The following is a 144,179-nucleotide window of genomic DNA, read 5'->3' as shown; positions in this document are numbered from 1 at the left end:
ATGTCACGCAGGGGGAGCGACCCCGTAGGCAAGGGTCGCTCCCGGGGGGGGGTGGAGGTTGGGGGGGCAAATTTATTTTAGGCCATTTCTGCCCCCCCGGGGGACAGATCGGCCTATTATTAGGCCGAACTGCCCCCGGGGGGGGGCAGAACACTCTAGGCGCCAGGGCAATTTTTTTTTTGTGTTTTTTTTTTTTGTTGTTTCTTTTTTTAGAGATGGGGAGCGACCCATCAGGCAAGGGCCGCTCCCCTGGGGGGGGCAAATTGTATTTAGACCATTTCTGCCCCCCTGGGGGCAGATTGGCCAATTTTAAGTCAATCTGCCCCCAAGGGGGCAGAAACCACTAGGCACCGGGGATTTGTTTTTTGGCGCCAATGTCACGCAGGGGGAGCGACCCCGTAGGCAAGGGTCGCTCCCGGGGGGGGGTGGAGGTTGGGGGGGCAAATTTATTTTAGGCCATTTCTGCCCCCCCGGGGGACAGATCGGCCTATTATTAGGCCGAACTGCCCCCGGGGGGGGGGGCAGAACACTCTAGGCGCCAGGGCAATTTTTTTTTTGTGTTTTTTTTTTTTTGTTGTTTCTTTTTTTAGAGATGGGGAGCGACCCATCAGGCAAGGGTCGCTCCCCTGGGGGGGGCAAATTGTATTTAGACCATTTCTGCCCCCCTGGGGGCAGATTGGCCAATTTTAAGTCAATCTGCCCCCAAGGGGGCAGAAACCACTAGGCACCGGGGATTTGTTTTTTGGCGCCAATGTCACGCAGGGGGAGCGACCCCGTAGGCAAGGGTCGCTCCCGGGGGGGGGGGGGGCCGTTGGGGGGGCAAATTTATTTTAGGCCATTTCTGCCCCCCCGGGGGACAGATCGGCCTATTATTAGGCCGAACTGCCCCCGGGGGGGGCAGAACACTCTAGGCGCCAGGGCAATTTTTTTTTGTGTTTTTTTTTTGTTGTTTCTTTTTTTAGAGATGGGGAGCGACCCATCAGGCAAGGGTCGCTCCCCTGGGGGGGGCAAATTGTATTTAGACCATTTCTGCCCCCCTGGGGGCAGATTGGCCAATTTTAGGTCAATCTTCCCCCTAGGGGGCAGAAACCACTAGGCACCGGGGATTTGTTTTTTGGCGTCAATGTCACGCAGGGGGAGCGACCCCGTAGGCAAGGGTCGCTCCCGGGGGGGGGGGGTGGAGGTTGGGGGGGCAAATTTATTTTAGGCCATTTCTGCCCCCCCGGGGGACAGATCGGCCTATTATTAGGCCGAACTGCCCCGGGGGGGGGGGGGGGGCAGAACACTCTAGGCGCCAGGGCAATTTTTTTTTTGTGTTTTTTTTTTTTGTTGTTTCTTTTTTTAGAGATGGGGAGCGACCCATCAGGCAAGGGTCGCTCCCCTGGGGGGGGGCAAATTGTATTTAGACCATTTCTGCCCCCCTGGGGGCAGATTGGCCAATTTTAAGTCAATCTGCCCCAAGGGGGCAGAAACCACTAGGCACCGGGGATTTGTTTTTTGGCGCCAATGTCACGCAGGGGGAGCGACCCCGTAGGCAAGGGTCGCTCCCGGGGGGGGGGGGTGGTGGTTGGGGGGCAAATTTATTTTAGGCCATTTCTGCCCCCCCGGGGGACAGATCGGCCTATTATTAGGCCGAACTGCCCCCGGGGGGGGGCAGAACACTCTAGGCGCCAGGGCAATTTTTTTTTTGTGTTTTTTTTTTTGTTGTTTCTTTTTTTAGAGATGGGGAGCGACCCATCAGGCAAGGGTCGCTCCCCTGGGGGGGCAAATTGTATTTAGACCATTTCTGCCCCCCTGGGGGCAGATTGGCCAATTTTAGGTCAATCTGCCCCCAAGGGGGCAGAAACCACTAGGCACCGGGTATTTGTTTTTTGGCGCCAATGTCACGCAGGGGGAGCGACCCCGTAGGCAAGGGTCGCTCCCGGAGGGGTGGTGGGGGTTGGGGGGGCAAATTTATTTTAGGCCATTTCTGCCCCCCCGGGGGACAGATCGGCCTATTATTAGGCCGAACTGCCCGGGGGGGGGGGGGGGGGGCAGAACACTCTAGGCGCCAGGGCAATTTTTTTTTTGTGTTTTTTTTTTTTTGTTGTTTCTTTTTTTAGAGATGGGGAGCGACCCATCAGGCAAGGGTCGCTCCCCTGGGGGGGGGCAAATTGTATTTAGACCATTTCTGCCCCCCTGGGGGCAGATTGGCCAATTTTAAGTCAATCTGCCCCCAAGGGGGCAGAAACCACTAGGCACCGGGGATTTGTTTTTTGGCGCCAATGTCACGCAGGGGGAGCGACCCCGTAGGCAAGGGTCGCTCCCGGGGGGGGGGGGTGGTGGTTGGGGGGGCAAATTTATTTTAGGCCATTTCTGCCCCCCCGGGGGACAGATCGGCCTATTATTAGGCCGAACTGCCCCCGGGGGGGGCAGAACACTCTAGGCGCCAGGGCAATTTTTTTTTTGTGTTTTTTTTTTTGTTGTTTCTTTTTTTAGAGATGGGGAGCGACCCATCAGGCAAGGGTCGCTCCCCTGGGGGGGCAAATTGTATTTAGACCATTTCTGCCCCCCTGGGGGCAGATTGGCCAATTTTAGGTCAATCTGCCCCCAAGGGGGCAGAAACCACTAGGCACCGGGTATTTGTTTTTTGGCGCCAATGTCACGCAGGGGGAGCGACCCCGTAGGCAAGGGTCGCTCCCGGAGGGGTGGTGGGGGTTGGGGGGGCAAATTTATTTAAGGCCATTTCTGCCCCCCCGGGGGACAGATCGGCCTATTATTAGGCCGAACTGCCCCCGGGGGGGGGGGGCAGAAACCTCTAGGCGCCAGGGGAATTTTTCTTTTTTTTCTTTTTTTTTTCTTTGTTTTTTTTTTTAGAGATGGGGAGCGACCCATCAGGCAAAAGTCGCTCCCCTGGGGGACAAATTGTATTTAGGCCATTTCTGCCCCCCTTGGGGGCAGATTGGCTGAGTTTAGGTCAACCTGCCCCCAAGGGGGCAGAAACCACTAGGCACCGGGGATTTGTTTTTTGGTGCCAATGTCACGCAGGGGGAGCGACCCCGTAGGCAAGGGTCGCTCCCGGCGGGGGAGGGTGGGGGTTGGGGGGGCAAATTTATTTTAGGGCATTTCTGCCCCCCCCCCCCTGGGCCGGCTGAGCTACAGGCCAAACACCACAGGTAGGCACCTTGCAAAAAACACCTCTGTTTTCTGTGAAAAAATATGTTGTGTCCACGTTGTGTTTTGGGCCATTTCCTTTTGTGGGCGCTAGGCCTACCCACAGAAGTGATGTACCATTTTTATCGAGAGACTTAGGGGAACGCTGGGTGGAAGGAAATTTGTGGCTCCTCTCAGATTCCAGAACTTTCTGTCACCGAAATGAGAGGAAAAAGTGTTTTTTGGGCCAAATTTTGATGTTTGCAAAGGATTCTGGGTAACATAACCTGGTCAGAGCCCCGCAAGTCACCCCATCTTGGATTCCCCTGGGTTTCTAGTTTTCAAAAATGCACTGGTTTGCTAGGTTTCCTCAGGTGTCGGCTGAGCTACAGGCCAAAATCCACAGGTAGGCACTGCTTTTTATAAAAAAATGTGATGTGTCCACGTTGTGTTTTGGGCCCTTTCCTTTCGTGGGCGCTAGTCCTACCCACACAAGTGAGGTATCATTTTTATCGGGAGACTTGGGGGAACGCTGGGTAGAAGGAAATTTGTGGCTCCTCTCAGATTCCAGAACTTTCTGCCACAGAAATGTGAGTAACATGTGTATTTTTAGCCAAATTTTGAGGTTGCAAAGGATTCTGGGTAACAGAACCTGGTCCGAGCCCCGCAAGTCACCCCTCCTTGGATTGCCCTAGGTCTCTAGTTTTCAGAAATGCACAGGTTTGGTAGGTTTCCCTAGGTGCCGGCTGAGCTAGAGGCCAAAATCTACAGGTAGGCACTTCGCAAAAAACACCTCTGTTTTTTTCCCAAAATTTAGGATGTGTCCACGTTGCGCTTTGGGGTGTTTCCTGTCGCCGGCGCTAGGCCTACCCACGCAAGTGAGGTATCATTTTTATCGGGAGACTTGGGGGAACGCTGGGTGGAAGGAAATTTGTAGCTCCTCTCAGATTCCAGAACTTTCTGCCACAGAAATGTGAGGGACATGTGTTTTTTTAGCCAAATTTTGAGGTTTGCAAAGGATTCTGGGTAACAGAACCTGGTCCGAGCCCCGCAAGTCACCCCTCCTTGGATTCCCCTAGGTCTCTAGTTTTCAGAAATGCACAGGTTTGGTAGGTTTCCCTAGGTGCCGGCTGAGCTAGAGGCCAAAATCTACAGGTAGGCACTTCGCAAAAAACACCTCTGTTTTTTTCCAAAATTTAGGATGTGTCCACGTTGCGCTTTGGGTGTTTCCTGTCGCCGGCGCTAGGCCTACCCACGCAAGTGAGGTATCATTTTTATCGGGAGACTTGGGGGAACGCTGGGTAGAAGGAAATTTGTGGCTCCTCTCAGATTCCAGAACTTTCTGCCACAGAAATGTGAGTAACATGTGTATTTTTAGCCAAATTTTGAGGTTTGCAAAGGATTCTGGGTAACAGAACCTGGTCCGAGCCCCGCAAGTCACCCCTCCTTAGATTCCCCTAGGTCTCTAGTTTTCAGAAATGCACAGGTTTGGTAGGTTTCCCTAGGTGCCGGCTGAGCTAGAGGCCAAAATCTACAGGTAGGCACTTTGCAAAAAACACCTCTGTTTTTTTCCAAAATTTAGGATGTGTCCACGTTGCGCTTTGGGGTGTTTCCTGTCGCCGGCGCTAGGCCTACCCACGCAAGTGAGGTATCATTTTTATCGGGAGACTTGGGGGAACGCTGGGTGGAAGGAAATTTGTAGCTCCTCTCAGATTCCAGAACTTTCTGCCACAGAAATGTGAGGGACATGTGTTTTTTTAGCCAAATTGTGAGGTTTGCAAAGGATTCTGGGTAACAGAACCTGGTCCGAGCCACACAAGTCACCCCTCCTTGGATTCCCCTAGGTCTCTAGTTTTCAGAAATGTACAGGTTTGTAGGTTTCCCTAGGTGGCGGCTGAGCTAGAGGCCAAAATCTCCAGGTAGTCACTTTGCTAAAAACAGCTCTGTTTTCTGTGATGTGTCCACGTTGTGTTTTGGGGCATATCCTGTCGCGGGCGCTAGGCCTACCCACACAAGTGAGGTATCATTTTTATCGGGAGACGTGGGGGAACGCTGGGTGGAAGGAAATTTGTGGCTCCTCTCAGATTCCAGAACTTTCTGCCACAGAAATGTGAGGAACATGTGTTTTTTTTAGCCAAATTTTGAGGTTTGCAAAGGATTCTGGGTAACAGAACCTGGTCCGAGCCCCACAAGTCACCCCTCCTTGGATTCCCCTAGGTCTCTAGTTTTCAGAAATGCACAGGTTTGGTAGGTTTCCCTAGGTGGCGGCTGAGCTAGAGGCCAAAATCTACAGGTAGTCACTTTGCTAAAAACAGCTCTGTTTTCTGTGATATGTCCACGTTGTGTTTTGGGGCATATCCTGTCGCGGGCGCTAGGCCTACCCACACAAGTGAGGTATCATTTTTATCGGGAGACTTGGGGGAACGCTGGGTAGAAGGAAATTTGTGGCTCCTCTCAGATTCCAGAACTTTCTGCCACAGAAATGTGAGTAACGTGTATTTTTAGCCAAATTTTGAGGTTTGCAAAGGATTCTGGGTAACAGAACCTGGTCCGAGCCCCGCAAGTCACCCCTCCTTGGATTCCCCTAGGTCTCTAGTTTTCAGAAATACACAGGTTTGGTAGGTTTCCCTAGGTGCCGGCTGAGCTAGAGGCCAAAATCTACAGGTAGGCACTTTGCAAAAAACACCTCTGTTTTTTTCCAAAATTTAGGATGTGTCCACGTTGCGCTTTGGGGTGTTTCCTGTCGCCGGTGCTAGGCCTACCCACGCAAGTGAGGTATCATTTTTATCGGGAGACTTGGGGGAACGCTGGGTGGAAGGAAATTTGTAGCTCCTCTCAGATTCCAGAACTTTCTGCCACAGAAATGTGAGGGACATGTGTTTTTTTAGCCAAATTTTGAGGTTTGCAAAGGATTCTGGGTAACAGAACCTGGTCCGAGCCACACAAGTCACCCCTCCTTGGATTCCCCTAGGTCTCTAGTTTTCAGAAATGTACAGGTTTGGTAGGTTTCCCTAGGTGCCGGCTGAGCTAGAGGCCAAAATCTACAGGTAGTCACTTTGCTAAAAACAGCTCTGTTTTCTGTGATATGTCCACGTTGTGTTTTGGGGCATATCCTGTCGCGGGCGCTAGGCCTACCCACACAAGTGAGGTATCATTTTTATCGGGAGACGTGGGGGAACGCTGGGTGGAAGGAAATTTGTGGCTCCTCTCAGATTCCAGAACTTTCTGCCACAGAAATGTGAGGAACATGTGTTTTTTAAGCCAAATTTTGAGATTTGCAAAGGATTCTGGGTAACAGAACCTGGTCCGAGCCCCGCAAGTCACCCCTCCTTGGATTCCCCTAGGTCTCTAGTTTTCAGAAATGCACAGGTTTGGTAGGTTTCCCTAGGTGGCGGCTGAGCTAGAGGCCAAAATCTACAGGTAGTCACTTTGCTAAAAACAGCTCTGTTTTCTGTGATATGTCCACGTTGTGTTTTGGGGCATATCCTGTCGCGGGCGCTAGGCCTACCCACACAAGTGAGGTATCATTTTTATCGGGAGACGTGGGGGAACGCTGGGTGGAAGGAAATTTGTGGCTCCTCTCAGATTCCAGAACTTTCTGCCACAGAAATGTGAGGAACATGTGTTTTTTTAGCCAAATTTTGAGATTTGCAAAGGATTCTGGGTAACAGAACCTGGTCCGAGCCCCGCAAGTCACCCCTCCTTGGATTCCCCTAGGTCTCTAGTTTTCAGAAATGCACAGGTTTGGTAGGTTTCCCTAGGTGGCGGCTGAGCTAGAGGCCAAAATCTACAGGTAGTCACTTTGCTAAAAACAGCTCTGTTTTCTGTGATATGTCCACGTTGTGTTTTGGGGCATATCCTGTCGCGGGCGCTAGGCCTACCCACACAAGTGAGGTATCATTTTTATCGGGAGACATGGGGGAACGCTGGGTGGAAGGAAATTTGTGGCTCCTCTCAGATTCCACAACTTTCTGCCACAGAAATGTGAGGAACATGTGTTTTTTTAGCCAAATTTTGAGGTTTGCAAAGGATTCTGGGTAACAGAACCTGGTCCGAGCCCCGCAAGTCACCCCTCCTTGGATTCCCCTAGGTCTCTAGTTTTCAGAAATGCACAGGTTTGGTAGGTTTCCCTAGGTGGCAGCTGAGCTAGAGGCCAAAATCTACAGGTAGTCACTTTGCTAAAAACAGCTCTGTTTTCTGTGATATGTCCACGTTGTGTTTTGGGGCATATCCTGTCGCGGGCGCTAGGCCTACCCACACAAGTGAGGTATCATTTTTATCGGGAGACGTGGGGGAACGCTGGGTGGAAGGAAATTTGTGGCTCCTCTCAGATTCCAGAACTTTCTGCCACAGAAATGTGAGGAACATGTGTTTTTTTAGCGAAATTTTGAGGTTTGCAAAGGATTCTGGGTAACAGAACCTGGTCCGAGCCCCGCAAGTCACCCCTCCTTGGATTCCCCTAGGTCTCTAGTTTTCAGAAATGCACAGGTTTGGTAGGTTTCCCTAGGTGGCGGCTGAGCTAGAGGCCAAAATCTACAGGTAGTCACTTTGCTAAAAACAGCTCTGTTTTCTGTGATATGTCCACGTTGTGTTTTGGGGTATATCCTGTCGCGGGCGCTAGGCCTACCCACACAAGTGAGGTATCATTTTTATCGGGAGACGTGGGGGAACGCTGGGTGGAAGGAAATTTGTGGCTCCTCTCAGATTCCAGAACTTTCTGCCACAGAAATGTGAGGAACATGTGTTTTTTTTAGCCAAATTTTGAGGTTTGCAAAGGATTCTGGGTAACAGAACCTGGTCCGAGCCACACAAGTCACCCCTCCTTGGATTCCCCTAGGTCTCTAGTTTTCAGAAATGCACAGGTTTGGTAGGTTTCCCTAGGTGGCGGCTGAGCTAGAGGCCAAAATCTACAGGTAGTCACTTTGCTAAAAACAGCTCTGTTTTCTGTGATATGTCCACGTTGTGTTTTGGGGCATATCCTGTCGCGGGTGCTAGGCCTACCCACACAAGTGAGGTATCATTTTTATCGGGAGACGTGGGGGAACGCTGGGTGGAAGGTAATTTGTGGCTCCTCTCAGATTCCATAACTTTCTGCCACAGAAATGTGAGGAACATGTGTTTTTTTAGCCAAATTTTGAGGTTTGCAAAGGATTCTGGGTAACAGAACCTGGTCCGAGCCACACAAGTCACCCCTCCTTGGATTCCCCTAGGTCTCTAGTTTTCAGAAATGCACAGGTTTGGTAGGTTTCCCTAGGTGGCGGCTGAGCTAGAGGCCAAAATCTACAGGTAGTCACTTTGCTAAAAACAGCTCTGTTTTCTGTGATGTGTCCATGTTGTGTTTTGGGGCATATCCTGTCGCGGGTGCTAGGCCTACCCACACAAGTGAGGTACCATTTTTATCGGGAGACTTGGGGGAACATAGATTAGCAAAACAAGTACTATTGCCCCTTGTCTTTCTCTACATTTTTTCCTTCCAAATATAGGAGTGTGTGTAAAAAAGACATCTATTTGAGAAATTCCCTGTAATTCACGTGCTACTATGGTCACCCCGGAATTCAGAGATGTGCAAATAACCACTGCTCCTCAACACCTTATCTTGTGCCCTTTTTGGAAATGCAAAGGTTTTCTTGATAGCAATTTTTTACTCCTTATATTTCAGCAAATGAATTGCTGTATACCCGGTATAGAATGAAAACGCACTGCAGGGTGCAGCTCATTTATTGGCTCTGGGTTCCTCGGGTTCTTGATGAACCTACAAGCCCTATATATCCCCGCAACCAGAGGAGTCCAGCAGACGTAACGGTATATTGCTTTCGATAATCTGACATTGCAGGGAAAAGTTACAGAGTAAAACGTAGAGAAAAATTTATGGTTTTTTCACCTCAATTTCAATATTTTTCTTTTTCAGCTGTTATTTTCTGTAGGAAACCCTTGTAGGATCTACACAAATGACCCCTTGCTGAATTCAGAATTTTGTCTACTTTTCAGAAATGTTTAGGTTTCTGGGATCCAGCATTGGTTTCATGACCATTCCTGTCACTGACTGGAAGGAGGCTGAAAGCACAAAAAATTGCACAAATGGGGTATGCCCCAGTAAAATGCCAAAATTGTGTTGAAAAATTGGGTTTTCTGATTCAAGTCTGCCTGTTCCTGAAAGCTGGGAAGCTGCTGAGTTTAGCACCGCAAACCCTTTGTTGATGCCATTTTCAGGGGAAAAACCACAAGCCTTCTTCTGCAGCCACTTTTTCCAAATTTTTTGAAAAAAACGAAATTTTCACTGTATTTTGGCCAATTTCTTGGCCTCCTTCAAGGGAACCCACAAAGTCTGGGTACCTCTAGAATCCCTAGGATGTTGGAAAAAAAGGACGCAAATTTGGCTTGGTTAGCTTATGTGGACAAAAAGTTATGAGGGCCTAAGCGCGAACTGCCCCAAATAGGCAAAAAAAGGCCCGGCACAGGAGGGGGAAAAGGCCTGGCAGCGAAGGGGTTAAAGCACTCCTAGCTGGAGCTGTACGCTCTTCAGTTGGAGAGCAGCAACCAATTGTGTTTTATATGAAAATATTTTGTGACAATCCCTATCATTAAACAGTGCAATGTGTGTTTTTGAATATAGTTATTGGTATTTTTTTTAACAAAGCCAATAGGTCTGCTTTATGTATTGTAATATGCTCACCTCCTGATAAAGGCAATAGACATGTCTTTTATATTTTGGTGTTCTGGCCCTTTGACAAAGCCATTCGGTCTGCCATACTTAAAATGATACTCCTTTACAATGTTAATAACATTATAAAAAATCACAGAAATTCATTGAAAAAAAACAAAGGTTAAAGTGATGTTATAGTTGGGTCTGATAATAATATCTTACTTTGCATTCATAATAAACACAAAAATTCACTGAAATACACAAAGGTTAAAGAAACACCAAACCATCTAAGGGAAGATGATGGACACTCAAGGGGTTGAATTTTGTATTCCCAATCCACTTTAAACCATCCAGGGGAAGTTGTTGGACCCTAAGGTTTTATGTAAACATATATTTATAAAATGTAAATTAAAGTGCAAAAAGTCAATTATATTAAATAATATACACATTTTGAAAAATATCCCAACACTTTCCCCTACAAATCTAAAATCCTTCTATTGAAAATAAATTATAAATCAATATTCATTTAAAAAAAATATTTGTACCTAAATTAATAAAATATTAGAAACCATGTGTGAAATAATGAATTTAAAATAAAATATGTTTAAACATTGCACTATGAGAAGCAAATACAAAAAACAGACTTAAAACATAACAATGATATCAATAAAAACAATATTACTAAAAACAATATTGTTTATGATACATTTTACAACAATATTAAAACTATACCTAAAAAACAATATTCTTAATTTAAATATTACTGTTGACAATATTTCCTATATCCCAATATTCTTGCAATGATATTCTGGAATCACTATATTAAAAGCTCTATTTGTCCAAACACCCCACTGGGCCACAAGGATTGACAGTTCTCCTTTGCTCACAGTGCTGTACCTCTACTTGCCAAGAGGTTCAGGATATAGATAAAACAGTGTTGTGGAGAGGTTGGAGCCCTGTGGGACACTTTGTTTTTGGTTATTTTGGGCCAAGAAAGAGCTCTCTATTTTCAGGATTTCTGAACAATTAGACAAATAGAAGTCAAACTATTTTAGAATTATCCCATTGCTGTCCATCAATTCCTTCAGGGTGTTGATCCAAGTGTGATTCTAACAAAGTGCAGCCGCAAGGCTGTAGACAGGAGTTCCCTGAGTTGAAGAGGCAGAGATAGTTATCCTCAATATGCAAAACAGTAGTTTCTGAAATCAGCTTGGAAAATATTAAGGAAGTTATTGGACTGGATGTGGAGTGATAGCTGTGACGGTAAGCAGCTTTCAAATACCTACAGTAAGAAGGCAAATATAGAAACAGTTGTTCAGGTAAATGGTGTCAGCATTGGGTTTTTTCAAGATGGGGAAGACCTGGCCAATTTTCAGACTGTTGGAGAAAACAATCTTATTTTAATGAAGATTCCTCTGGTGGTGGGTCCAGTAAGGTGCCAACATCTGGCCATTTCCTTACTCAGTGACCCAGACAAAGTGTTGGAGAGGTGATTGGAAAGCTTGACCTTAGTTATAGTTTCAAGTAACTCTGGGCAAATGCACTGACCTTCTGGGCAACTGCACTGACCTCCTGGTCAGCATCTGCTGCCCTCCCCAGCTCCTCTGGCTGCTGCTGCCTCTGCCTCTGCCTATTGCCTGGGATGAACTGAGAGACTACTGACTCTCAGTTCGAGGCCCTCCTCCACATGCAGACTCATCCCTGCGCTCATCCCTGGTGATCTAGTGGTCATCACAAGTAAGTATTTTTCTTTTCTTCTCTCTGTCGCTCTTTCACTCTTGCATTTTCTGCCTTTCTCTTCTATCATTTGCCTTTACTTTTCTTTTCTCTGTCGCTCTTTCACTTTTGCATTTTCTGCCTTTTTCTTCTATCACCTTCATTTCTCCCTAGTGCTTTTTCCTTTCTCCCCTCTTCCACTGCCCTCCCCCCCCGGGAAGCACTTTTCCCACCCTCCCGCCTCCCAGCTGACTCCTCCCCCACCCCCCTCCCCTTCTTAATTGTGGCCGCAGAGCAGGCGCACAATGGGCGCGCCGCTGGCGCGCCAAAAGCAAGCCAGTCTGCACCCGTTCGTGCCTGGACCGCACCCAGTGCCAGAAACCCTGGATCTCTGTTAAACCACCCCTTTGACTGCCTCCGTTACAAATCCGGGACCCTCCTCTGCCTCAACACCGGACGTCTAAACAACTGCTGCACCATCTCCCCCAAAGACTCCAACGTACCTTTCACCTGCAAGAACTGCAACTTCAGCACCAACCTCAACAAACCGAAGATACTCTCTGCACACAAAGATACCAACAACCTCCACAACTCCATCAACTGCCTGCTCCTGAACATCCGCTCCCACCACAAACATGCCACCGAGCTCTGAGACCTCATCGACACCACCCGACCGGACATCACCTTTCTCACCGAGACCTGGACCAACCCCACCTCGGGTCCAGACATCGCCATCGCCATTCCTGACAGTTACAGCATCCTAAGGAGGGACAGGCGCTCCCGCCCAGGTCGAGGACGTGCCATCGTATATAAGTCCTCACTACCTGTCAAGGCCATCCAAGAAGATCACTACACCAACATGGAACACCTTCACTTCCTGGTCCTCTCCAACCATAACTCCTCCATCTTCGGCACCCTGGTGTACAGGCCAACTGGCCTCCGCCCAGCTTTCACAGACGACATTGTGGACATCGCTACCCCTCAGGCCGTGGCATCAGTCGACTACCTCCTCCTCGGCGACCTGAACTCCCACCTCGAGGACCACACTGACCCAAACATCACTGCTCTACTCAACAACCTCGTCACCCTCAGCCAGATAGTCTACACCCACACACATCGCAGGACACACACTGGACCCCATCTTCACCTCAAGCGACCAGATCACTATTGAGACCATCTCCACCCCAGACTGGACCAACCACTGCTACATACACTTCACAGTCACTGCACCGAGCAGCCGCACCCGCACCTTCAGGACCCCCACAGGAAAAGGAACGAAATCACCAATGAACAACTCACCTCATCACTCGCCAAAACCCTCCCTCCCCCTCTGACGACACCAACACAGCAGCGTGCAACCTCAACGTATAGATCACCGAATGCGCCGACACTCTAGCCCCTCTCCGGCTGACATCGGCCAAACGCATACCTAACAAGGCCAGCTGGTTCACCACCGAACTCCAAGAATTAAAGCGTACCCACAGACGTTTAGAGAAAAAATGGAGGGACAGCCAATCCAATGAAGACCTCGCCTCATTCAGAGCATCAACCGCCACCCACTGATGAAAAATCAAGAACACAAGGAAGGACGCACTCTGGGAGCATATCAACCACCCAGACCATCAATGACTGGGCCACACTCACCACAGAGGAAACAGTCAACATCATAAACAGCTGCCACTCCGAAGCCCCTTCAGACCCCTGCCCGCACCACATAAACCTCAGAGCCAAGCGCATCCATCTCCCCGAGCTTTATAACACAATCAACTGCTCCATCAGCACGAGCACCTTCCCTGAGGACTGGAAACACACCAAAATATGCTGTCTCTTGAAGAAACCTTTGGCCGACCCATCGGAAGTAAAGAATTTCCAGCCCATCTCACTGCTACCCTACCCCACCAAAGTACTAGAGAAAGCAAATCAATGCACAACTACGGAATTTAATCAAGGCCAATAACTCCCTGGACAGCTCCCAGTTTGGCTTCTGCAGCCATCACAGCACAGAGACAGCACTCCTAGCAGCCACCAACGACATCTGATTACTCCTAGACCACTGCCACACCACAGCACTCATACTCCTCAACCTCTCTGCAGCTTTTTACACGGTCTCCGCAGCACTCTGCGCACCAGACTCCACGACATAGGAATCTGTGGAAGAGCCCTGGAATGGATCCACTCCTTCCTCTCAGGGAGGACACAGCGGGTCAGACTCCCGCCCTACACCTCCAGACCCACAGGAGTCAACTGCAGAGTTCCCCAAGGATCCTCACTGAGTCCCACACTGTTCAGCGTATACATGGCCCCTCCTGCTTCCATCGTTAGAAGCCACGGTATGAACATGGTGTCATATGCCAATGACACACAACTCATCATTTCCCTCACCGAAGACCCAGACATGACGAAAAGGAATTTTCACACAGGAATGGAAGCCGTCATGGATGAAAGAAAGCTGCCTCAAGCTCAACTCCGACAAGACAGAGCTCATCATCTTTGGAAACACCACCTCAGCTTGGGACGACTCATGGTGGCCCACATCCCTCAGCGGCCCCCTTGTACCGACCGAGCACACCCGCGACTTAGGAATCATCCTTGTCTCCTCCCTCTCCATGACCCGCCAGGTGAACTCTGTCACCTCCTCTTGCTGCCACACACTCCGCAAACTCCTGAAGATCTTCAGATGGATCCCAGCAGACTGTCGCAGGACAGTCACCCACGCATTAGTCACAAGCAAGCTTGACTACGGCAACGCCCTCTACACCGACACCTCAACTAAGAACAAAAAACGTCAACTCATCTAAAACGCTGCTGCCAGACTCATTCTGGACCTCCCTCGCTGAGAACACATCTCCCAACACCTGAGGACCATCCACTGGCTACCGGTCGAGAAGTAAGTCACCTTCAAACTTCTCACCCACAGGTACAGGGCCATACACAACGCAGTACCAGCCTACCTGAGCCACTGCGTCTCCTTCCACACCCCCGCCAGATCCCTCTGCTCCGCCCAGATGGCCCTGCCCACCATCCCTCGCATCCCCAAAACCTCCACTGGAGTATGATCTTTTACCTACACTTCAGCGAAGAGCTGGAACAACGTCCCCCTGCACCTCAGACAAAGCCTGTTGGTCAACATCTTCAGGATAGAACCTCAAGGAGCGGCTCTTCAGATGAAGCCCCTCCCCCCCTCCAGTGCCTTGAGACCCTCATGGGTGAGGAGCCGTGCTTTACAAATACCGATTGATTGATTGATTCAGCAAAAGTACAACCAGGTCCACTGGTATTTGTAGGCCAGTGTGCAATCATCTGAGATAGTGGACTTTAGTAGCACTGGGTGAAATGTTAATTAAGCCGGAGCAATCCGAGTAATTCCAGTAATTACGCATTACTCTTGTGATGCAAAATTACCAAAATGTTGCAGTTATATCAGCTTGAGTCCTCAAGACCAATTTGGGACAAAACTCATACCATAGGAACAGCAAACTAATAGACAACGAGCCACTGGCTCTTGCTGTTCATTTCATGAATCATTTAGTGCTATTTTCTAAGCACAAAATGCATCCTCTGGCCTATTTTGGATGTGAGGGTGTATTTTGCACCAAGAAAACAGCGCTAAATGCTGGATTACACTTTCCATATAACTATACATCATGACAAGTAATTTTGCCATAATTATGCTAGAGAGAATTAAACCAGTTACGCCCATGCCTAGAATTTGGCGGAAGTGATAGCTCAATAGACTTAACCTTATCTGCAAATGAGAACACACATGCTTCATATTTAATGCTGGTGGAGCACTGGGAGATCAATTGGTTAATTAAATCAAAAAGAGGCTTGCGTGCCACATGGCAGTATCAAGCATAGATGTAATGTGGCTAGATTTAGCTTGAAGATATTCATTTTGTAGTTTCTCCTGGCGGTCCTGTAAATAGTAAGATTGGAGGGTGACCACTTTTCTCAAGATGTCTCAGATGACTTCTTTCAGTATGTAGATCCTCCAAGAACAAGAGGAAAGAGTTAGGTGATTAAGGGGCTCATTCTGACCCCCGCGGGCGGCGGGCGCTGCCCGCCGGTCGGAAACCGCCGAAAGACCGCACCGCGGTCATAAGACCGCGGGGGTCATTTTGACTTTCCCGCTGGGCCGGCGGGCGATCGCCAGAAGATCGCCCGCCGGCCCAGCGGGAAAGCCCCTGCAACGAGGAAGCCGGCTCCGAATGGAGCCGGCGTAGTTGCAGGGGTGCGACGGGTGCAGTGGCACCCACCGCGATTTTCACTGTCTGCAAAGCAGACAGTGAAAATCTGTATGGGGCCCTGTTAGGGGGCCCCTGCACTGCCCATGCCAGTGGCATGGGCAGTGCAGGGGCCCCCAGGGGCCCCACGACACCCGTTCCCGCCATCCTGGTTCTGGCGGTGAAAACCGCCAGAAACAGGCTGGTGGGAAGGGGGTCGGAATCCCCATGGCGGCGCTGCAAGCAGCGCCGCCATGGAGGATTCACTGGGCCAGGGGAAAACTGGCGGGAAACCGCTGGTTCCCCTTTTCTGACCGCGGCTTTACCGCCGCGGTCAGTATAGCCCTGGAAGCACCGCCAGCCTGTTGGCGGTGCTTCCGCTGCCCTCCGCCCTGGCGGTCAGAGACTGCCAGGGTTGGAATGAGGGCCTTAGTCTTCCATTTCAGTGGAGCATATCCATTGAATAGATCATCCATGCATTTGTGGTATTCGTCTGTTGTGTAATTATTTGCCACTCAAGATCAGGTGAGGTAAGGATACCCCAAGCCTTGGTAGCTTAGTTATCAATGTCAATGTTTTTAGTGTCGCAGAACCATGATTTTTCTCCAATAGATTGGAAGGAATTTGCAGGTAGTCAGAAAAATCCACAGGAATGGGGTCATCAATGGACAGAAGTCAGAGTGCCCTTTGTAATAATGAGGTCAAGAATGGAGCCTTTGTAGTATGTTGGTTTCTGACAGTTGTGAGAGCAAAATCTCTGTACCCCCTATATTTTACTTCACACAGTCTCCCAAAATTGAGTGATCAGAGACGATGTTATGCTTAATTTCATGAAACAATCTGTCCCAGTGTTAAGGTGTCTCTCAGGGCAACAAAAATACAGTACGTTAATCATTAGAATTAAATGAGCCCAGTCTATAACTGAGTTCTAGAGCAAGGACAAGTTAAAGAATGTTATTGCAAAATACAAAACAATAAGTAACACAGGGTCAATGCCATGAAGGCTCTCAATTTCACAGTTATACAGAGTAAGTAAAAAACAGAAATATTCTAAGTTCACATGGCCAGCAAAATTAAAAGAAAAAGGACAGCATTTCTAGTAGCATTTAGGAAAGCTACTAAAAATATTCTGACTCACCCCCAAAACAAGTTTTTTTTATACAATAATCTTGCATTGTAAATCAATATTTCTGCAGATTCTTTCTGGTGGGAGCAAAAGTATAAATTCTACAGCAAAACAGAGCACAAGAAAAATAAACGTTATTACCTTAGAACCTAAGCACTATCCCATTTTCTTGAACACTAATTCAGCACCCTCTATACTAATATCATCCAGGGATGTTTGAACAGACCAGGTTGAATCAATAATAAAGTGTTAGGTGTAGATGAATAAGCTTCTTTGAGGCAGATGGAAAGGATGGTTATATGCCCCATCCAGCTAGAAGGAAAAGTTCTATTTGAACAGAACAAAACAACAGTGGAAATATCTAAATATATTGCAGCTTGACTGCGCTTTGCAAAGCTTGCGGAATAGGATGCGTGGGGGGGGGCACAGAACACACAGAGGGAGTGATAGAAACAACTTCCATTTTGGTTGAGATGTCGTTTTACACAGAAATGTGGCACAAATAAAACACTTTAAAAAATAAACTTCTAAACATCATATTAAACTAGTTTCAAATGCATGTGTTTAAAATCAGTCTGCAGATGTAAAATCAAGTGTGTAAATTCATACTTTACATTGTTAATGTTGCACAATAATAAAAACCCTTAAAATTCTCTCACACTGACGGAGGAGATTGTTGTCTCTTAGGAAACAAAAAACAAAACAAAACAGGTTAGCAGGTTTGTTGCTATCTTGAACACAATGAAGATGGAAGTCTCCAGTTTGTACCTAACATTTCTTTTTCTTCTTTGTGCTAAAGGTATAAATATATCTTCTTCACCAACTATGCATACGTTACAGATAATGTCTTAGTGTCCCATAAAAACACCCTCACACTTGTTACACACTTGCTAACAGAGAACAACAAAAAAAGGGGTTGGGTGAACAAGTGTGGCAATATGCTTCTTAACCACTGTTTTCTGTACAGTAAGCACTTAGGCTGCAGTTACCGATGAGAACCATAAAAATAAATAGCATCTGGGTTTGTTTGCGTTCTATGTACAGAAAGTGTGGTACCAATTCGCTCGACTGCTTCTGTGGGGTAGGGTCGAGAATGATTTGCATAAGGTTGGCCCCTTTCTCGTGATTACCCTACTTGCTAAAAGTGATTTAAATGAATAGCTATGGAGAGGTATTCCCAGGGGTAAAGAACGTTCCCTCAAGCATTTCCATCCATCACTTTTCAGAGAGCTATTTTTTATAACTTTGTGTATTTCTTATAAATGCAGTGCATACGTTACACAAGTAAATACTTTATGTGATGAGTCTTGCAATATGATTTTTGTTCAGCAAGTGTCAGCACTGTGAAAGAAAACAGACACTCTGGAAAACTAACACATGTTTAATGCAAAAATTGCAAGCATTAAAAATATTCTAAGTGCAATGAGCTATTTCAAAGGACCAGCACTCCGCCATTGGAACAAATAATGGCAAGTTCTATACTTTTTTCATGATACCATCATACAGTTTTTCTCAATGCACTAAGTGGAGGGCAGAAATTAAAAAAACATCTCACATGTGTTATTACAAACATATAAAATACGACCTCAGTACCATCTTACAGGTGTCTTGTAATTATGTAGATTTGTCTGCACTTTCAACAAAACTCATCAATTTGAGTGTAAAGTAGTATGAGAGAAGTGTAGCAAGTGCAGGCTTAAACATTTGTAAATCTCGTCAGTAATCACTATGTTACTAATACATATAATAATAGGTCACTCAGTGGAAAAGGCTCTCTTCTTCATACCTGTGTAGAACATCAGATATGTGTGTAATGTAGAAAAATGTTGGAAAATTTACAAAGTTATTTTCCTATGTTTATTCGACCTATACACAAATGTAAAATCAGTTTTGACATTTACAAAAGGCGGTTTTAGACTTGCGAAAATATACATACCCGAGCATTGATGTTCATAAGAGAAATTGTCCTACAATGGATATGGAGCAGGCATTTCATGGAGGGGGATGACCTGACAGTTAGGGTACTTATGAATGTAATTGTTGGTGGGTATTCACATACATTTTCCACATTGTCACCCTGGAGATGGTCGAAAATGTACTCCTGTCACGCAAAGGAGTAAATCTCTTCTAAGGGTGGGAATAGGCAGAGAATAACACCACAAAAATGGGGGTGTAGGCAAAGAGGTTTCTTCAAAGAGGAAATATGTTTCCCAAAGGAGAAAAAAAGAAAAAAACACAATTGAACTTATGGAAAGGCATTTTACTGTGTCCAATTGTTCACTATGAGTTTTTCAAAAGAAATCATATTCTGTTCACTTGGAGTTGAGTTTTATTAATGTGCTAAAAAGGGCTGTTAAGAATAGCATATATCAGAAATGGTTTACAGCATGTGTTGTGTTTTACAGAAAATAACAATGGATGCATTCAAACAATCCACCAAGTTTTTGTCTAAATGAAACCCAGTGAACCTTCGTCTTTCTAATGACCATAGGATATATGTTAGGAAGTGCATTACACTTACCCAAAATGGACCTCACGTGTGTTTTTTATGACCTTCTCCAAGTGCGACTCAAACATATGTCTGAAAAAAGCTTTGAAAATCAGCCTTAGACTGGAAACTCTGCAACATAATGGAGACTAAGCATTTTGGGCACTCTTTATCATTAAGCTCACTTTTGGAATAAGGAGTCAACTATGACCGTGAGGTTTCTGACTTTCGCATTCTGGTGTCATGAAGGACATAATTGATATGTCCCATTTTAGCAGGAAAAGGTGCACCATGTTGACAAAGCACACTTGTCACTTCCGTCCCCTAACATGTGAGGGGCAGGGTTAGGTGTTGGGGTGGTTTCCAGTTTTTTTTTTCATGTAAGGTAACTATCAGAGGTAGATTTGTTTTGGTACATGGTAATAAACACCTTAGGGAGGTGAAGAAACACAAATGCAGCAATCGATTTCTGTACAAACATCTTAAAAATGTGACAAAAAGCAGATTAAAAGTATAGTTCATAATTACTATTCTGCAATATTTGCATGACAAAATCACTTTTAGTGATGGCCGATCTGCATTAACAGATGTCTACCACCCAAATTAGCTAATAGACTTCTTTAGAAATCGAGCTTTTCTGAAGAATTCAGACTATGTATGAATATCTTTTTCACACCTACATTCATTTATAATAATCATTTAGATCGTTCTATTCCCATTATCCAGTGCTCTACGAAAAGCTATATCATAACACAAAATGCCATTTTGAAATTCTGGATCTTTTCAACATTTTGTCTCTATCTACAGATAAAAATCTTTCCTTCTCTTCCCCACTGGTGCTTCTCTAACATTGTTCTGACTGGTTTTTTTTTATGTTGATGGCCAATGGAATTCTGCATCAGTCAAAAAATAGGCAGCGGGGTAGAATAAATGTATGCAGCACAGGAAAGACAAATTATGCATCAAAGAAAGTCGATTTGATATAAATTGATAAAACAGGTGTCCCAAAGCAATACAAATTGCATAGATTTATTTAAGAAAGAAAACCATACACACTCATCACATCAGATCCAAACTTTCATTTGTCAAGAAATAATGATTAATTTTCTTGCAAGGAAGTACAGCAAAATATTTTTTATAAAACGTATTATTTCTATTTTCCATCTGAAAAAAATGTATGCAAAACATACATCGTGTTGCACTCGACAGAACAGAAACCCACACATCCACACTTTTTGCCATAAAAAGTGAACACCCTTATACTCTGTGAATCCCACTCATATTTTAAAACTTGCTTGTCTTCCATTTTTTATCTACTCTGTGTAGTTGACTCTGGAAGTACTGTGTCCTTTAGGAAACAGGTCTTACAACAGTTGTGTACATTACATATTTAGTATATGTTTGTCTCATTGACGGGACTCTGATTCAAGACTCAAGATTTTACTATGGATTTTCCTAATCTGTGATTATTCTCCTGAAGTAACTGCAGCTTTGAAAACAGTGTTCCACAGATCATAGTCAAAATGCTATTCATCAGCAAAATAAATAATTATATGTTTCTCGCACACACTGTTTTACAAATACTATCCTTTCAGTCTTTGAGAGAAAAAAACTTGCATTTAGCTGAAAAAAGATTACATGTACACACTTTTTGTGATAGCAACATGTGTCCCCTGTTTTATCTTGTGCATTTCGGTGATGTTCTAAAACTTGTCTTCCATTTTGGGCTTATCATGCTTCTGTCCATTAGGAAGTAGTCCTTCAGAGCAGTAGTGTACATTGCATGTTTATTATGTGTGTCTCATTTAAAGGCACCTTAAGATTCAAGATATAAAACCTTAGTAAGAGATACAACATGTTTTTGGATTTTTAGGCCTGGCATTAACCAAGACCTTTTGATTTTACTAAATTTATATATGTGATATACTTACTTGTAGGGACTTTCAGCCAGCCTCCTACATTTGTGTCATTCACATTTTTCTTCTGCCCACTACAGCATACAGCATGGAGAAACGGGTCAGCCCATGTCAGCCATTGGCTAACTTCACTATGAGTAACGCATTCAGTTTTTTCACAAGGAGTATCCCTGCACAAAAAGTAGTTCCCCTCAGTGCCAGTGACTACTATTACGATGTCTGCATTTTGCAACATAAAGAATATTTCTAGTTTTTGACAATGACAAAAAAGCAACAGTTACCAAAGTGAAAAAACTACCAGCCTATGACAGGCCTATTGGCTCGTTCTAATTTATGAAAACGACCACTGCTTTGAGAACAGTGTCGGTGATGTAAACATTACTTTTCATGAATTTTGAAACTAAATATCTTTCCACCACTGTGTGAGTTATATTTTAGGCATGTAAGGTACTTCTTTCCAGCTGCACACCAACACCCTGTCTCCTTCCATCGGAGGATGTGAAGATCATGTAGAGAAATTGCCACATCTTTAATTCACGAATGCAGACATTACCTGCTGAAATGTGACCAGTTGGCGTCTGCAATTTGCCTAGTGATGTATTTTCACCTGTTTAATAGGTTTTGATCTGTTTGAGCTGGAACAACTTTTTGGTTGAAATCTGCAAATTATGTAACACTTGAATAATGTGGTGCGTGTGGTAAAGCTAATTACACTGAAAAGATTGCATATTCCAGTTGTTCCCTCCTATACTTAACCTCTTACATTTGAGAATCCCCTTCCGCCAGTCATTTGTTTTTTCTTGTAAACTGAACTGATAGGTCTTGATCTTGTCTGGGCTGTACAAAATGTGAATTAAAAATGTAGCACTCATTGGAGACTTTATTTAACTAAATATTACATGTGATTTTAAGGCCCATCTCAAAGTGTATTTTCATTAGTTGTTCCCGCCAAAACAGCAATGACTATGGCACATTGTCTTTAGGGAAAATACTCTCGTTTCTCTCATGATACCTTTGATAACAATACAAAAATACGGTCATCCGGGAGCTGGAATCAAAAGTGTGCACTTTATAGTTCAAAGCCGATCCATATCAAAATGTATAGCGCAGAGAACACTGCGCTACAGTTTACTATTTAAAAAGGAGACCTTATTAATTAGCTGAAAGGTGCACATTTTTACTAACGACAGGAATGCTGAAAAGCTGAGTCGATCGTGTGGGATTTGAACCCGTGACCTGCAGGCTATCCACAAATTTCATGATATGCATTTTTGCAGATGTTTATAGTCAGGGTAAGGGATTAAGCTACAATTAAAAGAAAAGTCCCAGTTTATTTCGCAGAGGTGAGGAAAATAGAATTTTCTGGCATTTCTCATCTCCTCTGTTTTTTTGCCTTAGGGATTTAAACCCCCTCTTAAAAGCCTGGATTTAATCGAGGGCCGTTTTATTTTGCAAATGCCAGAGTTTGGGAATTTCTTTAACAGTGCCATAAAAATAGCCGTGCAGGGAAACTTGAAAGGTTGTTTTTTGTTTGAGTGTGTGTGACTCTTTCCCCCTCTCGATTTTAATGCAGACAGTGTTCCTTTAACAGCCCGCATCTGCAAAGCGCATTAGATGTGCGTATAAGGTTTCTGGTGATTAATGTTCGGCTGCTTCCCTTTGGTTGGAGGGAGGCCGGGTGTGCTGTTAACCCCACCTCCTCCCCTTTCTCGGGTTACACCGCACAAACTTTTCACTTGCTCCCGGCACAGTATTTAAATCCAGGAATCGCCCTCCCCACTCAGCGGCAGATTTTTTCACAGGAAGGCAGCCCAGGGCCCTGAGCGCTGGTGTATTAAATCAACCTGCAGCGGCCAATTGCAGACAATCCCTTGTCTGTTGCTTGAGCAGCGCCCAAGGATGACGAACATTCTGGTGTTCTGAATGAATTACAACTTCTGAGCCAAAACTTCTGCTGTTTTTTTTTTTTTTGAGAATTTACAAAAAGGGGAGTAGGAAGGGAAAAGCTATGATTTTTGTGTTTATGGTGCTGTAGCCACAGACAAGATATAAAACTGTGAAAGTGTTGACTGTTGAGGCCTACATTGGGCAGAGAGAATTTGTCCTGGACTGAAATTGAAGACTGCGCCAATGGATCCAATGGGGAGCAGTTGCATGAGAGGCCCCCATTCCTCTGCTCCGCTTTGGGGGTGCATGCGCAACCCCCATACTGATGTTGGCGGAACCACAGGACTGCATCCCTATCAACAGACGCCATTTTCATTCCACCAAAAGCCAGACTTTGCTGCATATTCAGACTTTTCAGCCTCCTGCCTGGCTACAGCGCCTCACAGTTACCCCCGGGAGGAACGGGTGTACACTGACCAGCACCCCGCTGCCGCCTTCCACCATGCAGACTGGCACTTCTCAGCTGCTGAGGCCCGACGGAGACTGAACCCCGGCCTAGCCTTGGGCTCTGGGGAGATGGAGAACAACAACCCTAACCTGGTGGACGCATCAGGGTGTCTGAGCGATGAGTATGGCGCACTGGGAGCCAGCCCTACCGACACAGAGAAGAAGTCTACGAAGAGGAAAAAGGAGATTTCAGGTAGGTGTGCTCTACAAGTCCTAAAGATAAGACCCACCATCTTTTGTGTGTTATACTTAAGACTTCCACCTGTCCTGAACTTAGGCCTTCCCATATCACACCCAATTCCATAGAAACAAACAAAAACAGTATGTCTTGATACCTTACTACTGGGCAGGAGAGGTACTATGCTTGCACTTTAAAAGGGATGGAGGCTTCTTCATCAGTAGTCTTTCAGGATCTGGAAATGTTTCCCTTGTCAGTGCCTCAGAATCTACATTCTGCATAGAAACACATGCTTCCTTGCATTTCCACCTTGATTCTACATGGTCTTTAATCTTACTCCTGCATCCCCATAACTGTTTTTAATGTGTCCATCACAGTCGAATTCATCTTCTGGTTTTGACTTTGCCACTTACATAGGGAAGAGGATCCGTAAAATCACTATATTTTTAACGTGTATTTCCTACTTTTGCTCCAGAGTTAGTTCCTTGTAGTCAGTTGCATATTAAGAATTTTCAATTCTGGGTGTATTCTTCAGAAGTAAAATGCTTCTGCATTTTGGTGCACATTTCCTTTAGTAATTTAAATGTACCTATTGTATCCTCTGTTCTGCAGTGTCTACACACCTTGGACCTCTGTTAGGTCTTGTCTTGTAAACCCTGCACTTCAGGACTCTCTCTGTTCTGGGATGATCCTTCTACATATGAGATCTCAAGACATGGACAAATAAGGCCTCTTCAGGGATGCTTACTATGAAGCATAGAGGCTAATGGCTCATTAATCCACTACATAGTAGCAGGTTACCTGAGTTCTTATCCCCACTACCCAATTTAGTCAAATCATAGGATCTTTGACAAGTTATTTTATTTCTTGATGCTTAATTTCCTGAATCTGTCAAAACTGAAAGCACAAATGGCAACTCCTATAAGTAGGTCAGAGGTGGGCAATTCTGCATTTATGCTGGTGCAATTCTGCAGTGATGCCGTTGCAATTTTGCAGCCCTCTCTAAATGACGTTTACGCTGACCGACTGATCCAGAATGTTATTTTTCAGTTGGCCAGGTGAATAAAGTGTCTTTTTTTGCACTGTAATTTTTACAAATAGTTTTGCAAAATTGCACGTTACTTGGGGGAAACTGCTCCAAACAAATGCAACATCTGCTTGCACCAGAGAACTTTTGGTGATATGAGCTTGCGAATCCAAACACACATTAGAAACTGGACATTACTGACAAACACTGGTCATTATAAAAGTCAAGAAACGGGGCACCACAAGGACGCATCCAAATCTTATTTGTGAGGGTTAACCTACCATCATCTTTATTTCTAGAACGTGTGCTTCAATTCAGAAGCGAGAAGGCTTCTCCGCTTCTAGAAATGTCTGCTGTACAGAGCAATAGTGCTTGCCTGTGTATGGTAACTTGAGGTGCTTTGAGGCTGTGCGAAGGATGAACGGCGCAGAGTCGAATAAGCAGCACATCGAAAAGACTTAAGCAATAACTTACTTTTCTTTTGCAGATTTAAACTTGTGCTGCCGGTGAAATAACTGACGTATAAAATGTAGGTTTGACAGGTCACTCCATGTTGGCAGGGCACCATGTTTCCAGTTTCTCGCTTTTCTGTTACAGTTGTTATTAGGTGCGATAGTCCAAATGCATCGATTAATGCAAACCAAAACGACAGCTCCCAGGATGCATTCGATTGTCAAATGACAAGCTTGAGCTGGTTCCAAGGTGTTCTGCCCAGAAGGACCAAGGTGACAATCCTAAAAAGAGCTGCTTTTACATGTCTGCTCAGAAAGACTGGGAAACTAAAGGAACTTTCAGGTATACGTTTTTACGTCTAACATGCTCTACGCCTGATAGGCTGCAATTCCACGCAATACGCTGTGCTACTTTTCAATTTAGGACTTTTTCAGTTTGATCTACATGTCAGCGCGTAACTGACGATCTCCGTAGCAACAAACTTCATTTTTATCGCACTTACTTTCTAGTGGCTTTCTTACGGTAGTACGAAGAGCAAGATATTTAATCTTTCTTCACCAAGATGTGTCATCCTGGACAATCTTATCAAAACCGTCTATCTCTACCCATCCAAGTAAAAAGTATCGTTTCTCGTTCTAATCTATGTGCATCATTTTGGTCAAAGTGCTCTCTGGAAGTAAACGTCAAACAAATATCAAAACATTCGAACTCTTAAAACGGTTAGTGCTCTGGTGAAAGTCCGTTGTGGAGCATCCGAAGTGCTGCACACGGGCCAGATGTCGGCAAAGCCCCGGTTTTCTCCGAGGCCCATTAGCGTGTGATGCGTTTCACAGGCCTCGGCAGCGGCGCGCATTTAGCACCTGACTGTTATCGCTTGGCACGGGGCTGAGACCACATTGTGCTTTTGTGGTTATCTCGCGCCCTGCCAGACTGCTACCTCACTCTCTGGCAGCCATTTGCTGTACGTGTGAAGTCCCGAATAGCCCTCGGGGCTCCCGCGGTTTCCAAGCCATTATGCAGATGTTACACCAACAAAACACTCCAACGTGTTTATAATGCGGTGCTGGACAAACACCTCTGCCAAGAACACAGAGCCAAGGCACATGATCACTGACAACCGTGCCATATGGGTGCACCCTGGTTCATATGGGGGACAAGGGGCTTTAGATTCAGGGGCATCACACAGATAATGCAATTTATAATCCTTTTCGCCCAAGTAATACGGTCCAATGATGCGATGGGGTTTTTGTAAAATCATAAACCATGAGGCCGAAGGCAAAGTGTTTTGCAAATGTCACCAGAAACCCAAGGTGGCAATTTAGGGCTATATTGCACGTTATCCGTTATATATGTTTTAAATTACATGTTTATTGTAGGGTAGTCTGGTTGAAAAAGCTTTATTCTTCAAAGTACAGCTAACAATGGGCACTGATTCGAATTAGAGTGATTGGAATTAGAATTTATGAATAAATAGTTGATAAAACAGTGGTGAGGGTCCGTGGATGTATTGAATTCTGTGCTGCATTATTTACCACATAATTATGGATTTACTAATTTTGCCACATAGCCCAATCTGCAAATATCACAATAAATGTTGTTTCTAGCTCAGATGGATAAAAATAATACTACCAGAGACTTCGTCTCATAATTTGACTTTTTTTGCTGCATAATTTAGATACATTGCTGCATACTTTAGATAACATTGCCACACAATCTTTGTGGCCCTGACTATGATAAAACACTGCAAAGTGATTTAGGGACTTCGTTATAGACAACTATATTTCAGAGACTATAGTTCACAGTCAACTGTGAAAAATTTCCTGTATTGCACACTTCCTTGGGAAATCTGGGAGTTGATACCACTGCATTTTGTGCACTAAAACATTTAAAATAAGTATATATGCAATGTCATAAAATGATAGCAGCATTTAGGTATATTCTGTGTATTTCTCTTGGGCAGACCTTATCATAAAGGCTGCATAGCACATAATTTCCTTTCAATAGCTAACAGAAGCACCCATTGTAGAGAATAGTAAATAGGTTCCGAAATGTCGCACACATATAATCCTCAGAGAAAAACATAACACGATGTAAGATTAGTGAAGGGCCCAGAGCAACCAAGTTATCTGTTCGATTGTATTGCCGCCTCAATAATGACCATGAAACAATAATGCTAGCCATTTCCCCTTTGGAGACTATGGGCTTGACTGCAGATAAATGCAGTTAATGAGGACAAGAGCCAATCCTATTCACACAGGCCTGGCTCCTGATTCAGAGAGGTAGTAACTATAAACGAGCCTGAAACACCCAGAAGTGCTGACTCCCTGGTGCTTAAAATGCGGTCATTCACAAAGCCGAAGCCCCTAAAACAATCTTTTCCAGGAGATACTCTTAAGGTTTGGAATACTGTTGCGCCTGTCATCCCCATACTATCTTTTTATAATAAACTGTAAAAACTAATTAAGATACCTGTTTCTTCAGTAAGAGCGCTGTGTCAATATCAAGTCTGCATTCTGTAATTAAGACTGATATATATATTAAGAGTCCCGTGTCTCTTTTGTAAAGTGCTAGTGAATAGCTAAAGCACTTTGTTACATGCTGGGTATAGTTGGAACTTACAAAACACCCAACACATACATACACAAATGTTTACATTATGTATTCCATGGTAGCTATGCTGTTAGTATATGACTATCAGCACTGCTTGGATGATGGTGATGATTATTGCATTTATATAGTGCAGGCCTCACCACACGGGTAGCTCAGTTCTTCCAAACACACAGAATCAGATAACTACACAGAGAGGAAAACTAAAAGTAGCTCCTGAAAAATTAGCAATGTTTATAACAACAAGAAGGACCTTAATCGGCCTGTTGGTGCTCTATCAGCTTATTGGCAACAGACAGGAAACCTCTTTTATCTTCTTTGTCCCGAATAACCAATCATATGGGTCCTTATTTTACAGATGGAGATCTATTCTAGGGCCTAACTGTTAGTTAAGCAGTTGGAGTGGTCCAATGTCAGCAGGAAAAGCCTGTCTGCTTGAGCACCTGATTGGCTGACCCACTCACAACATCCTCCTCAGTATGTTAATATAGTCCATTCATGCTGCACAGACCACCAGATCAATGTCTCTTGGTACTTAAATGGCAGCTGCCAGAAGTACTTGCAGTTGTTTCGAAGGATGAAAGGAGTAGTGAGTCCGACTTCACATTTGTGAGCTGCAGGTGACACTGTGCCTTCATCTCACCCCCATTTATAAAAGCTATTGTAAGCACATATTTACATTGAATTTGTATGTAGTTAGTGATTATTAAGTGCAAAACAGCCGTTGGTCCAAATGCACCTCAGAATGTATTATTATTTATTTTACCTAAGCATTGTTTATATAACTACCATCCGACCAGGGCGCTGGGGTGCTTTACATAGAATTAAATGCATGCAATACACACTTCTGCAGATGGGGCTGAACATACAACATATTTGTTGCAATAAATAGTTTGAGCATCAGGAAATAAAAATCTTCACACGTTTACGTTTTTTTTCTCTAAATTTTATGTGTGTCTGATCGCAAACTTGGTGTGTTTACTGGCACCACTGAAAACGCCTCCTGTGAAGGAGGAGGTGGAAACGTAATGCGCAGATGTGAGAAACTGCTATCACATTGACACCAATGGGGGTGCACACTTGATGCCTCACCTGGGTCCCTGCATCTGGAATTGGGTAGCCTCGGGATTCACAAACACAATTTTGCTTCCTTGATTTTGTTTTTGATTTTTGTAAAAGGGAGCAGTTGATGCATCTTCCCGAAGTTTTCATGCATGGAGAGCAAAATGCTTTCAGTGTTTCCTGGAAATAATGCACCACTCGCCCTGCAGTTAATCTCTGCATTTATTCAGATGGCTTACTGTACATATTCGCAAAAAAAGTTATCAAACTTTTGACTACTTTTATTCAGAAGAAGGAGTGCTCCCATAACCTGTCATTCGGGGGAATTGGTGTTTTACATGGTAAATTCCTGCATTTGACAGGGATTATATAATTCCTTAGAGCTATGGATTAATCCAATGGGAAGTCAATGGGGTGTCATGGTTTATGATGCCTACTAAACCCGTCAATGGAATTAAAACATCATGGCTGTTTTGTGGTTTGTAAATGCCACGAAAATCCCAAAGTGGAATGATCGGCGAACACCACACACCTTTTATTTCTTGGTCAAATATTCTTATTGGCATTTTACTGGTCGAAAATCTGTAATAAATAAAATTACTATCTGCTGCAGTGCTGGCATATGTTGTAATTATAATGACTAGATGCTTTGAATTGAATACGTCTATATTGCTGAATCCATCCATCAATCAATTCATCCACCTGTCCATCCATTCATCTGTCCGTCCGTCCATCCATCCGCTAGTATTTCACCCAGTTTCTCACATACTTGGTTTAAGACTTTACCAGACAATCATCCTCCTGCTTGCAGTGACATAACTGATGTTTCCCAGGTTTGCTTGGACAACCTTCTTGCTATGAGTGCTCACGCCACCCCAGCAATAGCAGTGTTTCTACACCACAGTGCAATGACTGTGCGTGTTGAGTGTAGTTTGCCATATCATTTGTCTCTTGACTGACCCCTTACCACTCTGCTGCAGGTGTGCCTTGCATCTCTAAAACATCTGGGGCGCTTATAGAAATGCACACCCCACTCAATAAATTATCCTTTTTACTGCCCTCGTTTACTTTACAAAGGCCAGGCATCTCAAATGCGAACCTGCTGCCAGCGCACCCTCAAGTTTGGCTATCATGGGAAACAGAGGGGCTGGAAAGGTGTAAAATGAAATGGTAAATTGCTCAGGCAGGTAACTGACGAGCCGTAAGGCATGGAGAAGGCCTCAGCGTTTGGCCGGAAACCCTTTAACTCAACCATCAAGGCGTTGAGTAGGAGCCGATTGGTACAGCCTTTTCCACTTATGTTTGACTCACACCTGGAAATACTCAATTTTGTCCTGCATGAGATTCACAAAGTTAGAAATATCTAACTTATGCATGCAAAAAAACTCAACACTGTTGTAGGTTATGCCTGTGTGGTGTAAGTTGGTGTTGGGTAACTTCTCCAGCAGCAGTGTGCGAGTCACTGTGAAGATGTGGGAGTTGGAATGGGTGTAACCATGTAAAAAGGGCAGTTTCTGAAGAAAGGCCAAGGGACTCAATGCAAAGCTGATGGAGTCCGACAGCATAGTCACACTTTGAGGCATTCACAAAAGTTTAGACATGCCCTTGGATTTTGAACTTTTAAGAAATTGGAGCACGTTGGGTGGGAAGGAGGGTAAATTTGCCAGTCAATACGGGATGCACAAGATGTATGCAGGTACCCACATAATAATGTCTGAGAAAAGTGTTTATATTAAAAAAAGAGGAAAGAAAATAAAAGAAACGTGAATATTTCTGTTTCCCAACCCTGAACGTGATTAATTGTGCAACACCTACTTTACAGTTCATAGGATTACCGAAATAGGCGAAGGTCACTTTCTTTGTGACTAACATAAATAAATATCTGCGGTAATCTAAGCAATGCCTGTGCTGTGGTCGCAGTCAGGGCTGGGCTGGGAACGCAAAACAGCCCTGTCAACCTTGTCAGACCATTCGTGAGGAAACGCCCGATGCCCGCTATGGCCAGTCCAGCCCTGGGGACAATCCAAATGTCGGCAAGTTAGTAAAATGTTGCAACTTACTCAGTCCTTAAGAAAAACTTGTGCCCTGAGCAATTTACTCCTTCCTTTTCAAAAACATTTGTGAATCAGGTCCTATACAGCTATTAAAAAAAAAAAAGATAATTAAGTTAATAAATGAAAAAAGGTCTTCTTTAGAATTAACGATGCCTTAGCAGGAGCCCAGCATTTCCAGAGCTTTTATTGATATTATGTCTGTAAGTTATTTGATACACTGGGAAAAATGTGGTTCCAAAACTGTCAGCTGCTCCAGAATCCTGAGTAAAGAAAACGTACCTGTATATAGTCCTTACATCTGTCCTGTGATGTTTGTAATACATTCCAAGTTTCAGCTAAAAAAGAGATACATAACTGTCCTGTAATTAGATGTCTACTCTATAATTGTACTGACCAATCACATGGAGTACCACGAAAACTGTTTTGTATCTTAGCAACGAGTTTCTACTCACTGAGCTACCTTATTGGAAATATGCTGGCGTTTTATGGACATTTTGTGCAATTTATGTAAAATAACAACGACAAATAAATAATTGGTATGCAGGCCAGATAATAAATCGCCTCGCCAAATACATGAAAGTGACAGAGGCTTTCATGTAAACGGTAAAATCTAAATTTTGCCTGCAAAGTTGAGAAATTTCACAGTTCGTGATGACTTCAGAAATTGCTACTAAAACATTTTTTGGAAGACAATTCTGCTGATATACCTGCCATTCAGAGAATATTTTTTTCCAACTTTGTTAGTATTTTAAAATACAATGTCTATGAATCTTCACAACATTTGTACAATTTCAAGAATATTGCACCAGTTTTATAGACTTCAGAATTTGTGAGGGGTATCTCTGCAACTTTACACACTCCTCATATACACCCACAAACATACTTTATACCACTCTTAAAAAGCAGTTTCCTCCACATCAGTGTAACTTTTGACTGAGTACATTTACATGCTTCATCATGGGTACGTTTGCAGAAATGTCTGCATTCTTTGCATCAACTGTTGTGTAAAAACTTCATGCCACCCCGGGCCACACGGTGGCCTAGACTTCACCGAATCCAAAATATTAATTAGCCCAAAGTTGATGTCACCTTGGATAACATGTTTAACTGCATGCCTGTTTAATTAATGATAATCTATCATTGAAGTTTAATATATATTGTCAACATTGCCCCCATCCTACTAAATATGTTGCTTTGAAAATATGTTTGCACTATATAAGCCCTCATGTATGGATGTGCTCATGTTTCCACCAGTGGTTCTTTTTCACCAAGACCACAGGAGTAAAAGATGTAAAGAACAGTGATATTTGACCCTACAGTCCCATCACAGGCACTGAATCCCTGAAGCCTGGGACCCCGATTTAGGTACATTGCAGTAATTTCTCTACATCTAGCAAAAGCTCTGGGTACCCTTACATACCGAAGATCAAGAGTCTGATGTGTTAAATCTCAGACCTTGCAAAGCAATCCACAGACATGGCAAACAACAGTATAGTGCAAGCAGGTCCTACACCTCACTGACAGCATCCTCTATGTGTACACTCTACCAGAGATTATAAATCTTACTATCAAGATTTAATCACCCCATGGGTGCTAAAGTCAGAATGACATTTTTTGATGCACATTAAAATCCTCTAGATATGACAACAAAGGACAAGTACATAGTGGCTAATTCACAAAAACATCTATGAGTATGGGAAGTAGTACTATAGGGACACTCTGATACGTTCACTTATATACCTTTGTGAATAGACCTGAAGCATCTTACTCCTTGTTATTAAAAGTGCAAAAAAAGCACAGTCCTTTCTGTTTTTACTATTTGTTTATGAGTGGCCCTATAGGTTTCCAGTGGTTAAGGTATTGGTCCCCACTGGGAGGCTGATAACTATTTGCCACATCCCAACTAGTGTTGTCTGGCCCAGGAAAACCAGTGAGTATCTAATTCACAAAACAATTTAAAAAAAACAGGATTTTCCAAATTGTAGCTTTCCTTCTATGATTTGTTTCGATTTCTCCATGTAATTTTTACTACACCTGCTACCCACTTCATCACATGCTGCATAATTTGAGGATTTTATTTACGAAAAATATTTCTAGATCAAACGGGTAAAAAACATTGCCAAGAAAAATGAAATGCGTAGTGCCATGTAGTGGCAGACCCACTGCAAAGGTTACCCGGCTACCTTCCACATGTAATTGTTATATACGAGTGATGAAGTGGTTCTAAAAAAGCAAATATTTTATCTAGACAGTATTAAGGTGGGAAAAATAAAATTGTGAAGTAATACTGCCACAGGACCTGCTGCATTATGCCATGTAATTTGACCACCCACTGCTGTATACGTCCAGTGGCCCTGCCCATAGAATGAAGTACATACCTAGTCCCTACACATGCAGAAACCAGATGCTATTTTCTGAAGTCTATTAGGGGTATAGTGCAGGGGTAGAGCAGCTGAATGCATCAATCTATCTTTTTCGAGGTGTGCATGGCATCTGGACCTTGCCAGATGCCATGCACACCTCGAAAAAGATAGATTGATGCACTCAGCTGCTCTACCCCTGAGCTATACCCCTAATAGACTGATGCAGCGGTCGATTGAACGCCAGACCTTCAGCAACTATGGTCCTGGAAGGTGAAGGTCCGAAACCACTTACATTTGTTGGCTGCTGTAATTGCTGTTACATTTTTTATGTCGGTTACCAGAATGTCAAACAAATTGAGTAGTCAGCCAGGGATGTGAAAAGGGGGACAAGCAATCCACTAAGGGCACTGCAGCAGCTGCCCGAAGGCCCCCCCACACAACGTGGCAAGAGGGCACCAGATTGCAATAAAAGGTCTCACAGTAGGCCTTTATGGTATAAGAAAGAGAGGGACTTTTTTGTCCATTCCTTCAAAAGTCCTTGCTCGAGAGCAGACTGAGACTTTGCACAGTGAAGATTTATGCGCATTTTACACGACAAAGCAATTCAACTCGTGCAATATGGCCAACAAAACGCCTCACAATTCTATGACCTCAGGCATTCATTTTAAGTATAAAATACACAGCGATTCCTGTGAATGGAAGTGTTCAAATAGAAACGTATATAGACATAGAAGAGCTAAGGTGGCACCTAAGGAGAAAGTGGTTTTCTAGGCGATTATTAACTTAGCTTTTTTTCATATTATATTCGGTCATACTTTAGGGTCATCTACAATACTATGTACCTCCAATATCTCCAGCCCCCTCGTTGATGGTAGTTTTCCTGCCTGGAGCACATACTTACTCTTCACCAATTTCCATGGCTAAGTTGGGCTCTAACAGAATCTCACACTGGGTGACATCGAAAAGAACAAAAAATATGCATTAAACTACAAACAAAAACCTAACAAGGATCCAAAATTGTAACACCATGCATAACGCACACACTCATTGTAGCTGTCTGCCTTTTTCATTAAATGTGTGTGTTTTCACAGGTGTACCTCATGCATGTCTGAAGAAATAAATACAGGTGGACCTCTTATATTTTTTGAACCAGTTGTCTAACTTCTGTTTACCGTCAGAATATTTTTGAAAAAATGTTATCGACTTTCTTTTACATTTAAAATATTTTTCCTGACTTCTTTATTTCCTATGGCCCACCAGCTTAAACGAACAGGGGTACACATGAACGATCCCCGTGTAACTACATGTAATACAACATGTTGGAAATGCACATAAAACTCTCGAGAAAACACACCAAGTTAAGACTGAATGACCAGTCACTGCAGTTACAGAAGTTTGCCCTGACCTGCTTTTAACACACTCCTAAGAACGTACAAAAGTGTAAAGTAGGCACGTAAAGTGGACAAATGCCACATGTGTGTGGCATATTCATGCCGGTACTGCTTCTGTGGACTATCAGTAAAGTACACTGCATAAAGCATGGGTACTCACAAACATTTTCCCAGGGGCCAAAAAGTTTGGTCTGTGACATACCTGGGGGCCGCACTGATGCCAGGGCGGTGGCAGTGAGGTGGGGTGACTAGGGGGATTGGTGGCAAGGTAGGTGTAGGGGAAACAAAGGATATACATCTAGTGGCTGAAATAAACAATGGGAAACCAGAAAACCTGGAATTAATCCCAGTTTACCGACTTTTCCAAATTGTGTGATCCTAGGCAATTGTTTAGTCTCACTTCACTCCTTTTTCTGCATTATCACATTTAAGATGACCTCGAAATACATGATTCATGGTGTGCGCTGCACATAATCTGCTTCTATGTTTGATTTAATAAACTATAATATTGTTTATGTATGGTAGGAACCCAGGCCACCCATAAAGTGCACATACCAAGTTACTTACCTCTTTAATTTACTATTGGTGGTGTTCTCAGGGTAAGGGAAATAATTAATGTTTCCAAATTTATGTTTGAAAACTATCACTTTAAAATAAATACATCTCAATGCACTGATAAAATAAATTGTACTAAGGCAAAAAGGTTCTGCATGTTAACTAAATACACTTAATTCATTTTGAAGAGACTGTCTTAGTTTTACACTTATGCTGCAAGATGTCTTTAAAAATGAAGACGTTTCCAAAGTTAAGCGCAGGAGTCCCTTCTTCCTCTCTTTAACACCAATTAAGTTTGAAATAAATTATTGTGTGTCTAGTTAATGTTAGTGTGGTCCAGCAAACAGCTTCTTGTGCTCCTGTTGCCCCGGGGCGCATGTAAAGGTCAGAGGGGCCGCATGAGGCCCGCGGGCCGTACTTTGAGTATCCCTGGCATAAAGTATATATTTGTTTCAAGGCTTAAGCCCTAAACACATCTGGAAATTGCCTCTGTAAATTGAACCCAACTTTTGGTCTGAGGTCCTCAAATCTCAGTCCATACTCTGTGTCCCTCATATCACTGATACCTCTGTCCGCAGCACTTATTCACACACTGGACCACATGCAATGCTTTCCTTTATGCGTCCTTGGTCCAAGAAACAGTTGTGATAGATTATCGGTGCCTTTTCTAGCGGAACTGCCATGGAACCCTCATGGATTTGAACTCATAACATGTTGAAAAAAAAGGAAACACAAAAAAGGGTAAATTCCAAGTGTCATCCAGACTACTTAGCAGTGATTCCATTTCCTGAATTCCCCGGAATCGGCAATTCTTTAAAATACAGCTGGACAGGCGTGTCAGCAGATTGTAAAATATGGAACTTGTTTCCTCCTGCAGGCTCCTCCTGAGAATTGGGTAAGTATTCTATGGAAAAACACTAGCTTTTTGGGAAGTAGTCTTAGATTGAATAATATTTGTCCAGAGGTTGAAACTGAAAACAACACTCATTCAAATCAGTGTAAAACAGTTTAATGGTGTTACTTGTGCTCCGATGTTATATTAGCAGCACAAAAAAACACTGAAAATTAATACAACCAGAACTTAAAATTCAACGGTAGTGTTAGGGAACCTTCAAAATTACATAACTTCAAGAAGCTTGGAAATTCTGGACTTCATTTTAGTTCACCTCAGGGCAAAGAATTACCCCCCACTCACTCTGATAAAAACTTTTGGTCTGAGAAATGTGCAGCTAAAATTATTTCTCCCCCCACCAATGCCCCCATTTTCCTTCTGCTCTTCATATACAACCTTCATGTAGCTTCTCCCCACTGCTGCTCCCCCACGACGTGCTTAAAAAAGGGAAACTGTCATGCATTGTTTGAAATATTTTGTTTACAGATCCAATTCAGATCGGCAAAAAAAAAAAAATGCACCTGCATCATTTTGTACGCACCTGCATACGTGATGTACATGCTTACAAAATGACCCTGTTGCCTGCATCAAAAGCTTATTTAAAAATGATTTAGCTACCCAACACAGCATCATAGAGTGCCTGTAGCTAAAACCATTGGTAAAGCCAAAAGATCCCAAAGGTGAGACCAATTACCTTTGCCAATGCTTGTTTAAATATCTCCTAATTTGTGAAGTTTGTTAAATTGCGAACATTTTAAGAACACTTCTTCAAGTCTTTGTATGCCAAGTAGGCCAACATTTAACTTTTAATAATAACTGAACACGTACCATTAAATATATTTAGAATAATGCAGAACAAAATAGACGTCAATTGAAAAATTTAGCGAAACAATGTACTTTATCCTACAATCACACAATGAAATATTAGCAGTTTTTGTAAACATGAATAAAGATAGTAGTGCAGAAAAATGTACACAGCATACAATACTACACAACCCAATATGTAACCACAAACTCTGTAGACATTTTCTCTTTTTTATTAAGAACGTTACTCACTAAGATTTGCATATGAGAGAGAGAGAGAGACAGAATGAGAACGAGAGGAAAAGAGACACCACATGCACGACCGTCATGTATCATGAATAGAACAATCAGGTATTAGTCATAAAATGAGTCATGCAGACAACTTTGATATTTAATTTGAATATAAATTGTTTACAGATACATAAAATAAAATGTTAGTTTGTTAATGAAATGTATGTCTTGACTTCAACGAGTCAGTACAAACAGTATCAGAGAGGAAGCTTAAATCCACATAACTTAAATATTATTCCTCTTCCTTTGAATGCAAGCATCTACTTAAACCTGTGGTGATAAACCCACATTGACTTTCTTCTCTGTTCACACATCAGCAGGTACTTATGAGTGATGTCTGCATTTTAGTTATCAAACCTCCCTGCTGTGATTCATCATAGGATAAAGGGAAGGCAAAGCTTTAACAAGAACACCGGGTTGAAAAAGCGCTCTCCCTTCTGCACTGGTAAAAGTATTTCTTCAAAATCCTCTGTTTTAGTTGTCAGGCCTTGTCGAGAAGGCCCCTGCCTGTGGGAGCACTTTAAAAAGGCTGCGCCGTTCTGTATATCTTGATGATGGACATCTGCCTAGGGATGGGTTTCCATTTGCAAATTCAGCACAGTATGTACCACATACCGTCGTGTTTAATTACATTACTAATGCTGTCCTCCAGATTCTTAAAGTTAATGAATATAATTACTAACGTAAGCTTCATATTTTGGATATTGTTTCGGCCTGTCCTCTGAAAAAAAAAAATAATGTGCCCTCACTTAATGTTGCTTTGGTAGACAGTGAACCGTACAAAAACTTTTAGAAAGACAAACCAAATCAAATTTGTGACTTAATTAGAGATGTCACAAGAAAACATACATTAATAGGGCAGTTAGAAGGCAGACAGTGCTGCATGAGCCGACTAGTACCACTTTGGTAGCAGTTGTGTAACTAAAAAGCATAAGTTCTATCACACAATCCAGCCTGTCATGCCTTTGGTGGGAATCCATTTGTACTGGCAGCTAAGGGCCTTATTAAGAGATAGGCAGATGTGAAAAGTGGTGGCTGACCCACAACCCTGTTTATAGTGCAAAGGGCCTCTATGCAATTGGAATAGGGCAAACTTGACATCTGCCACTTTTTTGAGGATCTCTCACATCCACCAAAACTTTAAGTAAAGCTGAAAGTTTGTTTATGAAGCCTGGAGTGTGCCAGTCCGCAGATGGTGGAAAGCATCAGATCTGGAGGTCACCAAGTACCTCTCTGGGACATAAGGAGTAGCCTGTCTTAGGATGATACAAACTTTGGTGATCTTTTGCAATTTTATTAACAGTTGGTAGGATCTTTCTGGCAGTTCTGTGTACATGTAGTTTGCAGGAATGGTGAGTGTTTTCTCTAGTTAAATTACAAACAGCAATTATAATTTATTATCAAATGCAGTTTTATGAAAATCATTAAAGGAATCACAGGTCCAGGCATTCCACTCTCAACCTTTGCACCGTGAACTGACTTGGGATGACTTGATAACTGGACATGCAGCAGCAGTTCTTCAACTTTCTTAGAACTTAGAACTCTCAAAGAGCTCTTACTCTTTGAACTTTATTGAAGTAAAATTACATTACTGTTCAGAGTTGAAAACTACCTACACATTATTGATGAATATCTGCAAAGGGACAGGTTTGCATGTGGAAATCCTTCCTTCATATCCCTAAATCCAAACTCACAGTAGTGGACAGTCTGGTACTGCGTATCTTGTGAATCTAAGTGTGGAATTTACAATCAAGTTGCTGTTTATGCCTACTTAAATTCCACATAGGTATATATAAAAGTTTCTACATCTGGCCTTTGGTATACATCTAACTGAGCCATGACCCATTCCAAGGGAGCTCTGACGTGGCTGCCCTAAAATATGAGCATTACAGAGAGCCCACAAACATTTCCACATTCATCACTGCCCCCAGTGGCTCTTTGCAAGGGGTTCCATGTGTTTCAAAGATTAACATTTTCTGACTCTGTCAGTGCTGGGGGAATGAACCATATGTGTATTTGTTGCAACCGCAGCTCACTGCGCTGACAAGGGGCGGGGCAGGTGTGGCGTGGGGAGGGGGACACATTTAATTAAAAATAAAAATAAACACGTACCTGTTCCGCCGTCACACCGCTCCTCTTTCCCTTGTCACTGCAGGCAGACACAGGCTCCCATCCTGCCCTGCGGCCAATCCTGACGCTGCTCAGAGTAGCACTAGGATGGCTGGGAGCGCCCAACCAGGGCGCTCCCAGGCAGACTGGGAGCCTGTGTATGCTCTCTCCAGCCCTGCAACACAGTGCTGGGCTGGAGAGAGCACACTGCGCATGTGTGTTTGGCCATCCCAAGACGGCCGACCAAACACACATGAGCACTGGGGGAAGTGCACAGTGCACTTCCCTCGTCCAGGTCACACCACAAGGCCCCGCCCCTTTCACAATGAAAGGATAATAAACAAAGTTTATTATCCTTTCGTTGTTAAAGGTTTTCAGCTGCTGCTGCTGGCGGGGAGGGGGGCGACGCTCACCTGCCAAAATGGAGGAGCCGCCGCTAATTTGTTGTTGTGTGTGCACAGCTGGTCATTTAGCATGGTTATGGAATTTAATGAATCAGGTAGAATGCATGGTTTATACGTACTGTAGAGAGGTATGCATCAGAGACAAAGGTAATGAAATCATTGTTTAATAATGATCTGTTTTTATATAAGCCTTTAAACCACACCTCTTGCGCTTCTAAGCATTGTAAATAACAGATGTTACTGTTACCCACTTATGCTTCTCCAACTACAAGTTACAAAAAATAACGTCTATATTGTGGGTTGAAGGCGTCAAAAAGAGGTGAAGAGTCCTTTAGAAAAGGAGCAAATAAAATGCACTAAATTTTAAGACTTAGTTTAATTTTTAGCAACAGTACTGGACATTACTGAGCAATATTGATGGCAGAGCCAGACAATAATACTAGTTTAACACCCTATTTTTTTTACTTATTTCCGCAAGCCTTGTGTAAGGGTGCTTAATGAGGAAGGAATATATGTAGGATGATTCAGGGTTGCCACATGATTTTTCTAATGTGTACAAAAACAACTGGCCCTACCAGGATTCCTCACTACTCTTCACCACACCCTGTGCTTCCTTTCTAAAGCCTATGTGACCCCACCCCTTCCCAGCGACACATATAACCTGCTTTCTAGTTATCAGTGGGCAAAGGTAACCTTCTGTTTTATGCCCACCAACCTATCAATTTCCAGGCCACACACAGAATTTTACTCTGCCAAGGGTGCCAACCCCTGGGTGCCTCGCTCATACTCTCCCGTGACAGGAGAATCCACCTGAGAGCAGTACAGTCTCCTCTTCATTCAAATTACATGCGTGTTCTTTGAACTGTACATCTTATCGACCACCGTAGAGTTACTGACTGGCATCAAGGTCAATATTTCAATTAGCACTTAAATGTCCTCACTCCTCATCTGCGTCTTCTATTCTTTTCTTAAGTCAGTTGTCTACAGCTGAGAGCCTCTACCAGTAGCTGTGGATTATATTCTATGGAATACAATTGTCTTTCCAACTGCCAGAGGTCCAATGTGCGTGCTCATTTAACGTATGCAAGAAGCAATAATAATGCAGAGCATAGTAATATCTGGTGTGCAGCTGCATAAAACATGCGCCTAGACTAGCACTGTGTTCAACGCCTACATAAGGTTTAGAACATGTGCTGACAAGTCTCCACACCACTACCCATACACAATAGCCTAGTCCAGGGAGACTTTCATATGAAGGTTGCAGAAAACTAAAAAGCAAATGCATGCTACACTAAATAAATAAACACACTAAAGACAATTCACATATTTTTATCAGTTTGTAGATGATCTGGGTTTGCCATCAGGACATTATGGGATCAAGTGTTGACTTGATAGCACACAACACTGGTTCCTTCAGAGCAAGCTCAAGTTATGTCACCCCGCATATGCGGCTGAGTGCAGGGTGAGTACACTATGCCCGAGGGCGGGTCTGGGAACAGCATAGACCCTAGTCCGTTATTAGGTGAGGCCGGATATGCAACGATCTCACAAAATTGATTATGATGATTTTTGAATGTATCTGAAGGGTCAGTTAAGGTTATAAGATGGCTACATGCCCGATAGAATACTACATTCCATTGCGTTGTTTAGTGTATTGTTTGCAAACCATTACACACTTTTAGTTCAATTGTTTCAATAAGGTGAGCAAGCATTAAAACTTCAAGGATGCATTGGGTTGTTGAATGAATGGCCAGGGTTTGAAGATGGCTACCCTGACGACATGTAATCACTGTCTAGTCTTACCTAAGTCTATGAAAATATCCAAGCAAATGCATCTTGAGCCTAGTCCGCTCCACTAAACACCAGTGTTAAACATTTATTGAATGATAAAAATCCTTCTTGCCACATAGACACTCATTGGATCTGCACTCAGTGTTTCTTGCCTTGATAGGAGACTCGGACAGATGCTGCTCACATAAGTACTAAATAGTGAACACAATGGGATCCTAATCGTCATGGACAAAAAGTTCAAATTCCCACGTGAATCCAGTCACACTTCTTTTTAACTGTATAAAATGAGTGGTAGTTTTATCTTTTAATAATCTAATGTAATTTGTGGAAACGATTGCGAATATATGCTCTATAACACAGAAGAACTCCAAAAAGCAACATGAACACCGTAGTGACCCACAACAATCCCCAAAAGAACTGGAAATGCCAAAACAGATTCAGTGGCTGCTAACATCTGGGTCCGATTTACCCAAAAACTCAAATTAAATCGGGCCCAACCTGTTTGATCTCTCTTTGGTCAGTGTTTTATTGAGCAGTGAAACACCTGCACCTAATTTGCAATAATTTTCTTCACAGTTAAAAATGCAGCGTTATACCTTTTTCCCAATAAAGACCTTTATTTTCTGTGTTCTGGGTGGAGAGGGAAGGTGGCAGGTGGCAGCTGCCCTGACCCGCAGCAGCATGATCTGGAGCAGACCAATGTGGCCCATACATACTTTTTGACTATGGCCTCCAATAGCTCAACTCGCATTTTATTGCAATTAACATGTCACTCAAGGTCAAATTTAAACATCCATCTCTTTAATACTGTTGGTTTAAGGGCTCCCAATTTGTTAAATAAGGAAAACAGATTCTGACAGAACAGGTGATTAGCCCAAGAGCACAATCACTTAATTTGGGTTGGGTGGGAAAGCTGAGAGTTGAAAATGGGACCACTTTAATTGACAACCATGGTGCACTGCTTTGATCCTCAAGGCCATTATTTCTCTGTGAGAAAAAATTGCTAGACAAATCAAAGTGTGGTTCATTTACATTGTGGTAATCTTGAGAAGTGGTGATATCCCTGGCTCTCATGGACCAACGTTGGGCATCTTTGGTAGAGAGCAGCATATCTAATAAGGGTTTTTTGCGTGACTCGTCCTGATACTTTTTCAGTAATGCATTTGGGCCTACAAGTCCCAGCTTGCAAAGTGCTGCTGGCTAAAAATCCGTGTCTGGATAAACGTGCCCTCATGACACTTGGTCATTTGTCATTGGTGTAAATTGGCAGCTTCATACAGACCTTTACAGTCTATGCAAAATGGCCGCTATTAGGACTGACCCTACAATTTTTTCTTGATAAATAATAATGATCAAATTATATTTAAAGTAGCTTTGAAAATAAAGTGACTCTAAACTGACTATTACAATTCATTTAAATAATTACATTTATTATGAATCCAGTTTTCTGGAAGTCAATGTTTGGCACTGCATAACAGCTTTTTCCACTCACAGCAGCACACTGTATAAGTAAACATAGCAGCAAGCAAGCATAAACCCAGCATGACTCAATGAGAAATCCACTACATACACACTGCACTGCACCGTAAGGACAAGTAATCCAAGTGTAATCACCTCTCTCTAGGTCATTACGGACAATGTTTTGAATCCTGGGCTTTAGTGATATATTCTAATGCATTATGTACATTTTAGTCTCACTTCCATTGAACCAATCAATGATTTGTAGGAGTAAAGGTCCATAAATGACTTGGAGTGAAATGGTCATCCCAAATAATATGGGCAATGCCATTAGCATAAAATATCACACCACTGACAAACCAATTCTTCGCCATTTCAGAACCTCTCTATGTGTGATGCTAGACTCTGAAACAACAAAACAGTCTGGATAGCTGTGAGGAATGCAACATCGCACTGTCCAAAATGCTGACCTGTGCGGGAATGCACAGTCCTGAGAGCCCAGAGTAGTAAAACAATGCACAGACTAGATTTTCTACAGCTGTGGCACAAAGCAACTTGTGAATACTTCAGATCCATGCACCAAATCACAAACAAGATGACCAGACCTGTGTCAGTGCACAGTACAGTAATACCCAGTGCTTTAGTCGTACTAGTAGCTGCAGGAGGGGGAGGTATTCATTTTTTGAGGGCAGGACTTAGTTTTGGATCATCAGACTTTGATCCACAGCAAAAGAGACATGGGCAGAAAAGAAAGAGAGGGAGAGAATGACAGGACAGGAAAGCAGTCACAAAGAGCAAACACTTAGATGAAGAAGAACCTGCATGAGGAAGATGAGGAGACAGGATGGTACGAAGGATGAGATGGAATCAAGACTAAGCAGCTTTGGCAATCGCCAATAAATTTGTTTGACTCCTGAGAAAAACCTCAAATTGGCCACCAAATAGACCAGAAATTAGGCACTGAATAGACCACAGGTGTTCGGCAATGCACCGGTCACATAGGTCAGACCCATGTGACAATGTTCATTCCAGAAACGCTAGAGCTGTAGGGGTAAAGCACAAATCAGGTAGACTACATCGCAGCAACAAAGCAGAATCTAGACAGATCTGAGTGACCATAGTGCATACCATTCAAGCAATGCATTACCCTAACCCAAAAGAGGACATTTGATATGGAAGCAAAACTGTCAAGACCAGACCAGCCCTGCAGGGGCAGCAATAAGGATTGTGCGGGTTAGTGGTAAAGCAGCACTTGAGGGAGAAGAATGTGAGCAAGATACCAACACCAGGAAGGAGCAGCCGCGGGTGAGCGCAACACGGAGGATGGCAGAGAAGAAGCATACAGGCAAAAGACAGCAACAGGGCGCATGGCGGGGGTAGGCGGGAGAGGTACACCAGTGAGACATCTGGAAAGCACATGCAGTTTTATGGTGTGCTTAACCAAAAAGAAAAATGTCGTTCCACAAAATTAAGCAGTGGACGGACACAAGTAATAGAAAAATGCTGTTCCAGAAAATTAAGCACTAGAAGGACACAAGTAATGAGGGTATGCTCCACATGAGAGACAAATAGAGAAGAAGACAAACCCACACAATGCAACAAATAAAATCAAGATAATGAGTGTCACAATTGAACAGATCAATGGTAAGCAATAGGCAGGCTCTAAGCCCACTAAGTTCACAAAAAGTCTTTCGCAGCAAGACAGCTGGTGGTTTCTGTTAGGCAAGACCTAAAAATGCAGTGCATTCTTTTTTGTACAGGATGGTAGTTTTGGAATTTTTAAGATGATGTATTTGCACTTTTTGTAAACCAGGTATGTGCAAATTGCACACTGGCTGGTTTGAAAACGTGGATGCATTTTGAAACGTAACCCTTCTACTAATGAGTAGCATTGCAAATTGTCTTTTTATAGACTGTTGAAAAATGACCTAATAAATATTAAATAGGCAGGTCGCAACTTGTGACCCCTTCGAATGCAGGGATGTAGGCCTCCTAGGGACAGCAGACAGCTATCCCTTCAATGATACCCCCAAAATGGAAGCATTTTTAGGTCTAGTCTAGAGACAGCTTTATCTTTTTGGCCTCATATGATCTAAAAAGTAATAAATAAAAACACACACATCTGTATATACAAACAGGGGTTTTGGGCGAGCCCTCTACATCCATTGGTCTGTTCTATTTTAATTCACATTTTGCTTCTGCCCACTAAATCATAGGAGAATGGGTCTGCCCTGAGCTCTCTTGTGCTGTGATATTGTGCATTTGTTCTTGAAAACATGTAAGCATCCTCCTAAAAAGAAGTTCATTTTAGTGCCAGAGTAGGTTGGCCAGTATTTTATTTGGCCAATGCTTTTGCTTTCCATTTTTGTTACCTTTTTTTAGATATGTTTTAATCATCCGCCAATGCTTTTCCTTTCCATTTGTATTGCCTTTTTTTTTAGATATGTTTTTAATCATCCTTGAGCACTTAAATACTTCTTCAGGGTAAAGTAAAGAAAACCCAAGAACAACCTTTCTTTGCACCGGTAAGAATCATACTTTTATGTAATATGCACTAAAACTAATTACACATGGGGTGGAGGCCAGTAGGAAGTCTTCCCTTGTACCTCGGGTCATATGCTGTTTGTTTTGGAGTATAGGATGGTTTCAAAAAATGTATGTGGTGCAGAGCTGATCATTTAAAAAAGCATACAATATTATTTAGAATTGAGCATTAAGCAATTTCCCAAATATACGGAATTTACTCTATACTGTTACAAGCTAGGCATCTTGGGCCAGATGGAGGAAGCCTTTTACCGGTCTCAAATGTCCCATTGGGCTGTTTGTGACTGGTAAAATGCATTTTTGACATGGATTAAGCCTGTTTTGCGAGTTGGCAGCCTATTACTGACACGCAAAATAGGGTTTGTGGCTTGCTATTAGGAAGGGGGTGCCAAGGGCGTCCCTTCCTAATAGCGAGTCGCACTGGTATGTAGGAATGTTTTGCAACTGAGAATGTGGTTGCAAAACATTCACAGATTACTGGCAACGTCAAGTTGGTGCTAACCCATTTACAAACACAAGGGGCCCCTTCCCTTTTGTGAATGAAAACATTTTTTAGAGCAGGCAGAGGTCCCAAGGTCCAATGCCTACTCTTAAAAAAATTAAAAGAAAACTTTTCTGTTTTCTTTTTGTAATGCAGCCCGTTTTCATTTAAGAAAAATGGGCTGCATTACAAAAATATTTTTTTTTATTTAAAAAGCAATCACAGACATGGTGGTCTACTGACCCCAGCAGGCCATCATCCCTGTGATTGTGTCCATTCGCAAATGTGTCTCAAATAGCGACCTGTCTCATAAATGTTTATGAGGCAGGTTCTTGCAACCCATTTGGGAATCTCAAACAGTGTTAAACACACTGTTGTACATAGCTGTTTGCGATTTTCTAATAGCGAATGGCAAAACTGTGCTACTACGAAATCACAAAAGTCAAGCAACGCATATTGGGCCCTTGGTGTTTAAAAAGTGCAAAATTATTTAATAAATGGTTGCATTTTTCACGGAAATATTTTTAAGTTCCAACTCGTTTCTTAGAAATCCAAAAATTATTTTAAAAAACGTTGTCGAGGTCACACAGAAATTTATTTTCAAAATGTTCAGAATTCTCAAGGAAGTTCATAGTGCTCTAGAGACAGAGGGCTGCAGCCTTTTGCAAAAGGACTATTGTTAGGGAGAGTCAGGAAAGTATATTTTGGCTTTGGAACTTCATCAATTTTCTCCAAAATTGATTGTGAAGTAGAGAGTGTCTGTATATTTTCAGTAACAAGTCTCTGTAACCAAAGAGACATGGCTTTCATTCACCCTGACTGCTCTGGGCAAACAGACCAAGTTCACTGGGGACTGACTTAATAACACGTATGCAACAAAACTAGAAGCATCAATTATTTTGCGATGTTCAGCTTCCATTGACACCACGGAATGCATTTTCTGAGTCATCTAAAACACACACACACTACAAGCAAGAAATTGGTCTGCATTTTATTTTCTCTTTAAATGTATCCCACACCATATAGGAAACCAACATTTTACTTGGTGTTACATCAGCATTTCTTAGCCTGGGATTTAGGAAAATGAAATACTTTTTGCACATTAATAAAATATATAAACATTAAGGAAATTGTAAATTAAACTCTCGGTAAAAATGAAGGAATTTGAAATTGGAGGCTACACAAATTAAGCTGGTATCCTTAGCTTGATTTGTTGGATCAGCGTGACAACACAATAAGGTATGGATGACTGGTAGCCTCAAAGAAAGTGCAGCTATGCCGAACAAAATGAGGGCATGCATTAAGAGCAAAAAAAGATAAAGCGATATGCTAGAGTCATCTTTTAGAAACGAAACCAAATATTGAAAAGCTTCCAACTTTCCCATTAAAACGAAAATTCTGATTTTGTTTGGGGAATTCTGTATTTTTGTGCATTGTATTTAGGACCAAACCATAGACATGACTCAGGCAGGGTCCCTGTCTTTCCAGTAGTGACTCACTTGGCATCAACAGAAGTGAAAAGGTCAAAAAACACTATTAGATAGGTTCCTCAAAGTGAATCTTCCATTGTTTATGCAGTTGTGAACTAGCACCCCCGTGCAGCTCAAATTAGGAAATGGAGCTATTATAATGTAAATCTGCATTTTTGTAGAGATCTCCATAGAGTAAGAGGTAAGGCAGCCTTGTAGGAAAACCAGTAGTGGTGCCAGATTGCAGCAGGTGAAAGTGTAAAGTAGACAAACTCACCGTATCATGAGCCACCGTTCCTGGCTGAGGTAGACACTACACAGCTGCTACTGTTGGTCCCATAAGGGTGGTGCTATATCGTAGAAGAAGCTGTGTTCAAAATAGCTCTACATATAGCTTCTGCAGCAAAGTGACTGGGATCCCAAGCCAATGCCACCATACCCACACTTCATCTTTGTCTCCACAGTAAAGGGTATCATTCCTTGCCAAAGGCTACACACAGATGTGTGTGATACATAGACGAGAATAGAGATTTTTTTTGTAAGTAGAAAACAGCAAAAGTGACAAAATCACTAACAGTTGAAGGGCTGCATCAAAAACTATTTTAGTTTTGCTCCTGGGGGGACTTGCAACCAACGATTTAAGTATACATTTTATTCCGAATGTTAGTTACTCCCCAAAGTTTGAAACCTGCCATTTGCATCCCCTTTTATGATCCCCAAAAGACGTAAAAGGTTTGAAAAGTCTGGAAACGTATTACAAAATAAAGAGATACAGATGTCGATTCTCCTGCAATAATGGTAGATGTTGGTACCATTAAAATGCAGGGTTCAAAGCTTGTTTCCTGTTGCAAAAAATGGCTGGCTGTCTCTGTGTAGGCAACAGAGGTATACGCTAAAAATCGGGTTTGTATGTATGTGGGGGAGAGAATGCCTGAATACAAATGTATTGAAAAGTGAATTGTTCATGATATATTGCATTGTAACTGGATTACAAAACAGAAAATACAGAAATAAGCAAATAAACAGATTGAGAATTAAATAAAAGTTCTCCCAAGATTAAATAGTTTGAACTGACTTTGGTCAAAACATATTTTTCACAAATACATAAAATACTGGTATGGTTTTACTTCGTACCTGGCAAGAGGATGGTTATAAACTCACAAATGAGTTGCAGGTGCTTAACTGTTAGGGCTGTGTGTGGTAAAATTCATCCTGACCACAGGGATCAAACAAACACGGGGGGGGGATACGGGGTGCGAGATTTTACTTCTTTTTCTGGCACATAAAATATCAGCTTGTGTGCCCATTACTGTGGGGTGGAAGGTATTTTGGGGGTAGGGTATGTGTGTGTGTATATAGAAACACGATTAAGAGCTAAATAGGTAGATAGGAGGTAAATAGATATACATAAAAATATGTTAATATATCATGTACCCTGCCTGCTATGATCCAATAATGCAATAATGCTCTATGGGCATAGCTTTCAATAGTGCTTCAGGCACTGGAGTCCAGGGTTTTGAGGTGCTCATTGCTCCCCAACTATAGCTGGTCTTTACTACCAAACCTGGGGTTATGAAGCATTTCCTTGCTTTGCATTAGGAGCCTTCAACCTTCCTAAAGCTTTAGTAATGTCAAAATATTCTGGTAATATAATAATAAATCAGACCTAAGGTCTAAGAGAACCCTTAAATAATAATTACATGTTACCCATTATGTATACGTTTTACATCACATATTTACTTTGATGTAGGTTGCATGAAAATACCACTTCTGTGAAACAGGAAAATGTTAAGTTAAACACCGGGTTATGCATTTTGGTTTTCTTTAATACAATACAAGAGAGATAAATCGCTTAATTAGGCGATATATTAAGAAGCACATCCACTAACTGGAAGCAAGAAGATTTTTAAGGCTGTTGTCTATAAGATTCAACATATAATCAGCAATGACAATGTTGGATTTCCTCTTTAATGCTGATCCAAACAAGGGAAATGGTGAAGCTCAGAAGGGGTTTCATGCTCCTATGGTTTAAGCAGGGGCACCCCCCGCCAGCAGCAGCTGCAAAACATTTACAAGAAAACGATAGAAAACTATGTTTTTCTTATCATTTTCTTGCAAAAGGGGCAGGGCCATGGGCAATGACAGAGACTGAGGGGAAGTGAACAGCACTCCCCCTCAGTGCGCATGTGTGTTTTGACGGCCGTCTTGGGCCGGCCAAACATACATGCCCACTAGGCTCTCTCCAACCCGGCACTGCATTGCCGGGTTGGAGACAGCAGGCAGAGACTTCCACTCTGCCTCGGAGCGCTCTTGCTGGGTGTTCCGTCCAATCCTAACACTGCTTTCATGCTGCCAGCAGCATGAATGCAGTGTTAGGACTGGACGCAGGGCAGGCTGGGAGTCTGTGCCTGCAGTGGAGGAGAGGAGCGGAGCAGGGCGGATCAGAGAGGCGCAAAAGGCACGTTTTTTATGTAATTTTTTTGGGTGTTTTTTCCTCCTCCACCATGTGCGGCACTGACCCGCCCCTTTTCCCTCCTGCGAGCCGCCACTGAATCTAAATACTTTGCCATGTCACTAATTACCAGGTAAAAGGTAATCAGGTAGAGACTAGGTATATTATTCACAATATTTATATTGTATTTGTGAATTATACAAACGTATTCAATGATATAACATCACCATTGTGTAAAATCGGTTTTGAAATCACTGTTTTATGGGTAATGATTGTAGCGAAACAAGTAATGTGTCTATTGAAGAGAGGCAAAGTGCATCAGTTATGGTTAGATCTTGCTTCAGATTGGTGATTTTTAGCCTAAAACCATAACATTTTTTAACATCGTTTTCTAGACGTTTTGGGTTTTAAAATAGTATACAACATGTAGGCAATAATACCCTAGCCACAATAAATGCTCGACGCACGACTGTGCAGCTCATTGTGACTGACACATTTAATTCTGTTTTATGCTTTGAAACATAACCATGATGTCCTTCCTAATGCATTTGTTTTGGTCACACTTTCAGTTGTCATCATTAATAAAAAAGTGAAACTTTGAACACAATACGTTCGTTTGAAGGGACATTATGGTTAGACAGCCATAACTGCCCCAATACTCTGCTAATGACTTCACATCATCACATGACATCATAAATGACATACTAAATGACATCACTGGTGATATTGCTCATATTAACAATTAAATGCAAAATACGCTCTTGACCTATTGACTATATTATTACATTATATAATTCTGCAGTATACTGATTGCTAGTAAGCGTCCTCAGTGCAATTTGATATACATAAGAAACGCTGCAGTACCAATGATTGGTACTAGACAGTGCTGCTCAATTTTATATAGAAAACAAAGGCTCTGCGCTGTTGTTATGGAATATAATAAACACTGCCACAATGTTTGTATTTAGCTAAGAGACACAGTGTCACACAATTATTTATAATAATGCTGGTTATTTTCAACGAGGAACAAAATCAGCTTATTTTAAAATAGAAAAGCATGCGCTGTATCATGATGTGATTTGGGTTGATTTATGCAAGCAGTATTTTAAGCAATGGAGTCACTTTAAAAGAATAAGACATTAGGGCCCTCATTCTGACCCTGGCGGTCGGCGGAGAGGCGGCGGTCGGACCGCGAACAGACCGGCGGTATTAAAAATGGCATTCTGACCGCGGCGGTCCCCGCCGCGACCGACCGCCACTTCCCCACTCCGACAGCCACGGCGGTCATGACCGACGGGCTGGAGTCTGCGCACTCCGGTCCGGCGGTCGACCCAAGACCGCCAACGCTATCATGACCCTGCTTACCGCCGCGGTTTCTTGCGTTCGGGAACCGCCATGCGAACCATGGCGGTAGGCACTATCGGGGCCAGGGAATTCCTTCCCTGGCACTGATAGGGGTCTCCCCCACCCCCCACTGCCCCCCGAGTCCTCCCCCCACACCCTCCACCCCCCTGCCACCCCCCATAGGTGGTACGAACCCCCTCCCCACCCCCACCCCGACATGCACATACATGCACCCCGACATGCACACACCCCCAACATGCACATATACACACCCCCTACACACACACATACACAACGGGGACACATACCCGCACACATACATGCCGACATGCGCACCCGCCGAACTACACACATTGCCCATAGGCACAGCAGCAATCCCCGCCCGCATGCACGCACTCACACACCCCCTCTACACACTCACACGCACACCCCCATGCACGCACACAACACCCCCCCACCCCCTCCCCTCACGGACGATCAACTTACCTTGTGCGTTGGTCCTCCGGGAGGCGACGGGAGCCATAGGGACGTGACCGCCAACAGAAGACCGCCAACAGAAGACCGCCACACAGAAATGTGGGTCGTAATTCTGGGGGCGGTGTTCTGCTGGCGTGGCGGTGGAGGTTGACCAGTCTCCACTTTCCCGCCGACCGCCAGTGTGGCTGCTGGCGGTATTCCGGCGGAACGCTCCCAGCGGTCGAATACGCGCAGCGGCATACCGCCGCGGTCGGCGGTCTTTACCGCGGCGGTAACTCGGCGGTCTTGCGAAAAGACCGCCAAGGTCAGAATGAGGGCCTAGATTTTTGGTCTTTAACAATTCTAGTTGAACACCTGCATCTTCTTTATAACAACTGCAGGGACATTCAGCGACAGTCAGTGGTACAGTGAGGGGCGTCTCCATCTACAGCAGCTGAGGTGACAAACAGTCAGCATGTCAGCCCTTTATATCTGTTGGTACTGCACAAGTGTGAACTCTGGGTGGTAACTCTGGTGGTAAAGGTATTATGGTTCAATCCATATGTGATGGAATCAGTGATGTAACTGCTAAAGGCATCTGTGAGGTCATCAACTATGCATTGGGTGAATTGTGCTGTATAGTGCACGATTGTATGTTTCAGCAGTTGGAAGGTTTCAGATCATAATGTGTCTTCAATTGAGGTCTTTTCTGGGGGATAGAGAGAGAGATGATGGAAAGGGAAAGAAAGAGGGAGAGAGGGAAAGAGAGAGAGCGAGAGAGAGAGAGAGAGTCTGTGTGAGTGTGACAGAGAGAGAGAGATACTCAATACTCCCACAGCTCACCGTACTCGTCCTTTGGATTGTATAGTACACTTCTGGTACAGTTCGTGACATTTGGCCAGAACCTACACTAAGCACACAAGATTCTCTGATGTTATTACTGATGAAAATTGTGACATACTTTACGATGTCATGAATTGTGCTTTGGGAGGGTTATGGTTGCTTTGCTCACCTTGATTGGCAAATGTCATTGATTTTTATTAGTTTAGAGTTGTAACCATGGCATCTCTTAAACTAAAGCCCCTAGGGTAGTTTCTATGATTTTTATGCAAAGTTATTTTGTCTTCTGAATAAACAGATAACAGGGTTTATTAAATATATTTGGTGTTTTATCAATGATGCATGTTTCCAATGGTCAAAATAAAAACCCACTAAACAATGCTTTTTGTGACTGCAGTGGAATGTAGGTGCTGTGTGGACCCCGGCCATGGCCTACACACACTTACGTATCAGAGGAACTGAAAACAAAAGGCACACAAAATGAAGTGAGTTTCTCACTCTACCACCTCTCACACTGTTGTGGGGAACACTTCTGGGGAAGAACGGAGCAGGAAGTGGGCAAGAGCTTTCCCTTTACTTGAAAGACACATCCTGTTTCCTAAACTTCACACCCTAGTCCGTTGGTACTCAAAGTACGGCCCACGGGCCGCCAGCGGCCCCTCGGACCTACCTTGGCGGCCCGCGGACACATCGGACAAATGCCATATGTTAATGGCCGCCGTACATAAACATAGAAGAGGGCAGAGGGAGCATGCGTAATAGTGGCTTCTTTGCGCATGCTCCCGCGGCCCTCCTCTATGTTTACGTACGGCGCCCATTATCGTATAGCGGGGTGGTTGTGCCCCCTGTAAGCCCGCCCTCCCCACCCCCTCTGTCACTTCAGTGCGGCCCTCGGCAGCAAACCATACTGCAATTTTGGCCCCCGAGCAAAAGTTTGTGAGTACCCATGCCCTAGTCTGTTCCTCTACAAACAGTACTGACTGCTTATTGCAAACGGCATTCCCTCACGGGCTGAAGCCATTGGAGGCAGGTTTTTGAAAGCCGAGGGGCCATTCCTGGCATTTCTGTCACTTTTTCTGGCTCCCGGGTTAACTGAATAAGCCCCAGAGGGGGCTGCAGGAGACTGTAATAGCTAGAAAAGGAAAGCAGAGAGGTAGAAGAGAGAGAAAGATTAGAGAGACATAAAAGAGAGGAAGAAGCGAACTGGCCTGGTTTGTAGATGTTTGCTGCTTTAGGCTCCCAGTCTAGTCCCATCTACAATGGACCCCAAGGTATGTTTTGGAAAAGTCCTGCAATTCACATTACAGTCTAGCAGGCTCTTGCCGACCTCCATCTTATGTAACACATACCTAAAGTAGATCAAAATGGATTTCTGAGCTGCAACAATGGAGCACTGAACACAGGCTCCGTTCTAACCCTACAGCCTAACCACAGTATAAACATAAATGCACCATTTACGTCCCACATAGACAATGCAAAGGATCCATCTTCAAAAGACTGAAAGATTATTTAAACAGGAAAGGCCACTAGGCAACTCTCCCTTCATAGGAGATAGGTAACAAAGCCAGCTCTACAGATATGTTCTTTCGCTGGCATAACTGTCAGTGGTCCATAGCCCAGTGAGGTTACAGTAGTCACACTCAGTAGTCACACTCAGGAAATGGGGGAGCACCTGGGGTGCTCTTCCAGACCACAGAGCCCACCTCTGGTTCGTATTTCATGTCACACCACGCCCTAGGAACACATGCATAATTGTCATGTGTGCTGAGGCCAAAAAATCCAAAATGAGCAGACGTCTCGCTACTTTCTCTGTACTTGGTGGACTCAGAGCTGGGGTGCATGCTCTTGGGGGCCATGCAAGTAACATTTTCAACACATGCACTCCACTGCAATTCCAGCTGCTTGAATTTGATAGATATGTTTCTAATCAAGTCACACTATCTGAATCCATTTTTTTTTTAATGTATCTTCATTGGCATTTCAATAGATGACCATAGAGAAACAATATCTTTACATCATTGTAATGGATTGAGCCAACCAGGCTAATTGTAGTAGGAAAGTAAGAACCAGAAGATACCAACAGATTAACAAGCATAAAAACAGTTCAACTTTGAATTCCTCCCTGCTCACACTCAGCCCCAAAACTTCTACCCATCCACTGGGTCGCCCATAGAAGAAGACGGAACTCATCAGATATGTTCATCAGTCACTAGTGGATCAACTTGACAAGGGACAGTCACTGTGATGGTCATGGCCATAAGTTCAGCAGTGCAGCCCGCTGACCCCATGCTTGGTGTGGTCTCCACCCCGTTCCCCCCGACCTGTGTAAGTCATTGAGGAGCACTGTCCTTCACAGACTCGGTCATGGCCTGCATCATAACCCCCAGGAGGAAAGGTCGTCCACCACTCTTTCTTCCTTGCATGTCTTGCGTATATGTGCTCCTCCACTCCCACCCATTCTATAAGGTCCTTCCTCCAGTCTTGCAACGGGGGAGATCTAATGCTCAGCCAACAGATAGCAATGCTTCATTTTGTCACTGTGAGCCCCAGTATCGGGAAGCATCTGCTTAGTTTCTTTTTGGCTCTAACAGGAAGCAAGCCCAGCAGACATTGCTTAATCTCAAGCGGGCATCGCACCCCACCACGAGTCGGAGCTGGTCCAGAAATTACATCCAATACAGCCTAATTATGGAACAACTCCATACCACATGTAGGAAGTTTGCCACAGCGGCGCTGCACCTGGCGCACCACTAATGTCTCTCAGGGTAAACAGCAGGTAGCCTGTTAAGAGATAAATAGGCCATATGGACAAATTTATATTGCACCAATTTAAACCATGTGTTAATCAACACCCTGTGTACACTGCCATGAATTTTTAGGCACTCTTTTACATTGATGGGCTCATCACTCACTCGCTGCCAAGCTTCCTCCACTCTGAGGGATGGACACGGTCTATCTGCTTGCAGCACCTGGTACAAATGCATATTCAGCTTGTGATCTCCCGATGACAGACGCGAACCCAGCATCTCCGTGGGCTCAGGGGCGTTGGGAAATGACAGCCATAGCTCTTGGGCTGTAGCTGCAATTTTAGCATATTGTAAAATCTGTCCTCTGCCCAGGCCAAAGTTCTCAAATGCATCATGCATGGTAATAAAGCGACCCTTAAGGTACAAGTCCGCCTTAGCACCACCTGTCAACCGCCATAGGCCGCAGTGCGAAACATCCGGTACAATGACTCCGAAAGCATGAAGTCGTGAAAAACGAAAGCGAAACAAAAGTTTTGTTCTCCATGACTTCCTGGTTTTGGTACCTTAACCACACATGTCTGAACAACGTACATGAGTCGTTAAGGTACAGATGAAGGGAGTCGGAGTCGAGGTGAAGGAGGAGGTAAGTTGGGCTGGGACTGGAGCTGTTTTTGGGGGAGGGGGGTTGGGGGGCTCGGGTGATTAGGGTTTAGGGGGTCAGGGTTTAGGTTTAAGGGGTGGGTTGGGGTGTTTAGGTTTTAGGGGCGGGGTGTAGACTCAGGGTATTTTTCATTTTTGGGGTGGGGTGGGGGGCTGGGGTGATTAGGGTTTGGGGGAGGAGGGGTCAGGGTTTATGTTTAAGGGGTGGATTGGGGGTTGGGGTGTTTAGGTTTTAGGGGCGGGTGGGGACTCGGGTATTTTTAGTTTTTGGGGTGGGGGTGATTAGGGTTTCGGGGGGTAGCATGCTGGAACCGTGCATGCTTATCACTAATGCCTTTACCAGGAATGCGTTTACAATGGTAAAATCGTTGTAAACGCATTCGTGGTAAAGGCATTAGTGGTTAGAACGAGGCCGTTGTTCCGACCTCGTTGTTGAGCCCGTGGTTCCGACATATAACCGGCCATACTACCCAAAAATCTAGGTTGGGGCATAAGGGGGCATTCGGAGCCCTAAGCAGTACATCCTGCACCACCCTTTCCCAGACTTGGCATACCAATCTAATCCCTTGGGGAAGAGATTCAGGGACCCCCTCCCTCTCATCAACAGCGCCCCCAGTTCGTAACCCTCATGGGTACTGACCAGAAGTGACAGTTCACAGTTATCCTCGGTATCAAGCCAATGAACGGCATGTTGGACATGTACCTCCAGAATGTAAAGTTTGAGGTCAGAAACCACCATTCCATCATTGTGCCAGTTCCTCTTAAGTGTGGATGAACTTACCAAGCAGCGCTTTCCCACCCAAAGTAGTTTTAATAATAAAGCATCTAGTTCCATAAAGACACGTCAGGGGATTTCGTACATTGCTCCTTGTAGGGCATAGAGGCATCAGGGCAGCATTACCATTTTTTATAAGAGCTATTTTTCCCATGAGGGACAATTTTAATGTGTTCTAAAAGTCTATCGAGGGCCGCAAATTGCATATCTCTCTTCCTAGATTTAAGTCATATGTTGGTTGCACATCTTGCGTCACCAGTATCCCCAGGTATTTGACATTATCTGTTGTTTAGGGAAGCCCCAAATCAGGCAGACAGTTGGCAGGCAGCCCCTGGAGGTGGTCCAGCAGAAAAAGGGTGAGGTGGAGCCTGGAAAGGTCACCAAATCCTGAATAACATTAAGTAGGATCGGGATGGAGAGGGCCTACTGGTGTAAATAGAGCATAGAATCATCAGCATACAGGGAGGCATTCACCGTACGACCAACCCGTATGCCCCATCCCTGTACCTGTCCAAGCTGGCACTCCAGCGGCTCCATTGCCAGGGCAAGGATCAGGGGAAACACTTCTGACGGGTGCCTCTCTGTAGTAATATGTCAGGTGAGAATTATCGTCTTGTGTGAGCACTCGCCATCAGGCATTCAGCTGAATACATTTAATATACCCAATGCCCAGCCACTCTCTGGACAGCACCTTCCAGACATAGGGAGTCATTATGACCCCGGCGGTGACTGTTAATGTAGCAGTAGTACAGCCAACAGGCTGGCGGTGCATACCGCCACACTATAAGAATGGTGGGTTGGTTGCAGCCAACCCACCTCTTCTCCACTCATAACGCCATGGCGGTATCAGCCACCGGGCCGGAGATGTCAATCTCCAGCCCGGCCGTCGGCACTGTACCGCCGGCAGCATTATGAGCCTGCCTACCACCATGGGTTTCGTGGCGTTAGCAACACCACGAAAACCATGGCAGTAGGCCCTACCGGTGACAGGGAATTCCTTCTCTGTCACCAGTAGGTGGCTCCCCCAACACTCACCAGATGCCCCCTCCATCCAAACTCCCTCACCCCCTCCGATCAACACACACAAACCCACCCCCTCCGATCAACTCACACACACCCCCACCCCCTCTGATCCACAAACACCCCCACCCTGTCCAATCCACAAACACACCCCACCCCCTCCGATCCACAAGCACACCCCCACCCCCATACACACACACACCGACAGACATGCACACACCACACAACTGACCCCACAGCCAAACTGGCATGGCGGTGCTGGTGGTTGAAGCGCCAGCTTACCACCTTCTACCAGCATGATCTCTGCCGGATTTCCACCCTTTTTGTGGTAGAAGTCCGGCAGTGATCATAATATGGTGGACAGATGGTAGCTGCGGTGATAGTATTTTGGCGGCCGTCACCACGGCGGTAGGTGGTTTTTACCACCAATGTCAAAATGACCACCATACTCTCAGCAGACAGAATCAAATGGATGTTCAATATCTAGGAAGGCCAACGCATATGGGTCGTTGCCCAGATCAGGATCATGTAGAACATGAGTCAGACAGGGCAGGTTGCGCAGTGTGTTACGTCGGGGAATAAATCCCAACTGATCTGAATGGATCAGTCGCTGAAGGTGTGGCAGCAGTTGCATTGCCAGAGTTTGACTGAAGACCTTTTGGTTGACGTTCAGCATTGAAATCGGGCAGTAGGGGCCCTCCTCCCTGGAGTTCTTTCCGGGTTTTAGGGTCAGCACTACAGGGGCTTCCCACATGGAATCAGGAAGGACCCCTTCCTCAGGAGCCTCATTATAGACTGCCAACAGTTTATCCACCAAGGATTCCGACAAGGCTTTATAAAATTCGGCTTGTCTATTGCCCTAGTAACACTGGTTTTCTTGGGGTGGGGGGCGAGTTCCTCTTATTCATCTGGCTTGAGTCATTGCAGAGGCAGCTCTGCCAGGTAGTCTGGAAGGAGGTAGCCATCCTACTGCCTTGACGCGGAGTACACCTGCTGGGGTGATCTGCTAAAACCTCATTAATGACCTGCTAGGTGGAGACCATGGTTCCGTCCCAGACCATGAGCGCAAGAACAAGGTGAGTCAAAGTATCAGATTTTATGAGTGTGTTTTTTACTAATTAGGACAAGAGCTCGTATATCTTGCACCTCGCCTGTTCCCAGTCCCGGAGGACCTCAGGACAAGATATTAGATCGTTCTCAAGCTTCAGAAGGGCCTCTTAGTTACATGTCAAATCCCTTTCTAGTGCCTGCCAGATGCCTGTGGATGTGGTCATTCAGACCCCCTCGGACAACCACTTTCATTGCGTCCCACTCCCCTGCTCGGCTACCCACACTGTCCCAGTTCCATTCAAAATATTGGTAAATAGTTACAGTTAGTGGCCAGCTAAAAACTGGATCTGTTAACACTTCCACCCTGGGGTGCCAGAATAGCACCCTGGGTGTAACCCTTCGGAGAATGACATAATCAACAGAGGTGCATGGTTGGATATATAGCGAGCCAGATACACGAAGTCTGCCACACGCTGTGTCACATCTGCCTGTGTGAAAAAGAAATCTAGCATAAATTATGCGCTTGTCGCAGGAGTAGACAAGCATCTGGGGATGCTGCACGTGCCATATGTGTATCAGTCCCATACTGATCCTGGCCTGTTCAAGTACCAATGTCATCTCTCAAGGGTCCTCTCTACAACACAATTACAAGTCTCCCACCAGAAGCATCTCTACCGCTGTCAGTACCCTCCAAGGAACAAACTATTGTCAGTTTTGGGTGCATAGGCATTAATTAAAGAGAATTCATGTGATTCTAGTGAACCTGCCAGGATAACATACCTCCCCTCTGCATCTGGTAGTACATGTAACTTTTTAAAGGAGAATTCCAGGGGCTATCCAGATTAGAACCCCTCGGGCATAACCCGAGTAGGATGTAGCATAGACATGTCCCCACCATCTACTCCTCAAACTTGATATGCAGTCCCCCCAGAGATGTGCTTCTTAGAGAAATGCCACAGGCACACTGCACTGTGGGAGAAAAGGAGGACCCTCTGCCATTTCACAGAAATATTTAATCCTCACACATTCCAAGTTATTCATTTGTCTTTGGTTTCTATAGCAGCCAGGGACGTCTTGTGCATATGGGGTATTCTGCCCTTAGTACAACTGTGACCAACATAATAGTGACCAACATCAGCAGTGAAAGTATGTAGCCTCAATGAAAGAACATTACAAAGCATAAACCCTCCCACAGGCAGAACATACTGTACCTTACTGAATCAACCACTGGCTAAAGGGGCACTGAACACCACCCCAAACCCCCTAACCCCCTTTCCCAACAATCTAAGTCACTAAAAAACTCTAGATGTATATACAGTTCGAGTTTCCAGCCCCTGTATGAACCGAAAGCCAATACTACGAGTGCTCAGCAATCCAGAGGGGGGAGGGACTTTAGTCGTTCCCAGAAGTGAATATGATGAGCAATAATATAAAACACAGTTTCATACCAACAACAAGGAGTCCCCCCTCACAAGGCATGGAGCTGTGCCCCTTATTACGAAAGACCCAGCACTCGTCAATACAGGTTAGGCACAAACCACATTTCAAAAAAAGGTCTTATCTCCAGCCAGCTATCCTGCATCTGTACTGTCGCTCAGGGTGTCTGGGACCAAACGTATTTGGGAAAATGAGTCCTGGGACACTTCAACTGGTGGTTTGGCTTGCTAGGTTCCATCCTGGCAAACCATAATGCGACCCCCACCTTCCTGTCAGGGGTTCCTGGGAATCTCAATGCCACAACTTTCTTTCTGTTTGAGCAGTGTGTGCCACACCATTGCAGTTCTCGCCATTCAGTAGGTTGTTGGTCGTGGCGCAGTCCCAGCGTCTCATGCCAGTCAAATGCTGCCTCTGGTGTTGCAAAAAATTGGACTTGGCCTGAATATAGAACACAGAGTTTTGCAGAGACCATCAAACTTTAAAGTTTTTGTCTCTCAGTTGTTTTTTGATCAGCATACAGTTCTTCTGGAGCTCTTTGGCTTTCCTTGCGTAGTCTGGAAAAATAATTATCTGTTTATCTTCATACCGTGGGGGGCTATGAGAGCGCACATGTTGTAGGACATTCTCCAGGTCTTTGTAATTAAATAGGCTCGGGATCAGAGCACTTGGTGGCACCCTTGGGTGTGGCTGTTGTACCGGCGCCCTTTGTGCTCGTTCAATGGTGAAGAAGTTGAAGAGGCGCCCAGATTTAAGAGTATTGACAATACAGTCCTCTAGGAACAGTGCAGCAGAAGGAAGCTAATGAGGCATATGTTATTTCTCCTGGAACGCCCCTCGGCATCCTCAAGGCGCTCCTCCATGTGAGCTGCATTGCTTGGAAGGCCTGCCACGGTGGCCTGAAGGGTTTTTATGTCCTTCTTAAGAGTGGTGACATCATCCTCTTCGACTGCAGCTTTTTCAGCGACCTTATGCAGGTCTAATCGGAGGACATATACCTCGATGGCCATCGAGTCCATTTTTGTTTCTAGGGCTGCTCTAGTACCATGGATCGCAGTCAAGATCTCTGCTGTAGCTAACACCTGGTCGCCGGGGCCTGGAACGGGCTCCCACGCTAGTCCAGCCTCCTGCAGAGCACTCCTGAGCACTGTGTATTGATCAATTTTATTTGATTGTGCTGTCTTCCCTCCTTTTTCTATACCCACCCATCGCTATCTATGTACAGCGCCACAGCTGTCCTCCGATGGTCTCTAGCCTCCACCAATGCTTGGGCTGTATTGCAGCTTGAGATCATTGGGGCCTGCAAGGATCGAGGCGCAGCTGCTTTAGCTCCTTCTCCTCCCAGTTTCAATCGCATCGGGGCCCAGATAAGAAATTGCGCCGCAGGGCTCCCAGATGTAGGGGATTCAAGGTGTGGGGCTCCTTTGCGGCAGAATGTCAGGATACTGCAGGATTGTGCCCATTCACGCTGAGAGCTTCAGCGAGGCACGTCTAGTCAGCCAGCTTGGCTGGCTTCGCCCCCTCTCAATCCATGTATTTCAAGCCATTCTTGCATCAAGTTTGTCTTATTACTACCTGTGGGAGATGGGCACTTATTTGAACTACTCTGTAAAGATGAAGATTGTGCCAATTTTAATGGGACTGTAACATGTATCTCTGTCAGTCAACCCGTCTAAGGTTCAACAGACCTTACAGTACTAGATTAACAGGCTGATCGACCCTGGATTTCCCAATATGTACCTCAACATGGAGAACTCATTACTGTGACACATCAACCGGGCGAGTGATTGACACTAGTTATTTTATTTAGAACATGGAACTGTTGTGAGCTATCTTCTGTATTGAGCACGGAAGGTCGCTTTTTAAAAAAAAACCTCTAACACTTTATTTATGAAAAACAGGACCCACCCTTGTCTGCTTTTATGCACTAATTCCCTTTCACCTACTCATGCATACACAAACACACATGCACGCGTGCGCGCGCGCACACACAGGCACAGATTTCAGTTTTGTTAAACAGTGACCTCTCTTTTTTCTCACGGTGCAGCTTTTTCTCAGGAAAATGTTTTCAGCTGTACTTCCTCAGAATGGGAGAAGCTGACTCATCTGCAGACTTCACTTGCAGTTGCTTTTAAACAGGTCGCTGATATCCAGAAGCGTTGGAAACAGAAGGAAAGTGTGTCGGTGCTTATTCAGCACTGTTCTGGGCACGCGGTAAACCCAAGGTCTCTGGGTTACGGTGGGAGACCCAACCTGCCACCGAAGGACAGAGTACGGAAGACGCAGAGCAGGTCATCTGGGAGGTTGGCTCAGCATGCTGCATTGCTCCATCACATTAAACTTCCCATCAAATAGCCCGCTCTTGAAATTGTACATAACACTCTCGTCTCCAGCCCGCCGTTCTCTCTTAAAGTTGTACATCCATTTAAAGTGCTGCTGGTAAGCCTCTACAGACACACTGTAGGGGGATGTGTGGCACATGTTACTCAGAAATGCATTTTAATAGAGTTGTGCATTGCAGGAACCATTTGTATCTGGATGAACCTGTATTGAATATTAGCACAACTTCATCAAAATGCTGAAAAATTGAGAAAGTGTGAATTTGTGATCCAGGCACTTTTTTCTCCACGCAACAATGGGTATTTCTGGTATAGTGGTGCCCTCTCGTAGCCTTTTGTTGTGGTGCCCTAATGCAGCTCCTTGTAATTGTTTAATAAAGCTGTACCCTGGGCCATAATAAGAGGAGGTCTACCAGAGAGCCTTCGGCAAACTCTATAACGCAGAACTCAAGGAAGGTCAGAGTGCATGGAGGTTTGATGGAAGAACTGTGACTGTTGAGTGTATGAGGTGTTGGGTCACCAATGGGTGGACCAACTACCAGTCAAACATCCAGTGGAAAAAGTGGATAGTCAGTTACCTCTAGAATGTAAGTATACATTTCACCAGTCTCAGACATGTTGCAATGGCATTACAGAGTGTAGAGTCAGTTGCACTGTAGAAGAGTTTTTACCAGACAGGTCTGTTGCCTTGAGAAGGTTTTTCAGTGGGAAGGCATGGAGGGTTAGATATCTCTCTGAGATGAGGAGTAGTATGACATTACATCAGTCCAGTGGGGATAGGGACAGTGATTTCTACTGCAATGTGCTGGAAAAGCCTTCACTTTGCTTGGCAAAATAGTTGGTGCCAAGCAGCTATCCTCTATGTGCAATGTGAGTCCTGAAGCTGAGGTTGGTGTCTATGAGAAATTCAGGTATACAACAAATTAGCAGAATAAAGTCTCCATGATTCACCAGAGAGCCACTTGTTTTTGCTGCCTGACAATGTATTGGCTCAAGGGATCGGCCCACTGACCATAATCCACGTTGAAGGTACCAGCTACCTGAACCACCGCGTCTCCTTCCACACCTCCGCCAGATCCCTATGCTCTATCCAGATGGCCCTGGTCACCGTCCCTCACATCCGCAAAACAACCGTCGGAGGATGATCTTTCACCTACACTGCTGCAAAGAGCTGGAACAACCTCCCCCTGCACATCAGACAAAGCCCATCGCTCACTGTCTTCAGGAAGAACCTCAAGATGTGTTTCTTTGGATGAGGTCCCGCCCCTCCCCTCCCCCCCAGCGCCCTGAGACCCTCACAGGTGTGTATCCGTGCTTTACAAAGACTGATTGATTGATTGATTGATTGAAAGAGAACAATGGGCTGAGTTGTGGGTCCTAATAACTATTTATTAAAAATAAAGGCTCACAGGGCACTAAATAGCCGCACCACTAACTGTTGACAATTGCTAAAGGGAAGGATTGTTTGAACATGTGCCACTTTACAAGTGAATCAGTGAAGAAATGGAGGCAGTCATTCATTATGTGAACAATTAGAGTGGACGAAAGTCTACATGGTGGTGCCATTTCAATGATATCTGAATACTGAAATAAAGGCAAATGGACCTTTAATGATGAGTAACACCTTGAAAGAGGCTACATTAAATATGCTCGGCCTTAAAGTTATTTGACAAATGAAACCTGTTGAATATGAACCCTCGTCAATAGTGAACTTGGCAAGTCAAACAGGTATCGACTTTTGGCTTTGCCAGTGCACACCAATTAGCTTTCCCAATGCTTTTAAAGGATATTATTCCACATCGGCAAAAAATGCATGCTTCCTGATACTGAACAGCATTGGCAAAAAAAAGAAATAAATGGCAATGATGTGAACACGTGCATGTGTCATCACACATGCGCATGTTGCGTCATGATGCTAAAAAGGCCCAGCGTGATGACATATAAGCCTGCATGCCTTATAAAGTATGTACATGCATACAGCATAATGCAACAACCATTTTTTTTTTCATTTACTACAACAGGATGGCAGATGCCCATCTTCTAGCAGCAAATAAAAAAAATAAAAAAAAGTTGAGCAAAAGTGTCTTTTAAAAAAACTGAGTGGCCCAGCATCAAACTGCAGTTGCTGGCCCCCAGAAACAAGTTAAATAAATAAGGTGAGGAGGGGGTGTGGAGCATGAAGGGGCACGCTGGGCGGAAAAGTCAGCATGCCTGAGTGGGTGGGAGGTGTGCGGTGAGAAACAGAGAGCGAGAGTTGTTGATGAAACAAATGACGAGCTTGGCGGTTTAAATGCAGGAAAATAAAAATTAAAGAATCCAGACTCTGAAGGATAATGGAAGCAGCAGTGAGCTGCCTGCGAGGTGGTGGGCAATACAGACAGCACAAGGGTGTGGGGATTTGAGGGGGGAACCAGAACACGAAGAAGAGAGTAAGACAAGATGTGCACTTCCATGGAGCGCTAAAACAAAAAAAAGTAGTCCCCTGAATGTGAGCAGTAGAAATTTACCAGTCAACCAATCAAAAGGATGGTAAAGAAATTGTGCTCCAGGGGAGAGACAAACACACGAAGAGGCATAAAAGACTCAAATAAAAAGTAACCATAAGGCAGTGACAAGAAAGGCAACCAATGGTAAACAATGGGCTGACCCAAAGCCCACCTTAAGTATTGGTATTGTCCACAGTAGGTCTTCAGCAACAGACAACTAACATCCATCTGTAGTCGATACATAAGAAGAGGCTAAAACAGTGAGTAATTAACTATGCCACAACTTAATGTGAAAGAAGTATTGAGAGGCAGGACCAATTTGCTATGTTGCATGTTAAGAGGAGAAGAAGCAAGGGGTAGAGAAACGTTTTTATGCTCCACCACCCTATGAGTGAAAGAAGTGCTGGGGAAGTGATTGATAGACTATGTACTGTAACTATGCCAATAAATGATGGACCACCTTCAGATTGGAAATGAGGCTGAAGAAAGGTTCTGATTGACCAATATACCTTAAGTTTGTAAGGGAACCTGAACTGCGGGTAGACATGAATACACCGTTGTTAGGTATCACTGCTCAGTGTATGTTTCACTCTCAAAGTGGTACAAAGAAGTGGATCCTTCCCCTTTTTCTAAGTTGCTATTCTGGCGGAGCCGCCCCTGGTCCTACTGTTTAAAAGCAATTTGCCAAAATGAGGCCAAATGGGGAAAGGGTGTGGGGCAGGGGCCAGAGCTGCTGGCTTTGGTACTGTGGAACAGGTTCCAGTCAGCATCGGTTCAACATCCTGCGATTCTAGGTAAATCACTTAATGGACCTGTGCTCGTGATTGTCACAGGGACATTAAGTGGGGATTAATTCTAAAACAGGCTATCATCTTCTCTTCGAAGCTCTGATGAAAAGGATTTAACAGTCCGACTTTCAGGACCTAGTTAGGTAAAGCATCATGCTCATGTTTTTTCAGATTTTAGAATCTTAACACATAAAAGTATACTGCATTCATAGGCGGATCCTATGCACTTCTAGGTGTATGGTTCTAAACCCATAAATGGGGAAACGCTAGTATTGCACTGTGGTGAGATGTGTAGTGTTTCCTTGACACATGAGTGGCCTAAAGCATAGAATGCATGCAGTAGAAATGGTTCTGCTGAAATGAAATTGAGAATCCGATCTGAAAGCTAGGTGATAGCTATTTCTATAGACCTGTTGTTTTCTCCTCTGCCCTACCCTCCCTCCATCACACCGAAACCCTATTTGCCAATGAACCAATGTGTTTTCTTTAAGTATCCCAGGGCAGAAGTTTTGTAAGTTAAAAACCTTCTGGTATATCAATGAAAGAAGGCTTCTAAAAGTGAAAAGATGCACGAAAAAAGAGAGAAAGCTCCGGGCACGAGATGCATATGAAGACACTACTGAGGTGCAGATATCCATGCCAAAAGCACAGTGGAAGTGTTTTTGTCAGTGATATTATGCTTCACACCTCATCTACATATTCTTCTTAAGTAAAACCAATATTAAATGTGGTCTTTTTGGTTCAGTCTATTTTGAAAATGCCCTGAAAAAAGATTCTCATTCACCACTCACTCACTCTTGTATTGCAATTGCCCTGATACAGTGCTGCGAAACCCCAGAGAACGCGCTGAAGCTACTTGTGTGAACTTCTGCTAAGGTAGGTAGGAGCTCAGTGGGACGAATATAGAAGTTGATTTCTTGAGCAAGTCTGACAAAATTTCTACTGCAGACACTTTCGTGCTTACATACTCCCTTGTCCTCTCACTTATTCACACACTAATGAATCCCTTACCTCAATCTTTCACTCACTTGCCTCTTTCCTCATTGTCTCATTTACTTTTGGATGCACTCCTCCATCGGGGTAGTTTTAGGAGCGGGGGTGTTGCAGTAATTTTAGTTTTTAGGGTCGAGGTAGTTTTAAGTCTTAGGGGCAGGGTGGGGGGGTCGCTGTACTTTTGGGGGTGGGGGTTGGGTAGTTTAGGGGCGGGGTGGGGGGTCGGGGTAGTTTTAGGGACAGGGCGGGGGTCACAGTAGCTTTAGGGGCATGGGTGGGGGGTTGGGGTAGTTTACATTTGAACCTGGGGTCAGGTAGTTTTAGGGGCGGGGTGGTGGGTCGCCGTTGTTTTAGGGGAGGTTGGAGGTTGGGGGTCAGGGTAAGTTTGAATTTTTAGGGGCAGGGGTGGGTGGTCGGGGTAGTTTTAGGTTTATGGGGCAGGGTGGAGTGTTAGGCTAGTTTTAGGGGTGGGGTGTGGGGTTAGGGTAGTTTAGGTGTTAGGGGTGGGGTGGGGGTCGCAGTAGTTTTAGGGGTGGGGGTAATTTTAGTTTTTAGGGGTGAGGTGGGGGTTAGGTAGTTTTAGGTTTTAGGGGCGGGTGGGGGGTTGGGGTAGTTTTAGGGGCAGGGTGTGGGGTTGGGTTAGTTTAGGTTTTAGGGGCGGGATTGCAGTAGTTTTAGGGGAAGGGGTGGGTGTCAGGGGGGGTCGCGTCCTGGAACCATGCATGCCGTTCCATGCATGCCTTTACCAGGCATGACTTTACAACAAAAAATCGTTATTAAGGCATTTGCGGTAAAGGCATTAGTGGTAACAATGCAGTTGTTGTTCCGACCATGTTGTTAAGGCATGCATGGTTGCAGCATGCGTTGTTCCGACATATATTCATGTACAACAGTGTGCTTAACACTATTTGAGATTCACAAATGGGTCGCAAGAGACCTGCATCATTAATATTCATGAGGCAGGTCACATTTTGCGACCCATTTAGGAATTGCCACAATCACAGGGAAGGTGGCCTGTTGGGGACAGCAGACCACCATGTCTGTGATTGCTTCTTATATAAAGCAGTTTTTTTAAAAATACACACCATTTTCCCTAAATGAAAACGAGATGCATTACAAAAAGAAAAATTAACAGTTTTCTTTTCATTTGTTAAGAGCAGGCAGTGGTCTGTGGGACCACTGCCTGTTCTTAAAAAATGTTTGCACAAACATTCACAAAGGGGAAGGGTGTTCCTTGAGGACCCCTTCCCGCTTGCGAATGGTTACCACCAACTAGAAGTTGGTGGTAATCTGCAAATGTTCTGCAACCTCATACCTGGTCGCAAAAAATTCCTACATACCAGTGTGACTCGCCATTAAGTAGGGACACCGTGGCATGCCCCCATTGTAATAGTGAGTCTCAAACACTATTTTGTGAGTCCGCAATAGGTTTCTGACTCGTAAAATAGGCAATAGCGGCCGGCAGCTTTAGGAGGGAGGGGGGTGGGTGGGAAGCACACACACACTCATTCTTTCACACACAGACATGCACGCACACGCACATCCGTTAACAACACTCATAACATTCAAACATGCACGCACGCACCAAACATACATTTTAAAACATCACACACACACACACTCATTCTTTCACACACGCACGCACGCACATCCATTAACACTCATAACATTCAAACATGCATGAACACAACAAACATTCATTTTAAAAGATCACACACACTCATTCTTTCACACACACACACCCATGCACATCCATTAACAACAATCATAACATTCAAACATGCACGCACGCACCAAACATTCATTTGAAAACATCATACACACACACACACACACATACACACACACTTACCTTCAGCCTCGAGGTCCCAGGAGGGTTGGGACTGCTGCCTTCCCAGCCAATGAGGGAAGGCAGCAGTCCCAGCCTCATCACAGAGTGGGATGGGGTCAGTGAGACTGCTGATCCAACCCCACTCTGTGACGAAGTGTCACTGATTGACACTGGGTGCTTCAGGGCCTAAACCTGAAGCACCCAGGTCGAAGTCAATGGGTGGCGCTTTCCTCGTCACCCAGGGGAGGGCCTTGAGGCACCTTTGCTGAGCTGAGGAGGTCACGCCCATAAGAGCTGTGACTTCATCAGCCCAGCAAAGTTCAGCTCAGGCAGCCAGGAGTCTGCGCGAATCGCGCATGTCTCACTCCTGGCTGTCTGAGGTAAAATTGAAGAGTGTTGGTCAGGCTGACCTTTGTTCAGCCTGACAGACACTCTTCATGAGGGGCAAAAGGTGGGGGGGGGGGCGTGGCCCCTCCGCCCTAAAGGATGGGCAGCGCCTGAAAATAGGGTTGGTACATGCCAAAAAGCATTTTGCGGTCGCAAACGGCCCGATGATCCTTTTGTCACATGTAAATAGCTTCGTACATCGGGCCCTCGGTTCTCTGACACACTACCTCATTCACTCACTCTTTCCTTTAGTCTCCGGCCACGCAACACGCACGCCGTCACTCATGCCTCGCAGTCTGGAAGCGGCCACGTCGAATTCCCCCTCCAGCCTCCCTCGCTTGAATAAGTGGTTTCTTTTCGCTCCTGTTTAATATTAATGGGCGCTGTCATCTTGGAAATGTCAGGGCACACAGAAACAAGTTTGTGTTGGCCCCTACAGATGTGTTTCCCGCGGCGAGGGCAGCATCGGAAAGAAATATGCCGTTTGTCTGGGCCTAGCTATTTGTCTTAAAACGTGAGGGAGGATGAATGCGACTCAGAAGCGGGGAGCGATATGTGTAATTATAAACGTCACGACGGACCCTGCGTTGATGACAACAGATTTCTTTTGAAAAGAAATAAAAAGGAATTACGTTGATGGATGGCGCTGATGAAGGAACCCTGACGACGACAGACTAATCATTTCTATGTTAATTTTTTTTTAAAAGCTCGATTTTCCACAATTTGACGCCAAGGTTCCAAGTCACATCAGGCCAATCTAAACTTTGGGGAAGGCAGGGAAGCCGGATTGTAAAGGAACAAGAAGTCGCATTAATATGAGAAATGCAGCAGTTCACCTCCATGGGAGACAGACTCCCATGGTTTGAGTTGTGAGTTTGTGAGTTGTGGTGAAGAAGGTTCGTAAAACACTAATACCAATAGAATTATGGAAAATATGTACAGGAAACCACCAATTAATGGTTTTATTCCTCATTTGCTCGGAGAAAATTATTTTATTAGAGATAAGTACTTGGAGAAATTGCACCAGCTGGGATTCATTAAAGATGCAACTATAGATCGGCTGAATAATAGTCGTTTTAGTGAAATTGGAAAGAGGAGTTGGCATATAAGGAGGCAAGTAATTTCCTACATGGAACTTTACGCCAAGATCTCTGTAACTGGCACTCAACCCTTACAACTATCTCACCAAACTCATGGTGCTCTCTCTAGGAAACACACACAGCAGAGTTGCCTGCTTTGTTAGCTTTTTCTTCTTTTGATCTCAAATGCGCCAATATACTCTTGGTTAAGATTAGGGTCAACAGGTCAAGAGATGGCTTGGCTTTTATGAGGAGCCAATATTGAGACACAGGCAATTCTTGCTCGTGGTTGATCCAGACTGGTCGGGAACGCAGCTGGAATGATATGAACTGCTAAAAAAAAAAAAAATATTGCCGAACACAGAGTTTCATCACATCCACCTTGGAACAATTTAGCAGTAGAAGGTGGTGTATTCAGACTGCCATATCTTAAAGGGGCCACCCAAAGAAGAAAGCTGTTCTCTTTAAGCTGTCCTGCATCATTAACAAACAACATTGGCATTCTAGAATGTTTGATTGATGATGTTAGCTTGGATTTTGAGATCTATTATTACATAATTCACTGGATGGCCTCTTTGAATGTTCAAAGTTTAGAATACCCACACAACTGATGCACGCTTGCTTTGCCTTTGGAAGGATGACATGCAAGGTTGCAACCAAATTGTTTCTTTTGTTCTTATGGTTACGTTCATGCAGATGACTCCAAGGGTGAATCTTTAAGCTGTGCCAAACACCAGTGAAGGGTAGAGCTGCTCGCCTTGCATTATTCATGGCGTTTAGCCTAGACTTTAAAAGCAAACTTAGTTCAACATTAAAACCTTAATCATTATCCAAACTAAGATATCATTGGGGGACCTTGGTCATAAAGGCTGGAACTTCTTCGAAGGTCGATTTCTTTTAGATAGTACCCCAGTGTCTTTTGAGCTCTCTAAACCTAATATCTGTTAATTGGGAAACACGATCCAGATGGCCAGTGAGTCTGTATGTCACCACTATTGGCAGGGATCGACCTCTGATCTCTCACCTCTCAAATTATTTGGGACCTCACGTGGCCAGCAACCACTTGTAGGCTGGATCTCCTAACAAGTTCAACATTGTAATGTGCCCCATTAATGCTCACTTTTTCACTACCACTGTATATAAAAAAAACTGTCCTCCATGTTCCTGATGATGGATGGGGATGGCTTCTCCACTAGAGACCCAAAGCCCAGAATTCTTCAAATGTTTACTTCGGTAGTTCATCTCATAATAGTTCCTTTCATTGAGTTCTTAGCACTTTTTCACCAGTGCACAAGTGTCTGCTCTACAATTTTAAGGTGCTGTAGAGATGTAAGCCACAACTGTTACCCAATTTAAAATCCCTCAACATATCAACCTCAGAAAGATTGCAGGCTTACTCTGCCCAGCTGGGATGTGAAGCCAGCGCGGTTATCAGAGGAAAAGCATTAAACTTACTGCTATTTTGTCAGATGAATTTTGGGTGGAAATCGTAATTATAAACATATATCTGCCTAAATTAGCAAATTTCTAAATTTTTAAGGCAACCTCATTCCAGGAATAAAAAGGTGAGCACACAGGGGAGCACCATCCATTTTAGTTGGTAGGGTTGAATTTAACATGCAGTAATTGAATTACACAAATATCTCTCATAGACTATAACATATGTTTTATAGAATAGCAACGTTTTGTATAATTCAACATTGTTTTTTGCTTACTTTGCGTACGTTTTCTTTCTCTTCTAGATTATTGTTATCACTGAATTTTAAATTGCAGACTTTTCAAACAGAAAATGTCGCAGAAGAACTGTGAAAGTGATGTGTTCCACAACTGTAAGGCATTTTCTGCTTGAACCAGTCTACCTGTAGTATTTCATATCATTTTTGTTTGCAAGGTATGCTCCTCTGAACAGTTACCATGTAGACCGGCAAAATGATTTTCACGTAACATTTATCATTTTCACAAAAACTGAGTGCATTACGTGAGTAAACATATCGCAGTTTTGTCCACCCTACAGAGCAGCTGGCTTTTAGTAATCATATTTGGATGCTCGATAGATTGGAACGTAGCCACCAGTTTAACCCTGAAGGACACCCAAGCACTTCCAAGACACAGTGTAGTCCTCAACCATAATCGAGTTTCTTCGTATTCTGGAAGCCCCAGGTGCATGTTTTCATTGTATTCACTACTGCTCTCCCCCATTGTGTCGCGCTTCAGAGATGTCAGAAGCGCCATATTAATGGCCCGCAATGAGGTAACCAGACGCAGCCTCATTAGCCCGCCAAAGTGAGAGACTTTTCGTTTGTCGAAGGCTGAAACCGCAGTGGAAAGTTGTTACTTCTGAAAACAATGTTCGCGAGGAAAAAACTGTGAACCTTCGAGATGAGACAAAACATTCCACAGACCTATGTCACCGAGCTCTGAGGATAGGGTTTTCGTGATGACATCATGGCGGTAACGTCTGGACCGCTGTCTCGCGCGGTGGCGCTCAGGAAACAGTTAAATAACCCAGGTTTGTAATATCCAGTTCTCCCTCCCACTCACCTTCAATGTTTCTGTATCTTTTTCAGATACGTATATTTCTTTTTTTCAATATTAAATGCATAAATCCCTACTGGGATTAGATCTCAGACAATTCTGAAATCTTAAGTGAGAAATTCACACAAAAATAATAGGTATTCTAAATGTAATTATTGGAACAATCATGGTCCTATATCAAAAATAATTTCCTTAATTTATTGCATTTCATAATTCTTGTTTTAAGAATTTCATTTTTTTGTTCCAATATAATTGTAAATCATTAGTGCGGAGCAGTACTATTTTTGCTGTTGTGCCACTTTGAACCCCACTTTACTATGGATGATTTGTGTTGGTGTTGTATAGTTCCCCTACCCCACCATTTGGTCAGTTCAAAATTGATATGTACTGTGCAATTGTTCAGTATGCAATATATTTGTCCAGCACTCAAGCAAGTCATATGATCTGGTATAGTAATATTCAGACACTCAGGGGGTCATTCCAAGTCTGGCGGTCTTGACACCGCCAGACTCTGGGTGGCTGTCAGATTTGTAACATTCTGACTGCGGCTGAGCCACCACAGTCAAACCGCCAACACTGCCAGGCTGTTGTAATCTGCTCCAGATTACGAGTCCCATTCTGCCAGCCTTTCCATGGTGGTTTACACCGCCGTGAAAAAGCTGGCAGAATGGGGGTGCCCAGGGCCCCCTGGGGGCCTCTGCACTGCCCATGCACTTGGCATGGGCAGTGCAGGGGACCCCAAGCACAGCCCGTCGCACATGTCACTGCACGAATTACGGGCAGTAAAATGCGCTACGGGTGCTGCTGCACCCGGTGCACTGCCACATAGGCGCCAGCTTGATTCCGAGCCAGCGTCAATGTTGATGCCCTCTTCACCGCATGGCCGACGGGCGGAAACACTGTTTCCGCCCACCGGCCCTGCAGTGAACTTGTAATAGGACCGGCGGTGTCCTGGTCAGGTGGCGGGTTGGGTTTGGCAGGCGACCTCTGCTGCTCGCCAAACTCAGAATGACCACCTCAGTAACAGATAGCCATGAATTGATAAGTGAAGAAAAGACTGGTGTGGCAAAAGCCACGTACCCTCAGCTGCTAGAATCCCAAAAAAGCTGATGTAGAAATTCTTCCTTTATTTCAGTCAACCAGCAAGACAACGGTCATTCCCAGCAGTACAATATATATTTTTAAATACACACTGGTAGAAGAGTCTTTGCAGTTTAGGCTATGCTTATTTTCCGATTGGATTCACAATTATATTTTGCTTTTGATGAGATTCAGAACCCAACATTTCATAGGGAAGTTTGATAATTTCCTCTTAAGATCTTACACTGCCTTTTATGTTTGAACTAAAATTACAGACAAGATAATACATTCATCCTATATAAAAATATCTGAAAAGAAACCTTTATCTTCACTTGGCTTGCTTTCATTTTGAAGTCAGAAAATCAATCCACAAACACTTAAAACTTACAAATTCTTATGATATTTGATTTAATTTTCATCGTGTTTATTTTATTGTATTGGTAACCATTGCGTCTCCTGACAATCCTGGAACTCTCACTCTCAAAGAGGGAGGGACTGACGAGGGAGTTTTTTTATATATTGAAGAGATTGGAGCTGCCATGTCAGGTGTGTGCTTTGATGCACCAGGGAAGCACACCATATGTGGTACATGTGTTTGAGTGGTGTTCAGGCTGAACATGGTGTGACAGCAACTTGAAACAGAATGGGCAAAGTCTTTTGTCCACACCTGAACTCATCATCATGAATTTTTTATCTATACAAAGGTGTATGAAGAGTGAGTTTCAAAGACGGGAGCCTAGTGTATGCACAATTCTACCCTAATATTTCTTGCGGCCAGGAAAACAGAAGTGGAAGATTGTCAAAAGAAATTCTGTGTATACAGCAACTATTTGGGAATTAGTCCTCCTCTATTTCTCGTGCAATGGGCTGATTCCCTCAATATCTCAATCTTCCATTCATATCCTGCAGTCATAATGTTATGCTACAGGCATACAGGAGTCTGGAAAATCACCATATGGTTCTAGGTTAGTTACCATCTTAGACTGGAGCCTTATAACAGCCTTAAACAGATTTGTGATGTTTTGTTATGAATACTGAGTACTGGACATATTCTCGGTTCAGCGGTTATAAAGATGGACTGGAACTTCACTGAAAACGTGTAAACAAAAGTATAAAAAATTCATGCAGATTTTTCTAAAACTTGTTAACTTCCTCTATGAATAGTAATGAGTGCCTAAGGTTATGCAGTGAGATGAGCATGACCTCTTGCACACTGTGAGAAAGATATAATGATAGATTTTTATGGATTTGCTTTCCTTCTTGAGCATTCTTTAATAACAATGAAAAGAAAAATTACATCTAAAAGTGTTAATGTCAGCATAATACCCACATAGACCAGATTATCATTGTGATGTATTGTATTTCCTTCTAGACAATCAGGATGCTACTACCAAGGCAGATGGAAATAGCAAGGCACGGAAGGAGAGGACCGCTTTCACCAAGGAGCAGTTGCGAGAATTAGAAGCAGAATTTGCTCACCATAACTACTTGACCCGGCTTCGGCGATATGAAATAGCTGTGAATCTTGACCTAACTGAACGACAGGTATTAAAACCGGTTAATGAGATTATTTAAATGTTCATATGCTACACTCTTTTCCAGAAAAAACATAAGCTGCTTAAAGTAATATATCCAGTGTGCCTAACAGGGCCTACAAAATAAACACCTGTAAAAAATTTTGGCCTCTCGCACCTTCCAAAATTCCAGCTGATGATCTCTAGATAGTCCATAATACAACCTAAACACTCATTATTGCCTAAGGTAAAACAAAAAGTCACCCTAGCTCTGCAGCAACTACAATCAATCAATTAATCAATCAATCAATTAGGATTTGTAGTGGACAGCTACTCACCTGTGAGGGTATCCACGTGTCCGGATCCTGCCTCGATCAGACAAATAGCCAGGTCTTGAGCCCTTTTCTGAATTCTGTGAGAGAGGATGCTGTAGAGAGGTGGAGGGGAAAGTCGTTCTACGTCTTGGCAGGGTAGGAGGACTGTCCTCAACTGTGGCTTTGACAGATGCAGGGAGTCTTAGCGAGGGTGAGGGAGGCAGAGCGCAGGTGTCGGGAGTGTTGGTGGTTGCTCAGGCTGAGGTTGATAAATGCTGGTCCTTGGTCATGGAGCGCCTTATAGGCATGTGTCAGCATCTTGAATTAGTATCTTTTCTGGGCATGTAGTCAGTGGATGTTCCTGAGGAAGGGGTGATGGGAGTCCGTTTGGGCGGTTGAGGATGGGTCTTGCAGCTGAATTCTGTATCGCTTGGAGTCTCTTCAGGAGTTGAGTGGTCATTCCTGCGTAGAGCGCATTGCTGTGGTCGAATCGGCTGGTGACTAGGGCATGAGTGATTGTTTTGTGGATGTCAAGTGGGAGCCGTCTGAAGACCTTTTGGAGCATGCAGAGGGTGTGGAAACAAGCGGAGGTGTCTGTGTTGATCTGGCACTTCATGGTGAGTTTGCTGTCCAGGATGATGCCAAGGTTGCGGGCATAGTCTGTGGGTGTGACTAAATAGACTAGTCGGTGAAATCAAGAACAGACTTCAAAACCTTAAAAATACCTTACTTTTGAATATCTCTGCAGCACTTGTGACACCTGGCCTGTCCACAAAGTCAAATTTTAGTAGATAATTAATTTAAGGAATAAATCTGACTAGACTTGGTAAGTACACTGATCTGTTTGCTCCAACAATCTGCATAACCACTAACTTTTAAACGAAAGGTCTTTAAATGTCACTCTTCCGCTGCATTTTTATGCAGGTTTGTGCAATAATCTATATGCAAACATTTGCACAGTGTATGCAAAATAAAAAGAAAAACTTTGTTGTGAATGATCTAATAACGAATTAAGCGCTTATTTGCACTAAAACATGTCAAACATCAAACTTCTACAAAGTAAATCAAACAAGTATACAGTCTTTCAACACTTAAGCAAAGATTATAAAGCTATAACACTGAAATAGATCATTACTTAAAGTAACTAGCTGTTGATACAGGTGCTTAATCCTACTTAGAAAATTAGGTTTGTGGCAGAGAGTTGCAGCATGTGTTGTAGTAGATCACGTGCACTGCACTCTCCTGCCATCTGCTGTTAGGTTCAGAATATCACAACTTGTGTTTCTTCAAAGTATTTGTTTCGGTCTCGGACCTGCACAAAACACTGATGATCATATCCTGCGAAACCCAGACTGCACAGGCACCCGGTAGCAGTGTTGTAATGTTCTGCTGGAGTTCATACGAGTTTCCTAGCAGGGGTAGTGTTTTTCTGATGCAACTTATATACAAGAGAAAAGGCCAAGCAGCATCTTTTAACATCCAAAAGCACTTGATCAAAAAGGCTATGAGCACTTGTCCCTACTACTCTCACTCAACAAAGGCAGACCCACAAGCCCATTGTCACTGCCTGCGTACTATTCCTGCTTCTTTCTCTCATTGAACTTAAAATACTGGTTTTAAATACTGTTTTGCCTGCATTCTAAGCACCCTGTTTGACTTGCCAATTCCTAACATCCATTTACAAAGTACCAATAAGCAATGCGGAACCGTACAGATGGTAGACACATACTTTATAAATGCAGCCAGAATAATAAAATGTGTTTGTGTAAGTGGAGTAATGCAAGTGTTGCTGAAAGAATAAATAAATCTGAGATATGTTTCCCAGAATACTAAATTCAGATATTACCTGTGAAAACACAAAACTGTCTAGGTTACCTAAGCGTTCGTTATAAGACTCCTAAACTCTCATGCACACACCATCATCTCCTTCTCCATGACAGGTGTATACGAGATATTTATATGGTCCTATGTGTTAAACATCCACCACCAATCATACCTGTCTGTATATATTCAATGAACTCGCCAGTGCTTTTGTCGTCTGTAATTGCTGTTGTGGACATCATTTTTTGCAGAAATGCTTCTTTTGCGTCATAATAAATCAACGTGAAGCTAAACGGAGAAAACAGTAAAACTTATTGAGGGAGAAAAAAAGCGGGCCTCTGAAAACGTTTTATAAAATGTTATTAGCAAAAATACATTATGAAGCTAAGTCTATAGATGGTAGAAACATAAACAGCATGGTAATTCACAATAAAAAGCAACAATTTATCAATGTTTTGTATCCTTTCGTATCCTTTTGTGTCCTGCTTAGGAAACACTCCTTTCTGAGCCAGCTTGTACTTCTCTTGCATGTATGTATTTTGGCACCTTAAAGCTTACAGGGAGCCTTATTTCGCACAAAGATGTTCTTCTTCCAAAATAAGTAAATTCATGAATCCCAAACTGTTTCCTATTGCAATAATGTACCAGTGTAATGCTCCGTCCAAGAGCCAGACTTCCGACCGCCAAGAAGGTGATGTAAAGTTTGCTGACCGAATTCAAGGGAAGGTGGTTTGAGAAAGGGGTTTGGATCGTCCCACATACTGTGACTGCACCACCTTCGGGATCTGGGCTTCTTAACTAGCTAAGCTGTCATTCCAGGGCACAGAATCAGGAAGTTCTGCCATGGCCGCTTTCCATGACTCTGCAACAGGGGACATCACCCTTACTTCTGAGGGTTCTAAGCCAGGAAGTAGCCAGAAAAATGAAATGCCCCCATCTTAAAACGTCCGACCCATTCTTGAATTGTTCCATTCACTCTTACATCCACCCATCTATATATTCATCCTCCCATCCTATCACACCCTCCATTCATGCATGCTCTTTCACCTTTTAATCCCTTGCTACCTTCATTCAACCTTTCACTCTTCCATCCACCCATCCTTTTACCCACTAATCCATACTTCCACCATCTCATCCATCCAATGTTCATTATTTCCATCCATCCTTTTATATATTGTTTCATTGTTCTTTCCAGCCTGCAGACAATGGAGTGCCCCAGGCTTTTACTGGCTGGTAAAAGCCCGAGCGTCAACATTCCACTGTTCTCTGTTCACAGCATCAGCTGTGCATCAGCTGTGCATCAGCTGTGAACAAAGGCCTCATGGAGCCCGAGGGGATTTTAATCCCCTCGGGCTCCGTGAGGACTTTTATTCATTAGAACATTCTGCCCTCTAGTGGCAGAATGTTTTAATAGCCTTAGAGCCTGCTATAGCGGGCTCTACCGGCAATGAAATGCCTGCTCCCTTGTTAAAGACCCTCGCCTTCTTCCTTTAATGCTGGAGTGGGTCTTTAATGGCCAGTAGAGCCCACTACGGAGGGCTATAAGGCTATATTAGAACATTGGAATGTTGGGAGCTCCATTGAAAACAATAAAATGCTCTGAGCTTCTAATGGCTGCTGGAAGTCCGGAACTCCAGCATTCCAATGTTGGTCACAGCTGTTGCTGTGGACAAAGGCCTCACGGAGCCCGAGGGTATTTCCCCTTGGGCTCTGTGAGTCCTTTGTTTTATTTCTTAGAACATTCTTCCCTCTAGTGGCGGAATGTTCTAATAGCCTTATACCCATCCATATCTAGGTATATTGGCATTGAGGTCCCATTCCCTTGTTAACGGCCCTTGCCATCGACTTGAGCCTTCAATGCTGGAGCGGGACTTTAATGGACGGTATAAACCCGCAATGGCGGGCCATAAGGCTATAATAGGAGCCTTTGCCAGAATCGAAAAATGAAGCTAATTAACCTTTTAGAGGGACGTTTTACCAGACCAGGAGGCCCAGTGCCAACCAGCTCTTTAGCTGCTAAAAAGGGAGGGTAGGGGGCTGGTGATAACACCACTGGTTCTAAGCCATACTCAAAGAGAGCGGCTAGTAGGACAGCAAAAATTCTTACATCAAATATGTATGTGGGTGCTTTAAGAACGAATATATAGAAAGTTAATGGTCCAAAAGCAACAGAACTGAGTAAAAGGGTGTTGAAAATGTTTCCTGGTATGAAGTCAACATATACATACATCATAACCTAGCTAACTCATGGTATGTTCTTCTTCTCACAGGTGAAAGTCTGGTTTCAGAACAGAAGAATGAAATGGAAACGTGTTAAGGGGGGACAGCCTGTATCACCTAACGACCAGGATGGAGAAGATATTGACTCTGCAAACTCCCCAAGCTCAGAATAGTCCCCAAAAACATACTTGGTTAAACCTAAAGTACTTTCAGCTAGACTCTGACAGATGGTGCCATGAAGTTTTATGTTGTCTGTTTTCCTGGAGGATTGCCTTGAATATGTGTGGTTGCTCTACACTGCATCCTTCGAAACTGTGGAACTGGAAACGATGAGCATAATCATTTTGCGAAGACAGAACTTCATAATTTCTATATCAGTGTCATAGGGCCTATGAACAAGAAATATACTCACAGAATAAAACATGAATTTTCTGTTCATCTTCATGCCAAATACCAACTGCATTCATGAACAGCTGCACGCATGAAAAAAATGAAATAAAAGATGTGCTGGTCTGGTGCAAGGTGCTAGTTCTATGCATAATTAATGAAATTCTGAAACCAAGAATTCAAAGGAGCTGATAAGATGCTATCCATTTGTTTATGCCAAAGTGGGTTGACATTTGTGTGTTTCCATTTTTTCAAGGGAAAAAAAAGAAGACACTACCGTGTACCCTTGGGTACATGAAATCCTGTTATGGGCAATAATATGTACTGCTGCCTAGACAGGGTTGAAGCATTCCTTTTTAAGTTATTATTTTTATACATTATAAAAGCTGATTCTCTTGTAATACGTATGCTTTGAGTTGGAGCTGCCTTTTGTATAATAAAAATATTACTGACTTTCTAAGTGCCAAACTTGATAAAACTGTACCAAATTACTGAGACTAAAAAAAAAAAAATCTTTGCTGTGCGTAATCTGTGTTTTTTTTTTACTGTTATGCTACTCTAAAACGTTTTACTGGACCAGCCATTTGCAAATGTATATAAATCCATGAGAGCACTTTTCAGACGCTGTAAGAGGGAAGCCGCCATTTTGTTTTGTAATAAAAACAATCGTTTAAATAGAGAGGCATTGAAGCCCTATTTCCCAAGGGAGTGTTTGTCTATTAAAAAGAACCCGAGTTCTTTTGTAGAGAAGCAATTCACAATAACCTCTGCTGCTGATTTTCTTTCTAAAATGGTGCTGTGTATTTCCAATGCAAACTAGTTGATGGGTTAGATCTTGTATCCTTCTATCGATAAGGACTCTATCGCATGAAGAGCACAACTGACACCAGCAACAAAGTTGCATACATGCATTGATCATCGAGCAATCTGAAAATTAAGGATCTCTGCCAACACCATTTGGAAGCCATACTGTCCACGGTGTACACTTGATTGAGTGTGTCTTTCAACCATCGTCGATTTACCAAAAAGTCCAAGATATCCTGAAGATGAAAGAACACCCCAGCCAACTATATCTGAGGTCAACATGAAGTGGGACAGGTTTCTTAGTGATTATGACATATTTTCATTCATTTAAATCGAGCAAAATGTTATGGCTCATTCTGCATTCTATGCATAAATCTTACTGTTGGTTACAAGAGCTATAACATGAATGTATTATGAAATAGGAGTCCCATTTTCGCTCTGTATGCCCAAATCTAATTATGGTATGCATAGAAATGCAAATATGACAATGCTTATTCAGCAAACAATGCGTTTCCTTTTATGCATTTCACCAGTATATTTAAAAGAGCAAATCAAGCACAAACAAAAAATGACAGACTAGCAAGGTGAAATTATACAGGCGACAAGTATAAGCGTCCAAACGAAGAAACAAAATACGACATAGGCATTTATAAATTCATACTTTGGACAGAAGGAATTAGATCTCCTCTAAGCAGTAAGTGTGAATATTAAAGGCAACTAATCCTGCATGCCTATTTACTGTGACAAGTATGTTGTTCCAGTCGGTGTGCATTTTGTTCGTGTTCTAGCTCCATATGTACAATTCTACAAAATGAAGACTGAGTACTTTGTAATTTTATTGTATGGAAATGCACAAAAACACAGGGAAAATATGTTCTGCCAAATACATTCCAAACGGAATAGATTCAGTTTGTTATTTTTGTTGTAATGAATGCCACGTGGTTATGTTGAAAAAGATTTTAGGAAGTAAAACAAATGGTAGTATAATTGTTGCCAACTTTTTGTTTGCGCTATTTTTCTGAAACCAATGAGGCGTTAACGATAGCGAATTAAAAAAAATAAAAACACCGATTTCAACTTTTGCTTCGGAAAGGTGGATGATTCTAACATCAGGGGTTTCAAAGCGCTGTAGAAGAGTATGCCCTGTGACACTGTTACAGCTGTGTGTGCTCATACACGTGGTAATTCAAATGAGTCGACAAGACCGTGAAGGAAGACCATATAATACGATTAGATTGAAAGAATAATGATTTTTCCCAGTTACAATGACATCTGACACTGGTGTAGTCCAATTGTTATCGTGCTTGAGGTCTTAGTAGATCATTTCAAACTAGAGGTGATGTCCTATTATTTCCTGCCACTAAATATAGCGTGGTGATGGCATGCTGCATTTGTGTGTGGGCCACTAGTGCGCTGCGCCTGCAGAGCGTATTTAGCACTGCGCTGGTGTGGATAGAACTTTTTAATGACATTCCACAATACATTGCTAATTCGTATGCAACATATACATCATTTTGAACCTTCTAAACACTGCTGCAGAAAATATTCCGTGAAAAGGTATTTTTTCGCCTGGTTAGCACGCCACCTAGGCATTTAGATTAGATATGGTATTGGTATGTAATTTACAGCAGAGCTGACATAGATAACAACCTAAAAAGCAGTAGAGGCAGAGGGTTGCGTCACTGGAAAAAGTACTTCTGATCAAAACTCTGGGCCTCAGCACTTATTGTTTTACAAATTAAGCACTGCATATAAACTACCCAACAGCAACAGCGGATTACAGTGACAGTGGAGAGCACAGGTGAATAACAACCAACACCTCTGCCTGCCATCAAGGTAGGCCTTACATAAACAGCTTGCCAAACATATTGGACAGTACACCTCATATATATTCAACACAGCATCTGCCATCAACTTAGATAATTTAGTGCTTCCATCACCAACAAGGTATGCCTCACGCAAACAGAGCACAAAAGACAGACATACCCAACATAGCACATGTACTTAATTGGTGACCTCCACCACCAAGTTACAATAGCAATAACTGCAACTACTTTGTCTCAATAACTCAAAGTGAAGAGCGCAAAAGAAAAATTGTAACATCTACTATTATCTTGTTAACCAAAGTATCACTGCATATTGACCACAAATATAACACTAACTTTACAATATAACAATCTAAAAACATTAATATAACCACTGAACCTACTGAAACCCTGACAAATAGTCAATTTTTCAGGCTTAATCTCAGTCAGTTTTACAAATTTCGCATTATGACTGTTAGATAAAATTTTGGGAAATGACTCCATTATGTCATGCGACTTTATTACAGGCTTTGAACCATGGATGGGGCAGGATGGAAGCCTCGCCCCACTGTGCCCCAGTTGTCATGCTGGCTTTGAGTCTTCCCTCTGGAGGGCCAGTTGCATGATCAAAGTGGCCACCTGGATGAAATCTAACTGCCTCAAACTAAACTCGGACAAGACCGAAGTGTTGGTCTTTGAGAAAGATGCCTCGCTATAAGTCTTCACCTGGTGACCCGCAGACCTCGGATCCACACCCAGGCCTTGCTCACAAGCAAGAATCCTCAGAATCATCATAGACAACAAGCTGGGCATAACCACCCAAGTCAACACAGTGGTCTCGGCTTGCTTCAAAACTTTAGAGGTGCTCAAGAAAATCTTGAAGTGGCTACTGGACAACACTAGGAAAACATTCACCCAACCCTTCATCACCAGCGGACTGGACTATGGGAACACCCTCTACACAGGGATAACCAACTAACCAACTCACAAGAAGACTGCAGACCATCCATAACACAGCAGCCAGGCTAGTCCTCAACTTCCCACGCCGTGCCCACATCATCCTAAGGGAACTCTACTGGCTCCCAAGCGCAAACTTTAAACCCCTCACCCATGCCTACAAATAACTCCACAACACAGGCCCAGCCTACCTGAATAGCTGCATTGACTTCCAACAGCCTTCCAGACACCTCCGCTCTGCTGGTCTCTCACTAGAACACACCTGTCTTACTCAAAAGCAGAACAGGGGTGGTCACACCTTCTCATGCCTCGCTCCTAAAGCCTGAAATGAACCTCTTCATCTCTTCTTGACTTTCACAAGACGCTGAAGACCTGTCTTTTTTTAGTAAGCTATATAGGGCTGGCCGGACACAGCTACAGAGTGCCTGAATACCCTCACGGGTAATTAGAGTGCAATAAAAGGACAGATCACATAACATAGCATAAACATTAGCATAACATAACATAAGCATAAGCATTTTTAGAATTTGTGGCAACAACTTTGCACAGGAGCACAGAGACATTGCGAAAGACCAGAACGCAAGCATCTGCTGTTTGGGGTATTTGTTTTTTTTTTTGTGTTATTTTGTTTTGAGCAATTAATGTGTTGTTATGTCCAAAATAGACGTAAGGGTGCATTGCACTCTAAAATAGAGCACTAAATGCTGATTTTGCATTATCTTTAAGGAATTTCACAGAAGTACACGAGTAAAATTTTTGAATTTTGCACAGTATCTGGCCTACTATGCTCTGCAAACTAGGCTGTGTACATTACCTCCAGCACTTTCTTCTCAGTGGTAGTAATGATGATCAGTTACGGACTTTTCAGGAGGGTAGTGTGGAGGTGTTGAGTTCAGGACTTAACAAACACACAGCAATGCAACAACTGATTTTTTAACCCAGTGTTTTACTTTCAAGAAGAAAAGTAATTTAATGCACACTAGTATAAAATACTACACATAAACTATAGACAAAATGCAATGTATGTATCCTGGGTGAGGAAGCCAGGTGGTGCCACTCCCTGCTACTGTCCCCCATCCCCTTGTGATCTAGGCACTACTCACCATGATCAAAGTAACAGCATGAGTAGAAGTGGATCTGTGCTCAATGTGCCACTGGAACCAAGCTACACTCAACTAAAGAGCCCCAATTAGTGTGAAACTGGCCCTGGGTTGTTTGTGTCCTGGTTCAGGGAGTACCTGGCCTGGCAGTCTAAGCTGGACTGCTCCACTGGAGCAGGATTAAGACTGATTTGCATGTGGCTGGGTCCAAACCTAGTGAAATAACAATGGACTGAGATAAGGCCCCATGTTATTACCAGTGGCTGAGATTAATTCCCGCATTCCACCCATCACTTTTTTGTGTACGTAATTAACTATCTTTCACATCTGTGCCTTAACATCCTACCTAGTTGGCAAAAAAGTATTTTCAAAGGCGGGACATGGCTATGTTTTAAAAAAATAATTTTTATGCAGAGGTATAAGTGGAATTATTTTACAAAACAAGAAAAACATTTGTATCCTTTATCATAAAGCACACACTATCCTCTCAAAAGGGTTGATGTCTGGTGCACTGTATTACAATGATAATGATGGATTTTAAAGAGCTTCGAAGAAGTGTCCAAGCTATGCATAGTCAGAAACTCTCAAGGATGATATACGGAAGGCTAGAAAAACTAATAGCCTATCTAAAGAGCCAAGTCTTCAAATCTTTCCAGACCAGAGCCTCTGTCTCCGATTGCCTAAGACAAAGAAGAAGAGAGTTCCATAACTGGGGTGCCAAAAACACTGAGGGAACTGCTCCCAGTGTGGACCTTCTTAACTCTGGGTATTTATGCTAACAGCGCCCCAGAGGACCTGAGACACCTCGCAGGAGAATAAGGTCTGATGAGTAGGTGCAAATAGCTGGCACCTCTTCCTGAAAGCTCGGTAGCTGAGAGAACCCTAAAAAAAAGGCATTACTTAATTAGGAGGTCTGTGCAATTTGCTCAGAGTTGAGCTCATAAAGGCCCCGCTTGGAAAGATTTAATAGAAGACGGGCTGCGGAACTCTGCACGCGATGGAGTCAACAGTGAGAGACACCCAAATAAAGGATGTTACAATAATCTAACTGAGAGATAACAAGTGCCTAAATCACAGTTTTTTGGGCAGACTCAGGCAAAAGGCAAATTATATTCTTCAGGGATTTTAAAATACCAAAGCATTTGCCTGCCAAGGCCATGATTTCACTGCCAAAGGTAAGGTTTTCCTCAAACCTTGGCCCAGATTTTTGTCAAAGTAGCACAGTGCTGCGCAAAAAATAGCAGCACTGAGTCACTTTAGAAACATAGAGGTGCGCCATATTTAGAAAAATACGGCACATCCATGCATTTTCCCCTGCGCTGGTGCTGAATTAAGCTGCCTAGCATCAACTTAGGCATCCTTGCACCATAGTGCAAGGATGTCTGCTTGAGGGGATAGATGGTTTAGGTGGAGGAAGGTGTCCCTTCCTGTACATTAACAATCTATAATGGCGATTTGGCACTTCTATGTGTGCTGCAAAATACAGCACACATAGAAGTACCAAAGCGTCATTTTGAATGATTGTTTACGTGCAGGAAGGTGTCCCTTCCCGCACGTTAACAATAGTCCATGGCATTTTGCTTCTTCTATGTGTGCTGCAGAATGCAAATATGTAAATATGGAGCAATGCTTAGCGCCACCAGAGTGTCATGAAAAGTGACGTATAGGCAGCGCTAGGGGCTCTTCAATATGCCCCCTAATGCCTAGGTTTTTAACCCTAAGCTTTATTAAAGGAATGCGGCCTAAGGTAGATGTTCACCAATCGGGAGACAGGTTGACAGCTGATTGCCAAAAATAAGGACCTTGGTCTTGCCTGTATTTAATTTTAAGCAACTGAGGTCCATCCATTGGGCTACCTCTGACAAACAAGCTCGCAGAGAAGCTAAGGGAGACTTTGGTGTCAAAGTGACAATCAGCTGCATATCATCGGCGTGTAATATGATGTCAAACCTGTGATGCTCAATCATATAAGCCAAGGGTGCAAATAAAGATTGAAAAGGGAAGGGCTCAGCGAGGAGCCCTGGGGCACCCCTTGCTGTAATGACAGAACCAGAGAGCAAAATGGTTTCAGTACTTGTGTCAGACACTGCAGTCCCACAACCTCTCAAGGAGTCAGTGGGATACGGTGAGGATTACAAGTGCCATTTTGCTTTTGAAATTTATTTTTGCTGATGGGGTAATGTGCTTCTACCTTATGAAGCATTATGTCAAGGTGAGTTGTGGTTCATTCTTTCCTTACAGAGTGTATAGATTTTACAATAGTACAACCAAGTAACCTCTACTGCCTCTAAAATCTTTACTCAAGGCGTGGCGGTAATCAGAATGTCAGTGAAAGTAACTTGGATGGTTTACCCTTTTTAGGTTTTAATTTTTTCATTTGATTTTCACGTACTTTGTACCACTTGTGGAAGCCTTGTGCTCCTAAACAGAAGAACTTGTGAGTGTTTACTTATTTCTTTTAAATTTAAATCAATGATGCTATTAAACTATCCATTTCATTAATAACAGGTATGATTTGCACAATTGAAATGAATTTTCAGGTGCACATACATATTCAACATGTTAAAAGCACACCAATAACATCTGGCTTGAGAGAACCTATCAGGGCATACAATGCTCTTACGGCATGTAGATGTCTGGCAAGCAGGCTAAACATAATAATATGTGTGGCCAATGTGGTTACGTATATTCCACTATTTATAGGAGAACTTGCCTATGGTGCCTTGGTGGAACAGATTACAGTCTGCCAAGACACACATTTTTTAAAACATATTAATAGACTCGTAATCCTGGGTTCAGTACATCATCCTCCTTTTATATAATTATCCAGTTGAAAATATGCATATTTAAGACCACAAAATTTTTGAAAAATATTTTTTTATAATTCTGTTTGGCCACTCCACAATTTTACACAGGCTGCATGAAAAATGTTCTCGATAAGTTATTTTTGTTGAGAAGAAACGGTACTTGTACATTTTTAACCAGGGCAATCATACAGCTCAGCTTCATTAATAATTTGATAGACGACAATGTCCTTGTTAATTAACAGATACGAATTTCCACACATTTTCATGTATGAATACATCAACCAGAATTTAAATTAGACAAAACAGAATTTCAAAAATAAATATAAATTACATTACTAGAACCACAGGCCCGCAGGTCGAGATTTCAAACATCACTGCACTGTCCAGTTACCTGCTTTTCTGCTGAGCCATATAACTGAGGGGACTTTACCTAGCCACTCGGCCAGGATCTCCAGCTCTTCTGGGGTGAAGCTGATGGACTCTCATTGGATCCCTCAGTAATTATGTATTCCCAGCATGACAAATTGGCAGCAGCAATAGAAAATGTGTTTTCAGGTCGGTGGTGTCAATCCAAGTAAAGTTTTAAAGAAGCATGGTCAAATATGCCAATGTGAAGGATTTCTGTCAGCGGATGTTACATGCTGAATGGTGTACTTCCATCAATCATACAGTATGTACACTAATAATGGGGCTTGTTCACTGGATGGGGACTGTACTTCCTTGATCCATGGCAGACGGGTATGTCAATCTCCATGGTACTTCTGGTATTACTATCATTCACTGTCACAAAAATAAATACTTGATAAGAGGGTGGGCAGAAATGTATTATAAATGGACAGAATCAGCATCCGCCATGTTGTGTCAGTAATGTTTGATGGGTATCTCAAAAAATGACACAAAGAAATCTAAAGTAGGCATTAAAGGGAGGCTCCCATTGTTTTCAATGGGCCTCTGGGTGCTTTGCAGGATTAGCGTCAACATTTTTGATGCACTCGCCTGGAGGTGAATGTCTGGTGGTTCACTAGACCCTTGAGGGAGTGATTGCACGGGCTGTGAATCTTATCTTTTTGGCACACAGTGAGTGTGCTCCCTGAAAACTCCTTTGCCTCTGTGCCCGTGCCTATAATATGGCATGGGCATGAAGTGCTCCCTCATTTGCAAGGACCCCGGCCCCCAAGCAAATGATAAATGCCCTTTGAAATCATGCTGCAGCATGAGCAGCACTGTTGTAATCTGTAATATAGAAGGGGCTCCACAAGTATCTGCTGCATCTTTTGTAATACCAAAGTTTACTGGGGGCGCAGAAAGTGGGTGCACATGCCAGTTGTGCCCCCAGGCACCCAGTGTACTACAGATCTTAATCGCCATACCATGAAAAACCGATATACCATCAAGGAATACAGATTAGATTACAACACAATATTGGTCATGGAAAACATCTTGAAAACAGAACCTAAACCAGAAATTTGTATATCAACTGCAATCTCATCACTTGTTAAGATTACGGCAGTGGTACAGTTCTGTGCAACGGCTTCATTTCAAGTTTCGGCACACGAATCAAATGGCGTGTCACAACCAACATTTTCTGATGTCCTCTCACAGTTCATTGAAGCAATGCTTGTGCATTTGCAACAGAATATCGACTTTCCTGTTGATGTGGTAAACTTGTAAGGTTGAGTTCTATACATTAGGAGGAATTACTCTTGCAAGGGGACTCCCATTGACTTTGGTTTTACTATATTTCTGTTACAGGCACTAGGCAGAGTCGCACAAGTGGGGCAGTGTTTTTATCGGAACAAGTGGGGTAACACTGGGTGGTAGATTTTTTGGATTCCTGCTGTTTCTGGGAGTTTTTATAATAGAAATGTAGGGAAAATGCATGATTTTAGGCAAAATGTGATGTCTTCAGGGCATTGTGGGTATGAAGACATCATAAAATCCATGCAAGGCATACCCCCTTTCCATCCCCTGGGTGTCTACTTTTCAAAAATGCCTGTCGTTGATAGGCTTCCATGGGTGGTGTCCGAGCCTGTCCCCAAGGATCCTAACTTCCCCTATCACTGATCTCTCCATGTAGCATTTTTGGGCCTTTGTGTTGCTGGCTTTCGGCCCAACCATACTGGTGGGGTAACTTAGTTATGGGAGACTTAATGGCATGCTGGATTGTAGCAAATGTGTGGATCCCTTCAGACTCCAGAACTTTCCAGCACAGAAATATGAGGAAAATGTGTGTTTGTACCCCCATTTTATATGGGTGTAAGGGCATCTGGCTGAGAAAGCCTTGTGAAATCCATGCAAGCCACACCATCCTGTACTCCTCTGGTTGTTTAGTTTTCAGAAATGTATGGGTTTGGTAGTTGGTGGCAAGACAAGCCCCAAAATCCACAGCCTCACACATTGCTAAACTAGCATTGGAAAAATTTGATGTGCCCATGCTGCGTTTTCTGCAGAATTCGCTTGGCCCAAACACACAAGGGAAGCACTATTTTTATCGAGAAAAGTTGGGGGAACACTGGGTGGTAGAAAATCTGTGGCTCCCCACAGATTTCAGTCACAGAAATGTGAGAAAAATCTGTGCTTTTGCCCAAGAATTTGGTTTACAAGAGCTTTAGAATTGAAAACGCTCATAAGGTTCATGCAGTTCATGCCAGCCTAGACTTCCACGGGTGTCTATTTTTCAGACTTTTCTGAGTTTGGTAGGTTTTCCTTGCAGTAGCCATTCACAGGCTCAAATCCACAGGTACCCACAAAAAAAAAAGATAAAAGATTGTTCTTCTTGGCATTTTGAGCCCTTTTCTATCGCAGCCACTAGGCCCACACGTAAAAATTGGGTTCCATTTTTATGTGGAGACACATGGGAATGCTGGGTGGTTGGAAATTTGTAGATTGCCACATATTACTGAAATTTCTATTACTAAATATAAATAAATGTGTAATCAAGGCAAACATCAGCAAAGCCAGGGCTGCCTTCATTCAGTTAAAGAAGATCTTGAGCTTCAAGGCCCTAATGCTGAAAACAATGATCAGACTTTTTAACACCAGCATAAATTCAGTTCTTCTGTATGGAGCAGAAACTTGGAGGACAACAGCGAACACCACCAACAACGTCCAGACCTTCATCGACACCTTTCTGAGTAAAATTCTCAAAATCCGCTAGCCAAACACCATCTGCAACAACAACCTATAACAGCAGCAGACTTTCCAGCTCCTTGCTCATGAAGAAATCATGAAATTAAGCTGGCGCTAGATAGGTCACACCCTCCTCAAGCCTGCATCAAACACCACCAAGCAGGTCTTGACCTGGAACCCTCAAAGGAAAAAGAAAAGAGGAAGGCCAAGAAACACCTAGTGCCCAGGCCTCGAGGCTGACTGCAAGGAGATGGGTTACACCTGGAGTCAGATTGAAAGAAAAGCCCACAATCCTCATCGTCAACAGTGTTCTTCCTTTACACACGACATTGTTTCACTGCAGCCACAAAAAAAGGCCACAATCATTGCCAACTCACTTAACCAGTACCCCAACTAGTCCCTCATTTGGAAATTCAAATTGCACCAATCATATTAATTCAATTTCTTCATTCCTTATAAGTCCATAACCTAACGCCACACAACTCACAATTATCCCTTTCTACATATATCAAGCACACTCCTCCAATGATAAACAATCCAACCAATCATATCCCTAAGAATTCAAATTGCCCCAATCACATCACCAGCATGGCAGTCTGGACCGCCATATTATGAACACAGGGGGGACCGCCATAGGCGGCCCCCCGCCACCGCCAGGCTACCGCCGGCAGGCAGCCTGACAATGGTGGAGTTCGCTATCCAACAGGGCAGCCCTGCAAGCAGCGCTGCCCTCCAGATAAAGAACCCCTGTTCCTCCAGCCTTTCCCTAGCGGTTTCCCCCGCCAGGGAAAGGCTGGTGGAAGGGGTGCTCTGGGGCCCCCCTGGGGGCCCCTGCACTTGGCATTGACAACAGCTCCATGTGGAACCGTCCGCAATGTCCTGGCCCAGCACTCCGCTGGGCCGGCTGGTGGAAACACTGTTTCCGGCCGCCGGCCTAGCGGAATGTTGGAATACGGCAGGCGGGCTCTTGAACGGGCTGCCGGTCTGTGTTCAGACCACCGGCATGAACAAAGCCGGGATTCCCGCCACGTTCATTATGACCACCTTAATCTTTGAAAATTCATAACGTGACTTGTGTTAGAATTTTGACATTTTTGGTCTTGTTTGACTCAGATAAAGATTGGCTTACTTAGTAGAGTATACTTTAGTAGAGTTTTCTCTGTGTTACTGTGTTTTGCACAAATACTTTACACATTGCCTCTTTAGTTTAGCCTGACTGCTCTGTGCCAAGCTACCAGAGGGTGAGCACAGGTAAACTCTTAGTGTGTGTCTTACTTGCCCTGACTAGGATTGTGGCCCCTACTTGGACAGAGTGCAAACCTCTGCCAACAGGAGACCCCATTTCTAACATTGGTGATCAGCTGTGAGGATAGGACTTGTATATGTGTGTTGCATGCAGGGATTGTGTGTACACTTCTTCCATAACTCAGACCATTACATACCAATATATGCTATTTTTCTCTTTGGCAAATCTTTGAGTTTTCGCAACAACCATGTCTCAATCTGGAGAGCCAAGAGGATGCAGGATGGAATTTGAGCAGGAGAAATTGGAACTCTACACAGTGCCCAAGCTCAAAGGTTTCTGCAGAGATTTCAAGTGCTCTTGTAAAGGTCTTACTAAAAAGGAGGAGCTGCAAAAAGCGCAGAAGGCCAGGCTGGCAGCCAGGGAAGGAGCTGCGTGATCAGAGCAGGGCAGTGTTGTGGATGACAAGGAGGATATGCATCTGGTGTTGTTGGACAGCTCATAACTGCCTGTGGGGGTGAGGGGCCAGCATCAATGGAGGAGGGCCCACTCTAAAGCAGGCAGCAATGCTTCCTCCAGAGTTCAGAATGCATAGGAGCTGTAGGACTGACGGAAAGCCAGGAGGCTCAAGTTGGAGCTGGCAAAGCTCAAAATGGAGAATGACTGGGCGAAAACTATGGAGGAGAAGAGATTGGCCATTGAGGAAAGAAAAATTGGGCCATGTGCCCATCCTCCTGCCGCGCATGGCTGAAGGCCCTGCGCAGCGGGGGTTGTCTGCCTTTGGGGGATTGGCTGCCAGCAATGGGTTGGCCGCAGGCAAGGCCCTGTGGCCAACCCCGAGTTATAGTTAAAGTTACTTGACATAACTGCAACTGGTGCATTTCTGTGGTTGAAAAATTTTAAAACTTTATGTTGTTGCTGAACATTTCACCTACATATAATGTTATATACTTTAACCTTTGTTTTTTCAGTGGAAATATGTCTATCTATATATATATAAGAAAAGAATAGAAAACTTGGCGATTACAATTTGAATTCTGAACAACTACAGGCCATTCAGGAGTTAAATAATAATGTAAATATAGTTATTAAACCCTCTGACAAAGGTGGCAATGTACTAATCTGGCCTACACTTAAGTACTTGGAGGAAGGTCAGAGACAACTTAAAGGTAATAGACAATATGAGAAAACAAGCAAACAACAATATTTTGAATCCAATAATAAGTATGTAGAAAAACTGATTGGGTGAGCGAACAAAATTATTGTGAAGGAGGAATTTTTATTTTTAAGATGTTCCCATCCAAAAATACCAGTACTATACTTGTTGTTGTTACCGAAATTACATAGAGATTCTAGTAACCCACCAGGCATACCAATTGTCTCCTCTAGAGGGAGTATGTTGGAGAATACATCCAAATATGTTGATTTTTTTCTTAGACCCTTTGCGGAAGCATTACCATCTTATATTAAGGATACACAGGACTTTTTGAAAATAATTCATGAGTTTCCTTGGAATGAGCAATTTTTGTTATTAACATTGGATGTTGAACATCTTTATACTTGCATTCCTCATGAACTAGGCATTTTCGCTTGTAAACACTTTTTGAGAGCAAGATCGCTGTCTTATTTACAGCATACTGAAATGTTATTACAAATGATGCATACATGCCTAACTAATAATTTTTTCATTTTTAATCATCAAGTGTATCGACAATTGCAAGTGACTGCAATGGGTACTTGCTTTGCTCCAAGCTATGAGGGTCTTTTTCTTGGCTGGTGAAAGGAGCAAGTTGTGTACAATATGCAGATGTTTGATGAGCATATAATATTATGGGTACGATATATTGACAACATCTTCTGCATTTGGAAGGGTAGTGAGGAGCAGGTGGTACAATTTGTAAATCAATTAAATGAAAACCAGATAAATTTAAAGTTGACCTCACACATACATCAATCAGAAATTGAATTTTTGGATTTGAAAGTGCAAGTCAAAAGATCTAGACTTACTAGTGTCTTGTTCTGCAATATATAAGTATCCCTTATGGTGAACTTTTAAGAGCTAGAAGAAATTGCATTGAAAATAGTGATTTTAGGGTTGAGATGCAAATAATGAAAAAGAGATTCCTAGAAAGAGGATACTCTAGTGAATTAATTGAGAATACATGCAAGAAAGTACTCTCACTAGATCGAGAGAAATTATTGATATCCCAAAAATGCCCTAATGAGGATGACCCTCAGATAATTAGGTTTATCACTACATTTAACATTCAAGCATGGGAAATGAAACGTATTCTATTGAAATATTGGGATATTCTCAAAAGTGATGAACACCTAGCAGATGTAATTGGTCAAAAACCTCAAGTGACTTTCAGAAGATGCATATCCCTAAAAGACAGTTTATGTAAAAGCCCAATTCAATTATCAGAGGGAATAAGAAAACCTAATATTCAGGGGTTTTTCATATGTGGCAAGTGTAAAGCTTGTAGGGGTAGAACCAATTGTAGTAAAGTTAAGCTATCAAGAGAAGCAAGCCCTTTTATCATTAAAAAGCATTTCAACTGTAATACTGAATTTTGTGTCTATGCTCTTAGTTGCCCATGTAATAAGTATTATATTGGTAGTACTATTCATAAAGTGAGAAAAAGAATATTGGAACATATGAGAGCTATAACTAATGAAGATAAAACATATCCAATGGCCAGACATTTTGCTTTAGTTCATAAAAAAAACCAGGGACTTAAACTGAGATTCTGTGTATTGGATAATACCCCAGTTAATATAGAGAACTTCAATTGAGACAACTACAATCTAAATTAATTATTAAATATTCCACTTGTGTCCCAGATGGATTTAATCAGGATGAGGAACTTTTTGTCCATCTTAGATCTACTTAGACTGATAGGGGAGTATGTCTTATTGTGAACTACATAGGGATGGAAATTGAATACTATTATAGTTGGTGTACTTTTATTTATGTTTGTAAGCATTTTTTATGTTTTGTTACAGGTATACAGAAAACGTGGCAATTCAAAAGAGCTATTACTATCGACCAAGGATGACCAAAATTTAGGACAGAAAATATTGATATGTGTTGGAAGTGCAAGGAGCTATTGGTATTATTGGAGCACACGTCTCAGATTAGATGAGTATCATATATTAATTTTACATTTCTTGTGGGATTATGTGTGCAAAGAATTGCTAAAATAGAAACATAATATTATGTATTGTTTTTGCTCCTTTCAAACTATTTACATGTGTCCATATGAGTTTATATGATTTTTTTTTTTATGTGGGACACCATTCAAATATGGCCGACACGTTAGCAGTAAAGCACTTTTCTGGTAGTTATGTTAACCCCTTCTGTGCCGCGGACGTAGTGGTTACGTCCTGCGGCACAGTGCTGCTGTGCCGAGGACGTAACCACTACGTCCTCGGCACACAGCCCAGAGGGAGCGCTCTCGCTCCCTCTGTGGGGTTCCCCCCCACCCCCCCAAGTCAGGGATGGAAGGGGAAGCCCTTCCCCTCCCACCCCCGACCCCCCCCCAACCCCCCCTGTGACGTCAGCGCGCGAGCGCGCGCTGATTAGTCACAGGGTCTCCCCCATCGCGCTGGAAGCAGAGCTTCCAGCGCGATTGAAAAAGAAATGCTTTTGCATTTCTTTTTCAATCCCATGGGGGAGGCCCCGAGAGGCTTCAAAGGGAAGGAAATGTATTTCCTTCCCTTTGAAGTCTCTCACAGGTTTCAAAAGCTGGATTGCTTGCAATCCGGCTTTTGAAACCCCACTAGACACCAGGGATTTTTTTTTTTTTCTTGAAATTGGCAAAAGGGAGCGACCCCTTTGGCAAGGGTCGCTCCCAGGGGGGCATTTTTTTAGGAAGGCCTTTTCTGCCCCCCCTGGGGGCAGATTGGCCTATTATTAGGCCGATCTGCCCCCAGGGGGGGAAGAAACCTCTAGGCGCCAGGGCAATTTTTTTTTTTGTGTTTTTTTTTTTTGTTCTTTTTTTTTTTTTAGAGATGGGGAGCGACCCATCAGGCAAGGGTCGCTCCCCTGGGGGGCAAATTGTATTTAGACCATTTCTGCCCCCCTGGGGGCAGATTGGCCGATTTTAGGTCAATCTGCCCCCAAGGGGGCAGAAACCACTAGGCACCGGGGATTTGTTTTTTGGCGCCAATGTCACGCAGGGGGAGCGACCCCGTAGGCAAGGGTCGCTCCGGGGGGGGGGGGTGGGGGGGGCAAATTTATTTTAGGCCATTTCTGCCCCCCCGGGGGACAGATCGGCCTATTATTAGGCCGAACTGCCCCCGGGGGGGGGGGGCAGAACACTCTAGGCGCCAGGGCAATTTTTTTTTTGTGTTTTTTTTTTTTTGTTGTTTCTTTTTTTAGAGATGGGGAGCGACCCATCAGGCAAGGGTCGCTCCCCTGGGGGGGCAAATTGTATTTAGACCATTTCTGCCCCCCTGGGGGCAGATTGGCCAATTTTAGGTCAATCTGCCCCCAAGGGGGCAGAAACCACAAGGCACCGGGGATTTGTTTTTTGGCGCCAATGTCACGCAGGGGGAGCGACCCCGTAGGCAAGGGTCGCTCCCGGGGGGGGGGTGTGCCGGTTGGGGGGGCAAATTTATTTTAGGCCATTTCTGCCCCCCCGGGGGACAGATCGGCCTATTTTTAGGCCGAACTGCCCCCGGGGGGGGGCAGAACACTCTAGGCGCCAGGGCAATTTTTTTTTTGTGGTTTTTTTTTTTGTTGTTTCTTTTTTTAGAGATGGGGAGCGACCCATCAGGCAAGGGTCGCTCCCCTGGGGGGGCAAATTGTATTTAGACCATTTCTGCCCCCCTGGGGGCAGATTGGCCAATTTTAGGTCAATCTGCCCCCTAGGGGGCAGAAACCACTAGGCACCGGGGATTTGTTTTTTGACGCCAATGTCACGCAGGGGGAGCGACCCCGTAGGCAAGGGTCGCTCCCGGGGGGGGGGGGTGTGGGGGTTGGGGGGGCAAATTTATTTTAGGCCATTTCTGCCCCCCCGGGGGACAGATCGGCCTATTATTAGGCCGAACTGCCCCCGGGGGGGGGGCAGAACACTCTAGGCGCCAGGGCAATTTTTTTTTTTGTGTTTTTTTTTTTTTTTGTTTCTTTTTTTAGAGATGGGGAGCGACCCATCAGGCAAGGGTCGCTCCCCTGGGGGGGCAAGTTGTATTTAGACCATTTCTGCCCCCCTGGGGGCAGATTGGCCAATTTTGGGTCAATCTGCCCCCAAGGGGGCAGAAACCACAAGGCACCGGGGATTTGTTTTTTGGCGCCAATGTCACGCAGGGGGAGAGACCCCGTAGGCAAGGGTCGCTCCCGGGGGGGGGGGGTGTGGGGGTTGGGGGGGCAAATTTATTTTAGGCCATTTCTGCCCCCCCGGGGGACAGATCGGCCTATTTTTAGGCCGAACTGCCCCCGGGGGGGGGGGCAGAACACTCTAGGCGCCAGGGCAATTTTTTTTTGGTGTTTTTTTTTTTTGTTGTTTCTTTTTTTAGAGATGGGGAGCGACCCATCAGGCAAGGGTCGCTCCCCTGGGGGGGCAAATTGTATTTAGACCATTTCTGCCCCCCTGGGGGCAGATTGGCCAATTTTAGGTCAATCTGCCCCCTAGGGGGCAGAAACCACTAGGCACCAGGGATTTGTTTTTTGGCGCCAATGTCACGCAGGGGGAGCGACCCCGTAGGCAAGGGTCGCTCCCGGGGGGGGGGGTGGAGGTTGGGGGGGCAAATTTATTTTAGGCCATTTCTGCCCCCCCGGGGGACAGATCGGCCTATTATTAGGCCGAACTGCCCCCGGGGGGGGGCAGAACACTCTAGGCGCCAGGGCAATTTTTTTTTTGTGTTTTTTTTTTTTGTTGTTTCTTTTTTTAGAGATGGGGAGCGACCCATAAGGCAAGGGTCGCTCCCCTGGGGGGGCAAATTGTATTTAGACCATTTCTGCCCCCCTGGGGGCAGATTGGCCAATTTTAGGTCAATCTGCCCCCAAGGGGGCAGAAACCACTAGGCACCGGGGATTTGTTTTTTGGCGCCAATGTCACGCAGGGGGAGCGACCCCGTAGGCAAGGGTCGCTCCCGGGGGGGCGGTGGGGGTTGGGGGGACAAATTTATTTTAGGCCATTTCTGCCCCCCCGGGGGACAGATCGGCCTATTATTAGGCCGAACTGCCCCCGGGGGGGGGGCAGAACACTCTAGGCGCCAGGGCAATTTTTTTTTTGTGTTTTTTTTTTTGTTGTTTCTTTTTTTAGAGATGGGGAGCGACCCATCAGGCAAGGGTCGCTCCCCTGGGGGGGCAAATTGTATTTAGACCATTTCTGCCCCCCTGGGGGCAGATTGGCCAATTTTAGGTCAATCTGCCCCCAAGGGGGCAGAAACCACTAGGCACCGGGGATTTGTTTTTTAGCGCCAATGTCACGCAGGGGGAGCGACCCCGTAGGCAAGGGTCGCTCCCGGGGGGGGGGGGGGGTTGGGGGGGCAAATTTATTTTAGGCCATTTCTGCCCCCCCGGGGGGACAGATCGGCCTATTATTAGGCCGAACTGCCCCCCGGGGGGGGCTGAACACTCTAGGCACCAGGGCAATTTTTTTTTTGTGTGTTTTTTTTTTTGTTGTTTCTTTTTTTAGAGATGGGGAGCGACCCATCAGGCAAGGGTCGCTCCCCTGGGGGGGGCAAATTGTATTTAGACCATTTCTGCCCCCCTGGGGGCAGATTGGCCAATTTTAGGTCAATCTGCCCCCAAGGGGGCAGAAACCACAAGGCACCGGGGATTTGTTTTTTGGCGCCAATGTCACGCAGGGGGAGCGACCCCGTAGGCAAGGGTCGCTCCCGGGGGGGGGGGTGTGGGGGTTGGGGGGGCAAATTTATTTTAGGCCATTTCTGCCCCCCCGGGGGACAGATCGGCCTATTTTTAGGCCGAACTGCCCCCGGGGGGGGGGCAGAACACTCTAGGCGCCAGGGCAATTTTTTTTTTGTGTTTTTTTTTTGTTGTTTCTTTTTTTAGAGATGGGGAGCGACCCATCAGGCAAGGGTCGCTCCCCTGGGGGGGGCAAATTGTATTTAGACCATTTCTGCCCCCCTGGGGGCAGATTGGCCAATTTTAGGTCAATCTTCCCCCTAGGGGGCAGAAACCACTAGGCACCGGGGATTTGTTTTTTAGCGCCAATGTCACGCAGGGGGAGCGACCCCGTAGGCAAGGGTCGCTCCCGGGGGGGGGGGGGGTTGGGGGGGCAAATTTATTTTAGGCCATTTCTGCCCCCCCGGGGGACAGATCGGCCTATTATTAGGCCGAACTGCCCCCCGGGGGTGGCAGAACACTCTAGGCACCAGGGCAATTTTTTTTTTGTGTGGTTTTTTTTTGTTGTTTCTTTTTTTAGAGATGGGGAGCGACCCATCAGGCAAGGGTCGCTCCCCTGGGGGGGCAAATTGTATTTAGACCATTTCTGCCCCCCTGGGGGCAGATTGGCCAATTTTAGGTCAATCTGCCCCCAAGGGGGCAGAAACCACTAGGCACCGGGGATTTGTTTTTTGGCGCCAATGTCACGCAGGGGGAGCGACCCCGTAGGCAAGGGTCGCTCCCGGGGGGGATGGGGGTTGGGGGGGCAAATTTATTTTAGGCCATTTCTGCCCCCCCGGGGGACAGATCGGCCTATTATTAGGCCGAACTGCCCCCGGGGGGGGGGGGCAGAAACCTCTAGGCGCCAGGGGAATTTTTCTTTTTTTTCTTTGTTTTTTTTTTTTAGAGATGGGGAGCGACCCATCAGGCAAAAGTCGCTCCCCTGGGGGACAAATTGTATTTAGGCCATTTCTGCCCCCCTTGGGGGCAGATTGGCTGAGTTTAGGTCAACCTGCCCCCAAGGGGGCAGAAACCACTAGGCACCGGGGATTTGTTTTTTGGTGCCAATGTCACGCAGGGGGAGCGACCCCGTAGGCAAGGGTCGCTCCCGGCGGGGGAGGGTGGGGGTTGGGGGGGCAAATTTATTTTAGGGCATTTCTGCCCCCCCCCCCCCCCCTGGGGCCGGCTGAGCTACAGGCCAAACACCACAGGTAGGCACCTTGCAAAAAACACCTCTGTTTTCTGTGAAAAAATATGTTGTGTCCACGTTGTGTTTTGGGCCATTTCCTTTTGTGGGCGCTAGGCCTACCCACAGAAGTGATGTACCATTTTTATCGAGAGACTTAGGGGAACGCTGGGTGGAAGGAAATTTGTGGCTCCTCTCAGATTCCAGAACTTTCTGTCACCGAAATGAGAGGAAAAAGTGTTTTTTGGGCCAAATTTTGATGTTTGCAAAGGATTCTGGGTAACATAACCTGGTCAGAGCCCCGCAAGTCACCCCATCTTGGATTCCCCTGGGTTTCTAGTTTTCAAAAATGCACTGGTTTGCTAGGTTTCCTCAGGTGTCGGCTGAGCTACAGGCCAAAATCCACAGGTAGGCACTGCTTTTTATAAAAAAATGTGATGTGTCCACGTTGTGTTTTGGGCCCTTTCCTTTCGTGGGCGCTAGTCCTACCCACACAAGTGAGGTATCATTTTTATCGGGAGACTTGGGGGAACGCTGGGTAGAAGGAAATTTGTGGCTCCTCTCAGATTCTAGAACTTTCTGCCACAGAAATGTGAGTAACATGTGTATTTTTAGCCAAATTTTGAGGTTTGCAAAGGATTCTGGGTAACAGAACCTGGTCCGAGCCCCGCAAGTCACCCCTCCTTGGATTCCCCTAGGTCTCTAGTTTTCAGAAATGCACAGGTTTGGTAGGTTTCCCTAGGTGCCGGCTGAGCTAGAGGCCAAAATCTACAGGTAGGCACTTCGCAAAAAACACCTCTGTTTTTTTCCAAAATTTAGGATGTGTCCACGTTGCGCTTTGGGGTGTTTCCTGTCGCCGGCGCTAGGCCTACCCACGCAAGTGAGGTATCATTTTTATCGGGAGACTTGGGGGAACGCTGGGTAGAAGGAAATTTGTGGCTCCTCTCAGATTCCAGAACTTTCTGCCACAGAAATGTGAGTAACATGTGTATTTTTAGCCAAATTTTGAGGTTTGCAAAGGATTCTGGGTAACAGAACCTGGTCCGAGCCCCGCAAGTCACCCCTCCTTGGATTCCCCTAGGTCTCTAGTTTTCAGAAATGCACAGGTTTGGTAGGTTTCCCTAGGTGCCGGCTGAGCTAGAGGCCAAAATCTACAGGTAGGCACTTTGCAAAAAACACCTCTGTTTTTTTCCAAAATTTAGGATGTGTCCACGTTGCGCTTTGGGGTGTTTCCTGTCGCCGGCGCTAGGCCTACCCACGCAAGTGAGGTATCATTTTTATCGGGAGACTTGGGGGAACGCTGGGTAGAAGGAAATTTGTGGCTCCTCTCAGATTCCAGAACTTTCTGCCACAGAAATGTGAGGGACATGTGTTTTTTTAGCCAAATTTTGAGGTTTGCAAAGGATTCTGGGTAACAGAACCTGGTCCGAGCCACACAAGTCACCCCTCCTTGGATTCCCCTAGGTCTCTAGTTTTCAGAAATGTACAGGTTTGGTAGGTTTCCCTAGGTGGCGGCTGAGCTAGAGGCCAAAATCTCCAGGTAGTCACTTTGCTAAAAACAGCTCTGTTTTCTGTGATGTGTCCACGTTGTGTTTTGGGGCATATCCTGTCGCGGGCGCTAGGCCTACCCACACAAGTGTGGTATCATTTTTATCGGGAGACGTGGGGGAACGCTGGGTGGAAGGAAATTTGTGGCTCCTCTCAGATTCCAGAACTTTCTGCCACAGAAATGTGAGGAACATGTGTTTTTTTAGCCAAATTTTGAGGTTTGCAAAGGATTCTGGGTAACAGAACCTGGTCCGAGCCCCGCAAGTCACCCCTCCTTGGATTCCCCTAGGTCTCTAGTTTTCAGAAATGCACAGGTTTGGTAGGTTTCCCTAGGTGGCGGCTGAGCTAGAGGCCAAAATCTACAGGTAGTCACTTTGCTAAAAACAGCTCTGTTTTCTGTGATATGTCCACGTTGTGTTTTGGGGCATATCCTGTCGCGGGCGCTAGGCCTACCTACACAAGTGAGGTATCATTTTTATCGGGAGACGTGGGGGAACGCTGGGTGGAAGGAAATTTGTGGCTCCTCTCAGATTCCAGAACTTTCTGCCACAGAAATGTGAGGAACATGTGTTTTTTTAGCCAAATTTTGAGATTTGCAAAGGATTCTGGGTAACAGAACCTGGTCCGAGCCCCGCAAGTCACCCCTCCTTGGATTCCCGTAGGTCTCTAGTTTTCAGAAATGCACAGGTTTGGTAGGTTTCCCTAGGTGGCGGCTGAGCTAGAGGCCAAAATCTACAGGTAGTCACTTTGCGAAAAACAGCTCTGTTTTCTGTGATATGTCCACGTTGTGTTTTGGGGCATATCCTGTCGCGGGCGCTAGGCCTACCCACACAAGTGAGGTATCATTTTTATCGGGAGACGTGGGGGAACGCTGGGTGGAAGGAAATTTGTGGCTCCTCTCAGATTCCAGAACTTTCTGCCACAGAAATGTGAGGAACATGTGTTTTTTTAGCGAAATTTTGAGGTTTGCAAAGGATTCTGGGTAACAGAACCTGGTCCGAGCCCCGCAAGTCACCCCTCCTTGGATTCCCCTAGGTCTCTAGTTTTCAGAAATGCACAGGTTTGGTAGGTTTCCCTAGGTGGCGGCTGAGCTAGAGGCCAAAATCTACAGGTAGTCACTTTGCTAAAAACAGCTCTGTTTTCTGTGATATGTCCACGTTGTGTTTTGGGGCATATCCTGTCGCGGGCGCTAGGCCTACCCACACAAGTGAGGTATCATTTTTATCGGGAGACGTGGGGGAACGCTGGGTGGAAGGAAATTTGTGGCTCCTCTCAGATTCCAGAACTTTCTGCCACAGAAATGTGAGGAACATGTGTTTTTTTAGCCAAATTTTGAGGTTTGCAAAGGATTCTGGGTAACAGAGCCTGGTCCGAGCCCCGCAACTCACCCCTCCTTGGATTCCCCTAGGTCTCTAGTTTTCAGAAATGCACAGGTTTGGTAGGTTTCCCTAGGTGGCGGCTGAGCTAGAGGCCAAAATCTACAGGTAGTCACTTTGCTAAAAACAGCTCTGTTTTCTGTGATATGTCCACGTTGTGTTTTGGGGCATATCCTGTCGCGTGCGCTAGGCCTACCCACACAAGTGAGGTATCATTTTTATCGGGAGACATGGGGGAACGCTGGGTGGAAGGAAATTTGTGGCTCCTCTCAGATTCCAGAACTTTCTGCCACAGAAATGTGAGGAACATGTGTTTTTTTAGCCAAATTTTGAGGTTTGCAAAGGATTCTGGGTAACAGAACCTGGTCCGAGCCCCGCAAGTCACCCCTCCTTGGATTCCCCTAGGTCTCTAGTTTTCAGAAATGCACAGGTTTGGTAGGTTTCCCTAGGTGGCGGCTGAGCTAGAGGCCAAAATCTACAGGTAGTCACTTTGCTAAAAACAGCTCTGTTTTCTGTGATATGTCCACGTTGTGTTTTGGGGCATATCCTGTCGCGGGCGCTAGGCCTACCCACACAAGTGAGGTATCATTTTTATCGGGAGACGTGGGGGAACGCTGGGTGGAAGGAAATTTGTGGCTCCTCTCAGATTCCAGAACTTTCTGCCACAGAAATGTGAGGAACATGTGTTTTTTTAGCCAAATTTTGAGGTTTGCAAAGGATTCTGGGTAACAGAACCTGGTCCGAGCCCCGCAAGTCACCCCTCCTTGGATTCCCCTAGGTCTCTAGTTTTCAGAAATGCACAGGTTTGGTAGGGTTCCCTAGGTGGCGGCTGAGCTAGAGGCCAAAATCTACAGGTAGTCACTTTGCTAAAAACAGCTCTGTTTTCTGTGATATGTCCACGTTGTGTTTTGGGGCATATCCTGTCGCGGGCGCTAGGCCTACCCACACAAGTGAGGTATCATTTTTATCGGGAGACGTGGGGGAACGCTGGGTGGAAGGAAATTTGTGGCTCCTCTCAGATTCCAGAACTTTCTGCCACAGAAATGTGAGGAACATGTGTTTTTTTAGCCAAATTTTGAGGTTTGCAAAGGATTCTGGGTAACAGAACCTGGTCCGAGCCCCGCAAGTCACCCCTCCTTGGATTCCCCTAGGTCTCTAGTTTTCAGAAATGCACAGGTTTGGTAGGGTTCCCTAGGTGGCGGCTGAGCTAGAGGCCAAAATCTACAGGTAGTCACTTTGCTAAAAACAGCTCTGTTTTCTGTGATATGTCCACGTTGTGTTTTGGGGCATATCCTGTCGCGGGCGCTAGGCCTACCCACACAAGTGAGGTATCATTTTTATCGGGAGACGTGGGGGAACGCTGGGTGGAAGGAAATTTGTGGCTCCTCTCAGATTCCAGAACTTTCTGCCACAGAAATGTGAGGAACATGTGTTTTTTTAGCCAAATTTTGAGGTTTGCAAAGGATTCTGGGTAACAGAGCCTGGTCCGAGCCCCGCAACTCACCCCTCCTTGGATTCCCCTAGGTCTCTAGTTTTCAGAAATGCACAGGTTTGGTAGGTTTCCCTAGGTGGCGGCTGAGCTAGAGGCCAAAATCTACAGGTAGTCACTTTGCTAAAAACAGCTCTGTTTTCTGTGATATGTCCACGTTGTGTTTTGGGGCATATCCTGTCGCGTGCGCTAGGCCTACCCACACAAGTGAGGTATCATTTTTATCGGGAGACATGGGGGAACGCTGGGTGGAAGGAAATTTGTGGCTCCTCTCAGATTCCAGAACTTTCTGCCACAGAAATGTGAGGAACATGTGTTTTTTTAGCCAAATTTTGAGGTTTGCAAAGGATTCTGGGTAACAGAACCTGGTCCGAGCCCCGCAAGTCACCCCTCCTTGGATTCCCCTAGGTCTCTAGTTTTCAGAAATGCACAGGTTTGGTAGGTTTCCCTAGGTGGCGGCTGAGCTAGAGGCCAAAATCTACAGGTAGTCACTTTGCTAAAAACAGCTCTGTTTTCTGTGATATGTCCACGTTGTGTTTTGGGGCATATCCTGTCGCGGGCGCTAGGCCTACCCACACAAGTGAGGTATCATTTTTATCGGGAGACGTGGGGGAACGCTGGGTGGAAGGAAATTTGTGGCTCCTCTCAGATTCCAGAACTTTCTGCCACAGAAATGTGAGGAACATGTGTTTTTTTAGCCAAATTTTGAGGTTTGCAAAGGATTCTGGGTAACAGAACCTGGTCCGAGCCCCACAAGTCACCCCTCCTTGGATTCCCCTAGGTCTCTAGTTTTCAGAAATGCACAGGTTTGGTAGGTTTCCCTAGGTGGCGGCTGAGCTAGAGGCCAAAATCTACAGGTAGTCACTTTGCTAAAAACAGCTCTGTTTTCTGTGATATGTCCACGTTGTGTTTTGGGGCATATCCTGTCGCGGGCGCTAGGCCTACCCACACAAGTGAGGTATCATTTTTATCGGGAGACGTGGGGGAACGCTGGGTGGAAGGAAATTTGTGGCTCCTCTCAGATTCCAGAACTTTCTGCCACAGAAATGTGAGGAACATGTGTTTTTTTAGCCAAATTTTGAGGTTTGCAAAGGATTCTGGGTAACAGAACCTGGTCCGAGCCCCGCAAGTCACCCCTCCTTGGATTCCCCTAGGTCTCTAGTTTTCAGAAATGCACAGGTTTGGTAGGGTTCCCTAGGTGGCGGCTGAGCTAGAGGCCAAAATCTACAGGTAGTCACTTTGCTAAAAACAGCTCTGTTTTCTGTGATATGTCCACGTTGTGTTTTGGGGTATATCCTGTCGCGGGCGCTAGGCCTACCCACACAAGTGAGGTATCATTTTTATCGGGAGACGTGGGGGAACGCTGGGTGGAAGGAAATTTGTGGCTCCTCTCAGATTCCAGAACTTTCTGCCACAGAAATGTGAGGAACATGTGTTTTTTTAGCCAAATTTTGAGGTTTGCAAAGGATTCTGGGTAACAGAACCTGGTCCGAGCCACACAAGTCACCCCTCCTTGGATTCCCCTAGGTCTCTAGTTTTCAGAAATGCACAGGTTTGGTAGGTTTCCCTAGGTGGCGGCTGAGCTAGAGGCCAAAATCTACAGGTAGTCACTTTGCTAAAAACAGCTCTGTTTTCTGTGATGTGTCCACGTTGTGTTTTGGGGCATATCCTGTCGCGGGTGCTAGGCCTACCCACACAAGTGAGGTATCATTTTTATCGGGAGACGTGGGGGAACGCTGGGTGGAAGGAAATTTGTGGCTCCTCTCAGATTCCATAACTTTCTGCCACAGAAATGTGAGGAACATGTGTTTTTTTAGCCAAATTTTGAGGTTTGCAAAGGATTCTGGGTAACAGAACCTGGTCCGAGCCACACAAGTCACCCTCCTTGGATTCCCCTAGGTCTCTAGTTTTCAGAAATGCACAGGTTTGGTAGGTTTCCCTAGGTGGCGGCTGAGCTAGAGGCCAAAATCTACAGGTAGTCACTTTTCTAAAAACAGCTCTGTTTTCTGTGATGTGTCCATGTTGTGTTTTGGGGCATATCCTGTCGCGGGTGCTAGGCCTACCCACACAAGTGAGGTACCATTTTTATCGGGAGACTTGGGGGAACATAGATTAGCAAAACAAGTACTATTGCCCCTTGTCTTTCTCTACATTTTTTCCTTCCAAATATAGGAGTGTGTGTAAAAAAGACATCTATTTGAGAAATTCCCTGTAATTCACGTGCTACTATGGTCACCCCGGAATTCAGAGATGTGCAAATAACCACTGCTCCTCAACACCTTATCTTGTGCCCTTTTTGGAAATGCAAAGGTTTTCTTGATAGCAATTTTTTACTCCTTATATTTCAGCAAATGAATTGCTGTATACCCGGTATAGAATGAAAACGCACTGCAGGGTGCAGCTCATTTATTGGCTCTGGGTTCCTCGGGTTCTTGATGAACCTACAAGCCCTATATATCCCCGCAACCAGAGGAGTCCAGCAGACGTAACGGTATATTGCTTTCGATAATCTGACATTGCAGGGAAAAGTTACAGAGTAAAACGTAGAGAAAAATTTATGTTTTTTTCACCTCAATTTCAATATTTTTCTTTTTCAGCTGTTATTTTCTGTAGGAAACCCTTGTAGGATCTACACAAATGACCCCTTGCTGAATTCAGAATTTTGTCTACTTTTCAGAAATGTTTAGGTTTCTGGGATCCAGCATTGGTTTCATGACCATTCCTGTCACTGACTGGAAGGAGGCTGAAAGCACAAAAAATTGCACAAATGGGGTATGCCCCAGTAAAATGCCAAAATTGTGTTGAAAAATTGGGTTTTCTGATTCAAGTCTGCCTGTTCCTGAAAGCTGGGAAGCTGCTGAGTTTAGCACCGCAAACCCTTTGTTGATGCCATTTTCAGGGGAAAAACCACAAGCCTTCTTCTGCAGCCACTCTTTCCAATTTTTTTGAAAAAAACGAAATTTTCACTGTATTTTGGCCAATTTCTTGGCCTCCTTCAAGGGAACCCACAAAGTCTGGGTACCTCTAGAATCCCTAGGATGTTGGAAAAAAAGGACGCAAATTTGGCTTGGTTAGCTTATGTGGACAAAAAGTTATGAGGGCCTAAGCGCGAACTGCCCCAAATAGGCAAAAAAAGGACCGGCACAGGAGGGGGAAAAGGCCTGGCAGCGAAGGGGTTAATACAAATGGAAAGAGACATATGTATATGAATTATGAGTATGTAAATTGTAATATGCAATATGCTCTCTGATAATTAGTGTGAGTAGTGAAGTAGAACTTTGGCAAACATTGAGTGATTAGGCAGTGCAGTATATAGATTCCACTTCAAAATGGCTGACACATTTGCAACAAGTGCCTTTGACTCCTTTTTTGATGTTGTTCATTTGTCCTTTGATTTAAATGTATGCATAATCCAACATGGGATATGACCTGTGAACAAGGAGCCATTGCTCCGAAACGCGTCAGGATTATTTCAATTCAATAAAACACGTTCTTTTCGACTTGGAATCACAGCCTGTTGGTCTTCGTCATGGGACATCTGTCCCCGTGAGGTTTTGACAACGTTTTGATGTTTATGTGAGGGGACGCCGCCCTGCTGTGATTCACCGTAAAAGTAAGCTGATGGAGCGAAGGCGAAATTGTAGTTTTATATATATATATGTATTTATATATATATATATATATATATATATTTATATAAATAAATTCAGCACAATCTAAACCTAAATCTAAATCTAAACCAATCAAACCTAAAAAATAGCTCACATTTCAACACTGGGGTGGTTTTAAACTTGTAAAGACATGCTGTATATATGTTGTGTGTTTTGCACAGTATGGAAGACTACATGCATATGTGCTTGCTGCAGGCAATGCTTGTGGTAGTATGAGTGTAATTCACAGGAAAGTATGGCCATAACACGGGGCTTCAACCTCACAAAACATATGCACCATTGTAGGTCTCACCTAAGATAGCAAGCATGTGCTTTCGGTTGTGACGATTTATTGTTTCTAGGAAAAAAAAATCTAGAAAGGGCTATTAGCCCAACTATTACTTACCATTGCCTGGCTTCATTGTCATCCTTGTGTTCTTCCTTTTCATTGGTTAGCACGTCTGTGTATGTCAGCTTTATTTCATCTCCATGTTTTTGATTTCTTCACTGGAGCATGGACCAAGTATTGATTGATTTCTTGAATACTGTTCTTCTGGTTGCTTGCACTCTGTAGTACTTTATTTGCGAGTGTATTGTTTCAGAGTATGGTCTTTTTACATGCTTCTATGCCACTCTATCTCGTTTTTCAGCTGCTTTTATGCCACTTCAGTTTTGCTGTTTTGTCGTGAGCCCCCCTCCCCTCACTCGTTGTTTACTTTCCAGATTGTTCCATTTTCACTTTCCTGTAAGCCATTTTCTCTGGCCAATTTTGTTTGAGTCATACAACAAATAAAACAACACAATTTATTAAGTGCAATAACATTGAATATTGCAGCATTCACTAAGAGTGCATTTGTTTATGACTCCACCTTGTATTGGACGATTCCGTGTAAAGCTGCCTTTGTTCCCAATTTTGGAAAGCCTACATAAAATACATGTTTTTAAATTGTGCCATATTATGATGGCAGCACTTGCCTAAATGCACGTGTATGCGTACTATTAGTAGTTAATATATAATAAATTGAACATCTCAATAACACACCATACCATGCTCATACCGTAATATTCTACAGAAAAACAGGCCATACAATAGCATACATGCAATGACTACCCATACCATATCAGACCAAACTACACAATAACAAGTCAAGCCATAACATACCATACAATACCATATTTTTTGGAAGGCCTGTAGTAAAAAATCTTAGTTGCAGACTGGCCTGTCCCCTTCTTCTTACATTAATCACCAGGGCTTACGGGCCATCTGAGAGTCGCGTCCTGCAAGACATGTAAGTTGCTGTTGACAGGTACTACCTGAGTTAGTATGTAACCCAATGAAATGTAGCGGTGTGGTAACAGTCACTCCAGATGTTGGGGTGTGTCTCATATGTCCACCAAGAGCAGGAGACTGCACACAGATTAGCTTCAAAAAGCTTTCAAATGCCTGATATTTGGGGACATAAATGCCTACATTAGTTATCCAGTGTGTTTTGGTCAGACTTAAGGAGGAGGCTCAGGGGGTGTATTGGCCCCACCCACCTCTTCTCCTCAGATCATTCTCTGTGGCCATGGCTGCAGTTATGGTTTTTGTGAGGTCAAAGTCCCTTTGGCTTGCAGGGTTGACAGCCCCCTCCAGAACACTTGTCTCAGGGCTGCACTCCCTCCGAGAGCACAATGCCCAGGAATGCTGATGCACCTCACCAACAGTAACCTTATGATCAAGACTGTACTCCTGTTGCCCCGGAAGGCAGGAGCAACCCAAGTCACTAGTCAATGTCTCCTTAGGGCTTCTACTAGCCAAACCTGGCCGCAGCATCGGTCCAATCAAGGCGGACGCACTCCTTCTCACACTTCGGGGGCATGTCTCAGTCTCTCCTTGGCAGCACTGTGGCACAACCAAGGGAATCTTTGTCACCAATGTCTGGCCTTACTAGGAGGCCAACTCCTTGGGCCTCCTCAGAGCCTCCTCTCTTCTTCACCTTTTAGGGTGCTCTGACCTCCCCCCACCGCCGCCACCCCCACGTATCTCTCTGGCCTGCTAAGCCACGGTACACCCTAACACGTGCATATAGATGGTGGATGGATGGAAATTCCCAGGGCACAATTGGGAGCCTGGGAATCAGGAGTCTGCCATTATGTAAGTTCGGTCACTCCCTCCAATAAAGGCGTCTTTGGATGCTTTTTCCCAGGGTTTTTGAAAGAGCTGAAGGGGCAGTCATCAAATGCCCATAAAATGCATTCCTCGGAGGGCCTGACCAGATCCGATTCAGGTAATTCTGTTGCTAGATTATGTCCTCCACTTAACAGAGAAAAAGATGTGAGCTACTCCTGCGAGGCACAGGGTTAAGCATGTATATTCTTCATATCGGTTTGTCGTCTTCATGGTCTCTAAAATAAAGCATAAGTGGTCATGGTATGTGTGTTACCAGGTCGACAGAAATCATAAAAACAACCTAAAAAATAAACAGCATTTTGGGTAACATTCATCTTTTGTAACATGACACGCACACAGCACCTAGACCAGGAAGGACTTAAAGGCTTCTGGATTAAGGAGTTACATAATCTTTTAATTAAATCAAAGCATGGTTGCTTCAGAGGTATGTACTTCTTTATACTTGTTGTCCACATGGCTGTCATGTGTGTTGTGCTAGTAAAGCCATGCAAAGAATGTGGTTATAAGTCCACTTCTAGCCTATTCTGCCACCTTGGTTGCATTTTCAACATCACACTTGTAACGATGATTGGTGCATGTCATCACAATTTCCAAGTCCAGCCTGTGTGTGTGTCTATATGTGCGTGTGTGTGTATTTGAGAGTATGTGCATGTATGTGTTGTGTTGTCAGCCGAAATGCTCGGGCACTACACAATCTATGAACAGCATTTGTTTACATTTTGTCATGCAAGCCACCTATTCTTCATACTGTGAATACTTCATGTTTGGTTGAGCCATGAGACTCAGGCCACCATCCAAAACTGTACATGCACCCTGGAGGCATTGAACATTTTTGAATCTAGATTTCAAGAGGCTTGACTGTAGGAAAGTACCATCTTGCCTGGCATGTTACCCCCATTTTTCACTGTATGTATGTTGTTTTAGCCCTTGTGTCACTGGGATCCTGCTAGGCAGGACCTCAGTGCTCATAGTATGTGCCCTGTATGTGTTCCCTGTGTGGTGCCTAACTGTATCACTGAGGCTCTGCTAACCAGAACCTCAGTGTTTATGCTCTCTCTGCTTTCTAAACAGAGGTGTTGGGGGCACACTGGACTGCTCTGAGTGGCCAGTGCCAGCAGGTGACGTCAGAGACCCCCTCTGATAGACTCTTACCTCTCTTGGTTGCCAATCCTCCTTTCTTGGTACCCAAGCCTCCTTTTCTGGCTATTTAGGGTCTCTCCTCTGGGGTATTCTTCAGATAACGAATGCAAGAGCTCACCAGAGTACCTCTTTGACTTCTGCCACGGATCGACCGCTGACTGCTCCAGGCCGCCTGCAAAACCGCAACAAAGTAGCAAGATGACTACCAGCAACATTGTAGCACCTAATCCTGCCGGCTTTCTCGACTGTTTCTGGTGGTGTATGCTCTGGGGGCTGTCTGCCTTCACCCTGCACTGGAAGCCAAGAAGAAATCTCCAGTGGGTCGACTGAATCTTCCCCCTGCTAACGCAGGCACCAAAAGACTGCATCACCGGTCCTCTGGGTCCCCTCTCGTCCTGACGAGCGTGGTCCCTGGAACACAGGAACTCTATTCAAGTGACCCTCACAGTCCAGTGATCCTTCAGTCCTTCAGTCCAAGTTTGGTCATAGTTGAAAAGAAGGGTGAGGTTACCTATTTGGTAGACCTGGGCACTGCCAGGAGTCCCCTTAGGGTGATTCATGTCAACCGCCTAAAACCCTGCTATGATAGGGCTGATCTCACCCTGCTCATGGCAACAGATGAGGGACAGGAAGAAGAGAGTGACCCTCTCCCTGATCTCTTATCCACCACTGAAGCAGATGCCTTAGTGGAGGGAGTAGTTTTAGCAGATTGTCTGACTGCAGAACAGAAAGACAACTGCATCAATCTCCTAAGGCAATTTTCAGACCTCTTTTCACTTGTACCAGGTACAACATCCTGGTGTGAACATACAATTGACACTGGAGACAGCCTGCCTGTCAAAAGTAAAATTTATAGGCAGCCTGACCATGTCAGGGACTGCATTAAACAAGAGGTGCAGAAAATGTTGGATTTAGGGGTGATTGAACCTTCTGAAAGCCCCTGGGCTAGCCCAGTTGTGCTTGTACCTAAACCTCACACCAAAGATGGAAAGAGAGAGATGAAGTTTTGTGTAGATTACAGAGGGCTCAATCAGGTAACGAAAACTGATGCTCACCCTACACCCAGGGCAGATGAGCTCATTGATACACTGGCTTCTGCCAAGTATGTTAGCACTTTTGATCTAACTGCAGGGTATTGGCAGATTAGATTGGCAGAAGATGCTAAACCCAAGACTGCATTTTCTACCATCGGAGGGCATTACCAATTCACATTAATGCCCTTTGGTTTGAAAAATGCACCTGCCACTTTTCAGAGGTTGGTGAATACAGTCCTGCAAGGCTTTCAGTGCAGCATATCTAACTGATATTGCTGTCTTTAGCTCAACCTGGGATGATCACCTAGGTCCACCTACAGAAGGTTTTGGAGGCCCTGCAAAAGGCAGGCCTCACTATCAAGGCCTCAAAGTGCCAGATAGGGCAGGGGAAAGTGGTTTATCTGGGCCACCTGGTTGGTGAAGAACAGATTGCACCACTGCAGGGGAAAATCCAGACTATCATGGTTTGGGTTCCCCCTACAACTCAGACCTAAGTAAGAGCCTTTTTAGGCCTATAGGAGATTCATCAAGAATTATGGCTCCATAGCAGCCCCTCTTAATGATCTCACTAGCAAGAATATGCCTAAGAAGGTGTTATGGAAAGCTAGCTGTCAGAAAGCTTTTGAGGAGCTCAAACAGGCCATGTGCTCTGCACCTCTCCTAAAAAGCCCATGCTACTCCAAGAAATTCATTGTTCAAACTGATGCATCTGAATTAAGGGTAGGGGGAGTACTATCACAACTGAATTCTGAGGGCCAGGATCAACCAGTTGCTTTTATCAGAAGAAGGTTGACCCCTAGAGAAAAGCGTTGGTCTGCCATAGAGAGGGAGGCCTTTGCTGTGGTCTGGGCACTGAAAAAGTTGAAACCATCCCTGTTTGGTACTCACTTTATTGTTCAGACAGACCACAAACCTCTACTTTGGCTAAAGCAAATGAAAGGTGAAAACCCTAAATTGTTGAGATGGTCCATATCTCTACAGGGAATGGACTATACAGTGGAAAATAGACCTGGGAGTACCCACTCCAATGCAGATGGACTCTCCAGATATTTCCACTTAGACAATGAAGACTCATCTGGACAAGGCTAGTCTTATTGTCCTTCATTTGGGGGGGGGGGGTTGTGTAGGAAAGTACCATCTTGTCTGGCATGTTACCCCCATTTTTCACTGTATGTATGTTGTTTTAGCCCTTGTGTCACTGGGATCCTGCTAGGCAGGACCCCAGTGCTCATAGTATGTGCCCTGTATGTGTTCCCTGTGTGGTGCCTAACTGTATCGCTGAGGCTCTGCTAACCAGAACCTCAGTGTTTATGCTCTCTCTGCTTTCTAAATTTGTCACTGCAGGCTAGTGACTAAATGTTACCAATTTTCATTGGCACACTGGTACACCCATATAATTCCCTTGTATATGGTACTTAGGTACCCAGGGTATTGGGGTTCCAGGAGATCCCTATGGGCTGCAGCATTTCTTTTGCCACCCAAAGGGAGCTCAGGCAATTCTTACACAGGCCTGCCACTGCAGCCTGAGTAAAATAAAGTCCATGTTATTTCACAGCTATTTTTCACTGCACATAAGTAACTTATAAGTCACCTATATGTCTAACCCTCACTTGGTGAAGGTTGGGTGCCAAGTTACTTAGTGTGTGGGCACTCTGGCACTAGCAAAGGTGCCCCCACATCATTCAGGGCAATTTCCCCAGACTTTGTGAGTGCTGGGACACCATTGCACGTGTGCACTATACATAGGTCACTACCTATGTATAGCGTCACAATGGTAACTCTGAACATGGCCATGTAACATGTCTAAGATCATGGAATTGTCACCCCAATACCATTCTGGTTTTGGGGAGACAATTCCATGATCCCCCGGGTCTCTAGCACAGAACCCGGGTACTGTCAAACTGCCTTTCCGGGGATTCCACTGCGGCTGCTGCTGCTGCCAACCTCTCAGACAGGATTCTGCCCTCCTGGGGTCTGGGCAGCCCCGGCCCAGGATGGCAGAACAAAGGGATTTCCTCTGAGAGAGGGTGTTACACCCTCTCCCTTTGGAAATAGGTGTGAAGGGCTGGGGAGGAGTAGCCTCCCCCAGCCTCTGGAAATGCTTTGATGGGCACAGATGGTGCCCATCTCTGCATAAGCCAGTCTACACAGGTTCAGGGATCTCCCAGCCCTGCTCTGGTGTGAAACTGGACAAAGGAAAGGGGAGTGACCACTCTCCTGACCAGTACCTCCCAGGGGAGGTGCCCAGAGCTCCTCCAGTGTGTCCCAGACCTCTGCCATCTGGGAAACAGAGGTGTTGGGGGCACACTGGACTGCTCTGAGAGGCCAGTGCCAGCAGGTGACGTCAGAGACCCCCTCTGATAGGCTTGTACCTCTCTTGGTAGCCAATCCTCCTTTATTGGTAGCCAAACCTCCTTTTCTGGCTATTTAGGGTCTCTCCTCTGGGGTATTCTTCAGATAACGAATGCAAGAGCTCACCAGAGTTCCTCTGCACTTCCCTCTTTGACTTCTGCCAAGGATCAACCGCTGACTGCTCCAGGACGCCTGCAAAACCGCAACAAAGTAGCAAGATGACTACACACATCATTGTAGCGCCTAATCCTGCCGGCTTTCTCGACTGTTTCCTGGTGGTGCATGCTCTGGGGGCTGTCTGCCTTCACCCAAGAAGAAATCTCCCGTGGGTCGACGGAATCTTCCCCCTGCTAACGCAGGCACCAAAAGACTGCATCACCAGTCCTCTGGGTCCCACCTCATCCTGACGAGCGTGGTCCCTGGAAAACAGGAACTCTATCCAAGTGACCCTCACAGTCCAGTGATCCTTCAGTCCAAGTTTGGTGGAGGTAAGTCCTTGCCTCCCCACGCTAGACTGCAAACCTGTGTACTGCATGATTTGCAGCTGCTAAGGCTTCTGTGCAATTCTCCAAGGATTCCTTTGTGCACAGCCTAGCCTGGGTCCCCAGCACTCCGTGCTGCAGTGCTCAACCCTCTGAGTTGGACTCCGACGTAGTGGGAACCTCCTTTGTGACTCTGAGCCAGCTCCTGTTCACAAATCTTCTAAGTGCCTGCTCCGGTACTTCTGCGTGTGCTGCCTGCTTCTTTGGGGGCTCTCTCAGTTGCCGAGTGCCCCCTCTGCCTCCTCCTCCAAGGGGCAACATCCTGGTCCTTCCTGGTCCCCAGCAGCACCCAAAAACCTCTACTGTGACCCTTGCAGCTAGCAAGGCTTGTTTGCGGTATTTCTGCGTGGAAACACTCCTGCAACCTCCAGCACGCCGTGGGACATCTTCCATCCAAATGAGAAGTTCCTAGCTCTCTTCGTTGTTGCAGAATCATAAGCTTCTTCCAACCGGAGGCAGCCTTCTTGCACCTTCATCCGGGGTTTCCTGGGCTCCTGCCCCCCCTGGACACTATCGCGACTCTTGGACTTGCTCCCCTTGCCTTGCAGGTCCTCAGGTGCAGGAATCTGTCTTCAGTGCTTTGCTGGTGTTTGTGGTTCTTGCAGAATCCCCCTATCACCACTATTGTGTCCTATTGGGGTAGGAGGTGTACTTTACTCCTACTTTTCAGGGTCTTGGGGTGGGGTATCTTGGACACCCTGAATGTTTTCTTACATTCCCAGCGACCCTCTACAAGCTCCCATAGGTCTGGGGTCCATTCATGATTCGCATTCCACTTTTGGAGTATATAGTTTGTGTTGCCCCTAGACCTATGTTCACCTATTGCATCCTATTGTAATTATACACTGTTTGCATTACTTTTCTTACTGTTACATACCTGTTTTGTGTTTGTGTACCTATGACTTGTGTATATTACTTACCTTCTAACTGAGGGTACTCACTGAGATACTTTTGGCATATTGTCATAAAAACAAAGTACCTTTATTTTTAGTAACTCTGAGTATTGTGTTTTCTTATGATATTGTGCTACATGATATAAGTGGTATAGTAGGAGCTTTACATGTCTCCTAGTTCAGCCTAAGCTGCTTTGCCATTTCTACCCTCTATCAGCCTAAGCTGCTGGAAACACCTCTATTCTACTAATAAGGGATAAGTGGACCTGGCACCACAAGGTGCCCACTATGAGCCAGGCCAGCCTCCTACAGTGACCCCCCACAAATAAGGATACGTTGCGAGGCAAGAGTACACTGCCATGAAACCTGGAAATTATAATTTCTTACAAAATCTGATTTCATGCCAGCAAGCAGAGTATAAGTTGACGTGAGCTACGAGATATGGACCTCGAAATGGACTCATGCCACCAGACACTCATTCATAGCCTGGCAGTACTGTAAGATTAAAAAATCGGGTTTTGACCAGCCCATCATGCAATTGTGGCATGATAGACGAAGTGGCACATTCTTTACCTGTTTGAAGGTAAAAAAAAACAAAGCGTGGACTTTTCTTTGGTATATTACATGTCAACGTTCTTAATGCCACCCTTGGAGTTTACTCCTAGTGTTAGAGGGGAATTTGAGCATCTTTCCTGGCCGGTAGAGGTTTACAATGCATGCCGAATGCAGATTGGAAAAAGCCAGTGGCCATGGTGTCAGAAGTTCCATCCTAATTAGGGGGTGCGTTCTGATGCCTTGACCCCTGCAAATTGCTACGGGTGAGGGTGATCCCGACGACAGTGCCACCAACAGCTCCATCAATGCCAAAATCTCAGCCCACACTTGCGTACGGCCCGTTTTCACCAGAAGGATCCTACTTCTTACTTACACAGGCCACACCTTTTGTGGTGGTTTCTAAAATATGCTTAGACCAATCCATATAAACCCGGGTACAATGCATCCGCGGACCAAGAGCATGCACTGGGCGTGCCATTAGTAAGCCAGTAAGCACCCTTCCACACCTGTACCCAGCCCAGACTGCATATGATGTAACACTTGGGAGGTGAGTAGAGAATATAAACTTACATTACGTTCCTCTAAAGCCTCAAACACAACCCCAGAATGTTTACCAAAACTATTTATAGAATATCCGTGTTTTTAAATATTATTCTAATCACACTAATTGATATTAATTGATTAAAAAAAAAAAAAAAAGATTCTATACTCCCTGGATACTCAAAGTACGGGCCGCGGGCCTCATGCGGCCTCTCTGACCTTTACATGCGGCCCCTTGGGGAACTGGAGCACTGGGCAGCTGCTTTACTCCACCACACTAACAATAAAAATATTAAATAGACACACAATCCTTTATTTCAAACTTAATTGGTGTTAAAGAAAGGAAGTAAATAGGGAGTCCTGCACTTAACTTTAGAAACGCCTTCATTTTTAAAGAAATCTTGCAGCAGAAGTGTAAAACTAAGACAGTCTCTTCAAAATTAAAAAAGTGTATTTAGTTAACATGCATAACTTTTTTGCCTTAGTACAATTTATTTTATAAGTGCATTGAGATGTATTCATTTAAAAGTGATAGTTTTCAACCATAAATTTGGAAACATTAATTCTTCCCCCTTACACCACCAATAGTAAATTAAAGAGGCAAGTCACTTGGTATGTGCACTTTATGGGTGGCCTGGGTTCCTATCATACATGAACAAAATTATAGTTTAATAAATCAAACATAGAAGCAGGTTTTGTGCAGCGCACGCCATGAATCATGTATTTCAAGGTCCTCTTAAATATGATAATGCAGAAAAGGAGGGAAAGTGAGATTAAACAATTGCCTAAGATCACACAATTTGGAAAAGTGGGTAAACCGGGACTAATTCCAGGTTTTCTGATTTCCTATTGTTTATTTCAGCCACTAAATGTATATCCTTTGCTCCCCCTACACCTACCTTGCCACCAATCCCCCTAACCACCCCACCCAACTGCCACTGCCCTGGCATCAATGCGGCCCCCAGGCACATCACAGACCAAACTTTTGGGCCCCTGAGAAAATGTTTGCGAGTACCCATGCTATACTCAATCCGATAATCAGTGCAAATTACAACCTAAAATGTGTTCTCCTGAATGTCAGGTCAGGTCACTGGTAAAACATATAAGAGACCTCATCTTGGCCTTTGATCTGGATTCTTTTTTCCTTACTGAAACCTGGATAGATTACTCTATGGCTGATGTAGAACAAGCAACTCCAGGGAGCTATTGTATCACACGCCTAGACAGCGGAGAGAAATGAGGGAGCAGGATTGCCTGCATATCTAAAAATCATCTTAATATTACCTATTACAGTATTCCGGTTATATCAAAAGCAGAACATCTTTCAATTATATTCTCATATATAAGCCTTCAAGTCCAGTAAACGATTTTGCTAGCTCTTTGACAGAATAATTTTCAACTGGACTCCTATACGCGGAACAACTAATTGTGTTAAAACACTTTAATCTCCATTTTGCGGGCTAGAAGAGCTAGCTAGTGCAATGTCTCAGAGACTCTTTAACAGGCTTCAAAATGATGCTCCTAAAATACAAAATTACCACTAATTTGGACTGATCACAAAATTATTTTATTTACAGTTTGTATGACACACCAGTTCATAAAATAGAAAGAAGGAACGGCTAAGAGCCAGAGCCTGGAACAAACCAGATCATTTGACATTTAACACACTGCTGCAAATCTAATCCCGCAAATTGACCCACAGAACCCAACAGAGGGATCATGTAAAAATAATGAATGGCTTACATCATCACTAGATCTTCTTGTACCTTTAAGAACCCTAACACAAGACTGCAGCAGCCATTCATCTCCCTGCTACATTGATACGCTACGAGCGGATAAACAAATTTGCAAATGATCAGAAAGAATTTGGAGAGAAGATGGTAAGAATGAGAGTAGCTAACCCTACAAACTCAATTAGCCTATTTTAAAGGATGGGCAAAACAGTCAAAGCTGACTACTGTCATTAAAGTAGCTCCAATTCGAAAAATCCAGTCAAAGAAGTTTTTAAAATCAAGGCCCACATTACCATTTCTTTTATGCTAATGTGGCCAAACGAGGCCAAAATCACAGTGCCAGATTTACCAAGTGGCACAGTGCATACAAATTTACCACTTTGTAATCCCTTGCACCACATTTTGCCTGCGCCAGGCATAATGTATACAAAGGGAGCATTCCCCCGTTAAGGAGGATGAAAAAAAATATTTGTGCCATTTTTTGTGGCATTTTTAATGCCTACACAGGGCAGACGTTAAAAGGAAGCACACCATTATTTATAATGTGCCTCAATGTGCTCTGCAGGATTAGCGTCAACATTTTTTACACTAATCCTACGAAGCACCAAACTAGCATCAAAATATTTTACGCTAGTTCCCTAAATTCCGTCATGATGTGCCGTATCTCAACTACGGCACACACATGGTGCCGTTAGGGGGCGCTAAGAAGCGCGAGAAACGTGGCGCTGCATTGGATGCAGCACCACTTGTCATAAATCAGGCACTTAAAGGCCTAAATTTAAAAAGGGCCAAGTGCCAACTACTTGCACATTAGCGTCATTTTTTTACGCTATTGTGGCGATAGTGTGGCAAAAGCGCTGAACCATTCTACAAAGTAGTGCAATGCAGGCATTAAGCCACTTTGTAAACCCTTGCACCACATTATGCCTTTGCCAGGCATAATGTATCCATGGGCATCAGGGAGCCTGCAAAAATGGTGCAGTGGAATCTATGAGATTCCACTGCAACATTTTTTGTGACATTTGTAACGCCTGCACAGAGCAGGCGTTAAAAGAAGGCACACCATTATTTATAATGGGCCTCTACGGACTTTGATGGGTTAGCGCCAACATTTTTGGTGCTAATCCTGCAAAGTACAATAAGAGCGTAAAAAATGATGCCGCTATTGTTCCTAACTGCGCCATGGTGCACCGTATGTTAAATAAGGTGCACACATGGTGGCGTAAGGGGGAGAGCGCACTGGGCCACAAGAAAAGTGGTGCTTCATAACATGAAACACCACTTTTCTTAAATCTGGGCCAGAATATGACACTTCATCCACAAGCAGTCTCAAGTCACATAGATCCATCTCAAGAGATGTGGAACAATCTTTCTGATTTTTTCTAAAACATTACCAGATAGTCAGGCAATCTGGGCTGAAGAAAATCAAGGTTATTAACTCCCCTAGTAAAGCAAAGCTTCCTTGGTCGTTTTTTGATAAAATTACAGAAGATGCCACCATGAAAATCTGGTCTAATATTAGATTATCATCCCGACAAATCCCTGCCTGGTTCTGCGACCAAAAAAAGTAACAAACTCTATTTCCAGTATTCACAGAGCTATGTAACTCCTTCTTCAATGGAGTATGGGAAGGCAGCATGGGTTACATCTCTCCTTCAAAAAACAAGCCTTGACCCATTTGTCATGGCTAACTACTAGACCATTTAACATCTACAATTACTGTAAAATCAAGGGACATGATACATAATGTGCAACTGTGTACCATGACACAATTGCATATTTACTTGTGCCACCTTTAGTACCTCAGAAGCTCCCTTGAACTACCCGGTGACCAATTCGGCAGATGAGTTAACGGTCTGTAATGGAATTGAGGAGAACCGCCATTCTGGACTTTTGCTCTGACCAATTCAGTGAGACTGACGGCAACAAATGCGCTGAAGTGCTGATGCACAGCAGTGGTGGAACAACCAACACTCAGACAGTGCGCCAGGCACAGTGCCAAGTTACAATTGTACTGGTGGAATGCACATAGGAAATAGGAAATGCTGCCCAGAAGAAGAAAACTCGAAGTATCAAGACTAAGGGGGTCATTCTGACCCTGGCGGTCCATGACCGCCATGGCGGAGGGCGGCGGAAGCACCGCCAACAGGCTGGCGGTGCTTCCTGGGCGATTCTGACCGCAGCGGTAAAGCCGCGGTCAGAAAAGGGGAGCCGGCGGTTTCCCGCCGGTTTCCCGCCGGTTTCCCGCTGGCCCAGGGTATCCGCCATGGCGGCGCAGCATGCAGCACCACCATGGGGATTCCGACCGCCTTCCCGCCAGCCTGTTTCTGGCGGTGTCCACCGCCAGAACCAGGATGGCGGGAACGGGTGCCGTGGGGCCCCTGGGGGCCCCTGCACCGACCATGCCACTGGCATGGGCGGTGCAGGGGCCCCCTAACAGGGCCCCACAAAGATTTTCACTGTCTGCTTTGCAGACAGTGAAAATCGCGATGGGTGCCACTGCACCCGTCGCACCCCTGCAACTCCGCCGGCTCCATTCCGAGCCGGCTTCATTGTTGTAGGGACTTTCCTGCTGGGCCGGCCGGCGGTCTTCTGGCGGTCGCCCGCCGGCCCCGCGGGAAAGCCAGAATGGCCGCCGCGGTCTTTTTACCGCGGAGCGGTCTTTCGGCGGGAACCGCTTGGCGGGCGGCGACCGCAGACCGCCGCGGTCAGAATGACCGCCTAAATCAATGAAGCAATAGTAAATATGGAATTAGGCTCTTTCGCAGAGGACAACCATCTTCTCCACACAGCCAGCCAGGTTTTAGCAAGAGACCAAGGGCCATATTTACAACAATATTGGCGCAGGGCAGCGCAGCAAGTGACCTTGCTGCACTGCCCTGTGACACAGGGAAAGGGCAGAAATTCACCGTATTTACCAAATACGTTGCAATTCTGTCCCTTCCCCCTGTGCTGGCGCACAATTGGCTGCCTAGCACCAACACAGGCACCCTTGCACTACGGTGCAAGGGTGTCTGTCTTGCATGCAGGGATACCTTCCTGCACAAAAACAATCCATGGAGGCGCATGGAAAGAAGAAACAACGAGGAGAAATGAAAATATTTCTCCTTGTTACACCTCCCCTGGGAAGCGTACAGTTTCGACGCATTCCCAGGTTTACACGTCCTTGTAAATTTGGGAATGCATCAAAACCCACAAGTGTTGCATGGAAAAACCCACTGAATTGCCCATGGAACACCCCCTGATGCAGAGTAAGGCAACACAGCGACTTGGGTTACCTTGCCTTACTCCCTATCTACGAGGCCATGAAAAGGTGCACCAATTGACTTTGCCTCGTAGATATGAGTCTGCACTCTGCGTTGCTGGAGCATCGAAAAAAGTGATGCACCGGTGGCGCACGGGGCGGGTAAATATGCCCCTAAGTATGTAAACAATATTAGCCAAAGCAACAAATGATATTTGTGGCATTTTAGATGAAGTTGGGGCTAAAGTCCTGATACTCCTTGACCTGCCATCCGCATACAATATTATTTCCCATAACATTCTTCTGGAAGGGGTGGCAGAGACAGGGGTCTCAGGAACGTCTATGAAATAGTGTGTATCTCTCTTACCCAAAGCAAATAGCACGCCTAGGGGATTTCTGTTTCCCTGCTAAATCCATTCTGACAGAGGTACACAGGGCGCTGTTTGGAGCCCTACGCTCCTCTATCTATATGTCACTCCCTTGGTGCGCTAATATTGTAACAACTGAAGTACTGTACCTGCTATTTGTAGCTCTTCCAAAATACCTTACTTAAAAAATTCAAATAGTACAATATGCTGTGGCAAGATTAATCCTTGGTCCCATTTGCAAAGCTACAGTTACTCATTGGCTTCGGAAACTGCACTGTAGTCTTTTCAAAGCACTGTGCCTTCAAGGCACACTACATAGTCCAGGAAGAGACAATTACATGATATCTTTATTTGTCCAACATGCACTAATCAGGACACTAAGGCTATCATCTCATCATCGACTGGCGATCCCGAAGGTGATAAAGTCAAGATATGAGGTCTCGTGCTATCAGTCATCATTCTTAGGCCTGGCATAATATGGCAGATGAACTGAGATCACAAGCTGACTTTCTGTGTTTCAAGAAACAACTTAAAGCCCGCCTCTTTAATCTTAAATTTTAATGTGATATATGCTTCTTGCAGTCTTCAGCTTGGAACTGTTGTTGGTAAGAGCCAGGATACCACTTATTGAGGCCTATGTTGCGCTATACTTATAGCATATTCATTCATTCCGATCAAACACAATTCAAGGCTTGATCAAATGCTGGTCAGATTTCAGGAGTGTGGTTTCCTGTCTCCCAAGAGAGTAGATTTCTGTGGAATTGGTAGCACGGCAGCACTGGGATCAGAAATCTTTGCTCCTGGGCAGGAATGACCTGGAAAGGGTTAACACTTGATTAACGAGGACCTCTGTAGGACATGAGTCGTTTTTAATTCAAGCGTATCTCTATATATCTAGCCTTCCACGTGAAACCCATCTGTTCACTGAAAATTTAGTGCTCTGTGAAGAAACATTTAACTTTTGACATCAAAGCATTTGACCTATGAACCCGCAGTGCAAGAGAGTCTCACAGGCAAAGTTCAACATCTGTGAGCAAAACCTCCAGCTTGCACATCAGCCTATTTATAATCCAGTTCCTTAACAAACGTTGTAACCGCACATAGGTGAAGTGAAATAAATACATATTTTTGGCAGCGTCTAGAGGCGGCATTATAGAAGCCTAATTCTGGGTAAATGCTCTCCCGCATTCTCAGATCCGGGTGGGATTAACGCTGGCAGGCATGTTTCCACAGGAAACTCGCACAGGCCTAGGGAACAGTTCTTTCCACACACATGATGACGAATACTGGATAAGTGAGTCCGTGGGGAATTCTGCTTCCTCCTTATGTGTAGAGGGATACCTGGCAGTCTTTTTTTATTTTTATTTCCAGTCAGTGGCAGAAAAAATTAAAATAGAATAAATAACTGTACCGGAATTTCAAATATTTATTTAGATTGTTAGAGTAAGCAATTTACTGCACCGTGTTACCTTTTCTTAGTTATATTGGCTGCATGGCATACCCTATATAATGGAAGGCAGTTATTTATGAAATACAACATTACTGTAGGTCTGATATTGGTGAAATGAATGAAACTGGCACAGTCGTACATGACTAAAATCGTCCACTTTAGTTATTAGGTGAGCTTAAGTGAAGAGGGGTGATTGAGGGAGTGGGGGGGGGGAATAATTTCTACCAAGTTCAGAAATTTTTGTGGACTTGTTGTGTGTCTGTATCTCGTCAGGTGGTTGCAGTGTCGACCTGCATTCTTACATTCTCTTTGGAATAACCAAGGTTTCATGTATTTTGCCAACTGAAGGTAAATTGGCATTGCTGTCAATTATCTGCAGGCCCTGGGGTCAGTTTCAGCCAGTGTTGGCTTTTTCCCCACGGTAGCAGAAAAAATACTCTGGATCAAAGATACACTCAACCACACGAGGTCAGTTGAGATATATATTATGTACATTTCTCATCTGAAGTGGGCGCAAGCTGCAAAGAGCAGGACCTCTTATGGGAGTTACTTTCCCTTCAGTGACATTCTTGAAACAAGGGTGAGCTAATTATATTGTAGATGCGAGCAACATCAAACAAAATACACAGAAAACTCTGCCTCATTCCAACCCATCATGCTAATATTACTAGGTCCCTGCCATTTTTTAAAAACATTTAATCATCCGGTGTTGCTTAACTGACTGGTAGCAGATTTGGGAAAGCTTTCCCTAGCATGAGCACTCTCCATTCATAAACAATTTACTGCAGTTAGTCACAGTTCGGCGCCTTTAGGTGAAACAAACATACCAACCATTTAAGTTCGGCTTGTAGGGGTAAGAGTTGACGGGTAAAAAGTCATGTTTGTGAAATCCTGAGTATTGTTTTGGAACTTGGCAGCTGGCCATTGTAAGAGTCAAAATCGTTTAGAAATAGTTTAAAGAGTTTTAGAATGATTTCTTCTTTTGCTGCCTGTTTTAGGTTTATATTTCTAAAGGGAAAATACTGTATTTCACAACTTTTCTCAATGTGTCTACTAGCATAAGCACAGAAGTACGGGGCAGGCTGATAAAATACCGGCCAAGTGGCAACCTCTTCTTCTTTGAAGACACTCCCATAAATTGTAGAGTTCAGTTGAAATCGGTCAATCTCACTGAAACTATTTTATATCAACCTCCGCTCTGCCCAGCAGGTGCTAGCTACCACCCCAAGCATCTGGAAAAACACCGCCAGAGGAAGATCATTCACATACCTCACAGCCAAGAGCTGGAAGAACCTCAGACAATGCCCATCTCTCACCATCTTCAGGAAGAACCTCAAAACACTGATCTTCAAATGAGGCCCAGACCCACCACCAGTGTCTTGAGACCCTCACGGGTGAGTAGTTGCACCTTAGAAAAACTGTTTGATTGAACCTAACCTGCTTTGCTGATCCCTTTGAAGCCTTTGCACATGGCCACCCATCCTTCATCTAGTGGCAAAACTTGCAGAGGCAGCGTTCAAGTCTCATCAACATATTCAGGATATGCTGAAGCCAACGAGATGAAAAGCATTCTCATAGTATAAGCATTAACAGATGCTCAGCTCACAGTTATATTTTTTTCATTTTGAATGAGAGGAAAGCTGTTCCAATGTAGACAGAAGTCAAACAAACAGGTGGACCAAGCTTTTCTTCAAAAAAGAGGTCAGTGTAGAAAGAGTTTTCACCAGCCCCACTAGTGACGACATAATACAAAGGAAACTCCGGTCATCTACTCCAATGATCATGACATCCGGTTTTTTGCCATTTATCTGCAGGAAACTGTTTGCCATACTTTTGCAGATGGCAGTCAAGCACTCTTCATTGCAGATGACGGAGTTAGATGACCGCAGATAGAATCTTAACAAAAGTTGACTGTTATTCATATAGATGAAAATCTTTAAGCCAAAATATACTCAATTTATATTCTTGAAGATAATGGCGAGATAGCAGATTCCTATGACAGTCAACATTGACGCTAACTTCAGAGCAGAATGAAAAGGAAGAATTGATATCACCTGTACTTTGTCTCACAGTAAAAACCTAAACCTCTGGAGGGGTTAGCCTGCAAAACTACGACCATATGAAAAGCATGTAGGTGTAACAAGAGCAGCCAAGCGTGGAGGCACTTGACCCTAATGATTCTCAGCTCATCCAAGGTGGCAAGAAGAACCATTTGCAATATGGGCGGAAATCGGCTCGAATCAGTCCATAAAAATTAGTTTCTACAAGCCCTAACAAACCTATTAGCTATTTGTTTCTCCATGATCTTCCAGGCAGCAGAAATTAATTTAATAGGCTTGTGGTTCTTTAAGATAGTAGACCTAAAAATGTATGCTTGGTATGAGACTTCCTACAGATATTTAAATCATGCAAATTTCAGTTGTAGGCTCATTAAGGATATAGTAAGTACACACCAGGTGGTATTCTAAACTATAATTAGAGATAAATAGTTTGGCAGGCTAATGAAAGCTATTGGTGATTTTGTGATGAACACTGTACCACATTTTATCTTAAGGTTCTTGTACCGGTTCATACTTTGACTTACTCTCATAGGAAAAATATACTTTTCTGTGGTTATGTACATCTATGTAATTGCATTTTTTGTGATGATTTAGATAGCTCAATGGGAGTCTACAGAAAGACGCTAATGGACACATGCAGCAATCCCTTTGTCACAGAATTTCAAGAACACTTTTATCACATTTGCCACCTTGAGAAACAGAAAATTAGAACTATCCCACTAATAGGAAAACATATCCATTTGAGTATTCTCTTTGTGTGTTGACCTATGGGTTTAATCTGATGATCCTACAGTAATATGAATTGCAAACACATTGTACTATGTGAACATGGCTACTAAGCAGAATTTCAGCAAATTAATTATTATTTTCTCTCTTTAGAACCCAGGTTTGGTACCAGGATTTCACACAAATTGGCTTGTACAACGTACCCCACAGATTGCATGAAGAGAGTAAAAAACATACTTTCATGCCCATTTTGATTGATTTTTTACAAAAGTATGTGAGGAATACTAGAACCATTGCAATGTTTGTTGTGGCTTATGTGCATTTGATAAAAGGGGCTAGCTTTTGATTAAATAGGATTGGTTCATAACTTTTTTAGTGTTAATGCACAACCAATATAGAGATAAAGCTGTCAAATATTTACAATTAATGGTAGAAACAATTATGAAAAAAGTCCTACGGTAAACCACAACATGAACTGATCTGGCACAAAATGGACTTCATGTTGAACACCTGCTGTTTCAAAGCGAAATGGGCACATGGAAAACTTTATGGACCAAATAATACTACAAAAACAACCAATAAACCATCCTAAAACACTTCAAAATAGGCTGGATGCTTTGGAACATGATATTCGTGTGGCAATGCATCACACTAAATTTACACCCAATAAGTCTTAGATGCCTTAGAACAGCAACCAAGAAGACAAACCAATATTGAGAAAACTAGAAACAACTAGCACCGGCCTCTTAATTTAGCAACTGACAGTAGAAATAAACCAATATGAAAACTAAAAAAGGCATGTTTCAAACCGAAATCTGGGTCCAGTGAAACCTTTTGGATGGCAGTGCTATAACTTTCTAATACATTAAACTTTTACTGTCACTGCTGTGCAGCATGGCTAAAAATTAGGAAAAAAGTACTGGCTGCAGCATAGTGCTTTTTTCTGATGGGCAGGGAGGCGCAAGAAAGAAGGCCGCGGGGCAAGGTGGCAGGTATGGGAGCAAGCAACGAAGAATGGGAGGCAGTGGAGAGGATGGGGCAAGCAACAAGGTTGCGGGAGAGGGTGGGAAGGATGGGGCAAGCAACAAAGAAGCAGGAAGGGTTGATAAGGACAGGGCAATAAATAAGGTTGTGGGAGGGGGTCAGAGAGATAGTGCAAGCAACAACAAAGCAGGAGGGGTTGGGGCACACATGGGCACGCAACAAGGTAATGGAAGGGATGGGGCAAACAACAACGAAGTGGGAGAGGGTTGAAGGGATGTGGTAAGCAAAGAGGTCGGCAGAGTGCTAAGGACGGATGGCGACAATAAACAAGGTCGTGCGAAGAGTGGGAGGGAATGGCGCAAGTAGCAAGGTTGCAAGGGGGATAGGAGACACAGGGCAGGCAACAAGAACGCTAGAGGGGTGGGATAGACTGGCAGGGGAAAGAGGGCCTTCAACCACATGTTCCACTTCCAAGGAGTGTTAGATTATACATTTTTTTTAAAGTACCTATGCAAGTGCGTGGCCAATGTAAGGTCACTAATCGCAGACAGGGAGCTGTACTTGGTCCATACTAGATGAAAGAGAGGAAGGCATGAAGAGAAAGTCAAAGCAGGAGTTGCTGACCAATGAGAAGGAAAATAATGAAATGACATTGAAGACAGCCAAAGGTAAGCAAGGGGCATATGGTAAGCCATTGTAAGCTTTTTTGTGTTTGCAAGTGATTTATCAATGAAAGTGCATGCACTGCCTTAGGTGAAAACTTATTAGAAGAAAGTGCAGCTTTTCAGTTAAAGAAAAAAGAGCAAATATTTATGTTGGAATGTGCCTCACCGCAAGTAACTATAAGTCAGAAGTTGAGGCTCGCTGCACTTTGAAGGGGCGGGCGATGCATGGGGTGGGAAAGAGGGAAGAAAAACATTAACTTTGAAATAAAATAAAAAAAATAAAAACTTACTGTGCACCACGCCGCCGCTCCTCCATCTCCTCAGCTCCCAGCCTGCCCTGCGGTAAATCCTGATGCTGCTCAGAGCCGCGTTAGGATTGTCTGGCAGCGCCCAGCCAGGGTACTCCCAGGCAGACTGGGAGCCCGTGCCAGCTCTCTCCAGCCCGGCACTGAGAGCACAGTGCACATGTGTGTTTGGCCGGTCTGAGATGGCCAGCTGGCCAAACACACATGCGCACTGAGGGAAGCGCACAGTGTATATCCTCATCCCCATCATCCTACATGGCAAACATAGTTCATTATCCTTTCGTCATAAAAGGTTTGCAGCTTCTGCTGCTTGCGGTAGGGGGGCATGGGCGACGCTCCTCCACCATAGGGGAGGAGCCGCCGCTGGAAGTCAGAGATTTAATTTTAATGAGGCATGTTTATGTTTCATATGTTCCTCTATTGTCTGCAGTTCTCTTAATGCATCAACATCCTAGAGATGGGTCATCAGTGTCAATCTCCCCTTCCAGTCTAGCATGGCCATAGCTCCCCGCCAGACCTTCCCCACAGTTGCTGTTGGGGTTGGCAGTGGGATTGTTGTTCCCATCTTATACAGTTTATTCAGGTAGCCCCTCTGGTTCATGGCTCACCTGTCTGCCAAAAAGGAGGGCTCCTGTTGTGCCGCAAATACCCTGTCATTGACCATTAGTAGCTTGGATGCCCAATAATATACCTAATTTTGGGATCGCATCCCCTCCAATATGGGGTTTATTAGTAAAAGCAATTAATGCTATTTCCAGCAAGCTCCCATCCAAAGGTAGATCTCCTGCTAGAGCAGAACCTCACTAAAGAACCTGTCTGGAAAATTGAAGGGAATGTTCTGTAGGATATAGTGGAACTTGAACAGATTGATAATTTTGTAGAAGGCCGCCTTACCCAATGAGGATAAGGGTCACAGCATTTTCATACCCTTCCAGCTTCCTTTCCAGATTTTCCAGAAAGAACTGCACTTGATTAATAGTTATAAAAATCACTTGGTATTTGAAGCCCTTCAGTTCCCATCTACCCAGTCTGGGTTTCATCTCAGCCCTCGAACTAATGCATTCATTGTGCAAGTGGTTGGATTGCCACTGCAAACAGCAGCAGGGATAGTAGACATCCCTGGTGGGCTCCCCTGCCCAGTCAGAAATTCCTGTGAGACCGTACCATTGACTCCAAGACTCGGAACTGGGAGATCTCTAATAAAACTTTTCAAGTCTCCAGGGCCGTCCCCAGTTTTTGACTGGTACACCTGGTGCAAGTGGTCAGCAAAAGTCTGTGCAATGTCTCCCACTGTTTCCGCCGGAGTCCCATCCTGCCTGTATACGCTATGAACCTACTTCTGACCCTCTTCCCTCAAGATTAGCCAAGCTAATAGCTTCCCTGTCTTGTTGCCTACTTCGTACAAACGTGCTTTTTTGCTTCAGTTCTGTGCCCCCACCTCTTAGGTAACCTGGGATCTATACTGCTCTCTAAGCAGCTCTTGATGATGGGCCAGACCCTCAGTAGCAGAAGCAACAAACTTGGCATCTAAATTTTCTAGCTCTTTCTCCAACTCTCTTCAAACCTTTTCTCTCTCCTTCCCTTTCCCTGTCACATGTACTAGGAAGCGTTCAAAGCTAGAGCCCACCGACCCTGAGTTCTCCTGCAATTAGTAGTCCTTGGCTTGCACCATCAATCATAGGGTGTGCCACTCAGTTAGCTCCCAGGATCTAGTTTCCATCAAACCTGCATCTGTGTCTACTCCATCTGTAGGGTTGCCACCACTGGGAAGTGGTTCAATATGGTAGGTAGTCCAAGTGTCTAAAGTCTCCCACCCTGTGGCTGGGCATCGATAAGTAATGTAGCCTTGATTTGGAACAAGGTGTTGTAGGCACAGGAGTATTGCTGCTTCGAGCGCTGGGTCTCCCCCTACAGATCCGCCATCCACACATTTTCCAGAAAGAATGTTAACCTGTCCAGCTCTCCCTGTAGTGTTAGGTTCAGGTCACCTCCCATTGTTAAAAGGAATCCAGGGTCTGCCACTATCCACCCTCCCAATTTATCTAGTCCCATCATCTGTAGGCCTGTGGGAGAAAATCCTAGGATGCCACTGCCAGGTTAATAACGTTCCACTGTCTCCTGACTGCTGCAAAGCAGCCTGTGGTCCAGGATCCCCATACAGCTGGATCCCACGGTGAACTCTGCATGTATTACTAGCTGATAGTGGTCACCATTTAAAACTCCCTACTTATTGTCTATCACGTGTGTCTCCTGCAGCAGGACATGGTCTGGGTCATGCCTACTAAAGAACTTGGTCACTATCCCCTGCTTCAGTTTACTGCACAGGCCATTCACATTATAGGAGAACAGCTTGTGTGTTAGCCCCCAGGCTGAACTATGCATCAGGGAGCTTACCATGTGAGTTCTGTGTATCTCTGTGAGAAGGCATCAACTCAGATAATAACCTCTGATGTCATCAGCTCCTCCCTGGTTCCTTCTTGCTCTGTGTCCACCTACCTGGAGTCCTCAGTCTCCCCAATAAGAGCTTCTCACCTGTTGGTGACCTCCATAGTCTGTCCCTATTGGGTGGCTGCCACATCTTCCACCCTCTCAGATTCTGTCTGGTCCCTAGTAAGAGCTGCATCAGGATGTTGCCTGGCTTTGCGGCGGATGCCTCTTGCATTTCTACCATCCGGACTCCTGGACATTTGTTGTCCTTTGGGCAGCAAGTACCCACGTCTCTCCAGCCACTTCCACATCTCCACAGCTATGCGAAGTTAAGCGGGGAAGAACAGAGTGGATCAGAGGTAGGGTTGTGTTAAATGTTGTTTGACTCCTGCTCTGCATCACAGTAATGTAATCTGGATTAATACTGACGTTTTCCTCCTCCACCTGCTGGGGCCATACATCTGTGCTGTCTGCAGAATTGCATCTCTCGCCCAAAAATTGAGTTGTCTGGGCACAATGTCCCGCAGCTGAGCCCAAAGCACAGGCAGCCTCCAAGGGACCCAGTGGGCACCTTCCACTGTAAGCCAATTTTAGGTTTTATCCCCCCATCATCAAGGACAACCAGTCCTCCAGAAACAGTTGTATATACTGGGACCTTCTGCCTTATCTGGGACTCCAACCAGTCTAATATTATTGCATCTGGACCTTCCTTTATCATCATTCACTTTCTCAGTCAATGTGGCCACCTTATTTTCCAGGGACCGTGTGCGGGTGGCAGATTCAATTACTGTAGTTTTATTGTGGGTGACAGTAGATTCCATCTCTGACAGCTTCCTGTGATCAGGACTCAGGAGGTTACCATTGTGTGCCACCATGTTAAGTTCCAGGGCTGACTTTGTGTCCTTTAGGGCTGCCAGTATTACCGCTGTGTGAGCATCAAGGGTTCTTGTCAGCAACTGTCACCATCTGACCTGTGTTGCTCCCCCAGGGCTTGGGCAGAGTGCCAAGGCTGAACTAGCCTGGAGGCTTTATTGGCATACCATTTCTGGGGCCTTGGGCCCAATGTCTTTTCTGCAATCGCTATGGTCAGGGAGCTCTCTGGACAGATGCCCATGCACCTTCCCAATCGAACCACTGGGCTTTGTTTTAGGTATTAAGGGTGCCCCATCTGGGATCAGGCAACCCCCCAACCCCGGTCCCACCAGCCTATGAGGAGCTGGTGCCTATCTCTGCAAGGTGACCCCGCTTGGACCAGGAGCCACGCCAGCCCCGGGCAGGCCTAGCCATCAATGGTTTGAGAACAAAATTGCTGTTACAGGTCACTAGCACATAGCATTGTATATCAGAGTTTGGAAAGGATACCCTGAAATGTTCCTTCCAAATTGCTGTACGTAATACATTTCTAAACCCATTTTTGAGTCACAAATATGTTTAGTACATTTGTAAAAGCCACTCAGTGGTAGCAAACCCTGTAAGTTACAGAATCACAGTCTTTGGAACCACTAAGTGGTTTCATCCATCTGACCCATGGTCGTTTACTTCATTCCAAGAAGCTGAACAGCTGTTTACTGTCCAATTTTGGGTGTCTGTGTTTACTGAGGTATTATTATTTGCAACACGTATATGTCTCCAGCGTTGCAGTGTTGGCAGTATTACCACAGCGTTTCTGCCGCAGTCAGAATTTGGCGGATCGGACCGCCACTATTGCAGCAGTCCGATAACTCGGAATGAGCAGCTTAATTTTAGGGAAAGCCCTTTTTGGGGGGGTCTTTTTGGGTACATCTGGTCTTGCCATGGATTCTGCAACAGATGCAGAACTGCAACAGAATTAATGGCATTACATTTGAGCCATATTGATGTGCACACATATGGCGAAATTTACCAGTCTGTCATGCAGCACAGTGCAGCAGCTGCAAATGCTGTGCTGCACGAGGAGAGAGCAGGAGAGCACTATATTTTCAAAACTATGGCACTCTGCTCCGCTCTCCTAAACGCCGGTGCAGAAATATGCGTCCGGGCACAAGGGACACACCTTTGCACAATAGTACAAGGGCGTCTTCGTGAGTCTAGCATAGGTTTTTTCATGGGCGACTGCCTCCTTGGGGCTTTAGGGCGGAGCCCATTCTATTTCCTGCAAAACAAACATACTCATTTTACATTATAATGTTATAATAGTAATTAGAAAATTAATAAAGTGTGGCGGGCTGTCACTTTATGACCCTCGATTGTGCGAGAGTTAGGAAGCCACGCACATTTTCACTGGCACATAAAGTTGTTGGCTAAACCACAGCTTACCTTTATCCAGCCCTGGCCTGCCATTTTCCAAGGGCTCCTTCCACCGCCCCTCAGTCAAATACAGCAAGCGCCGGTTTTGAATGTAGCCTTGGATGCTCTAGCTTTCAGCCCTGGCTAACTATCGGTCATAGAGTGCTCCTGGAGGCTGCCTATGTAGGAGGTGGCCAGTTCGATAACCGTGTGACCGGGAGTCTTCCGAGTGATGAACTCCGATCACTCTGTGACGTCGGGTCAGTAGTAAACAAATACAATGCATGTTTTATGTGTGTACGTTAATTCTTGTTGGGTTCCAGAGTAGCATGCTACTCACCGAAAAGCGCTTCGACGCCTCTTCAGGGGTAGTAAGCACTATATAAATACTATTACAATACAATAGGCACAGTGTAACTGTTTCAACTTGCATGTGCTTTCACTTTCTCCTTCTGGTTGGAGAATAGGTCCTGCAAAAGAAGCCTGGGAATTGCCTTCCATCGCGGGGTAAAGTCAGACTCCTAGTGCCCTCTGTCACCTCCTGCAGCCAGTCAGAAAATCTACCTGTAACTCTTTGATCGAAGCCTGCAGTAACGTGTTCAATCCAGTAACTGGACATCTAATATTCCCTGGCGCTTCTCGGGGACATTCTTTTCCACTTCCAAAGTCATGAAGAGGGGTGTAAGCTTTACGGGTAAAGGAAAGCCTTTGTTGTAAAACTTTTTTGTGTACATATATCCTCTGTATCCTTGTCTCTAGTTTTCTATGTTTGGGGCATGGCATGTTAGTTAGTTCACATTTTCCAAGACCCATGCTCAGAGGGTGTGGCAGGGCCCAAAGATGACCTGCACAGGCTCGTGGGTTTGCTTGGTTCGGAATTGGTCTATATTTTACAGGATACATTTCTGTTGCAGTTCAGGCGCTGTGATGCTCTGTGGTTGATACTTGGTAGTTCTACACCAGGCCCCATCTGTGTTGACTGTATTTCTTCCATTCTTTGTTACCTTCTCTTTCACTACAGAGGCACCCCACAGTCCATTCGCTTCTGCTTTACTACAAACACCCCACCAGTGTGTCTCAGCTGTGTAGGTCTACTCTGCACAGAGCGATGTTCACATACGTGAGAATGAGAGAGTGAGATTGTGAGGGAAGTAAAGAGTGAGCGTGAGTGACTGAGAATAAGTGTAAGGTTTTGAGAAGCAGTCAGTGAATAAAGGAGTGTGGGTGTGAATGAATGGGTGTGAGTGAGCATAAGAATGATGAGTGAATGTATGTGAGCACGAGTGACAGTGTGAGTGTGTTATCCTTGTCATTTCGTCGTACAAGTTACCCCTTTCCTCCCTTTCTGGAAAAAAATGAACTGACTCATGGGAAATCAAGGCAAGTGTAATCTTACGCCCAACAAGTGTCAAAGCTCACCAGCCGCTGCTGAGTTTTGTACTGGAAGGATACCATTCCAGTACAACATACAATGCTTAGAATACCTTTAAACATTTCCCCACTTTGTATGTGAGTGGTACAGTGCAGCACACCTACAAAGTCGGAAAATAAAGGAGAAAAAAGCATTTCTCCTTTATAGCACCTATCTGAAATGGGCACTAGTTTCTGACGCTAAACCCTGTCTACTTTTTGTAAGGTAAATAGAGCTTAGCGTCAGAAACCTGGTGGTTGCATGGGAATGCCCAGGAGCAGCTTGCGGCATGGAAAATGTGTGGGGCAGGGCAGCACAAGGGGGGGGGGGAGAACAGAAAAAAAAAGAAAAAAAAAACTTACCTTACTCGCCACCTTCACCGCTCAGCTGTCCTTACAAACAGCAGGCACAGGCTCCCAGCCTGCCCTGCAGCCAATCCTAACTCAGCTTTCATGCTGCTGGCAGCATGAAACAGCATTAGTATTGGCCGGAGAGCCAGTCTACCGCGGGCTCTGTGCTCCGAGGTAGACTGGGAGCCTCGGCCTGTTCTCTCCAACCGGCAATACAGTGCTGAGTTGGAGAGAGCACAGTACACATGTGTGTTTCGCTGGCCCGAGATGGCCGGTCAAACACACGTGCAGTGAGAAGACTGCTGTGCACTCCCCCTATATGCTCGTCATCCCAACTGCCCCGCCACTTTAAAAAATAAAATGATAATAAACATAATTTATTATTGTTTTATTTTTAAAGGTTTGCAGCTGCTGCTGCTGGCTCCGCCGCTGACATGCCCCACCCATGGTACGTCCCCTTGGCGCTAAGTGATGCAAAGCAGCGCTGTGCGCTGCTTTGCAATACTTTGGAGTGAATTTTCAGTGCTAAACAAATTTTGCGCTGGAAAGTGAATTAATAAAAAAAGATTTAGCGTCGCTTTGCATCACTTTTGTGACTCAAACACAACGCTAAACCGTAGTGAATAGACCCCTTAATATTTTTCTGTCTGGTTCCTCCGTGGCAAAAAAACCGGAAATGACCAGGGCTGTTTCTGTCTAGCTTCGAAAAGCCCAGTTAAAAATGCCAAGGTTGTCAAAGGCATGCCTTACTATGCCTTTCTTCGGTGGAGAATATTTAAGTGGGACATTTCGGGTGAAAAAACAGATGAGAATAATTGCAGATACAAGTTAGGTCATCCTGCACAATTAAATCGGATACCTAATAGCCAAGCAGCGACATGCAGATTAGGATTAATATGAAATGTAATGGAAAACGGCATGATCTACCTTTTCTTTTTACCGCAAGTGTCCCATAACGCTGGCTAGGAATATTTCCTTTTCCCTTATTTTCATAAAACCTCAGCATGGCCTCGGGGGAGCGTTAAAAAAACCGAGCACCCAGCCAGGATCTGGAAGCATACAGGGGACGAGTTGGCTGTGCCTCTGACACCATTGACACTCGCCCATTTACGTTTAATTCCATTGTTATTGGAGAGAATAGAGGTCCGGTTGAGTCATAAATAATTGCCCCTTTGATTCATTCCTCAGTTTCAAGCTCCACCGAATTCCTAAAAGAAAAGTGAATCTACTAATGGTCCATTGGCTGCAAGTCTCTTTCCAGACTGCAGCAGGCCCCTGTAGGAAGCTTCTTAACCGCCTACAGATGTGTCTTTTACCGCTTTCCTCTCTTATTATCCACTGGCGCGGCCTCTGCACGGAAACAGAGGTGCAACACCAAATTCATATTCCACACAAACACCCAAGGGATGTGAATTTATCAAGTGCACATTTCACATCCAGAAACTAAGCATGCAAATAATAACACAATTTAAACCCACCATTGTATTGCATTGAAACAATTATATAGCGCTTACTCCCTCTACGCGGACTGCGGAAGCACATGTCTACATGGACAGCAAGGTACACTGCATAAGGTGTGTGGTTTGTCTTCGTTTTGAACCTACATGGGAAGTGGTTCCATTTTGAGTGTGATGGCCAACGAGGTGCAGTTATTGTTTTACGCACCGCAGCACTTAGCACTGATGGATGAAAAAGTATGAATGTGGCAGCATGCCGGTACTTACACCGCAACACTTACTGAAATCGTCAAAGATTTTCCCCCATTGGTCATATGAACCTTTGTTGGTTGACTTGAAGCACTGTAAGGGAAAAGTCTTCAGTAGTACATGTCAGACCTGTGAAGCCAATGTGACTCCACAATAAAGACCAGGAATCACCAATCATGGTTAAACGGTTTTATTGGGATTTCCAATCGATCCAGTGTATATGCAAATCAGAAACAGCATTACAGCAGGTAAGCTTAAATATCTCAGCAGATTCAATTGTAATACGATACCGAATAATGATAGCCACTACAAAAAAGAAATTATAGCAGACAGGTGTTCCATAAAGAAACTTTCCTTCTCTTTTCTAAACATAAGTCTATCATAGGAAAATCTACCAAGGGTCGTTATTTAGGGAGCCTAGAAGGTGTCAGCATGATCAAACTCCAGTAGAAGTCTTGGGAAAAAGAAATACGAATTTAGCATAACGCTTTATACTTGTTAGAATAAGGCAAATAGAGAGGTCTGTGCCTCTCGAAGTTTAAAGGCAATCTCTCTCCCTAACTGTGAGAACACCACTTAATAGTTACAGGAGATTGAGAAACACCCTTATCTCCTTTCAGACCACCGGGAACCAACCAAAACATTACTCGAATAAGCAACTGCAACATCCCTTCAGTTTCCCATTGCATCAAACTTAGACAGCAGTTCTCAACTTTGAACATCTCTCCATCCCGGTACATGATGAAAAGACACTTCTTTCCACCATTTATTCTCTGCATTCTCTGCCAAGTTCCAGGCCTCACTATCAGCATATTTAAAAAACAACAGGACTTTCTCGAGCTAACAAAAATCATGAGAATTCACCTGCAAAGAAAGAGAGAATATGGTGGTAGGGCAAAATGCATTTGAATTGAGGCCTGTAGTCAGGCTAAATTAGCTAAAACAACAATATAACCGTTTAATTATTAGAATCTAACACATGAGTGTACATACACGTGTAATGTTAAGAAAAAATGCAAATAAGAGTAAAACAGTATATGTTATACATTCCAACTGGACATTAGTATACAGATGTGTAAACTTCTAATCTCTACGATGATTACATTTCATTAATATGTTTAAATGCTTCACACGTTAATAAATTTAAGGCACAAAATGAATATAATGTTAAATAAGAAGATATAACTGCATATTAGTAGCTTATGAGGGAGGAGCCTAAATTGCGCTACTTCATAAGCGAGGCAGCAGTTTATGGTTTTTAGTAAACTGGCAGTTTTGAGAAGTTATGAAGGTCCCTTGTGGTATTTCTTGAGTTTATAGTTCATGTAGCTGGTTAATGCACTGGGTTGGCCACTCTGAGATATTTTGTTTAAAGTTTCTGGTTCTGTGCAGGCGTAGGGTGGAGGAAGAAATGGTGGAGAGATCTGCTGGGATGGATTTTGCTAAGATCATTCCATATCTGATTGCCACTGTGAAATGTCATGAAGCACTCGTAGTATGTAGCTTGGTGTTACATACTGTGGTAGTCTAAATTAAAGTGCTGCATGGGTTAGCGGCTTGTGGCAGAGCTCTTCCGTTATTCCATGACTGCTCAGTTGGTGATGAGAGGTTAATTGCTATAGACTTGAACAGTACCACGTGACTGACATGCCACATAGTAGTTCTGATTTATGTGAGTGTAAGGTGTCAAGATGTACAAGGTAATTACAATGCAGCCTGTATGAATTACAATCTACTGTCCAACTGCAATCAATCTATCAATTAGTCAATCAATCTGGTGTTATTTGTATAGCTTTTCTTGTCACCTGAGTGCGTAATTGCTGTAGACTTGAACAGTACCACGTGACTGACATGCCACATAGTAGTTCTGATTTATGTGAGTGTAAGGTGTCAAGATTTATAAGGTAATTACTATGCAGCCTGTATGAATTACAATCTACTGTCCAACGGCAATCAATCTATCAATTAGTCAATCAATCAGGTGTTATTTGTATAGCGTTTCTTGTCACCCGAGTGGGTATCCGTGCGCTTGCTGCAGGTGTTTATTCAAAAAGTCATGTTTTCAGTCCCTACCTGAAGTGGGTCAGCAAGGGTGCGGTGTGGAGGGCATTCAGGCTTTGGCAGAGACGTGGGAGAAGGAGCATACTCCAGCATGGCTGCGGCGTATGCGTGATATCTTTGCGAGGGTGATGTGTGACGAGCGGAGATTCCTGGTTGGTTGGTGGAGTTGAAGGCGGTGATTCAGGTAGGCAGGTCCGTGGTTATGGAGGGCTTTGTAGGCATGGGTCAGGAGCTTGAAGTGGCATTTGTTTTGGATCAGGAGCCAATGGAGATCTATCAGGTGCTGGGTGATGTGGGTTCTCTTGGGCAGGTTAAGGATCAGTCCGGCAGCTACGTTCTGGATCATCTGGAGTCTTTGCATGACTTCGATGGTGTTGCTTGCGTAGAGTGCATTGCCATAGTCCAGTCAACTGGTGGTGCCTGCGTACAATGTGTTGCTGTAGTCCAGTCTACTGGTGATGTGGGCCTGCATCACTGTTTTCTTCGATCCAATGGGGAGCCACTTAAAGATCTTGTGGAGCATGCGGAGCACATGGAAGCAGGTTGTGGAAACGGTGTTGACCTGGCGTTTCATGGAGAGTTCACTGTTGAGAATGATGCTGAGGTTGCAGGCGTTATCTTTCAGTGTGGGATGGGTCCGAGCTCTGGTGGCCACAAGGAGTCATTCCAGAGGGTTGAGTGTCTGCCGAAGATCGGAACCTCTGTTTTGTCTGTGTTGAGTACTAAAACCTTCCCCACTCCTAATAACTAAACTACCCTGAAAGCCCTAAAAAATAAACTACCCGACCCCCACCCACCCTAAGCAATAAACTACCCTACGCACCCTAAGCCCTAAAAAATAAACTGCCCGAGCCCCCCTCCCCAGCCCTAAAAAATTAAGTACCCTGACCCCCTACCCACCCTAAGCCATAAATCCACCCCACTACACCCATAAAAAATATCCCCCAAACCCTGCCCCAGCCCCACTTACCTCACCCCATCCTTTCCCGATTCTTCCTCCTCTACTCTCTGCACCATTAAACCGTTCTCTGCCTTTACCACGCATATGCCTGGGTTAGGCACATGCGTGGTTAAGGCAGAGATAAATGCATGCATGGTTTAGGCAAGCATTGTTGCACTTGAATGGTAAACATCCGAATGGCTTAAGGCCGCGTTGTTTAGGACGTTTCCCATCTCATGCAATAATCATTTTTCCAGACTACACTGCTTAATGCAACAACAGGGTCAATCCTTCCAAGCAGCCAAACGACGACTACGTGAGCTGAATGTACAGTATATGTTCCTCTTTCCGGCCAAAATGAAAAATGAAAATAATCTACCAGTTCAAGTCGCTCTTTTGTGACTCCCTGAAGGAGGTGTGTCAGTGGACAGATGAAAGGATCGATGTCTGACCTCACACTCCTCTGAGTATGGACTCTCACTTTCTCCAGAGGGAGAACACACATAAACCCCCCAGGGCCCTGGCAAAGCACTGCAACAGATCCACCTCAAACTGGTGGGTCTCCAAGCGATCTACAGACAAGCAAGAAGCAGAGGAGGGGGGATCGTGGCCCTCCCAGATGACTGGTGCAGAATCCTCGTAGTGACAATGACAGGAATCTAACCGCATGATGGCAGTTGCCTCTGCCAGTTTCACAACATATACCTACACATGTGCTCACTAGCGTACAGGAGCAGTTCCTGGTTTAAGAACTGATCATCATTGTTCGGTATGGGGATCCAATGGGCCAGCCGGGGTGGAGTAACAAGCTGCCCCATGACAGAGACTTCTAGTTCTGAGTATGGGCAGGGGTGTTTCTGTTTGTTTACTCAGTCAAAAATGTGATATTTCTTCACACACAATGGGCCTGATTCCGACCTTGGTGGATGTGATACTCCGTCACAAACATAATTGATATCCTGTCCACCATTTTACAAGTTCCATAGGTTATAATGGAACTTGTAATACGGCGGATGGGATATCCATCACATTTGTGATGGAGTATCCCATCCACCAGGGCCGTAATCAGGCCCAATATGTTTACATGTTAAACACTTAGGAGTATATTTACAAGAAAGTGGCACATCGGTCCTGATGAGCCACTTTTCTTGCATCGACCCTGCCCCACCTAATGACACAGTGGTCGCGCCGTATTTACAGTACAGCGCACCAAGGCAGTTATTAGGACAATAGCGTCAAAAAGGTTGACTCTATTGTGGTGCTTTGCTTCACTGTCATCAAACCTTTTCAAGCTAGTGCAGCACAGCACACGGAGGCCCATTGATTTAAATTGGTGTGTCATTTTTGCACCTTCCCTGAACAGGTGTTAAAATTGATGGAAAAAATGGTGCAGTCACATGCTGCAAATTTCACAACGCCATTTTTTCAGGCCTCCCTGTGTCAGAACGCCACCTTGCATATATTATGCCTGACACAGGCATTATGTGGTGCAAGGGGTTGCAAAGTAGCACAATGAAAGCATTGCGCCACTTTGTAAATACGGCCCGGGAGAAAGGCCTCCTTAACACTGCCTTAGCGTTCAAAAAATGATGCTATGGCGATGAAAGGTGGTGCTAGGGGCTTGTAAATATGCCTCCCAGTTCTGGTGTATGTTGATCTGCCTCACACTATGAGAACCCAACCACAGTCTGGGTCCAAGGGCTATCCCCGGGTGGTGTCGTGGAACATAGACGGCCTGTTAGATAAAATCAAGAGGGGAGCAGACCTCAAGCAGGCAGAGTGGATAGGGGCAGACGTCCTCTTACTACAGAAGACCCATCTTAATGGGAATAAGGTCATGTGTCTGGCCCAAAATGGGTATGCACAAGATTATCATGCAGAGTTTGCATTGAGTTTGTGGGGTGCAGGCATACTGGTTAAAAATACAATCCTGTTTCCCCACACTAAGACATTGTTGGATAGATATGGTTGATACATCGCCATTAAGGGTACGCTATGTGCCTAGACCCTCATCTTCTTGTGTATATACACCCCTCCCCCTCTTGGACAGTCCTACATAGACCTAATAATAGTCTTTGGGCGGATGTGCTGGGGGGCGAATGGAATGGGATGGTGTCCCCGGGGGTGGACAGGTGGTGCTAACCTGGGAGGTCCCTGAATACCGGGCTGACCCACTTGTTCTCCTTTATTACAGCCCTGGGATTGACAAATGTTTAGGGCTCCCATCATGCACTAGAGGGGGGTTACACATTCTTTTCATCCGCGCATGGCTCCTACTACTGCCTTGATTACTTTTTGATTCCATACTCTTACATATATAGGATAGCAGACATTGCAGTATTACCGAGAGGACTGTCCAACCACTTGTTGCTGATGCTTAGACTCCGGATGGGGCCCTGGCACCAACTCTTCCGCTGGCACCTTTCGCCATGGACCCTTCAGAGCCCAGAATATCGTGAATATATGGAGTACTCTATTGATTACTATTTCTCTCCTAACTTGGGTTCAGTGGAGTCTCTAGTGATGCTGTGGGAGGCTTTGAAATCTGCATGCCGGGGTGGACATCAGCTTTTTTGCAGGAGTGCGATGGTGCAGGTCGCAGGAGTTGACCGAGCTTGAGGCCCAGATTAGGGACCTGGAAGAGAGGGGTTCATCGAGGATGGCCAAGCGGCAGACAGACAGCTGGGCTTTGTCCAGCAACAATATTGCCAGCTCTTGTTCGATGATGCCAGTTGGCCTGGCGGGTGTTCCAAAGCTGCATATACCAATAAAGGGACAAGTTGAGTCAGTTGCTCTGTAGACCGTCAGGCATTTCACCTCTCGCCCTCCTCCCGACGATTAGAGATGGTTCAGATGCCTTCCTCACAGACCCGGAGGAGATTACGAACAGCTTTGCCACCAGTTTCGAGGAAGTATACACTAGGAGGGAGGTACTAACCAGAGTACAGGTGCTACCCTCAAGACCCTCTTCCCAACCGATTGCACATCCTTGGACGCTGAACTAACTGTACATGACCTCTTCATGGCATTGGTGGGGATGAATACAGGCAAGGCCCCAAGGCCAAAAGGTTTTGCAAGTGAGTTTTTTAAAGCGTATATGCCAAAGCTTTGTGTCCATATCTTAGGGGAGATCTATTCAGTAACGGGCACAGCCCCTCTCCCCCCAGACTGGTGCCATGCTGAGATTGTGGTGTTCCCGAAGCTGAGCCACCTGGCTGATGAATATTCATCCTATTGCCAAACCTCCCTGCTCAGCCTGGAAGTTAAAATATTCGCTAAGGCCATAGCTAAAAGGTTGATACATCATATCCCTGGGTTGGTACACTCAGACCCGGCCAACTTCATGTCTCAACAGGAGACCAGTCATAATATCTGTCATTTTTACAATGCTATGGCACTGGCTGGTAAAGAACTGGCGGCAATTCTCCTGGCTGACACTGATAAGGCATTTGACCCGGTCAGCTGGGAATACCAGTTCATCCTCCTTGTGCGCCTGAATTTTGGCCCAAGATTTCTTTCTTACCTCAGGTTGATGCGGGTGGCAGGAGCTTGATTGAACATATTTCCCCCAAATCTGGGGATGCAACAGAGCTGCCCCCTCTTTCCCTGCTATTTGCCCTTGCCATGCAGCTGTTGGATGTATGGGTAAGGATGGATGCACAGGTGCGGGGCTTTGAATGGGGTAAAGGGCTCTCTGGCAGGATTGCACTCTACGTGGATGATGTTCCCTTCTTTCTCACTACACCTGACTCTACGATGCGTAGACTTTTGCAAATCATACGCATCTTTAGGGAGATTTCACCCTTCACATTAACAACTCCAAGTCCACAGTGTTTGCTCTGAATACCAGCCCTCAGGTGCTCAATTGGGCGTGCAGGTCATCACCAGTGGCTTCCAATATCTAGGGGTGTATATATCCCAGAGGAGATGGGGTATGGACAGCCAATGTGGAACTGGTGTTATCTCGCGTGCGGAAAGACAAAAAATCTGGACTGTGCTCCCGCTGTCCTTGAATGGATGGTCAGCCATAGTTAAGATGGTCTCTCTGCCCTGGCACCTTTACCAACTGCAAAACTTCCTGTACAATGTTCCACAGTGGTGGTTCCACAAGCCAAACTCAATAATGAATGTCTTCTTTTGGGGGGACTCCACCGGTGGCCCTTAGCAAATCCTTCTAGTCCACAT

At 44.6% G+C, this 144,179-nt stretch overlaps 1 protein-coding gene across 1 annotated transcript; it reads left to right on the top strand.

Moving 5' to 3' along the window:
• The first annotated feature begins 23,011 nt into the window (after positions 1-23,011).
• Positions 23,012-82,004, top strand: MEOX1 (mesenchyme homeobox 1). Its single transcript, XM_069237777.1, has 3 exons — positions 23,012-23,831; positions 75,240-75,412; positions 79,787-82,004. The coding sequence occupies exons 1-3, from the start codon at positions 23,375-23,377 to the stop codon at positions 79,907-79,909; spliced, it is 753 nt and encodes a 250-aa protein (XP_069093878.1). The 5' UTR covers positions 23,012-23,374; the 3' UTR covers positions 79,910-82,004.
• The last annotated feature ends 62,175 nt before the right edge of the window (positions 82,005-144,179 follow it).

The sequence above is a fragment of the Pleurodeles waltl genome, chromosome 6, assembly GCF_031143425.1.
Source record: "Pleurodeles waltl isolate 20211129_DDA chromosome 6, aPleWal1.hap1.20221129, whole genome shotgun sequence".
NCBI lineage: Eukaryota > Metazoa > Chordata > Amphibia > Caudata > Salamandridae > Pleurodeles > Pleurodeles waltl.
This window is presented reverse-complemented; position numbering and strand designations above follow the sequence as displayed.

What these genes read in the sequence shown, in the direction of transcription:
- MEOX1 (XM_069237777.1), top strand. Translation starts at nt 23,375, where the DNA reads ATGGATCCAATGGGGAGCAGTTGCATGAGAGGCCCCCATTCCTCTGCT. An exon ending in GAGGAAAAAGGAGATTTCAG is followed by an intron (nt 23,832 to 75,239) that starts GTAGGTGTGCTC and finishes ATTTCCTTCTAG; the next exon opens with ACAATCAGGATGCTACTACC. An exon ending in TTGACCTAACTGAACGACAG is followed by an intron (nt 75,413 to 79,786) that starts GTATTAAAACCG and finishes TTCTTCTCACAG; the next exon opens with GTGAAAGTCTGGTTTCAGAA.